This window comes from Salmo salar, chromosome ssa05 (genome assembly GCF_905237065.1).
Source record: "Salmo salar chromosome ssa05, Ssal_v3.1, whole genome shotgun sequence".
Classification (NCBI taxonomy): Eukaryota; Metazoa; Chordata; class Actinopteri; order Salmoniformes; family Salmonidae; genus Salmo; species Salmo salar.
Window position 1 is genome coordinate 69,803,782 of NC_059446.1, and position 115,094 is coordinate 69,918,875.

At 42.1% G+C, this 115,094-nt stretch overlaps 7 protein-coding genes and 2 pseudogenes across 12 annotated transcripts; 4 read left to right on the plus strand and 5 right to left on the minus strand.

The window, feature by feature from the left end:
- The first annotated feature begins 2,579 nt into the window (after positions 1-2,579).
- Positions 2,580-17,966, plus strand: LOC106605696 (probable ATP-dependent RNA helicase ddx6). Of its 4 annotated transcripts, none has more exons than XM_014201590.2 (13): positions 2,580-2,773; positions 4,367-5,430; positions 5,534-5,638; positions 5,759-5,888; positions 6,491-6,637; positions 9,098-9,192; positions 9,418-9,540; positions 9,720-9,848; positions 14,722-14,838; positions 14,958-15,021; positions 15,102-15,203; positions 15,343-15,554; positions 15,842-17,966. In XM_014201590.2, exons 2-12 carry the CDS (start codon positions 5,191-5,193, stop codon positions 15,549-15,551), a joined length of 1,461 nt encoding a protein of 486 aa, XP_014057065.1. In that variant the 5' UTR covers positions 2,580-2,773; positions 4,367-5,190; the 3' UTR covers positions 15,552-15,554; positions 15,842-17,966. The 4 variants fall into 4 exon arrangements, with proteins under 4 accessions (XP_014057065.1, XP_014057066.1, XP_045574645.1 ...); XM_014201591.2 differs by lacking the exon at positions 2,580-2,773 and adding an exon at positions 2,813-2,834; XM_045718689.1 differs by lacking the exon at positions 2,580-2,773 and adding an exon at positions 2,942-3,206.
- A 2,039-nt stretch (positions 17,967-20,005) lies between these two features.
- Positions 20,006-31,139, plus strand: LOC106605698 (mitochondrial import receptor subunit TOM40 homolog; annotated as a pseudogene).
- An 84-nt stretch (positions 31,140-31,223) lies between these two features.
- On the minus strand, positions 31,224-56,590 carry LOC106605697 (B-cell lymphoma 3 protein homolog). Of its 3 annotated transcripts, none has more exons than XM_014201592.2 (9): positions 55,266-56,590; positions 54,624-54,786; positions 40,922-41,030; positions 37,142-37,343; positions 33,672-33,760; positions 33,412-33,492; positions 32,985-33,152; positions 32,199-32,304; positions 31,224-32,118 (listed from the first exon to the last, which is right to left on the minus strand). In XM_014201592.2, exons 1-9 carry the CDS (start codon positions 55,915-55,917, stop codon positions 31,619-31,621), a joined length of 2,070 nt encoding a protein of 689 aa, XP_014057067.1. In that variant the 5' UTR covers positions 55,918-56,590; the 3' UTR covers positions 31,224-31,618. The 3 variants fall into 3 exon arrangements, with proteins under 3 accessions (XP_014057067.1, XP_014057068.1, XP_014057069.1); XM_014201593.2 differs by having other exon boundaries at positions 33,412-33,489; positions 55,266-56,588; XM_014201594.2 differs by lacking the exons at positions 54,624-54,786; positions 55,266-56,590 and adding an exon at positions 54,480-54,539.
- A 5,122-nt stretch (positions 56,591-61,712) lies between these two features.
- LOC106605677 (E3 ubiquitin-protein ligase CBL) lies at positions 61,713-83,150 on the plus strand. Its single transcript, XM_045718690.1, has 12 exons — positions 61,713-62,931; positions 69,920-70,066; positions 71,401-71,557; positions 77,507-77,628; positions 78,447-78,584; positions 79,629-79,848; positions 80,849-81,001; positions 81,110-81,265; positions 81,400-81,458; positions 81,851-81,934; positions 82,157-82,221; positions 82,498-83,150. The coding sequence occupies exons 1-12, from the start codon at positions 62,555-62,557 to the stop codon at positions 82,620-82,622; spliced, it is 1,803 nt and encodes a 600-aa protein (XP_045574646.1). The 5' UTR covers positions 61,713-62,554; the 3' UTR covers positions 82,623-83,150.
- A 101-nt stretch (positions 83,151-83,251) lies between these two features.
- tryp (Trypsin) lies at positions 83,252-85,348 on the minus strand. The gene is given in 6 exon segments (NM_001140895.2): positions 83,252-83,563; positions 83,702-83,838; positions 84,063-84,226; positions 84,367-84,465; positions 84,842-84,998; positions 85,288-85,348. Coding segments are annotated over 6 exon segments (750 nt in total). The 5' UTR covers positions 85,328-85,348; the 3' UTR covers positions 83,252-83,410.
- Positions 85,349-89,804: 4,456 nt separating this feature from the next.
- Positions 89,805-91,972, plus strand: LOC106605700 (trypsin-2-like). Its single transcript, XM_014201596.2, has 5 exons — positions 89,805-89,926; positions 90,288-90,441; positions 90,769-91,028; positions 91,352-91,488; positions 91,597-91,972. Exons 1-5 carry the CDS (start codon positions 89,863-89,865, stop codon positions 91,744-91,746), a joined length of 765 nt encoding a protein of 254 aa, XP_014057071.1. The 5' UTR covers positions 89,805-89,862; the 3' UTR covers positions 91,747-91,972.
- A 642-nt stretch (positions 91,973-92,614) lies between these two features.
- On the minus strand, positions 92,615-93,759 carry LOC123743046 (interferon-inducible GTPase 5-like; annotated as a pseudogene).
- A 6,783-nt stretch (positions 93,760-100,542) lies between these two features.
- On the minus strand, positions 100,543-102,461 carry LOC106598364 (trypsin-1-like). The gene is made up of 6 exons (XM_045718693.1): positions 102,398-102,461; positions 102,067-102,217; positions 101,681-101,931; positions 101,328-101,464; positions 100,893-100,994; positions 100,543-100,711 (listed from the first exon to the last, which is right to left on the minus strand). Exons 1-6 carry the CDS (start codon positions 102,435-102,437, stop codon positions 100,664-100,666), a joined length of 729 nt encoding a protein of 242 aa, XP_045574649.1. The 5' UTR covers positions 102,438-102,461; the 3' UTR covers positions 100,543-100,663.
- Positions 102,462-109,527: 7,066 nt separating this feature from the next.
- trp-i (trypsin I) lies at positions 109,528-111,450 on the minus strand. Its single transcript, NM_001126232.1, is given in 6 exon segments — positions 109,528-109,702; positions 109,884-109,985; positions 110,333-110,469; positions 110,688-110,938; positions 111,074-111,224; positions 111,405-111,450. Coding segments are annotated over 6 exon segments (729 nt in total). The 5' UTR covers positions 111,445-111,450; the 3' UTR covers positions 109,528-109,654.
- Between the last annotated feature and the right edge of the window lie 3,644 nt (positions 111,451-115,094).

Here is a 115,094-nt window from a genome sequence, read left to right on the forward strand (position 1 = left end):
GTTAGTTAGGATCACCACTTTATTTTAAGAATGTGAAATGTCAGAATAATAGTTGAATGATTTATTTCAGCTTTTATTTCCTTCATCACATTCCCAGTGGGTAAGAAGTTTACATACACTCAATTAGTATTTGGTAGCATTGCCTTTAAATTGTTTATCTTGGGTTAAACGTTTTGGGTAGCCTTCCACAAGGTTCCCACAATAAGTTGGGTGAATTTTGGCCCATTCCTCCTGACAGAGCTGGTGTAACTGAGTCAGGTTTGTAGGCCTCCTTGCTCACACACCTATTTCAATTCTCCCCACACATTTTCTATGGGATTGAGGTCGGGGCTTTGTGATGGCCAATCCAATACCTTGACTTTGTTGCCCTTAAGCCATTTTGCCACAACTTTGGAAGTATGCTTGGGGTCATTGTCCATTTGGAAGACCCATTTGCGACCAAGCTTTAACTTCCTGACTGCTGTCTTGAGATGTTGCTTCAATATATCCACACAATTTCCCTCCTCATGATGCCATCTATTTTGTGAAGTGCACCAGTCCCTCCTGCAGCAAAACAACCCCACAACATGATGCTGCCACCCCCGTGCTTCACGGTTGGGATGGTGTTCTTCGGCTTGCAAGCCTCCCCCTTTTTCTCCAAACATAATGGTTATTTTTTTTTCATCAGACCAGAGGACATTTCTCCAAAAAGTAATAACTTTGTGCCCATGTGCAGTTGCAAACCGTAGTCTGGCTATTTTATGGCGGTTTTGGAGCAGTGGCTTCTTCCTTGCTAAGTGGCCTTTCAGGTTATGTCGATATAGGACTCGTTTTACTGTGGATATAGATACTTTTGTACCTGTTTCCTCCAGCATCTTCACAAGGTCCTTTGCTGTTGTTCTGGGATTGATTTGCACTTTTCACACCAAAGTACGTTCATCTCTAGGAGACAGAAGGCGTCTCCTTCCTGAGCGGTATGACGGCTGCATGGTCCCATGGTGTTTATACTTGCGTACTAATGTTGTACAGATGAACGTGGTACCTTCAGGCGTTTGTAAATTGCTCTCAAGGATGAACCAGACTTGTGGAGGTCTACAATGTTTTTTCTGAGGTCTTGGCTGATATCTTTTGATTTTCCCATGATGTCAAGCAAAGCGGCACTGAGTTTGAAGGTAGGCCTTGAAATATATCCACAGGTACACCTCCAATTGACTCAAATTATGTCAATTAGCCTATCAGAAGCTTCTAAAGCCATGACATCATTTTCTGGAATTTTCCAAGCTGGTTAAAGGCACAGTCAAGTTAGTATATGTAAACTTCTGACCCACTGGAATTGTGATACAGTGAATTATAAGTGAAATAATCTGTCTGTAAACAATTGTTGGAAAAATGACTTGTGTCATGCACAAAGCAGATGTCCTAACCGACTTGCCAAAACTATAGTTTGTTAACAAGAAATTTGTGGTGGTTGAAAAACGAGTTTTAATGACTCCAACCTAAGTGTATGTAAACATCCAACTTCAACTGAATATCACTCCAGTGTAAATTACTAAATTGTAATTACTTCGCCATTATTGGCCTATTTATTGCCTTACCTCCTTCATTTGCACACACTGTATACAGATTATTCTATTGTAGTTTTGACTACGATTGTTAATCCCATGTGTAACTCTGTTGTTTTTGTCACACTGCTTTGCTTCATCATGGCCAGGTCGCAGTTGTAAATGAGAACTTGTTCTCAACTGGCCTACCTGGTTAAATAAAAATTAAAAAGCTGAAGAAAACAACAGGTACTCAACTATTCCCCTCTTTTATGAAGTTACTCACTGAAGAGGGTTAAACCAAGGCCTCAAACCTTTTAAAGGGTTAATAAATTGTGTTATGATAAACTGTAAGGTCTCCTGTTCTAGGAGACCTCTGTGTGTGTATTAACACCAGTTTTGAGTGTTGTGCCCTTCAGACATTATTAGAAGGCGGAAACCGCCTATGTTCATACATACTCCTCCTGTCTGGGCCCCACCTGGGTATCTGAGGTTCTGAGAATACCACTGGTTTCCTGAGAACACAAGGCTGCCGCAGGCCTGATGAAAACAGCCACCTGTCAGAATATGCTTGGACTCGTTCACCTTGTTATGACCCTATACTTGTGATGTTTGTTTTTTAAATTACGTTTTACTTGCATTGAGTGTGATATGTGGTTGCCTTACCTAACTTCATTAGTTGAAAAGTCTGTACTATGCAGAATCCTTGGACGTCCCTACCCCATTGAAGTTGAAATGTAAAATGGTTAAGCAAAGGGTTAGGATATGCGTTAAATGCGTCAGCATGCTTCAGTTATGTTGGCGACTAGTCGAACCGAGAGTGTTAGCATACTCCCTTAAAATACATTCGTTTGAAAAACGAGAAAAAAATTGCAATAGTACAGATTGTCCATTTTGGGACGCCGTAGCCAGTTACAATTCCTCAGAATAGTCTGAACTAATCGAAGATATCCCAAGAAATCTGTCATTAGTTGACGTTTTTACCGAATAAATATTAGTCGCGCAATTGTACATCTAACTAAGGTTTTTTTGTGCAGTATTTCTCAATGAAAAAAATGGCATAAAACCGAGTCGTCTCTGGTTGAATGACAACAAAGACTATTTTGAAGAATCCCTACTGTTGACCAATCACCGACGAAGGGGCGTAGACATTGGCTCCGAACTTCGGCTTGCCTCCAGAAAAAAATGTCGTGTGCCCGAACAGCCGAAAAAACCTTCACCGAAGTCCAAAACTTCACAAAATGTCGACATAGGTATGTGCACGAACTCTACCGAAGTGTTTCGCCCGGGAAGCAAGCAAACTTTTTACGTTAAGTACGTCCCAAGAACCTAGATATCGCTAAACAATTTGAGTTCGAAACAGGACACGCTGATTGGGTAGTTCATGTCCCTGCGCAGCCAGACGAACGAAGGGTTCCATTAGTTACCACAGCCACAAAGTCAGAATGGGTTATATCGTAAAAATGCATAGAAATAACGAATTTGCCTTTTAAGGCAAATTAAGCCATACAGCTATCAGGTTAAAATCACATTTTAATAAGGTAAATTGTATAAATGGGCGGGGTTTATGACTGTGGTAACTAGTGACGACCCAGTAGGAAAGCGAAAGAGAACCAGCTAAAGGCGAGCGCGCGGCCATGTTGAATTGTCGTTTTTTTAAAGAAGAGACAATAGCGAGACAAGTCGGTGGGTTTCACGAAACACAAACAGTTTCATAATACTTGGACAATTTGCTTTAATTAAGTTAACGAGAGAAGACGTTCGATGAACATTAAGGTAACGTGTTGGATTTGTTTGAAGTAGCCGATAGTGCATGGGCGCTACTCAGCTGCCTATGCTAGTATGTTTGAAGGAGAGTCGACCAGTCAGCCTACGCTTAACTTAGTTACCATAGCTAGCTAACCAGCAATGTTTGCCAAGCAAACGTGCAAGCTGGTTATTTCATATTTTACTTTCTAATATCTGTCGACTGTTTATCTAAATCGTTAGCCTCAGCTCGAACTTGTCGTGAAGGTACTGTTAGCCTCCAAGTTGTCAAACTATCTCTGCCCAAAAACTTCGATTAACACGTTGTCACAGCTAGCTAGCTAACGGTAGTTGACTAACACAACTCTAGCTAGCTACGTTAGCTTAGCTAATCTACTTTACCGGGCATTTAATGCCACTAGGTAGTAATTATCCACGTAAAGTTTGCCTACAGTTACTGTGGTCACACAACCAATCATTAGTTAGCCATCTAACGTTTGCTGGTAAACCAATTGTGGGTCTATGTTGGCTGCTAATACGGCTATCAATTTGTTAATTGTCTCATGAGTACACTGATCACCAACTCAGCGTTAACTAAACTATTTTGTTGAACTCAGTCCTAGCTAACGTAGTGTTTTAGCACAGCCAAATTGTGCGTAGTTAACGTGTGCTCGTAACTTACGTTTTTTGATCTTTTTAAAATAGTTTTTGTGCTTTGCTTTTGCCCCAGACCACTGCACTTGGTAACTAACGTTAGCTAACTACTCTTATATCGACTTTTTTTTTTTACCACGTAACCTAACTAGCTAGCTAAACACCTTGCTAATATGTCCAGTTCGCTAGTTACACGTTAACTAAAATGCTCAAGTTTAACGTTAGACTCGATTAGTTCACGTTCAGGAAATAAACACATTCTATAATTTCAAGTGCAGTCCTAGTTAGTGGTTGTTTTGTTTAGAAATTGAGATTAATTTACATGTTTAAATTATTGAAACCAATCTCAATTTCCTTTTAGTATTGGCTACAGTCAATAGCGACACAGGCATACGCTTTCATTTGTGATGCTTTTGTCCTTATGATGTATTGTTGCTTTCGTGCAGGTAACCAGGAGTTGAATGCAAATGTGACTGAGTGTGTCAGCTCCACATATACCACAGCAAAAGAAGAGCACAACAGCAGAACACACATTGTTACTGTCAAAGTGAACAGCACAACGGGTTGGAACTATTTCCCTCAGTGTTTTGTCTAAGTCATTTTTTTGTGGTTGACAAGAGCACACATTTTTTGCTTCATAACACACCAAAAAACACGAAGTTGAAAGACTCAGAGAAACATAGGAATAGTCCATGTGAATCAGAGGACAGTACAGGTCTGTTTGAATGTAAAAGACTAAAAGCACTTGAGACTAACAAAGAAACGTACGACCACTTCAGTCCAGGAAAAACAGTGAGAAAGTCTTTGAACATAGAGACAATATTAAAAACTTTACAGGTTGTTGTACACAGAAAAGAGACTTCAGAAAAAAGCTATTTTCACCAGGATAACTTTAATGTTTGAATTCTGAAACACTTTCACAAAGGTTTGTTTTTTTTGGGCGGATATATGATCTATTTATTCATATAAATGCTAATTTCTCCCTTTTTGGGGAGCATCGTCTTGTAAATATACCATTTTCGTACGCCAGACTCTTTTTTTCAAGAGGTCTGTACGTATAAGTGTATACATAAATTCTTTAAATTAGAAATCCTGAAAACAAGGTTTTATTTTTTTTGTGAACTAAATAACACAAGGACATTAGTACCACGAGTGGAAAAACAAGATCTAAGGAAACATTGGACAGAAAAAAAGGATTTAAAAAAAGTTTAGCTTTACACTGTGAGTGACTAAGAAATTGACAGACTGTGAAGGAAAAGCTCTCTAAGCCATGTCTACAGCAAGAACGGAGAACCCAACATCCATAATGGGACTGAACAAGCCCAACGGGCAGTTTAGAGGACCACTCAAGCCAGTTGGACTAACATCAGGATCCCTGGCAACTGCCCCACAACCAGACGCCCACCAGAAGGGAGGCAACATTCCCCAGAGCAGTGGGGGCATCCGTTTTGGCGATGACTGGAAGAAGTGCCTGCAGCTTCCACAGAAAGACTGCAGATTTAGAACATCAGTAAGTCCTAGTGACACATTCACCGTTTAATAAAGCAGACCCCTATAAGTCCATAAATCAATAATGACCCTAGCTTCAACCTTGACGTCTACTCTTTCCCCAGGATGTGACATCGACCAAGGGGAATGAGTTTGAAGACTACTGCCTGAAGCGGGAGCTACTGATGGGGATCTTTGAGATGGGCTGGGAGAAACCATCTCCTGTACAGGTGACTTCCCTCTGCTGCTCTGTCCATGACTATTTTGGAATTTTGTTGAATGTGTGTTAGTGTTTGCTCATGTTTGTGGAACTGTCTCTCTCACCAACCTGTGTGCCTGTCTGTCCCCAGGAGGAGAGCATCCCCATTGCTCTGTCAGGAAGGGACATCTTGGCCCGAGCTAAAAACGGCACCGGGAAAAGCGGAGCCTACCTCATTCCTCTCCTGGAGAGGATAGACCTGAAGAAGGACCACATACAGGGTGAGAACTGCACCTGCTGCTACTCAATACCCTTTCAACATCAATCCATGTAATCTCATTTGCTTGTTTTAATCAATTTTGGTACGAAGTCCATCTGTGAAATCTGCACTTAATGTGTTATTATTAATTTGGCCTATTGTGATGTAATCACTGGTGAATACCCCTATGTAGTTGCCTGAACAATTCACTAGATTGATGCACAAGTAAGCACACATTCAGTGTATGGAGAGGACATTACACCGGTCCAGTATGCCTGGTGGGACACGGAATCTCTGACATATGGACAGACCCAGTGTCACAAACCTAACGCCCACACACAGTGTGCTCTAATAGTGCTGGACCTCAAGGGAACAGCATGCCACAGATTCATAATATATCAAGGCCACTTATCCAACTAGTGAGTTGGATAAATTACATTCACTTAAGCCAGTGCCTGAGCTCATCACCTGTCAGTGAAATTCAGCTTTTTAATGGTCTCCAGTTATAGGTTATTTATTCCAATTGATTTGTGGAGATTTTTTTCCTCTTCTCCCTCATTCCCCAAACCTCTTTTTCTCTGCTCTATCCTTCATTTCTCGCTGCCCTTCCTCTCATCTCTGCAGCCATGGTGATGGTTCCTACACGAGAGTTGGCCCTGCAGGTGAGCCAGATCAGCATCCAGGTGAGCAAGCACATGGGTGGGGTCAAGGTCATGGCCACCACGGGAGGCACCAACTTGAGGGACGACATCATGCGTCTGGACGAGACTGGTAACTACCACTCAGTCATGGGGGATGGGCAGTCGAAAGGGTTATAGTGGCTGTAGCGGCATAACCAATGTGTGAAGAATTGCAGCTGATCATAGCTCTACATGCATTATGGATATTGTTTGCTTGCGTGACTGACACTGAACTTTGTTACTTTAAATCCAGTTTGGCTGTTGATCAAGAGACCTGCCCATGTGTTACGCAACAGCACGTTGTGCAGATCCTCATTGTGCCTTTACGTACTGTACTTACTAGGGCTGTAATGATCGGTCCCCGACTCAAATGTTTAAGATACTTTTGGTCATGTAGTGTATGTGGACACCTGCTCGTTGAACATCTCATTAATATGGAGTTAGTCCTCCCTTGGGGCAGTTGGCATTCTACTGGCATCTGCCAAATCCAGATTTGTCCTTTGGACTGCCAGCTGGTGAAGCTTGATTCATCACTCCAGAGAATGCGTTTCTAGTGCTCCAGAATCCAATGGTGGCGAGTTTTACACCACTCCAGCCGACACCATGCGCAATGCCAAGCGATCTTGGGCTTGTGTGCGGCTGCTCGGCCATGGACACCCATTTCATGACGCTCCCGACGAACAGTTCTTGTGCTGAAGTTGCTTCAAGGTAGTTTTGGAACTCCACAATAGTGTTGCTAGTGTTGTGACCGAGGACAGACTATTTTTATGCGCCTCAGCACTGCCACTTCGTTGCTGAGCCGTTATTGCTCCTAGATGTTTCCACTTCACAATAACAGCACATACAGTTGACCTGGGCAGCTCTAGCGAGGCAAAGATTTGACGGACTGACTTGTTGGAAAGGTGGCATCCTATGACGGTGCCACGTTGAAAGTCACTGGGCTCTTTACTAATGGCCATTCTCCTGTTAATGTTTGTCTATGGAGATTGCATGGCTGTTTTTATACACCTGTCAGCAATGGGTGTGACTGAAATGGCCGTATCCACTCATTTGAAGAGGGGTCCACATACTTTTGTATATAGTGTATGAGTTCTTTGGTCCGCTGTAACGATAGCTCCCTGATTCAAATGTTTAAGGTATGAGTGCATTGATCCGCAGGACCCCAAACCGATCCAAATGTAACATGCATCGTCAGAAAATCGATTGAAACGCCGCAAATCGCCGATAAACATTTTTTTTGTTGTTGCTCAAATTACTTTGTACTTTACGAAAATACCTCATATTTTATGGCAACTGCGTCCTCTCCTTACAGTGTTGAACAAAGCATGTAATTATGTTGACAGTCATTGATCTAAAAGTCATTTTGCATGCCCAACAACCCCAGTCAATATCAGTAGACTGGTCAATCTGTGGCCTGTGTGCAGCTTCGCACACTGACCAACGATGGGTAGTCTATTCCTGATCTGGTATATCTGAGACTCATCTTCAGCATTCAAATGTTTGTAAAATGTCTTGCACAATATTAGCCTTTATTACTTGAGTGATAACCAATTCAATTTTTCTAGTTAAAAAAATAAAAATAAATGCACTTTTGAAAAGGTGGGTAGGCTACATACTGATCAGGGCATATATTTTATTTTGATCAAGTTCACTATCAGCAGTATTTTTTTATTTTGTTTTTTTTAACAAATTGTATTTGTAATTTTTAGCTATATACGGTAAAAGTTTAATTTCATAACGACGATGGCAATCACTTTTTCTATCTGTACTCCATGGTCGAGGCTAGCGAAGAGAACAAGCTCGCTGAGTCCGTCAACTTCCAAACGGTCTAAACCAGGGGTATTCAACTCTTACCCTACGAGGTCTGGAGCCTGCTGGTTTTCTGTGCTACCAGTCCCTGATTTAGAATGAAGAACAGAAAAATGCTGTGGATCTGGCTTCGAGGTCTAGAGTTACGTTTCAGGGGTCTAAACGATCCGATTATGAGACGGGTGAAATCCAAAGTTGTGCTCTGTCATAGTAGATTTAAGTATTTATACATTACTAGCTCTAACACGTAATCAGCGAAAATGACATTCATTAGTGGGTGACGGTGACTTTCCTTATGGCTCAGATCAGATGCCTACATGCATCATTTACACACAGAAGTCAACTCCGAGATACCCAGGGGTGGCAGGTAGCCTGACAAGGTAAAAATCTGTTCTACCCCTGAACAATGCAGTTAACCCACTGTTCCCCTTTAGGCCGTCATTGTAAATAAGAATTTGTTCTTAACTGACTTGCCTAGTTAAATTTTAAAAGCTCATGAGCTCCACCTGCAGCAGATTTGAATTTAGAATGGAAAATGAATGTGTTTATGCAACAGATGTTAGTGGATCGCATCGATACGTTCCTCTAATTAAACTGAATCGTTTCAAACAAACGTATTGTCCCTGTATCGGTGACAATTTGTCTAGATGCGTAACAACCCATCTTAAAAGGGAAAGATGCACATCCCTAGTACTTACTGTTCATTTTCACTCTTTTCTCTTCCTCATCCCCTATCTCTCAGTACATGTGGTGATAGCCACACCAGGCAGGATCCTGGACCTGATAAAGAAGGGCGTGGCCAAAGTGGATAAAGTCCAGATGATGGTGATGGATGAGGTGAGCGTTACTGGTTGTTTTATTAAAGCGGCATATGTTATGAAATCTGGAAAGTATATTTTTTGTGGGAGACTCCGTAGTTGCTCGTTTTGCTAATGGAATAATATTGTTGGTTTAATAAGCCAAATGAAAGTAGCCCCACTTTGCCACCTGCTCTGTTTGAAATAGTTAATGTGCTGAGGATGCACTCAATTGGGTCATCAACAAATGTCTCTCCCTCTCCAGGCAGACAAGCTGCTGTCTCAGGACTTTGTGGTCCTCATCGAAGATATCATCAGCTTCCTGGCTAAGGGTCGTCAGATCCTACTCTATTCTGCCACCTTTCCCATCAGTGTGCAGAAGTTCATGGTGAGAGGACTTGCCTTGATGACTGGGGGGCTAGAGAGTGAGAGAACAGGGGGAGACCACGGTAGTGGTTGGATAGACCAAGGGGGAGATGTGCATGGCAGTTCAGTGAGAGGAGTCTGAATTAAAAATTGACAACTGAATTGTCTTTACTCTCAATTGCGATCTGTGTCCCCCTCCAGGCGAAGCACCTTTCAAAGCCCTATGAGATCAACCTGATGGATGAACTGACACTGAAGGGCATCACCCAGTACTACGCCTACGTCACTGAGAGGCAGAAAGTCCACTGCCTCAACACCCTCTTCTCCAGGGTGAGTCTGTCTAAAGCTGTGGAGGTAGTTTTTTGAGCGACGTACAGTGCATTCGATAAGTATTCAGACCTCTTGACTTTCTCCACATTTTGTTACATTACAGCCTTATTCTAAAATGTATTGAATTTCCCCTCATCAATCTATCAATCCATAATGGCAAAGTGAAAACAGGTTTTTATACACTTTAGCAAATGTATTACAATTAAAAAACACCTTATTTACATAAGTCTTCAGACCCTTTATGAGACTTGAAATTGAGCTCAGGTGCATCCTGTTTGCATTGATCATCCTTGATGTTTCTACAAATTGGAGTCCACCTGTTGTAAATTGAATTGATTGAACATGAATTGGATAGGCACACACCTGTCTAGATAAGCTTCGACAGTGCATGTCAGATCAAAAACCAAGCCATGAAGTCGAAGGAGTTGTCAGAGTTCCGAGCCAGGATTGTGTCAAGACACCGATCTGGGGAAGGGTACCAAAAAATGTCTACAGCATTGAATGTCCCCAAGAACAGTGGCCTCCATCATTCTTAAATGGAAGACTCCTCCTAGAGTCTTCCATTCCTTCATGTCCTCAGAGCATGCGCATACCAGCTGGCTGGTGTGTTTATGGACATATTCAATCAATCCCTATCCCACTCTGCTGTTCCCACATGCTTCAAGAGGGCTACCATTGTTCCTGTTCCCAAGAAAGCGAAAATAACTGAAGTAACTGAGCTAAATGACTATCGCCCCATAGCACTCACTTCTGTCATCATGAAGTGCTTTGAGAGACTAGTCAAGGATCATATCACCTGACACCCTAGACCCACTCCAATTTGCTTACCGGCCCAATAGGTCCACAGACGACGCAATCACACTGCCCTAACCCATCTGGACAAGAGGAATACCAATGTAGGAATGCTGTTCATCAATTACAGCTCAGCATTTAACACCATAGTACCCTCCTATCTCGTCATTAAGCTCGAGACCCTGGGTCTCGACCTCGTCCTGTGCAACTGGGTCCTGGGCTTTCTGACAGGCCGACCCCAGGTGGTGAGGATAGGAAAAATCTCCACCCCACTGATCAACACTGGGGTGCCACAAGGGTGTGTTCTCAGCCCTTTCCTGTACTCCCTGTTCACCCATGACTGCGTGGCCATGCACGCCTCCAACTCAATTATCAAGTTTGCAGACGACACTACAGTGGTAGGCTTGATTACCAACAATGACAAGACGGCCTACAGGGAGGAGGTGAGGGCCCTCAGAGTGTGGTGTCAGGAAAAAACCTCACACTCAATGTCAACAAAACAAAGGAGATGATTGTGGACTTCAGGAAACAGCAGAGGAAGCAGCCCCCTATCCACATCGATGGGACAGTAGTGGAGAAGGTGGAAAGTTTTAAGTTCCTCGGCGTACACATCACGGAGAAAATGAAATGGTCCACCCACACAGACAGTGTCGGGAGGAAGGCGCCTCTTCCACCTCAGGAGGCTGAAGAAATATGGCTTGTCACCTAAAACCATCAAACTTTTACAGATGCACAATCGAGAGCATCCTGTCGGCCTGTATCACTGCCTGGTACGGCAACTGCACCGCCCACAACCGTAAAGCTCTCCAAAGGGTAGTGCGGTCTGCACAGCGCATCACCGGGGGCAAACTACCTGCCCTCCAGGACACCTACAGCACCCAATGTCACAGGAAGGCCAAAAAGATCATCACGGACATCCACCAGCAGAGCCACTGCCTGTTCACCCCGCTATCATCCAGAAGGCGAGGTCAGTACAGGTGCATCAAAGCTTGGACCGAGAGACTGAAAAACAGCTTCTCTCTCAAGGCCATCACTGTTAACCTCTAACAGCCAGTTGAATCCTGTGGCGCGTTATTCAAATCCTTAGATATGCTATTACTTCAATTTTTCAACAATATGACTATTTCACACCATTTTAAAGATAAGACTCGTTAATCTAACCACACTGTCCGATTTCAAAAAGGCTTTACAACGAAAGCAAAACATTAGATTATGTCAGCAGAGTACCCAGCCAGAAATAATCAGACACCCATTTTTCAAGCTAGCATATAATGTCACATAAACCCAAACCACAGCTAAATGCAGCACTAACCTTTGATGATCTTCATCAGATGACAACCCTAGGACATTATGTTATACAATACATGCATGTTTTGTTCAATCAAGTTCATATTTATATCAAAAACCAGCTTTTTACATTAGCATGTGACTAGCATTCCCACCGGACACTGCCGGTGAATTTACTAAATTACTCACGATAAACGTTCACAAAAAGCATAACAATTATTTTAAGAATTATAGATACAGAACTCCTCTATGCACTCGATATGTCCGATTTTAAAATAGCTTTTCGGTGAAAGCACATTTTGCAATATTCTCAGTAGATAGCCCGGCATCACAGGGCTAGCTATTTAGACACCCAGCAGGTTTAGCTCTCATCAAAGTCAGATTTACTATAAGAAAAATGTTATTACCTTTGTTGTCTTCGTCAGAATGCACTCCCAGGACTTCTACTTCAATAACAAATGTTGGTTAGGTCCAAAATAATCCATCGTTATATCCAAACAGCGGCGTTTTGTTCGTGCGTTCTAGACACTATCCTAAAGGCTAAATAAGGGTGACGAGCATGGCGCAATTCGTGACAAAAGAATTCTAAATATTCCATTACCGTACTTCGAAGCATGTCAACCGCTGTTTAAAATCAATTTTTATGCCATTTTTCTCATAAAAAAGCGATAATATTCCGACCGGGAATCTGCGTTTAGATAAACAGACAAAGGAAAAGAAAGCATTCGGTCGAAGCGGACGTGCGCCTAAGCCCATAGTACTCTGTGGCCGCTTGCCAAAAGCGATAAAGTGTTTCAGCCAGAGCCTGCCTCGATATCATTCAACGTTTTCCCGGGCTCTGAGACCCTATGGAAGACGTAGGAAGTGTCACGTTATTGCACAGATCCTGAGTCTTCAATAAAAAGAGCCAAGATGAAACACTACTTCTCAGACAGGCCACTTCCTGCTTGAAATCTTCTCAGGTTTTGGCCTGCCATAGAAGTTCTGTTATACAGACACCATTCAAACAGTTTTAGAAACTTTAGGGTGTTTTCTATCCAAAGCCAATAATTATATGCATATTCTAGTAACCAGATTAAATCGGGTACGTTTTTTTATCCAGCCGTGTCAATACTGCCCCCTAGCCCTAACAGGTTAAACAGCCATCACTAACATTGAGTGGCTGCTGCCAACATACTGACTCAAATCTCTAGCCACTTTAATAATTAAAAATTGGATATAATAAATCTATCACTAGTCACATTAAACAATGCCACTTTATATACCCTACATTACTCATCTCACGTGTATATACTGACTCTAAACCATCTACTGCATCTTGCCTATGCGGTATGGCCATCGCTCATACATATTTAAATGTACATATTCTTATTCATTCCTTTACACTTGTGTTTGTATAAGGTAGTTGTTGTGAAATTGTTAGGTTACTTGCTAGATGTTACTGCATGGTCGGAACTAGAAGCACAAGCATTTTGCTACACTCGCATTAACATCTGCTAACCATGTGTATGTGACCAACAAAATTTCATTTGATTTAGAGCTGGCCAAACTGAGCAATTGTGGCTGAAGGCCCTTGGTCAGGGAGGTGACCAGGGACCCAATGGTCCATCTGACAGAGCTCCAGAGTTCCTCTGTGAAGATGGGAGAACCTTCCAGAAGGACAACCATCTCTGCAGCACTCCACCAATCAGGCCTTTATGGTAGTGGCCAGATGGAAATCACTCCTCCGTGAGAGGCACATGACGGCTCGCTTGGAGTTTGACAAAATGCACCTAAAGGACTCTGACCATGAGAAAAAAGATTCTCTGGTCTGATGAAACCAAGATTGAACTATTTGTCCTGAATGCCAACTGTCCACATCTGGAGGAAACCTGCAACCATTCCTACAGTTAAACATGGTGCTGGCAGTACCATGCTGTGGGGATGTTTTTCAGCGGCAGGGACTGGGAGACTAATCAGGATCGAGGGAAAGATGAACAGAGATCCTATTTGAAAACCTTCACCCCAGTCTGAGGTCCTGAGTGCTCTGGAGCAGGTTAACATTCCAAGAGGACAATGACCCTGAGAACACAGCCAGACAACGCGGGAGTGGCTTTGGGACAAGTCTCAATGTTCTTGAGTGGCCCAGCCAGAGCTTGGACTTGACCTGATCGAACATCTCTGGAGAGACCAAAAAATAGCTGTGTAGCGGCGGTCTTCATCCAACCTGACAGAGCTTGAGAGGATCTGCAGAGAAGAATGGAAGAAACTTACCCAAATACACTTGTGCCAAGCTTGTAGTGTCCTACTCGTGGCTGTAATTGCTGCCAAAAGTACTGAGTAAAGGGTCTGAATACTTATGTGATTCTTTAAAAAAAAATTAAAAAAGGTTTGCGTTTGCTAACATTTAAAAAAAAAAAAAGTAACTTTTTGCTTTGTCATCATGGGATATTGGTGTAGATTGAGGGGAGGGACGACCTAATCAATTTTAGAATAAGGCTGTAATGTAACGAAATATGGAAAAATTCAGGGGGTCTGAATACTTTACGAATGCACTGTACCTGCTTGATGAGTAACCTTGAAGGAGCCTTAGCTTATCGCCTCATGTTTTGCTAGATAGACTAACTCTTGAGGTGGGTTGGAAACTTGTTCTATAACTGGTCCTTTACATACGCAGTCAGAAAAGCTCAACTTCTTTCAGTCGTAGAGATATTGGCTGATGGTAGAGCAGGAAGCCATGTTTCTGTCATCTGGGTCATCCATTTATTCATAATGAGTACATTGTCTCATCAATGCATCTTTCGTTCTCCAACAGCTCCAGATCAACCAGTCCATCATCTTCTGTAACTCCACCCAGAGGGTTGAGCTGCTGGCCAAGAAGATAACCCAGCTGGGCTACTCCTGCTTCTACATCCACGCCAAGATGATGCAGGTCAGCTCAGCCGGCCCAGCCACTTGCACTTTAGATGTAGACAGCATGGAATACCTTCTCATTAGACAGTGTGTAGCCATGTCTTGCTAACCCTTGCACTGGTTTTGCCTTTGAAACAGGAGTACAGAAACCGTGTGTTCCATGACTTCAGAAACGGACTCTGCAGGAACTTGGTCTGCACAGGTAACGTATTTTACCATTGTTGAATGATTGCTTGGTTGATAAAAAAGATTGTTAAATTATTCTCTTGCCTCCCTGCTTAGATCTGTTCACCAGGGGAATTGACATCCAAGCGGTGAACGTAGTGATCAACTTTGACTTCCCCAAGAATGCTGAGACGTACCTGCATCGCATCGGCAGATCAGGTGAGACCATACACTGCATTTTCATCACGCCGTCAAATCAGACCTCGGACAACATCCTCCAGCTACCATCTGCTTTTCTCCTGGGTAAATAAAGCATCAAATATAAGCCTGTTGCCTATTTTAACACCTCCTTTTCCAGGGAGGTTTGGTCACCTGGGTCTGGCCATCAACCTGATCACCTCTGAGGACCGCTTCAACCTGAAGTCCATCGAGGACCAGCTGGTGACCGACATTAAGCCCATCCCCGGCAGCATCGACAAGGGCCTGTACGTGGCAGAGTTCCACTCAGCCGACCCAGACGCCGAAGATGAGATCAGAGGCAAGGACGGCGAGTTAAGCGCAGCATAAACGGTAAGGTTTTTCCACTTATGCAGAGAAGTCTCCCACTACTCATAGAGGTAGTTAGTTATTTCACCTTTGTTTATTTAATCTGTTGAGTCCTTTGACTCCTTGCTGGTCAGTGGTCATAAAACAAAATCATTTTGGGCATTAGGCCCTGAACTGAGAAACAGTTCACTCATGTTCAGCCTAGCTCTTGATAAAAGATTCTCGTTGGATAGGATTGTTGAATTGGCTTTACTTCTGCTTTTGCAATTTGATTACATTAGTTCCTAACTGGAGCCGTGTCTCTTTTCCAGGAGAACAAGAGGCGTCTGGCATTCATCACACCATCCCCTGCTGCGCACAGACATTCAGATTAGTTTGACTGAATATAAAAAAATTCTACAGGATGCATCTTCCAGTTTTTTTTATTTTTGGGGGTAATGTTTACAGCAGTGGTCAGTTTGTTTTGGCACAGATTACATCTGTTTTTTAACCAACATGATATGTACCCAACCTGTCAACTGTCAATAATTTTCTAAGTCTGCTGTCTTTCTGTATGGCTAGTGTATCACTGTGGTGGCGACTTATACAGTCACATTTCATCATTTCCTGTTGAAAAGGCCCTCCTCGCTTGTCAGGTTCACTTCCTATAGACTAATTTCTGAGCAGATGACTGTCGAGGAAACCAAACCAAAGCTGAACATGTTGATGGGGAATATGGATTTACTCAAAAAACCAAAAGGACCCCCTCTGCTTTAACGGCTGTTTGGGAAAAGCTATCATGGTGCTATACGGTGGAAATACAAATAGAACTACATTTTTAAAGTATCTTTGTTTTTAAGTGTTCGTGCTAATGTGACTTTACAGTCATACATGAAAGGCACCCCCATGAATAGTTTGTCACAGACGCACACGGATGAGTCCAATGATGAGTGTTGATTAGTTTACTTATTGTTTATTTGTTTCGTATTTTACAGCCTCCTTAGTGGGCTATAGCACCAGACAGACCCGTAACTCTTTGGGCAACAGATCCCTTAGACAAGGAGATGATGGCAGTAGAACCTGACATGGAGATGTGCCTGTATAAACAGGGTAAACATTTAATTTAGATACGCTGACTTACCGACCCCCCCCCAAAAAAAAACCTGAATTAGACATGCTGAAGCCAGTCATCTTATTCTATCGCTCTCTGACTCTTCTGTTCATCTCTCACAATCTTCCTCTTAACTCACTCGTGTGCCTTAATCGAACCTCTGCTCAGTGTTCATACTGTACATCTGAAAGGATCTGTCTGTGTGAACCAGAGCTCCAGAAAGTAGCTTGAAAGTTCAGTTCCAAAAAGAGCTTCTCTGGTAATGTGTTCTTTAGCTCTCACCAAGTCAGTGCTTGTTTTCTCAGCTTCCCAGAACTCCCCTCAGTGTTTTTTAATGTGGAGTAGTTTAAACTGATCTAAGGTCAATTTTGCATCCCCTCTCCTAGTGGTTAATATTAGGATTTAGGGATGAAAACCTGGCCCTAGATCTATCTGTAGCTTTCCAGAGGCCAGGGAGCAGGAATGGTCACACAGGGTGGGGGACCCTAATCTCTAACACAAGAAGTGATTTGTTACAATACTGGCAATTGTCGTTGAGGAATCACAGCATTTCAGTCATTTTCTCAATTGTTATGCAATGTATTTTTTCCTCTTTCGTACAGCTATATTGGGTAGTCTGACAGAGCAATGGTTGTGTGGCAGGAAGGTTGTAGCAGTACTCTCATTGGCCAAAGTACAGTGTTCTACTTTTAAAAGGATAAAATATTGCCAAATACAATCTTGTCTTATAGTGACAACCCTAACAGATCCTACAATCTTCAACATTAGAGATGTAGCAGAGGGCTGGCCTCTGCATTGTGTAGCACCAGCAGAACAGAACAGGAACCATTGTAATGCATGTACTGTAAGCCCTTATTTAAACAGCCTACAATACTGAGCACTGTTTCCCCACGTCTGGCTCTGGAGTATCCCTGTAAATACTGGAGTTTATCTAACTTATTCCATTGTCAATTATCCTGAGTTGAGGCACTTGAACACTGAAATGGGACTTATGATTTGAGCATTGTCAAGTGTCTGTGTTAAACGTTATTAATTGGTTAATCTCAGCACACCAGCCGCCCACAGCAATGAGCAATAGCTTTGGGACGAGGCTATAAAATGGCTAAGTGAAGCAGTATTTGCCAGGGGTACTCCAGGGCCAACTATAAGAAGACTATGGTAGACTTGATTTGAATTTATTTCTATCCAACTCATTTGGTTTGAGTAATGCTCCTGTTGTTGTGTTGGCAGAGGTCACCTGCTCAGCTGTAAAGTGGCAGGAGGATGGCTAAGCAAAGTTTATTCTCGTGCCAATTGTGTCAATGCCAGCACCTGAAGGAATCAAATAAAGGCCTGCTGATTCTCCATCCCTGTGTCTTAAGTTTTCATGTGTTTTGGTTCATCACACTGAACGTTATGTGCAAGTATTTTTGACAAGTTACATTGTATCAGTGGTCAGCTAACATTGTGGGAAGTATGCATAACCTATTTGTTGTGAAACTAGCTATATGAATGCATTAAATTCGCTAGGTCAGATGTGTTAATGATAAATCGGGAAACCGTTTAAGATACCATAATATACAGTACCAGTCAGGTTTGGATACCTACTCACCTTTTCTACATTGTAGAATAATAGTGAAGACAACTAAGAAGTAACACAGAATCATGTAACCAGAAAAGTGTTAAACAAAGCTAAATATATTTTAGATTCTTCAAAGTAGCCACCCTTTGCCTTGACTGCTTTGTACACTCTTGGCATTCTCTGAACCAGCTTAATGAGGTAGTCTTGAAGGAGTTCCCACATGCTGATCACTTGTTGGCTGCTTTTCCTTCACTCTGCGGTCAATCTCATCCCAAATCATTTAATTTGGTTGAGGTTGGATGATTTTGGAGGCCAGGTCATCTGATGCAGCACTCATCACTTTCTTTCTTGGTCAAATAGCCTTTACACAGCCTGGGTGTTTTTGGTCATTTTCCTGTTTGAAAATAAATGATAGTCCCACTAAGCGCAAACCAGATGTGATGGCGTATCGCTGCAGAATGCTGTGGTAGCCATGCTGGTTAACTGCCTTGAATTTTAAATAAATCAGTGTCACCCGCAAAGCACCATCATACCACACCATGCTTCACGGTGGGAACCACACATGCGGCGATCAACTGTTCACCTACTCTGTGTCTTAAAGACAGTGGTTGGAACAAAAATCTCAAATTTGGACTCGTCAGACCAAAGGATGGATTTCCACTGGTCTAATGTCCATTGCTTGTGTTTCTTGGCCCAAGCAAGTCTCCTGTTATTGGTGTCCTTTAGTGGTTTCTTTGCAACAATTTGTCCATGAAGGCCTGATTTGCACAGTCCCCTCTAAACAGTTAATGTCTGTTACTTTAATTTATTTGGGCTGCAATCTGAGGTGCAGTTAATTTCTGAGGCTGGTAACTAATGAACTTATCCTCTGCAGCAGATGTAACTCTGGGTCTTCCTTTCCTGTGACGATCCTCAAGAGACAGTTTCATCATAGTGCTTGATGGTTTTTGTGACTGCACTTGAAGAAATTATGGACTGTTGTTTCTCTTTGCTTTTTGAGCTGCTCTGCCATTATATGGACTTGATCTTTTACCAAATAGGGCTATTCTGTATACCACCTCTACCTTGTCACAACACAACTGATTGGCTCAAATGCATTAACGAAAGAAATTCCACAAATAAACTTTCAAAAAGGCAAGCCTGTTAATTGAAATGCATTCCAGGTGTCTACCTCAAGAAGCTGGTTGAGAGATGGTTGAGAGAATGCCAAGCGTGTATTAAAGCTGTCAAGGCAAATGGTGGCTACCTTGAAAAATCTCAAATATAAAATATATTTTGACTTAACACTGTTACTACATGATTCCATATGTATTTCATATTTTTGATGTCTTCACTATTCTACTATGTAGAAAATAATAAAAATAAAGAAAAACCCTGGAATGAGGTGTGTCCAAACTTTTGATTGGTACTGTACATTCTACATGTAGAAAGAATCACAAGAAGACGAGCACTGTGCATATAAAGATTACCCTTGGAATGTCTTGCCTCGTGGGATTGAATGACGAAACCGATTGGTAGACGCAAAATACGCCTATTCAGGTGTTAGTCAGAAGTAGGCAACTCGTAAATGTTGTACTTGCTAAATGGCTGTAGTTATACACTTGTTGCATTCAACCCATACCTCTGGTTCAACGACTTAGTGTTTAACTAGATAGCAGCTCAGTCATTTCTGAGTTCTGACTAGGTGATCAACCCAGCACATCACGCAATATTTAGGGGATTCCTAGTAGTTTGATGTGCTGGCCAATGGTAGTTGATTTTGTAGGTACACTACCCAATCCATGGGGTTATAGGGGACGATGGGCGGGCCTAAATGCGCACCGGAAGGTTGTGGAACTTTGCCGGTGTGTAGCTAGAATTACCGCCGAACACGCACGAAAAGTCAACGTGATTAGCTCACTATCACATTTGAAGGATAGTTGCATGAAACGGACGACTGTAAAATCGTATGTCTTTATTATAGAAAGCTGATGGTGTTACAGTTTTGTCTGAGGCATGTACAGTGCTGCAATTGTTATCGCTAGCAACATTAGCAAGCGAACGTTAGCTCAGTCAGTGACTGTCAGTCAAGTCGACCAGATCTCAGAGCATTTCCTATTTGTCTGTACATAAAACCAATACACTCCATTAAGTATGATACAGTGTCTTACGTTTGGTATGGTTGCATAAGACAGATGGTTACTTAAGGCCAAAACGAAAGGTGATTGTGGTTGGTTTGGGTGGGCATATGCTATCCAGCTAACGTTACGTTACCCTTTGGCCTTGACCTAGCTGTGCTAGTCTTTGTCCCAGTTAATGCATAGAGTTGGATAACTAGCTACTAACTATTTACATAACATCAAGTATCTCATCCCATCTCTCTCTTTGTCTCTCTCTCTCATTCTGCTTCAGCATGGGCAGTGTGTTGGCTGCCAGCTCCCCCGCCTCCCCCCCTGCCCCAGGCAGTGGCGTTGTCCAGGGGGCACCTGGGTTGGTGTCAGTCCCCCCAGGGTTCTCCATGCCCTCCATCCCTCCCCCCTCTGTCCCCGGACAGCCAGCAGGTGAGACGGGGAGCCCCCTCCCCAACCCTGGTACCCACGAGGAGTGTCATCGCAAGTGCAAAGGTAAGGATCATACAGTCATGTCATGCAGTACGTCATCAGAGTTGTACAGGTGCATCCTTCCTGTTCGAATAGGCTGGGCAATGACATGGCAGATTTGATGCTCTATCATTTATTTGAGAGGTGTGTTTTTCCTCAGAATTAAAAAAGTGTTGGCCCCATATTTTAGATTGTGTTCAAATAAAACATTGTTTGCATTGAACAGTTTCTGTTCTGACCATAGACTTGGACTACTCTAGTGCACAAAAGCCAGTTTTAGCAAGGGCAGCACCATTGAGGGCTTAAACCATTTTGAAATCAACTCGGTTGGACTTGCTATTGGTAAAGGAAGGATCACATAATTCCTTCCAGGTCATCAGGAGGGATCAGCCAATGAATTATGCGTGTGAGCAAACATTCATTAACTGCAGGTGGCAGTAAATCACCAACATTTATTTTATACCTGTTCAAATAACTCACTCCATGTGGCAAATTGCACCCTTTCAGTTTGTTTACCAACTCAGTTAGTAGAAGATGAAAATTCACTACTTCCAAATGGAGTTGGCCTCAATGGCGACGACCTTGCTCTCAGACGCCATAATGGGACCGATATAAAGTTGTGTCCTCTAACTACAGTGGGGCGGGGAAAGTATTTGATCCCCTGCTGATTTTGTACGTTTGCCCACTTACAAAGAAATGATCAGTCTATAATTTTAATAGTAGGTTTATTTGAACAGTGAGACCAAATAACAACAAAAAAATCCAGAAAAACACATGTCAAAAATGTTATAAAATGATTTGCATTTTAATGAGGGAAATAAGTATTTGACCCCTCTGCAAAACAAGGCAAAACCCTTGTTGGCAATCACAGAGGTCAGACGTTTCTTGTATTTGGCCACCAGGTTTGCACACATCTCAGGAGGGATTTTGTCCCACTCCTCTTTGCAGATCTTCTCCAAGTCGTTAAGGTTTCGAGGCTGACGTTTGGCAACTTGAACCTTCAGCTCCCTCCACAGATTTTCTATGGGATTAAGGTCTGGAGACTGGCTAGGCCACTCCAGGACCTTAATGTGCTTCTTCTTGAGCCACTCCTTTGTTGCCTTGGCTGTGTGTTTTGGGTCATTGTCATGCTGGAATACCCATCCACGACCCATTTTCAATGCCCTGGCTGAGGGAAGGAGGTTCTCACCCAAGATTTGACGGTACATGGCCCCGTCCATCGTCCCTTTGATGCAGTGAAGTTGTCCTGTCCCCTTAGCAGAAAAATGTTTCCACCTCCATGTTTGACAGTGGAGATGGTGTTCTTGGGGTCATAGGCAGCATTCCTCCTCCTCCAAACACGGCGAGTTTAGTTGATGTCAAAGAGCTCCATTTTGGTCTCATCTGACCACAACACTTTCACCAGTTGTCCTCTGAGTCATTCAGATGTTCATTGGCAGACTTCAGACGGGCCTGTGTATGTATTCTTGAGCAGGGGGACCTTGCGGGCGCTGCAGGATTTCAGTCCTTCACGGCGTAGTGTGTTACCAATTGTTTTCTTGGTGACTATGGTCCCAGCTGCCTTGAGATCATTGACAAGATCCTCCCGTGTAGTTCTGGGCTGATTCCTCACCTTTCTCATGATCATTGCATCTCCACGAGGTGAGATCTTGCATGGAGCCCCAGGCCGAGGGATATTGACAGTTCTTTTGTGTTTCTTACATTTGCGAATAATCGCACCAAATGTTGTCACCTTCTCACCAAGCTGCTTGGCGATGGTCTTGTAGCCCATTCCAGCCTTGTGTAGGTCTACAATCTTGTCCCTGACATCCTTGGAGAGCTCTTTGGTCTTGGCCATGGTCGAGAGTTTGGATTGATTGATTGCTTCTGTGGACAGGTGTCTTTTTTACAGGTAACAAGCTACGGTTAGGAGGAGGCCGGGAAAAGATGGCGGCGAGTGCAGACGAGATTTCAGCTTGCTCCGAGTAACCTTAACTTTTATCCCTCTCAAAATTACTTAAATGTAACAGAACTTGGCTTATAGTAAACACAATAGAGAACAACGCTTAGTTGACCGATAATTTGATCTGGAACTTTGAGAAATGGAAGGAAAAAATGTGCGAAAGAGCAAAGGGAGGAGAAGGCCGTTGCTAGCCGAGCAATCAGGAGAAAAACCGCCACCTGACTCCTCGGGAGAAGAAATGGAGGATTCTGGACATTCGGTTGATTCTGAAAATGTAGTCAATAGTCCTGCACCCAAAAAGACACAGAAAGAATTGTCTTTGCCTCTTGTACAACAGGCCCGAAATCAAGAAAAGGGTGGATACTACAGGGGAATCGGAGCCTTTTTCGCCAACGGAGAAAGAATTACGACTGGGGTGATTTGTTCTGTCTGTAGGTTTACAAGGTAGCTCCTTCCCCACTTCAAACTGAACGCTCTAGTTTTGAAACATGGTGTTACTGTTTTACAAGTTAAGACTTCTGTTAATACATTTATGAAGCAACTTTTTATAGAGAGGGTAAAGTTGAGATTGCATAGGATTTTTCTTTCTATTCTATAGATATGGACTTTAAGTTTATGTCAATCAATGCCAGGGGAATACGAAACCTGTTAAAGAGAGAAGCTTTTTTTAGTTTTGTAAGGACTGCAACGCAGATCTTGTATTCGTTCAAGAAACACATTCATGCAAAGAATACTATAATTATTGGAAAAATCAGTGGGGCAGTGACATTTTTTTGGCCCACGGGACTAATCGTTCAGCTGGGGTTGCAATTTTAGCACACAATTTCAAAGGGAAATTTTTGTTTACTCAAATGGACTCCAATGGACATTGGCTAGTAGTGGTCATCAACCACATGGACAGATTATTTGTGTTGTGTAATGTATATGGATACTGTTCTAGTCCTCCAAATAACTTACTTCTAGAGGAAATTGAAGAAATTCTTAAGTCTTCTGAGAAAATATCCATCCAGTCAGATTATAGTTGGTGGAGATTTTAATATGGTTTATTCTAATGAGACTGATAGATTGCCTAACATTGGTGTGAACAAGTTGGTGAATTTCTGCCAAAGCCTGGACTTAATTGACATATGGAGAGTAAAAAACCTTGGAGAGATACAATACACATGGAGTAATAGAGATTGTTCCTTACAATCAATAATTGATTTGTGGGTGATAACCTCTAGTCTTGAGCCCAACACTGTAGAGGTAAAAATACTGCCTGCAGTCCTGACTGATCATAAAGTCATATGGTTGACTGCAAGAATGTGCAGTAATGATGGTTAGAATTACTCTGGTGGTTAGTGGAAATTAAATAAATCATTGTTATTGCATGATGATTTAAAAAATGTGATTAAGAATCAAATTTCTGTTTACTGGAGTTTAGCTACATCTAATGCAGAATATGGGAAATATTGGGAACTGCTGAAATTTAAAATCTGCTCAGCCTGTATTACTTATGGAAAACGGCTTGCTTTAAGGGAGAGATGTGAGGTAGCTGAACTCTCTAAAACAATTGCCGATATCACAGAGATTGAGCATCTTGATCTTAATGAGAAAGCTAAATTGAATGATTTACAGAATCAACTAGATACATTGTATGAGGAAAAGGCTAGAGGAGCTTTCATAAGATCTAGAAAACAATGGCTTGAAAAAGGGGAAAAGAACAGTAGATACTTTTTTAATTTGGAAAAGAGGAGAGGGGAACTCAACACACTTCGGAAACTTAAGATTAATGGGGATACCACTGAGGATAGAGAGTTGTTATAAGACTTTACCACTAAGTTTTATGAGAATCTTTACTCCTTAGATAACAATTTGAGTGACTCCTAAGGATCTCCTTGATTCTATAGAGAATGTTAATTCGGTTAGTGAAGAACTCAATCAGTCTTGTTGCCAAGATTTATCCATTATGGACATCCAGTACGGGGTTGCTCAGTTAAAAAAGAACAAATCTCCAGGTTGTGATGGATTAACCTCTGAATTTTACAAAACATTCTTTGAAGAAATAGCCCCTTTTTTACTTGAAACCTTTAAGGAGGCTATAAAGAAGGGAGAACTACCTGCCTCTCTGAAGCAAGGGGTTATTACCCTTATACCTAAACCACACAAGGATGTCCTAAGTATTGATAATTGGCGTCCAATCACACTCCTAAATAACGACTACAAAATTATAGCCTTAATCTTTGCAAAAAGGTTAAAGTCTTGCTTAATTGATCTGATTGATGAATGTCAATCAGGGTTTATGAAAGGGCGCCATATATCTAATAATCTGAGGCTGGTGTTAGACTTGGTTGAGGATTGTGATCTATTAGATGACTTCCCTGTTATCCTATTTTTGGATTTTCAGAAAGCATTTGATACAGTAAGTCACAATTTTATCTTTGATTGTCTTAAGCGTTTGAAATTTGGTCGTTTTTTGTTGTTGATGCTATTAAAACTCTGTATAATGGTGGCAATAGCTGTATCAAACTCTGTCATGAAACATCCTCGAGATTTAACATTTACAAAGGAATATGACAAGGTTGTCCAATTTCACCTTTTTTTTATTTTTGTTAGTATCTCAAATGTTATGCTCATTAGTTCATAAAAGTCAATTTGAAGGCGTTACATTCCAGGCCAGAGAGATCAAGATATCCCAACTGGCGGATGACACCTCACTTTTTTTGAAAAATGTGTCTCAAGCTAGATTAGCATTGGATATCGTGAAGCAGTTCTCCAAAATCTCAGGTTTGGCATTAAATCTTTCCAAATGTGAGATGTTTGTTTTGAAAGGAGCTGTCAATCCAGCAGATTGTAACATCTCTGAAAAAGATACTGTAACCTACCTTGGTGTAAAGATCACCAAAAATCTTAAGGCTATGAATGATCTTAATTTGAACCCTGTAACTGAATCTGTCACACAAAAAATTATCCTCATGGTTAAGGAGGGATTTAAGTCTTCAAGGAAGGGTGCTTTTATCCAAAACTGAGGGGCTATCTCGTGCCTCCTATCGTTTTTCATCTATTGATATTCCCAAATCCACTTGCTGTACCTTAGATAGGCATTTGTACAACTTCATAAGGAAAAACAAGCCACATAAGATAAAAAGAGATGTTATCACCAACAGGGTTTGTGATGGCGGTCTAAATGTCTTAGATTTCACTCTCTTCAATCAGATATCAAAGGTCAAATGGATTAAAAGATACATAAAAAAAATCCTCATCGTTTCTGGAATATTATACCTCATTTTGTTTTTCAGAAGCTCGGAGGGCTTAAATTTTTTACTACAATGTCCATATATTGTGGGTAAACTTCCTGTGAAACTGGCAGATTTTCACAAGCAGGCTTTCATGTGCTGGGCTTTGTTGTATAAACAACTTTTCACCTCATAAATGTTTTATATGGAACAATGGGTCGATATTATATAGAAACAAGATGTTATTTAACCATAAATGGTTCTCGAAAAACATTGTCCTTGTCAGCCAATTAGTTAATATTAGTGGGAATCTATTTACACGGAGAGAATTTATGGAAAGATACAACTTTGAGGTTTCAAGCAAGGAATATGACACTGTTATTAAAGCTATAACTAGTGGGATAAAACCTTTACTTCAGAATAATGCATATTTTGGAATATCTCCGATTGTAAGCGATATTCAGGTGAATGGCATTGGTCTACTAGATACGAAATTCAACCATCGTTTATTAAGGGATATTTTCTACAGGAAGTCTATTCCCTCTGCGATATTCTGTTGGGCTTCATCGTTTGATGTAAACTGGCGCCGTGCTTGGCTCACTCCACACAAATTTATGGTGACCAATAAAGTAAAGGAGATCTCCTTTAAGATAATTCATAGATTCTATCCGTGTAATAGCTTGATTTCTAAATATATACTTGATGTTACCAGTGAATGCAGTTTTTGTGAACTAGAAACTGAATCTATTGAACACTTATTCTGTAATTGTTTATATAGTGAAGTGTTCTGGACTGCTGTAAAAATACATCTTGGCCTCAAATTGCATACAACCACTGAAATGTCTAAGTTTGACATATTTTACTACACTGATTACACAATTGAACGTGAGTATGTCATAAATCTCTTTTATTAGGAAAATATTTCATACACAAATCCAAATCCTAACCCATTTCTTTGTTTTCCAAATCAGATAAAAAAATTATTTAGTCTTTAAAACGTATACAAAACAAAATGTCAATTTATTTGATATAATGTGGAATATTTTTTTTTTTCTTTTTCTCATTTCTTTCGAATCCCTCTGGCTGTTATGTTTGTTTTGCATATTACTGTTAAAATTAAAAATAATAAAACATTTTTTTTTAAAAGCTGCGGTTAGGAGCACTCCCTTTAAGAGTGCGCTCCTAATCTCAGCTCGTTACCTGTATAAAAGACACCTGGGAGCCAGAAATCTTTCTGATTGAGAGGGGGTCAAATACTTATTTCCCTCATTAAAATGCAAATCAATTTATAAAATTTGACATGTGTTTTTCTGGATATTTTTGTTATTCTGTCTCTCACTGTTCAAATAAACCTTCCATTAAAATTATAGACTGATCCTTTCTTTGTCAGTGGGCAAACGTACAAAATCAGCAGGAGATCAAATACTTTTTTCCCCCCACTGTATCTCTGTGGTTATAACGCCGTTTCAGAGGTGGTCCCCATCCAGATGGAAGGAGTGCGACTGGTGGTCAACAAGGGCCTGAGTAATCACTTCCAGGTCAGTTGTGGAGCTAGAGGAATATATATTCTAGATGCAGCCAGTAAATTAAAGCCAGCGTTAGTATGCATTCTGTTGCAGCTATTATAAAATGAAAAGGAACTATCTAACCCTCAAGGCGGTGATTGTCCAATTTCATATGGATCAGAATACTATATTGTTTGCAACTTTATTGGATATCTGCTGTATCTGTTCTACAGGTCAGTCACACAGTCACTCTCAGCACCTTGGCTGAATCTGGCTACCGGTTTGGTGCCACCTACGTGGGCACTCAACAGACAGGACCTGCTGAGGTAAACTGTCACTTGTCTGGTCTGGAAATCGTCTCTCAGCCACTTTACCATAATATTATTATACTCTAATAATTTTGTTTCATGTGTTGACCCCTCCCCCCCCCAAGTCCTTCCCAGTCATGGTGGGAGACATGGACAGCACCGGTAGTCTGAACGCCCAGGTTATCCACCAGCTCACCAGCGCTGTGCGCTCCAAAATAGCCATCCAGGTACATCATTGTGAAGAACGGGGAACGCCACACCAGGATCAGGAAGTTTATGTACACTACCGTTCAAAAATTTGGGGTCACTTAGAAATGTCCTTGTTTTTGAAAGGAAAGCAAAAGTTTTGTCCCTTAAAATAACATCAAATTGATCAGAAATACGTTGTAAATGACTATTGTAGCTGGAAGCGGCTGATATTTTTTAAACTTTTTTTTAATGGAATATCTACGTATGCGTACAGAGGCCCATTATCAGCAACCATCACTCCTGTGTTCCAATGGCACGTTGTGTTAGCTAATCCAAGTTTATCATTTTAAAAGGCTAATTGATCATTAGAAAACCCTTTTGCAGTTATGTTAGCACAGCTGAAAACTGTCCTAATTAAAGAAGCAATACAACTGGCCTTCTTTAGACTAGTTGAATATCTGGAGCATCAGCATTTGTGGGTTCGATTACAGGCTAGAAATGAAGAAGTTTCTTCTAAAACTCGTCAGTCTATTCTTGTTCTGAGAAATGAAGGCTATTCCATGCGAGAAATTGCCAAGAAACTGAAGATCTCGTACAATGCTGTGTACTACTCCCTTCAAAGAACAGTGCAAACTGTCTAACCAGAATAGAAAAAGTGGGAGGTCCCAGTGCACAACTGAGCAAGAGGACAAGTACATTAGTGTCTAGTTTGAGAAACAGATGCCTCACAAGTCCTCAACTGGCAGCTTAATTAAATAGTACCCGCAAAACTAGTCTCAAACTAGACACTCTAATGTACTTGTCCTCTTGCTCAGTTATGCACCGGGGCCTCCCACTCTTTCTATTCTGGTTAGAGCCAGTTTGTGTTGTTCTGTGAAGGGAGTAGTACACAGCGTTGTACGAGATCTTCAGTTTCTTGGCCATTTCTCGCATGGAATAGCCTTCATTTCTCAGAACAAGAGTAGATGGACGAGTTTCAGATTAAAGTGCCTTATTTCTAGACATTTTGAGCCTGTAATCGAAGCCACAAATGCTGATGCTCCAGATACTCAACTAGTCTAAAGGCCAGTTTATTGCTTCTTTAATCAGGACAAGTTTTCAGCTGTGCTAACATAATTGGAAAGGGTTTTCTAATGATCAATTATCCTTTTAAAATGATAAACTTGGATTAGCTAACACAACGTGCCATTGGAACACAGGAGTGATGGTTGCTGATAATTGGCCTCTGTACGCCTACGTAGATATTCCATTAAATATCAGCCATTTCCAGCTACACTAGTCATTTACACTGTATTTCTGATCAATTTGATGTTATTTTCATGGACAACAAAATGTTTTTCTTTCAAAAACAAGGACATTTAAGTGACCCCAAACTTTTGAATGGTAGTGTTACTGTTTATTAATCTGTGCATTTCCAATAATATGTTTGTTATTTCAAGACTCAGCAGCACAAGTTTGTGAACTAGCAGTGTGACCTGGAGTACCGCGGTGACGACTTCACCTCTGCTGTTACCCTGGGCAACCCAGACGTCCTCCTCGGCTCTGGTAGGATTGTTTTCTCATCAAAGACTTCACTGGTGGTCCATGATGCTGCAAAACGACTCATCACTTACAGCAATAATGTTCTTGTTACCCAGCCTTTTGACCACACGTTATGATGGCCTCTGTAAACGGAGTGAACAGGCTGGTTATTATTCAGACATGAGTCCTTTATTCTTGTGCACTACTGTAACATCTATGATGACCGTGATGAAGATGTTGCTGTCCTCAGGTATTATCGTGGCTCACTACCTCCAGTCCATCAGTCCAGCCCTGGCGTTGGGAGGAGAGCTGGTCTACCACCGGAGGCCTGGGGAGGAGGGAGCAGTCACCTCCCTAATGGGCAGATACACAGGTGAGACCCACTCTGACCCACACCACCTCACCTTCTGTTAGAGCCAGGAGTTTTTTTACTGGTCAGGTCACTGATTAATATTCTTCTTGTTTTTCCTCCAGGCAATAATTATGTTGCCACATTGACTCTAGGAGGTGCTGGTGCTCATGCAACATACTACCACAGAGCCAATGACCAGGTACCCAAACTAAGCTATCCTATCACCTTGCCCCCAGTCTAGACCACAAAACTCCCCAAGCTTTAGTGTGGATCACTGTGCAAAATAGTTGGGAATCCACTGGTAGCCTACCATCTCTAGACCACGACTATAGGCCCAGTACCATCCCTCTCCTATGAGTTGAGTGCTTAGTGGAAAGTTTGACCATGCTAATGGACCACTCCTTTTCTGACATGGAGTTGTTAGCCCACTGAAATACTTGAGGCTATGTAGCACCACAGTGCTAAGTCTGTTTGCGAGACCATCTTGTTGTCCTTCTACCAACTCAGCTGCAGCTGGGGGTGGAGTTTGAGGGCAGCATGCGGACACAGGAGACCGCAGTATCGTTTGGGTACCAGCTGGACCTCCCTAAAGCCAACCTGCTCTTTAAAGGTAAGCCACTGTCTTTCCCTCTACAGCACAGCTATTCAGTCAGACCTCTTGGGTGAATTGATCCATTTCATGTCATTGATTGGCCAGAGTTCATCCACCTGCTGTCCCAGGTCTGAATTATTTCCTGATCAGTCCCTCCCCTCCATCCCTGTCTCCAGGTTCGGTAGACAGTAACTGGGTGGTGGGGGCGGTCCTGGAGAAGAAGCTGCTGCCCCTACCTCTCTCCTTGGCCCTGGGAGCCTTCCTTAACCAAAAGAAGAACAAGTTCCAGTGTGGCTTCAACGTCGGCTAGACCACCACAGACCTCCAGCTGCCTCCGACACACTGGGCCATGCTTGGACCAGCACTTGTCATGTATGTATCTACTGGATGCAGAGACTCTCCTATGCTGTGAGTTGTGGGGCAGAGAGTTACTCTATACCAAGGAGCCAGGCCTACATATTGTAGCACAAGTCTATTTCCTTCCAATGAAAACCTCATACATTTGTCAATTTTCAAACAATACATTCTTTAGGAAAGGAAAAAAAAGCTATATTTTACTATTAACAAATATATAATTACCAAACTTCAGAAGGATTTTGAATACATTTTTGGTCCTAGAGTCATGAAATGTTGAGTACACAGTGCAGTTACTGCTTTTAATACATGTAACAAACATTGGCAGAAATGGTGTTGAGGTTTACACCAGACCGTGATGAAATGTATTTAGAATCATAAATAAACAACTTTTGTATTTTTGGCTTTTGATGACGTTAAAGACCATTAAGGTCGGCCGTGTGGTGCTATGCATGAGAAGAAATAACAGTGCATAGGAAAATAACTTAATGTAGAAAAATATTTATTCTTGGACTTATCACTTACATTATTATAGTTAACCAGAAAAGAAATCATGAATTTCAATTAAGGTAGCAACATTCAAGACCTGGTGGAGCTCCAGTTTCCACACACGGTGATAAGTTCTGAATGAAGTTTATTCAGGAAACTGCAATAACGTTTATTCTTCCAGTGTAGGTTTCATTGCATTAGTCTCTTTACAAATCCATATGCATCCAGCTGAGCGCTAGAGGTACATAATCATACCAGCATAGGCTCTATAGTCCAACAGTAGTAAATAAACTGTTCCTCGTTTTAAGCTCAAGTCCTTCTAGTCACTAACCAATAACTCAAACAGTGGTGGAACCTAACTCGGCAGGGACACTGAAAGCGCACCTCTTTGTCAACTGTTACCTTTGCTCGTGATGGAGACATCTGATTGGTCGCTGCAGTGGCTGGAGGGCCGGGATTGGCCAGGGGTCATTTGGGAGGCAGTAGAGACAGTGGCTGGGTAAGGGATGTTGGTGTGGAGGAGGATAAAGGGAGGCTCTGGATAAAGAGGTCTCTGGACTCCAGGGGAGTAGTAGGTTAGTAAATGTCCTATTTGAGCATCAGTGATGGGGGACTGGTGCATTGCTGGAGGGTAGCTGTGGGTCAGTGAGTACGTCCTTCTCTGGGCCAGGCTGATGTCCACTGCAGTCATCCTGTCGGAACCTAGCCTCACCGGCAGCTGCTCGCTCTCCTGGGTCTTCATTGGAGACTGGCGGCCTGACAGGCTCTCTGCTGATTGGCTGTGAGGAGAGGGAGTGGGAGGTGCCCTAGGGGAATGGGATGCGCTGCGGTGAAGAGGCGAAGCTGTGGGAGTGGCCAATGGTGAAAGGCCTAGGCTGGGAGATGGAGAACCTGGGGACAGAGGGGTGTGATGAGTTTACTGTGTGCCTGAATGCACGATGCACATAAGTGTGTACTCGTCTCACCATTACCTCTGTTCTGTGAGTGGGGTGTGCTCCTGTGTGGTGAGGCTGGTACACACTGCTGAGCTTTGGGCTGCTGGTTTCTGGAGCCCTTCCCTCGTAGTACATCTATTACCTGAGGACAGAGATCTAAAGTGTTAGGTTACCTGAGGACAGAGATCTAAAGGGTTAGGTTACCTGAGGACAGAGATCTAAAGGGTTAGGTTACCTGAGGACAGAGATCTAAAGGGTTAGGTTACCTGAGGACAGAGATCTAAAGGGTTAGGTTACCTGGGGACAGAGATCTAAAGGGTTAGGTTACCTGAGGACAGAGATCTAAAGGGTTAGGTTACCTGAGGACCGAGATCTAAAGGGTTAGGTTACCTGAGGACCGAGATCTAAAGGGTTAATTTACCTGAGGACAGAGATCTAAAGGGTTAGGTTACCTGAGGACAGAGATCTAAAGGGTTAGGTTACCTGAGAGGACACACAGCAACAGTGCTGCAATGACAACTAGTGAGTTCACTGCATCTGTGGGGCCTGCTACTGAGTGATCGCATTCCTTACATTATTTGTGTTTTATTGTTGGTACAGTTTGTTTTGCCGTTGACAAGAAATGACAATTGTTATTAGGTACAGCCACTAGAGGGAAGCACCCACAAGGATTAGTTTAGTCCTGTGTCCACACTATCATTTTTTTAACCCGCTAACTTCAGTTTTTATTCTCCTACATATGCGTAAAGCTATTGATTAGCGTTAAACAGAAGAAAAGACCCTCTTCCATAGATCCAGTGCATTAATTTTCTCCTCCCTCACCTTCTTGTTCTTGGCCACCATCGCAGGGGTGTCATTGTGGTAGTTCTTCACACTGCTGTCGGCTCTGTTCTTCAGTAGCAGCCTGGCTGTGTCTACCTGGCCTCGCCCACAGGCACTGTGCAGGGCCGTGTTCCCACTGTACGACTGGACATTCACATTACAGTCATTCTGATGAGGAGGGGGCAGGGAGAGAGGACAGAGGAAGCGGGAGATTGATGAGAAGATATAAGCGGTAAAAATAAGTAGCACGGTCAGTCTTTGACGATGTGTAACTAAACAGAGTCACTTAACGTTTTTCTTGTAAATCATCTTCCCAGAAAGGAAAGAGAAACCTAAAAAGGGGAACGGGGGGGACCTACAGACCATTTTAAATATAGATGAGCTGACTTCAGTAGAATAGCTGAGTCACATACACACATAGCCTTACCTCTATGAGGAAGTGCACCATGCCCATATTGTGGTTCTCTACTGCGTGTATGAGAGGACTGTGGCCACTCTTGATGTCCTGCTTAGAGAGAGGAGAATGGGGACACTCTGTAAAGTGGAACTGGAATTACTCTAATGAGTATTACCTGGTATTGAGTAATTGGATGATGCAGTAGGTTCAGTATAACTCAAAGCCCATTTGAAATGCCCCAGCATTAACGGGAGAGATGGAGAGTTAGGTAGGGGAGGAAGGTGACTGACCATAGCGTTGATGTCCGCCCCAGCATCCAGCAGCATTCTGACCAGCTCCTTGTGTCCACCCTGTACAGCTAGGTGGAGAGGGGTGAGTCCTGGAGAGAGGGGGGGAACAATAAGCAGTTAAGAGAATCACATGCACACACGCTCTAGAGCCCATGTGTATTCTAGGGGCTTTCTGCTGTTTTGAGTACAAGGCAAACCATGCTGTGCCCAGACTTGTCACACAGACCACCACAGCAGGAAATGCCCTCTTCCCCTCTCTGCCTCACACACCCACCACCATGGGACCCACAGCATGAGTCAAACAGGGGGATATGTGAGAATCAATAATACCAGTAGATTAAGCTCTAATATCAAATAGGTAGTGCAATTCTATTCAACTTACACAACTTAAGTCAGTCAAGCAACCATTTGAAATGTGTGCTACATATAACGTTAGTATCTGTGTCGCAACTCAAATATTCCCACATGAATATGGGAATTACCATACATTAGGCATGAATGTTGTAAACATTGTGGGGGGGTTACTGGCTTTATTTGGGGCAGTAGTATACATCTCACCGTTGCCGCTTTGTTATAGACCCCCTTCAGCCCCCAGCTGTGCCCTGGACATCATATGTGAATTGATTGGCCCCCATCTATCTTCAGAGTTCGTACTGTTAAGTGACCTAAACTGGGATATGCTTAACACCCCGGCCGTTCTACAATCTAAGCTAGATGTCCTCAATCTCACACAAATTATCAAGGTACCTCCCAGGTACAACTCAAAATCCGTAACCATGGGCACCCTCTTAGATATCATCCTGACCAACTTGCCCTCTAAATACACCTCTGCTGTCTTCAACCAGGATCTCAGCGATCACTGCCTCATTGCCTGCGTGCGTAATGGGTCCGCAGTCAAACGACCACCCCTCATCACTGTCAAACGCTCCCTAAAACACTTCAGCGAGCAGGCCTTTCTAATCGACCTGGAAGGTTATTGACCTCATCCCGTTAGTAGAGGATGCCTGGTTGCTATTCAAAAGGGCTTTCCTCTCCATCTTAAATAAGCATGCCCCATTAAAAAAAATGTAGAACTAAGAACAGATTTAGCCCTTGGTTCACCCCAGACTTGACTGCCCTTGACCAGCACAAAAACATCCTGTGGCGTTCTGCATTAGCGTCGAATAGCCCCCGCGATATGCAACTCTTCAGGGAAGTCAGAAACCAATATTCTCAGTCAGGAAAGCTAAGGCTAGCTTTTTCAAACAGAAATTTGCTTCCTGTAGCACTAATTCCTAAAGTTCATGGAGAATAAGAGCATCTCCTCCCAGCTGCCCACTGCACTGAGGATAGGAAACACTGTCACCACTGAAATCTTCGATAATTTCAATAAGCAATTTTCCACGGCTGGCCATGCTTTCCCTCTGGCTACCCCTACCCGGCCAACACCTCAGCACCCCCTGCAGCAACTTGCCCAACCCCCCACCCCACCCCTCGCTTCTCCTTCACCCAAATCCAAACAGCCGATGTTCTGAAAGAGCTGCAAAATCTGGATCCTACAAATCAGCTAGGCTAGACAATCTGGACCCTCTTTCTAAAATTATCTGCCGAAATTGTTGCAATCCTTTTTACTAGCCTATTCAACCTCTTTCGTATCATCTGAGATCCCCAAAGATTGGAAAGCTGCCGCGGTCATCCCCCACTTCAAAGTGGGAGGCACCTTAGACCCAAACTGTTATAGACCTATAGCCATCCTGCCCTGTCTTTCTAAAATCTTTGAAAGCCAAGTTAATAAACAGATCACCGACCATTTCGAAACCAACTGTACCTTCTCCACTATGCAATCTGGTTTCCGAGCTGGTCATGGGTGCACCTCAGCCACGCGCAAGGTCCTAAACGATATCATAACCGCCATCGATAAGACAGTACTGTGCAGCCGTCTTCATCGACCTGGCCAAGGCTTTCGACTGTCAATCACCTCATTCTTATCGGCAGTCTCAATAGCCTTGCCTTCTCAAATGACTGCCTCGCCTGGTTCACCAACTACTTCTCAGAGTTCAATGTCTCAAATCAGATGGCCTGTTGTCCGGACCTCTGGCAGTCTATGGGGGTGCCACAGGGCTCAATTCTCGGGCCAACTCTTTTCTCTGTATACATCAATGATGTCGCTCTTGCTGCGGGTGATTCTCTGATCCACCTCTACACAGACACCATTCTGTATACATCTGGCCCTTCTTTGGACACTGTGCTAACAAACCTCCAACGCCATACAACACTCCTTCCATGGCCTCCCAACTGATTTTAAATGCTAGTAAAACTAAGTGCATGCTCTTCAACCGATTGCTGCCCACACCCTCCCGCCCGACTAGCATCACTGCTCTGAACAGTTCTGACTTAAAATGTGGACAACTACAAATACCTAGGTGCCTGATTAGACGGTAAACTCTCCTTCCAGACTCATTAAGCATCTCCAATACAAAATTAAATCTAATCGGCTTCCTATTTTGCAACAACGCCTCCTTCACCCATGCCGCCAAACATACCCTCATAAAACTGACTGTCCTACCGATCCTTGACTTCGGTGATGTCATTTACAAAATAGCCCCTAACACTCTACTCAGCAAACTGGATGTAGTCTATCACAGTGCCATCCGTTTTATCACCAAAGCCCCATGTACTACCCACCACTGCGACCTGTATGCTCTCATTGGCTGGCCCTCACTACATATCCGTCGCCAAACCTACTGGCTCCAGGTCATCTATAAGTCTTTGCTAGGTAAAGCTCCGCCTTAGCTCACTGGTCACCATAGCAACACCCACTCGTAGGACGCGCTCCAGCAGGTATATTGCACTGGTCATCCCCAATGCCAACACTTCCTTTGGCCGCCTTTCCTTCCAGTTCTCCGCATCAAAAATCTCTGAAGCTGGAGTCTCATCTCCCTCTAACTTTAAGCTTACCGATCACTGTACCTGTACAATCTTTAAATGGCACACCCGACTACCTCATCCCCATATTATTACTTACCCTCTTGCACCCCAGTACCTCTACTTGCACATCATCATCTGCACATATCACTCCAGTATTAATGCTAAGTTGTAATTATTTTTGCCTCATGGCCTATTTGCCTACTTCCCTACATTTGCACATACTGTACATAGATTTTCTATTTTCCTTTTGTGTTATTGACTGTACGTTTGTTTATGTGTTGTTTTTGTCACACTGCTTTGCTTAATCTTGGCCAGGTCGCAGTTGTAAATGAGAACTTGTTCTCAACTGGCCTACCTGGTTAAATAAAGATCTATTATTGTTTTAGCCAAGCCATGTCTGGCATGACTACCACAAAGGAGCTGGCTATAGCAGAAACAGACTGTCAATTAGGTCACAGTGGAAAGTTCAGGGGAATTTTGAATCGATGAATTCAATTTAAACTAATCCCCTGAATTGTCTCAATTGAAATGGAATCGATCCCAACATAGAAGTAGTAACTTACCCTCATAGTTCCTGACCTCCAGGCAAGTCAAGATGGAGGGGTGGGAAAGGACTACAGAGAGGCAGGCCTGCTGGCCGTGTTCACAGCAGAGGTGGACCGCTGTCTGACCGTTACGGTCCAGAGCCCCCGGGTCAGCACCCGCATGCAGCAACGCCCCCACCAGCTGGGCCTGATGGGTAATCACAGCCAGATGAAGAGGGGTCTGAGAAAGAGGGAGATAATTAATCTTTAAACAACAATCTCATTAAACAAGAACATTTGAAAACCAGGAGCCTCATAAACGTTGGATAAATTTCACACTAAATATCTGCTGTCACCATTTATGTAAATACTGCGCACGTACAAAAGTATTGATTTATAAACTTGGCATACGCCATACATACGCATGTTTCCCGTTATAGACCCGTCCTGAAACTGCGCTGTGAACTTACGTTAACACCGGCTGAAAAACGTCCATTCATCATTGATGGTGACAATAACGCCCTTATTTGCTGTATAGTTTGGAAGTATTCGAATTAGGCGAGGCCGTTTTCTAAAGGCAATAGCGAACTTGATCCAATGTCTTTGGAAGGGATTGTAGAATGTTAAACTTTTGCAGTGACATTTTCTGTAGTCCTAGGCTGACAGTTTATGAAAGACATCTGCAAATTGCTGTGGACCTTTTTTTATTTATTTAAATAGGCAAGTCAGTTAAGAACATTCTTATTTACAATGACGGCCTACCCCGTCCAAACCCTAACGACGCTGGGCCAAATGTGCGCCGCCCTATGCGACTCCCAATCACGGCCGGTTGTGATACAGCCTGGAATCGAACCAGGGTCTGTAGTGGCGCACTGAGATGCAGTGCCTTAAACCGCTGCGCCACTCGGGACCTGTAAACGGATCGTTTTGAATTTAATAGGGCCTAATTATTTGCATTTACTTTTTCTCAAACCTATGCTGCACTGCCCTTATTCTGAAACTATCTACTTAGTTAGTGGTAGACACACTTCAATGTAAAATATTAACTGTCTGTTCCCTTGTTAAATTCTACTGCATGTTATAAACCATGCTTACTTTGATGCAAAATACTTGAAATAATATCTAATATTCCCAATTAAATTAGATCTACATGGTAATTTATTTTAGTCTAGATGAACCCATCATGGACAGAAAAGCTGAAGAATTTATTCTGCAATGGTTATGAAAATATTTTATGTATAAATGCAATATTGTCTACTTGAGAAATTTGAAATTGCAGTATTAAGATGTAAGCTACAGCAGTAACCTACAACCGTCTGTTCCACAATGAATAAACTGCGATCTGGATCAGCCTGCATAGAGCAAAAATACTTTGTTCCAGTAAAGAACAGCAGTAAAATACCAAAGCACTGGCGGGAGAAAACACTGGTGAAATGTCTCAATGCCAGTGGCCCTCACTTCCTGAGAAAACACTCCTATTTCCCTGAATTTTCAGTTACTCATGACTGATCTCACACACACCCGAGTGTTTGCCCTCCCATGAACTACCAACAGTCTGACTCAGTCATCTTGTACTTCCTAGAATGTCCCTGAACATGAAGCCGTAAAGGACGTAACCATCAACATGTCGCAATACCAAATCAAAGCTTTTATGATGGTCCAAAAACACTCAAGTTCATTGACTTTAGTACTAGCTTCCTGTAAACCATTCCAGAATGACAAACAAAAACAGCACAGATAAGAGGGGCAGAGTGTGGGGAGGGAGAGAAGGGGGAGCCTAGGGTAAGAAAGCCAGGGAGAGGAATAGCTGGAAGTGGTAGAGAGGGGAGGCAAGGGGATAGACGGGATAAGAGGGAAAATCCCTTCCCTCCCCTGCTGGCTGTGTCCAGAGTTACATTCCGACGAAATGAGCGGATAAACCAGAAGAACAGAGGAGTGGAGGGGAGAGTTCTAGGTATGAGGAAAAGCCTTGAACGGGTGGGTGTGTGCCAGACAAAGACAAGGATACAAAGAACAGGAGGAGGTAAAAACAATATGAGAAACTAAAGGTGTGCATAGGGTGTACTTCCTGGTATGACCTGTTAATGTTATAGTTGTGCAACTGCCCAGGAAAGACTAACAAAGGCCTTTGACATACCATGGAAGAGCTCATTCTACTAGTTATTTTGTATAATTTATGCAGTTATAGGAGGGGTCAACTCAATGTACTGCGATAAGATCAGAGAGATGGCGACTAGCACAGAAAGGGAAAGTCCCTGATTCTACCCTCAACCTCAGCAACAACTTATGTTGAAACAGTGCAGAGCGGGGTCATGTGACTTCTCAGAATGAGGACACTAAGTGCACATGTAAAAGCCTCACTGTAGAAGTGTACTGTAGAAGCCTCACACAATACACTGCATGCCACAAGCATACACACACACAAAGCATAATGTACAAAGTGGCAACAGTAGCGTTAAGGCCATGGTCATTAATTTGCAATATCTGAACAGTTTCCAGGGAACTTGAATAATCTAACATGGGAGTAGCATTGGCCAGAGAATTGGGAAGTGCACCAGCTAGTAGATGTCAGTGTTTGGTTAGTAGTAGTGACAGTGTGGGAGTATCAAACAGCTGTTTCATAGCACCAGTGCTGCAGCTGATCTGGTAGTCGCACAATGTGCACATGCAACTCAGTACTGGTATTAACTCTGTCAAACCGTTTAATTAAAAAGTGACCACTGAAGTATTGTTTGGACTGCACAACACATTGAATTGCTTAGAATGGCTAGAGAATTTAAAAAAATAAACATTTGCTGACAAAAAAATGTAAAGGTATTGTGCAGTGTGTTTTTAAGATGTTTATTTTGGGTTACAGACTATCCTATATAGTCATTTATTTGATTATCACTGACAAATCTAATAAACAATGAAAAATTGTTCTCAGGCTTGGCAATAGGGTCATTTTGTTATCTAGCACAGGCCTATCTGGTAGTCACATCATTGTGGCGAGCATCATGTCTCTCAGCCTGTACTGAAATCTCCCCCTGGCTCCTCACATGGCATGAACGTATACAGCCTGTCTGCTAGACTATACACTACAGACAGGATATCACTGTAAATGCCTCAGTCTCACCTCAATGGTGAGAACACACAAACTACTGACGTTATTTCTGGTAAGTGAGCGATGTGTTGTCTGAAACCCCAGTTCTGTGTGTGTGTGTGTGTGTGTGTGTGTGTGTGTGTGAAGGGTTCAGGGTGATTTCTCTGGGGTGATTAGGCAGACTAACAAAGCTGCAGAGGGGATGTGGCATTGACAGGACATGATGGCACACTGGAGGGAGGAAGAGGACTCATTTGAAAGTGATGGGAAAAGGCCATGGGGCATTGATGAAAAGAGAACAGAGCACAAAACATCACTTCAGAACACACAGCCCTGAACAAAGGATACCAATCGTAGCACATCCTTCCAAGCAATAGTTTTGTGCGTGTGACTTTGGCCTGCGGTAAGCACAGGTAACCAGAAACTACATTTCTTCTGATAACCGGCAGCCGAGAGGTGTGTGTCTGTGTACGGTAAAGAGGCTGGGCACAACTTTCCTTGTTGTGATCTGAAATCTGCAGTGAGTGGCAAGTGTGTGTGTACTTGTTTTCCTACATTATCAGGACCCCAATGTCCTAACAAGGTAGACTAACTACTTTTTCAGGTCTTCAGGAGTTTTTTTCAAATGCTATTTTAATCTTAAGGGTTATGGGGTTAGGGAAAATAGGATTTTTACACTCAAAAGTCCTGACATTTCTGAAAACACAGCTGTGTGCTCAGCTGTACATGCATCTCACCTGTCTCAGGTTGTTGTAGATGTCCAGGTCTGTGTGAACCAGTCCCAGGAGAAGGATCATTCTTTGGATCTGAGCTTCCTGCCCCTGCACCACTGCTATGTGAAGAGCCCTGTAACACATACACCAGAGTCAAAACTACACACAAATAACAGGTACACATACATTCTTATACACACAAACTCATATTTAAATGCACACAAATTGACACACTTTTTCACAACTCCAGCATGATTGTAAAGTGGCTGCTGATATGTCATGACACAGAAACCCACTGACACCCTGACTAACCTTTAAGCCAGCTAACTCTGGGCCAGGATAGAAACTGATTGACTGACCTGAGAAATCCTATGGCCTACAAACAGACTGACACATTAACTGGCATGTGATGGCTGACTGTGTGTAAAACCTTTACACAAACCTACAATATGTTGACAAAGTCAGGCTAACCCATAAATGTATCTCACCTGTCTGCCCCTGCACCATTACTGAATGGCCGAGCACTGGCCAACTTCACTTGACCTATGACCTGATTCTCCACAACTGACAGTTAGGCTGAGAGAAGAGCAGTGTGGTGCATGACTCATTACAAAGCCTGTTAAACTGTTCAAGTTGACTAGGAAACTGCTGTTTATATAGTATGTAAAGTGAAAGAACATAGGAACAAGGAAGAACGACAGGAATTCTTGGAGATTTTTTTTTTATATACATATATACACACATACTCTACTTTTCAAAGGTTGGGTCAAATGGCAGCTTTGTTAAATAGTTCCCACAAAACACCAGTCTCAACAGTGAAGAGGCGACTCTGGGATGCTGGCCTTCTAGGCAGAGTTGCAAAGAAAAAGCCATATCTCAGACTGCCAATAAAAAGAAAATATTAAGATGGGCAAAAGAATACAGACACTGGACAGAGGAACTCTGCTTAGAAGGCCAGCATCCCGGAGTCGCCTCTTCACTGTTGGTGTTTTGCAGGTACTATTTAATGAAGCTGCCATTTGAGGACTTGTGAAGCGTCTTTCTCAAACTAGACACTAATGCACTTGTCCTCTTGCTCAGTTGTGCACCAGGGCCTCCCACTCCTTTCTATTCTGGTTAGAGCCAGTTTCCAGTTTCTTGGCAATTTCTCGCATGGAATAGCCTTCATTTCTCAGAACAAGAAGAGACTAACGAGTTTCAGAAGAAAGTGCTTTGTTACTGGCCATTTTGAGTCTAATCAAACCCACAAATGCTGATGCGCCAGATACGCAACTAGTCTAAAGGCCAGTTTTATTGCTTTTTTAAAAAATCAGCACAACAGTTTTCAGCTGTGCTAAGAATTGCAAAATGTTTTTCTAATGATAAGTTAGCCTTTTAAAATGATAAACTTGGATTAGCTAACACAACACAGGTGTGATGGTTACTGAAAATGGGCCTCTGTATGCCTATGTACTGTAGATATTCCATTAAAAAAAGGCCGTTTCCAGCTACAATAGTCATTTACAACATTGTCTACACTGTATTTCTGATCAATTTGATGTTATTTTCATGGACAAAAAAAAAAGTGATTTTCAATCAAAAACAAGGACATTTCTAAGTGACCCCAAACTTTTGAACGGTAGTGTGTGTATGTATATATTTTTGTACGATAAGTGTGTACACACACACCAAAGTTTGGGGTCACTTAAACGTCCTTGTTTTTGACATTATATGCTAATTTCAGTAAACACCCGTTTGGTTTGATGTAATTTCCTGTTTTGTGACAATGGCACGGCCCTCTCTGTATTGGGGAAGATAATCACCATTAAACCATTAGAACTACGGTCTCCATTAGGGGCTTTGTGTGTTTTCATGTCTTTCAGCTTCCTCCAATGAATATCAATTGTAAATGCAGAACAAGAGAAAAAAGGTTGACAGGAAATTGGGTAGGGACAGTTTGAGAGAGAATCATTTAAAAGTACCTTCACTAAGAATTTGGGGTTAGCACATTTATGGTAATAAGCTTTTTTTTGTTTACTTCCTGATCTATTGTCCATTTAAACAGTTACAACAGACTAAAGAACATATTGGTGTTTGGCATGTCTACCTACTGCACATACAACTAAAGTCTGAGGAGATGAGTAACATATTTGCATACTGGAAAGGGAAGATAAAGAAAATACATAGGCCTACACACAAAGAGACCATCTTTCATGCATTGCTCTTATACAAAACAAATTTAGCAGAAAACCTTTTTAATCTCCAGCATCTACCTTGTTGGCTTTCTAACACTGGTCACAAATGGTATGTGCTGCAGGCCTATACAATACAAATGTAATGTCCCGAGACAAAAACATGTCACTCTCTTTCAGAGAGTTGTGAGTTGATATGTCATACAGTCCTCCACATAACTACACTGAACAAAAATATAAACACAGTGTTGGTTTCATGAACTGAAATAAAAAGACCCAGAAATGTTCCAAAAGCTTATTTCTCCAATTCTTTACACATTTGTTTGCATCCCTGTTAGTGAGAATTTCTCCTTTGCCAAGATACTCCATCCACCTGACAAGATGCTGATTAAACAACATGATCATTACACAGCAACTGATCAGTTCTGACTGTAAGGTGCTACAGAGGGTAGTGCGTACGGCCCAGTACATCACTTGGGCCAAGCTTCCTGCCATCCAGGACCTATATAATAGGACCTGTCAGAGGAAAGCCCCAAAAATTGTCAAAAGACTCCAGTCACTGAAGTTATAGACTGTTCTCTCTGTTACCGCACGGCAAGCGGTACCGGAGTGCCACGTCTAGGTCCAAAAGCCTCCTTAACAGCTTCTACCCCCAAGTTATAAGACTGCTGAACAATTAATCAAATGGACACCCAGACTATTTACATTCCCCCCCGGCCGCCCTTTGTTTTTATACTGCTGCTACCCCCGCACATTGACTCGCTACCGGTGCCCCCTGTATATAGCCTCGTTATTGTTACGTCATTCTACTGTGGTACTTTTTATTTTCACTTTATTTTGATTTAGTAAATATTTTCTCAACTCTATTTCTTGAGCAGTACTGTTGGCTTTGGGCTTGTAAGTAAGCATTTCACGGTAAGGTCTACACCTGTTGTATTTGGCGCATGTGACAAATAAAATTAGATTTGACAGGTGCGCCTTGTGCTGGGGACAATAAAAGAAGGCCACTAAAATTTGCAGTTTTGTCACAACACAGTACCACAGGTGTCTCAAGTTGAGGGAGCATGCAATTGGTATGCTGACTGCAGGAATGTTCAGAGCCTTTGCCAAATAATGGCCCACGAACACAATTTAATTTTATCAATGGCAATTTGAATACACACAGATACCGTGACACGATCCTGAGGCCCATTGTCGTGCCAATTATCCGCTGATATCACCAGAGCCTTTTGTTCAGTAGAAATTGTAGTACAAGTCCATAGCTTGAGCCAACAATTCCCTTAGCATCAACAAAGTGAATACAGGTTTAAAAATATATATAATAACTCACAACTTATGCTCTGGATCGGTGTACGACATCGTGTCCCAGTTCTTGCCAATATCCAGAAACTTCGCACAGACATTGAAGACGAGTGGGAGAACATTCCACAGGCCACAATCAACAGCCTGATCAACTCTGAAGGAGCTGTGTTGCACTGAATGAGGCAAATCAGTCACAAGATACTGACTGGTTTTCTGATCCATGCCCCTACCTTTAAGGTATCTGTGACCAACAAATGCGTATCTGTATTCCCAGTCATGTGAAATTCATAGATTAGGGCCTAATGAATTTATTTCAATTGACTGATTTGCTTATATGAACTAACTTAGTAAAATATTTGAAATTGTTGCATGTTGGGTTTGTATTTTTGTTCAGTAGAAATTGTAGTACTAGTCCATAGCTTGAACCAACAATTCCCTTAGCATCAACATCAAAGTGAACACAGGTTTAAAAATATATATAATAATTCACAACTTATGTTGGAGGGCTCGTGTGTGAAATAGGGAGAGGTCATACAGCTTAGCTCTGGTTTGCCAGGCAGAGAGAGACGGACTTGACAGCTAAAGTAATATTTGGGTGCCAAGCCGAAACATTACATTCTTTCTGAGCTTGATTTAAGGCAAGTCCTAACAGAACACTTATCAGCATACAGCCTTGGGTGGATCTCATAACTGCCTCTCTTGAAGACAGGTGCGTGCCTACCTGCACTTATGAGTAATTAAACCTAACATTATGCATTAGGAGTATATTGTGTTGTACAGGGCAGTATGTTACTAATACAGACTGATCATTGAGACATTGTTCATCTCTGATCAACCTGTGTCACCATAGACCTTCATATTCACACACACTTAGAGTGGCTGGATGGATGCATCTTTCACAAAACAATCACAACACGTACAATGCATAACACAGGTGTGGAGATATGTGGTAACATTATACAGAGCCTGAGGTTTGGAGGCGGGTGTTTGACTGAGGTCAATGCAGAAGGCAGGTCTAACCAATCACAACCAGCCATCTCATCCGTGTAGCTAGTGTAACAGACCAAAACATGTCAACAAACCATAGCCAATACAACCTTGTTTTCCTCATTTCTTATTCAACTTGAGTAAACAAATCTTTCACATAGAGAAAGACACAATAGGAATGACAGTTTGTAATTGAAACCCATCTCCATACAAGTGTAGTTCTAACCGGCACTGTGGTGACTGGTGCAACTGAAGGTGACCACAAGACAGTCTCATAACAGTAAAACGTGCAACAGTGTTGACGTCCCTCTCTCGCAATCTGACCTGACTAACGGCCATACAGCACAGTGAAGCCACTCAGCCGTCTGATCAGTGTGAAAAGCAGAAATTGTGTTTGGCCGTGTGTGTTTTCTTTCCTCAAAGCGCCCCTTACCGGTAAGTGAGAACCACCCATACCGTACAAATGCCACTCACCACATTCACAAGTGTATCTGTCTAAATGGCTTGACCACATTTAGTCGACTTGTCGATTGTTTGGTCGAGCAGTATATAATATATATATTTTTATGTCAAAAGTGACCTGATGGATTCACACCTGTCTCAGTGGACTAATCCGTTCACTGAATCACCAGTAGTAAATTTACCTTTCATTTCCCCAATTTCTAGTCTACAATGTTTTATGGTAATTTCTGTAATGCATTCAATTTATTACTACAACAGTCTTTTACCATTCTCATTGTCGGAGTGGACACGTTGTTTGAGGACCGCACAACCTAGGCTACACTTATGAGGAACAAGTTTTGGTTTATTTTATTCCATTTAGGAGTTGTCAATTTATTAACTGTAATTTGTAGCGCTTCTGTTAATGTTGAGCAAGGACGAGCACCTGATTATACATACAAGTACCGTAATTTCCGGACTATTAAGCGCACCTGAATATAAGCCGCACCCACTGAATTAAACAAATATTTTTATTTTGAACATAAATAAGCCACACATGTCTATAAGCCACAGGTGCCTACCGGTCCAACGTCTTATCGACTCATTAAGACCAAGCTCCCGTGCAGCAGCTCTATTTCCTTTTCCAACAGCCAGATCAATCGCCTTCAACTTGAAAGCTGCATCATATGCATTTCTCCGTGTCTTTGCCATGATGAGGGTGACAAAATGACGACCGTAATCAGAATGATGGAAAGTTTGACAGCGCTCGATTTAATCTAAACAGTAAACAAAAAAGTTGTTTGACCTTAACCCGTTCGGCAATTTCATTGGTCTAATGAAAGCTTCATGCCGGCAAAAAACTGAGCACGTCACAGAATGTGTTTTTTTGGAAGAAAAAAAATTGAAAGCGGGAAAAAGGGAAAAATCCATATTAGCCGAGTCATTGTTTAAGCCGTGTGGGAAAAACGTTGCGGCTTATAGTCCGGAATTTACGGTAGGCCTAGGCTACCTGGTCTGCACGCAAATAAAGGCACAAATGTGCCCATTTGAGGATCTGATAGTATTTCTTAACTCACCACCACAGTGGAACTTCTGAAAGTAATTTTTTCTTCACCTCAAACAGCGAGTCAACTAAGTCTCTTTTTACATCCATTGAGAATGACAAGGTCATGACAAGGTCATCCCCAACATAGACTACTTGAAAAATATTTTTAGCTCACTTGATAACCACTCAGCATGAAAGGGGGGAAAAAATTATGCTCTGATCCCGTGGAAACTACTTATCCCTTGCGCAAATAGCCAAGCGCTACAGTGCCTTGCAAAAGTATTCATCCCCTTTGGCGTTTTTCCCATTTTGTTGCATTACAACCTGTAATTTAAATAGATTTTTATTTGGATTTCATGTAATGGACATACAGAAAATAGTCCAAATTGGTGAAGTGAAAAAAATTACTTGTTTCAAAAACAAAAAATACAAAAAGAAAAACGAAAAGTGGTGTGCATATGCATTCACCCCCTTTGCTATGACTCCACTACATAAGATCTGGTGCAACCAATTACCTTCAGAAGTCACATAATTAGTTAAATAAAGTCAACCTGTGTGCAATCTAAGTGTCACATGATCTCAGTATACATGCCTGTTCTGAAAGGCCCCAGAGTCTGCAACACCACTAAGCAAGGGGCACCACCAAGCAAGCAGCACCATGAAGACCAAGAAGCTCTCCAAACAGGTCAGGGACAAAGTTGTGGAGAAGTACAGATCAAGGTTGGGTTATAAAAAAAATATCTGAAACTTTGAACATCCCATGAGCACCATTAAATCCACTATTAAAAAAATAGAATATGGCACCATAACAAACCTGCCAAGAGAGGGCCACCCACCAAAACTCAGACCAGGCAAGGAGGGCATTAATCAGAGAGGTAACAAAGAGACCAAAGATAACCCTGAAGGAGCTGCCAAGCTCCACAGCGGAGATTGGACCACTAAGTCGTATACTCCACAGAGCTAGGATTTACGAAATAGTGACGAGAAAAAAGCCATTGCTAAAACTTCTTAGGGATAGGGAGACAAAAATGTTGCATTTTGGTCATCAAGGAAAACGCTATGTCTGGCGCAAACCCAACACCTCTCATCACCCCGAGAACACATTCCCACAGTGAAGCATGGCGGTGGCAGCATCATGCTGTGGGGATGCTTTTCATTGGCAGAGACTGGGAAACTGGTCAGAATTGAAGGAACGATGGATGGTGCTAAATACAGGGAAATTCTTGGGGGAAACCTGTTTGTCTACCAGAGATTTGAGACTGGGAAAGAGGTTCACCTTCCAGCAGGACAATGACCCTAAGCATACTGCTAAAGCAACACTTCGTGTGGTTTAAGGGGAAACATTTAAATGTCTTGGAATGGCCTAGTCATAGGCCAGATGTCAATCCAATTGAGAATGTGGTATGACTTAAAGATTTCTATATACCAGCGGAACCCACCCTACTTGAACGAGCTGGAGCAGTTTTGCCTTGAAGAATGGGCAAAAATCCCAGTGGCTAGATGTGCCAAGCTTATAGAGACATACCAAGAGACTTGCAGCTGTAATTGCTGCAAAAGGTGGCTCTACAAAGTATTGATTTTGGGGGGGTGAATAGTTATGCACGCTCAAGTTCAGTTTTTTTTGTCTTGTTTGTTTCACAAGAAAAAATATTTTGCATCTTCAAAGTGGTAGGCATGTTGTGTAAATCAAATGCTGCAACCCCCCCACAAAAAAAATATATATTTTAATTCCAGGTTGTAATAAAATAGGAAAAATGCCAAGTGGGGGGGATGAATACTGTCGCAAGGCACTGTATGTCTGTCCGCAGCTCACAGTAGCAGCACTTCACTACCATCTTAATTTGCCTAACATTGGCACTCAAGTGATTACGGTGATAATAGGTAATCCATCAAAAACAACTGACTGGGTTCTCCCATGCAGTGAGGAAGCAGAATGAATGAATCTGCAGCAGTCTTTTCGTCACGTAGTAAACATGTATTTGTGGAGTATGTGAGTAGACGACAAACATGCATTATTGCAGCACAATGAGGATGGCAACAGTAATGGCATCAGTTCTGATTAAAAAGAGTCCCCAGATGAGTGTTTGCGAGGTGCCTCTCCCAACATTCCTCAAAAAGCTATCAACACCTAACTGACCTAGTAACTAGAGGTCGACCGATTAATCGAAATGGGTGATTAATTAGGGCCGATTTCAAGTTTTCATAAGAAATCGGTAACCGGTATTTTTGGCCACCGATTTCCCGATTTTTTTTTATTTTTTTTTTAAACACACACACACACACACACACACACACCTTTATTTAACTAGGCAAGTCAGATTAAGAACACATTCTTATTTTCAATGACGGCCTAGGAACGGGGGTTAACTGCCTTGGTCAGGGGGGATTCGGGGATTCGTTTTTGCAACCTTCCGGTTACTAGTCCAACGCTCTAACCACCTGCCTTACATTGCACTCCATGAGGAGCCTGCATGGCAGGCTGACTACCTGTTACGAGGGCAGCAAGAAGCCAAGGTAAGTTGCTAGCTAGCATTGAACTTATCTTATAAAAAAACGATCAATCTTAACATAATCACTAGTTAACTACACATGGTTGATGATATTACTAGTTTATCTAATGTGTCCTGCGTTGCATATAATCGATGCGGTGCCTGTTTATTTCTCATTGAATCACAGCCTACTTCGACAAACGGGTGATGATTTAACAAGCGCATTTGCGAAAAAAGCACTGTCGTTGCACCAATGTACCTAACGATAAACATCAATGCCTTTCTTTAAAATCAATACACAAGTATATATTTTTAAACCTGCATATTTAGTTAATATTGCCTGCTAACATGAATTTCTGTCACTTCTCTTGCGTTCCGTGCAAGCAGTCAGGGTATATACAGCAGTTTGGGCCGCCTGGCTCATTGCGAACTGTGTGAAGTCCATTTATTCCTAACAAAGGCCGTAATTAATTTGCCAGAATTGTACATAATTATGACATAACATTGAAAGTTGTGCAATGTAACAGGAATATTTAGACTTAGGGATGCCACCCGTTAGATAAAATACGGACCGGTTCCGTATTTCACTGAAATAATAAACGTTTCTTTTTCGAAATGATAGTTTCCAGATTCGACCATATGAATGACCAAAGGCTCGTATTTCTGTGTGTTATTATGTTATAATTAAGTCTATGATTTGATATAGCAGTCTGACTGAGCGGTGGTAGGCAGCTGCAGGCTCGTAAGCATTCATTCAAACAGCACCTTCGTGCGTTTTGCCAGCAGCTCTTCACAATTCTTCAAGCATTGCGCTGTTTATGACTTCAAGCCTATCAACCCCCGAGATTAGGCTGGTGTAACCCATGTGAAATGGCTAGCTAGTTAGCGGGTGCGCGCTAATAGCGTTTCAAACGTCACTCGCTCTGAGACTTGGGAGTGGTTGTTCCCCTTGCTCTACATAGGCAATGCTGCTTCGAGGGTGGCTGTTGTCGGTGTGTTCCTGGTTCGAGCCCAGGTAGGAGCGAGGAGACGGACGGAAGCTATACTGTTACACTGGCAATACTGAAGTGCCTATAAGAACATCCAATAGGCAAAGGTATATGAAATACATGTCGTAGAGAGAGAAATAGTCCTATAATAACTACAACCTAAAACTTCTTACCTGGGAATATTGAAGACTCATGTTAAAAGGAACCACCAGCTTTCATATGTTCTCATGTTCTGAGCAAGGAACTTAAACATTAGCTTTTTTACATGCACTTTTACGCTCTTCTCCAACACTTTGTTTTTGCATTATTTAAACCAAATTGAACACGTTTCATTATTTGAGGCTAAATTGATAGTATTTATGTATTATATTAAAGTTTAAATAAGTGTTCATTCAGTATTGTTGTAATTGTCATTATTACAAATAAATAAAATGGAAAATCGGCTGATTTAAATCGGTATCGGCTTTTTTTGGTCCTCCAATCGTATCGGCGTTGAAAAATCATAATTGGTCGACCTCTACTAGTAACAAGTGTCTCCATTCAGTGCAATGGTGAGATTATCACACACTTGAACAAGGTTCCTCTCTTTCTCGCTCTCTTTCTCTCAAGATGAAACTGTGTGCTCTCCTGTTCCTGGAAGTGGGGCAGACCACAGCACCAGCTAATCCAAAGCACACAGGCGCAGGGCCGCACTCAAACACACACACACACACACACACACACACACACACACACACACACACACACACACACACACACACACAGCGACAGAGACTGGCAGTGGCGTACATGCGGTATCCTGTTTGGGGGGAGGCGAGGGAATGCGGGTTGCTGTGGCCAGCAGACCAGCTGAGCGAGTGATGACTTTAAGACAGGTGTATTAAACAAAGGGGAACCAGAAACACACCACAGTCCAACTTACAATAAATCCTTTTTAAAAACCCTTTTAGTCATTTAGCAGATCCTCTTATCCAGAATGCGTACATTTCTTACTTTTAGCAAATTGGACCCCCGTGGGAATTGAACCCACAACTCTGACATTGCAAGCACCAAGCTCTAACAACTGAGCCACCCTAAGTCTGGAGCCTGACATAGCCTTTATGCTTGCCTGTCAGTTTTGGAAACGATGAAAAAAAAAATTACTTCATTGATCTTTAAAGCAGCCTCTATGGTCCTGGCCTTTGGAACAGACTGCCGGAGGATCTGAGGGCGGCCTCAGAAACTGGAGCCATTTTTAAGAAAAATCTTAAGACATTTTTAGCCATACTTTTACTTAAGGTGCTTTTAGTTATACTATTTACTTTTTTTATACCATTCTATATTTATTTTAATCAATTAGTCTCATGTCCACTTATTTTGCTTTACTATTTAATATGTTAAGCACTTTGAAATGCAAATGTATCCTCTAAGAAATGTGCTATACAAATAAAGTTAGATTTTTGCCATGGCAGCACTATAGCTACTTCCTCCAGTTTATTGACCCCTCCCCTACCTACATGTCTGCATAGGTTGGAAGCATATCCCTGGCCAAGCACAGCGGTGAGCCAAAGTTGTTGGGTACAATACATGTGGTTTACAAGGAACTGCTGAACAAACTTCATCCCCACCTGTATTCTATAAGCATGACTATACTCAAATACATTGTGTACTACCCCCATGTTACTGCACTGACTACACACCTGTCTTTCATTCAAGCAGCTAGAAGGACAATGAACAGGGGAGAATGAGACAGGGGTGAGAGAATGTTAGTGAGAGATAAGCAGGGAAGTGATTTGAAGAAAAAGCGAGAGAGATCGATATGAGAGAGAGAGAGAGAGAGAGAGAGAGAGAGAGAAAGCGGTAAATGAGGAAGTGAGGAGCGGATGTTTGGGTTTTTGAGCTCATTCATTTAAAAACACAGAGAAATGAAAACAGAGAGATACAGAAAGACCTGAGAAAACCGCAGTCACACATTGAGAGGCGCACGCTCAGAGGTTTTCCCGAAACTGAGGGGCTCAGAGGTGATGAGAACTGAGGATCAACACCCCATTGACGTAAGTACACACGCACACACAGACACACTTGGGGATGGTGGGGGGGGCTGAGAAGCGGCGCTGTCTTTCTGCTGAAATCTAACTTTTCATCAGACAGACCACAATACAAGTAGGTACCAGCCAGGGAAATGTACTTCTTTACAGTCTACCACTTCATCAAGTAGTTTGACTTCATAAGAACAAGTAGTTTGACTTCATAAGAACAGCACCCAAACATGAGAACAGCAACCAAAAGCCCCAGCGCAACCGCCTAGGTACTGTTTGATTATTATTTTTTTTTTTTAAATATACATTTAAAAAAAGCCACAAAAAAAACGAGCACTGAAATGTAAACGCACTCTTATACATCTTAAACATCCTGTGATCAGATTGCAAGGTGTTTTCTTCCTGATTGATTTCAGTGCTGGTCCCTGGGCTCTACATCACATGAAATCATCCCAAGCGGAACTGCCATGGCTCGAAACCCACAGCCAGGTCTGCACTTTCTCGATCATGTGTTTGTTGTGATGGGATGCAAATGACAGTGACACACAGCACTTAAACTACAGGAACATGACTTTGCAACGTCATGCTTGGAAGGACTTATTTCAGTCACATGAGTATTTTTGTATCGTCCTCGCATTTCTGTCAGTGAACAGGTGAGTGCTCAGGTGTAGAAGGTCGGAGAGGGCATCGGTGCGTGAGGTTGGTATTAACATGTGGTTGAATGTACCACATCCACTCCTTAACCTCTAACAAAAGGCGACCAGACGTCCCCGATTTTGGTGGCCTGTCCCAGGCTTGTACTGGCAATGTCCCTGATTATCCCCCAGAAAGAAAAGCAACTCTGAAGTTAAATTGAGGCTGATATTTCAGTAATCAAAAGCTGTATGCAATCGGATTTCAATGTCAAATTTGTCTCACCACTTGTATCAAACTTGTTTGCTCCCTTCTATGAGAACATTTGGTCAGTGATGCATTGTAACAACCGCATGAACAACCATGCCCATAGCCAGAAAACCTTTCCAACCACATAGGCTACCAAACTGGGGTGATTCAAAAATGACCAAGGTAGGCTAAAATTAAGAAACATTTGAGGGGTTAATCCATTTATGTTATAAATAAGTATTTGAAAAGGACTGTAGCGGAAATGTATAGTTAAAAATAATTCCATGGGTGGCCTCCCGAGTGACGCAGTGGTCGAAGACGCTGCTAGCTGTGCCACTAGAGAACCTGGTTCGAGTTCAGGCTGTGAGCAGCCGGCCGTGACCGGGAGACCCATGGGGTGGCGCACAATTGGCCCAGCGTCGTCCGGGTTATGGGAAGGTTTGGCTGGCAGGGATGTCCTTGTCTCATCGCGCACTAGCGACTCCTGTGGCGGGCCGGGCGCAATGCACGCTGACACGGTCGCCAGGTGTACGGTGTTTCCTCCGACACATTGGTGCGGCTGGATTCCGGGTTAAGTGGGCGTTGTGTCAAGAAGCAGTGCGGCTTGGCTGAGTAGTGTTTCGGAAGACGCACGGCTCTCTACCTTCGCCTCTCAAGTCCGTACGGGAGTTGCAGCGATAGGACAGGACTGTAACTACCAATTGGATACCGCCAAATTGGGGAGAAAAAGGGGTTTTAAAAATATATATATATATATATATATATATATATATATTTTTTTTTTTGTATTATTATTCCATGGGATATTTTTTATCTTCTTTCTTCATTTTTTTGTGTGTGTAGGTATCTGGTCACCTTACTGTAATAGTCATCCCAGCCTCCCAGAGACAAGCCTGTCTCTCATATGAAGACGCCCACAAACAATGCAAACAGACACAGAACACGACACACACACAGTACAGATCAGAGGTCAAGTTCAATCCCAGAATCCCCCTCACCCAGTGACACTTTCACTGAGCAGCAGAGCAGAGAATTGACTCCATTAATCATTACGGAGACAGAAAGTGAAATGAAGGTAGAGAATGTGGTGTGGTAAGGGTACACACAGCACACTCCTCTCTCACCACCAACACCCCTCACAGCCAGGGGAATCATAGACCAAAACAAACAGACTGTGTGACATCTCCTCTCCCTCCAACACATACCTAACTGATCAGGGTCATATGTAAAATGTTTTGAAATGGAAAACAAAAATCACCTACTGAACTTGACCCAGTCCATAGCGCCTAGCAGGTAGTCAGGGTTAGCAAGGAACCCTCAGAGGGCAACAGTACTAGACCCTATCTGCTTCATGAGACTAACTGAAGTTCAATGCATGTAGGGTTTTCAAAAACAAACATACGTGTCGCCGTCGTCATCTTGGCACGTTGCCTGGGCAACATCTGCCAGCAGGTGTTCGGTGTGTCCCGTCGGGTAAAGAGAGGACTGGAGGTGAGAGACAGGCACGTTCACAACCAGCGGTGACCTGCTGGGCCAGGAGTAGAATGGGTACCCTGGATAGGGATCTGGGTGACCGAGGGAGGGAGGGGGCAGATCGAGAGAGATGTTTGGTACAATACTGTGAAATAAGGAAATTACAGATGACCCATTGACATGTTTTGCAAGTTTTTAATCAGTTCAATAATTTATCGCTGGAAGGTCTGGCAAAACAGTTTCTCAATGACGGGTTCCAAAACAGGACTAACCATCACTGCACAATGACACACACGTTCTATGAAGGAACATTCCACAGAAAAAAAACAGTTTGACTCAAAGGCAAATGACCACTAACTGATTCATAAGTATACTCTCTTTCAAACCAATAACTTTGATTATAGTCAAATTAATACAGTTATAACATGACTGTCATGATTACGCATTTTGTTTTGCTCGATTAGGAAACATGAAAATACGATGGGATAAACTTTGAATAATAATGTAATGGGCTGTACACTTTCATTTTAATATTTTTTTTACGTGTATTTTGCAAGGGCGACTAACTTACAGTAAGGACGGAGTGCTTGCATTGAACGAACCGGATCGACGCTTTGGTGTCCATTGTCAAACCCGCTGGCGACGGACAATTGTCTGTGTGAGACCGATGCCAGGGAACCAATGCTCTCATCGTCGTAGCTCTTTAATACAATCTTTGGAGGACTCGGTCTGCAGCACAAGTCTTTGTTTTTGTAGGGGGATAAGCGCTCCTCTCTCCCGGGTGGGGTACGTGACTGTTCCGGCGTCTCCCATTCGGTAGGAAATTGACGTTTTCTAAAAGGAAGCCTCGAGGACGATATGTCCTGTGTTCGTGTGTCTGTTGTGCTGCGCTCACCAGGGTTCGGAGTGAATGGCGTGTGAGAAGTTACAGCTGGGGAGTGTTTTTTCTCCAGAACTGCCGGGTTTCCCGTGTTCACAGGAGGTCTAATCAACGATGATCCACAACGATGCGCCAGCGGCTCCACAGTGTGGCTGGGATTTCCGTTTGGACAGCCATCCTCCGTGAGTGGGGCGATGGGATACGGCACTCTCACCAGAACGGAGCGACCTTTGCTGGTGGGAGTCCCTTCGGCACCGTTCCCACACTCCCTCTTGGTGGTGCGCAAATCCAGTGGTACTGTGGTTTGAGTCTGGTGACCGTTCATGGTCATGGTCCTCGGCATGAACACGGATCAAGTATCCTGGAATCAGCCTCAGGTGTTTGTCGTCTCAAAACATAGCAGTGATTCAAATGCCAATTCAATGTATGTTTTCTATAGCCTAGGCACAGTCTCCTTCTCCACGAAAGTATCCAAATGTTGTTTTGCATTTGGAGTTTAATAATGTAATTTGCCATGCCAATACAAGAATGGCTCGAGGCTATTCTCCAAATCCATAAATGTTCCTTTTGAGAAAATGTGTAAACTGATCATTTAAATAAATTAAATCACAACTGATTAGTAAATGTGTTGAATAACCTAACTGACGGTAACACACCTGCAATATAACTGCAGGTAGGCAAGTGAAGAAAATCAGTAGGCTATTATGTTCCTTCTTTTATTGCAACGAATCAAATAGTCCGTAAACTCTGTCTCTCATTCACATAACCAAATCCGCGAAACCGGGGCTTTCCCTTTCGTATAAGAATTGACTCTTTACCTTCCGGTTTGCAAACTCAAACAGTGCGTTCTGACGGTCTACTTTTTTTTTTAATCAACACCTTTAAGATATTAAAGGTTTATTGTAACCTATGTAACTTAAGTGTTCAACGTTAATTAAGACATATGATTGATTTAATTCACTTAATGTTAGAATTCCTGTTTTACCCCGGTTTAGGCTATGGATTGACCTAATATGTCAACGATGCTAAATGTTTTTTTCAGATTTTAATTTAGGACTAGCACAAACGCTGCTAGAGATGGCAAAATGGCACGCAATGCTCGAATTCTGCATAGAGTGCATTTGGCACCAGGAAGTTGTGAGATAAAAGGGTTTGCATGTGGTCCGATCCAGGGGTTTCAAACTTATTCCATTGAGGGTTTAGTGTCTGCAGATTTTTCCTTTCAATTAAGCGATAGACAACCAGGTGTTGGCAGTTCCTTACTAAGTATTGACCTTGATCAATCAAGTACAATAGAGGGAGTGAAAACCCACAGCCACTTGGCCCTCTGTGGAATGTGTTTGACACCTGTGATCTAATCAGTCAATCATATGGTGTTGTCAGTGTCATTCCACTGTAGTTTCCCAGGGTTGACCAATTCAGCGGGATCTCCCCACAGTTGATAGGCCTATTGGGGATAAACTCATATCCTGTAGCAGTAACTGGATGGAGCATTGACTGGATGACTCTCTGTCTGACCATCTGACCTCTGTCATTGGAGCAAATAACCTTCTGGACGGTGAGCCACCCGGAGGTTTGCCAGTTTGAATCTCAGATCAGATGGGGGGGGAAATAGGATGGGCAAGGCACTTAACCCCCCACAACTCCTCCTCCACGGGCACCCAATGTGGCAGCCCCCTCCTCCAAACTGTATGTGTGTCTTTTGGAGGGGTTGAGATAAAGCAGAGGTCAAATTTCAGTGTGACCTTGTGTACAATTGCCCAATAAAGGGATTCTGATCTTAAATAGCCTTCTGACCTGGGCCTCTGTGTCATTGCACATCTCACTCCATCAAACACCACACCTCTCCGCAATACACACACACACTTCTCACCCAACCTTGTCGGTGCCCGCCCTCAGCTGATTCTTTAGTTACCAGGGACAATTTGGGACTTTCCTCAGATGTATCGAAGTGTGGAACCGCCAACGGAAAATCATGGTTTGTGTCTAAAGTCCCTGAAACACCCTGCTGAATCTGTGCTGACAAGTTGTGCAGCTGCTGGATACAGTAGATAGTCAAGGTGTCTTGTGTGGGATGTGGTGGGATGGTCATCACCATGAATTGTTGGAGGCAGGTAGCCTAGCGGTTAGAGAGTTGAACCAGCAACCAGAGGGTTGCCAGTTGGAATTCTGGGTCCGATGGGAAAAATCTGGCTGGGAAATGAACTGAAACCAGAGGGTTGCTGGTATCAAATCCTAAATGCCATTGTGCCCTTGAGCAAGGTACAACAACAGTTCCCCGGGCGCCCAGTGTGGCAGCCCCGAGCACCTCTCCAAAAGAACCTGTGTGTGTATGTGTGTCTTTCGGTTGGGTTAAAAGCAGAAGTCAAATTTCGGTTGGACCTTGTGCGCAATTGACCAATAAAGTGATTCTAATCTTAATCTGTTTGAGCTACCCTGGCCAATCGTACACTCATACAGAACCCATCTCTTCATGACTGTATGAGTGACTTCTGCCCTTATTTTATGTCTTTATACTAAGCTTGTAAAAAAGCAGAAAGTGCAGCATTCTGTTAAGAACAGGGCCTTGTCAGGATGGTTTTGTGGAGGTGTAGAGGTGAATGGACAGACAAGATACAACTCCCTGAAACAGTGAAAGGAGGTAGGGCTGCACGATATGGGCAAAAAAAATTGAATAGCGATTTTTTTTTAAAACAACTAAATATTGCGATTGCAATTTGACTTGCGATATAGATCAAAACCCTTGGATGAACCATTTGAAATAGAATGATTTATATTAAGAAGCAAAGTGGAGAGCAACATCATTCTTGTTTGGAACAATCTGTTGACTGCATTAAACCTTACAGAACAGCATGCAAACATTTATAGTGAATCTAACAGAGAGGAGCAGCCATGAGGAGAGGTAGAGAGACGACAAACACGCGGCTTATTGGTGTTTCAAAATATTGCATGATATATGGATCTCTTGCTATATGCACATGTCAATATTGCACATGTCAATATTGCGATTTCGATGTGAATTTGATTAATTATGCAGCCATAAAAGGGAGCCATGGCCACCTAGAGTCATTAGATATACACTCAGCGGCCAGTTTATTAGGTACACCCATCTAGTACCGGGTTGGACCCCTCTGTAGCCATGTTCAGCAACAATGTACAGATGCGCTGTGTCGTTCAAACATTTCTCAATTGGTATTAAGGGACCTAACGTGCACCAGGAACACTTTCCCCACACCATTACACCACCCACACCATTACACCACCCACACCATTACACCACCCATACCATTACACCACCCATACCATTACACCACCCACACCATTACACCACCCACACCATTACACCACCCACACCATTACACCACCCACACCATTACACCACCCATACCATTACACCACCCATACCATTACACCACCCATACCATTACACCACTGCCAGCAGCCTGTAGCGTTGACACCAGGCACGATGGGGTCATGGATTCATGCTGCTTACACCAAATGTTTTTATTTTCTTTCTTTATTTCACCTTTATTTAACCAGGTAGGCCAGTTGAGAACACATTCTCATTTACAACTGCGACCTGGCCAAGATGAAGCAAAGCAGTGCGACAAAAACAAACAACACAGAGTTACACATAAACAAACGTACAGTCAATAACACAATATAATTTTTTTTAATGTACAGTGTGTGCAAATGTAGAAGAGTAGGGAGGTAGGCAATAAATAAGACATAGAGGCAAAATAATTACAATTTAGCATTAACACTGGAGTGATGGATGTAGAGATACTGGGGTGCAAAAGAGCAAGAGGGTAAGTAATAATATGGTATCATCTGTTGCATCATCAGCATGATGCAACAGGAGCCCGGATTCGTTGGACTCAGACCAGGTAATGTTTTTCCGCTCCTCAATTGTACAGTGTTGTTGATCACGTGCCCACTGGAGCCTCTTCTTGTTGTTTTTAGCTGTTAGCAGTGGAACCTGGTGGGGTCATCTGCTGCTATAGCCCCTCTGTGACAAGGACCGATGAGTTGTGCGTTCTGAGATGCTGTTCTGCACACCACTGTTGTACTGTGCTGTTATTTGCCTGTTTGTGACCCGCCTGTTAGCTTGCACGATTCTTGCCATTCTCCTTCAACCTCTGTCATTAACAAGCTGTTTTTGCCCACAGGACTGTCGCTGACTGTCGTGCGTGAAAAGCCCAGGAGGCCGGCCATTTCTGAGATACTGGAAATAGCACCACTGGTACTGACGATCATACCACTCTCAACGTCGTTTAGGTCACTCATTTTGTCCATTCTAACGTTCAATCGAACAGTAACTGAATGCCTCCATGCCGGTCTGCCTGCTTTATATAGAAGCCACGGCCACGTGACTCACTGTAGGAGCTTACTATTTTCGTGAACGGAGTGGTGTACCAAATAAACTGACCACTGTCTGTAAATTGACAACAAACTGAATGTGATGGGCACTGGAGAATGATGCAGGGAAGACCCCGAGTCTCTGTAAACATTGCAACATACACTTGGAGATCTCTTAGGTGCAGTGAGCAGCCTCACACGCTCTGACTGTGAACTTGTTGCCAGTGTCTCCATCATGTGGATATTGTAAGTATAGCCTGGTTATAAAGAATTCTACCAGGCCAATGCAGTTCCAGTCTCTGCCACTTGTCGGCAGTAGAGACCTAATCATACAGGAAAGGTGCATAGTGGTTTTCTTCATTTGGAAAACTGTGACTTGGCTTCATCATTATCAAGCATTTTATCTTAACACATCCCACGTCTTTCCAATGTGCTACTGCATAATGATAACTCTACACTAAACTTAACATCCAGGCCAAACAGCAGCCAAGAGAATGGTTGCCTTATGATGGCAAGCCTCACACACTCTGCAATGGATTTCCGTTTTCATGGCATTTTGGTATTTGTATTTTATTAGGATCCCCATTAGCTGTTGCAAAAGCAGCAGCTACTCAACCTGGGGTCCACACAAAGCATGAAACATGACATCATACAGAACTTTAATAGACAACAGCTCAAGGACAGTACTACATAAAAAAGTTTTATTTTTTACAAAAGGCACACGTAGCCTACATATCACTACATATACACAAACTATCTAGGTCAAATAAGGGAGAGGCGTTGTGCACTGATGTGTTGCTTTATCTGTTTTATTAAACCAGGTTTGCTGTTTATTTGAGCAATATGAGATGGAACAGAGTTCCATGCAATAATGGCTCTATATAACACTGTTCGCTTTCTGGAATTTGTTCTGGATTTGAGGACTGTGAACTTATTGAACTTATTCATGAGCTCAACTTGAACTGTAATTTTCTCGACAAGGTGCAAAATCAGACAATATTAAAATATGGTCTATAACACTTGACAGTGTGTATTTGTGCAATGTCTGTTGATTTGTGTTTTTTGTCCTGTCAACCAAAAAAATTATAAAAACTTGATACAAACATTAATATAAAAGATGTATTCATGAGTCTGTGGCGGCGTTTAGACACCTCCAACTTTATCCAATTGGGATGGCATTTCCCATTCTCTCTAGGTAGTTTCCCTTTACAAATGTTACAACAGAGAAGAATATGGTTTAGACACCTCCAACTTTACCCAATTGGGATGGCATTTCCCGTTCTCTCTAGGTAGTTTCCCTTTACAAATGATATAACAGAGAAGAATATGGTGCTAACTTAATGCCAATTTGTCAAAGGGAAGACAGCAGTTGAGGGCTGCTTTAAACATGAGACATCACTGGGCCTTGACCTGCAGTGCAATGACTTCACATACATCCTGTAGCGCAGTGCTCTCCATCTTTGTGACATCTAATCACTATAAGTTTCCACTACTCTCTCCCTCTCTCTCTCTTTCTATACTCTCTTTTTCTCTTCTCTCTCTACTCTCTCTCTTTCTTACCACTCTCTACACGACACACTCTCCTTGTGGGTATCCCCTGTTTCCTCTTCCCCCCTACTTTCTTAGTAAATGATTACCTTTAAGCCCAAACCTATCTCAGCCTCACTCCACCTTCACACACAAAGACTACAAACCTGTTTGTCTGGCTGCAAACCCGGAAGAACATCAAAGAAAGAGAGAGCGAGAGCATGAGAAAGTGACACAAAACAGAGAGAGAGAGAGGGGCCAGCCAGAGTCAGACTGAGACATGAAAAAAGCTTCCGTTGTGCTGCAAAGAGAGCCTGGGGTCTATATCTGAGACACCATTTGTATGTTGTAGATGAAATCAGAGAGAGTTACGCCACTTGGGGGGAGAGATAGTGGCTGGGCATGAGAGCGTAAAATGTTGAGTAAGAAGGGGAGGAGAGAACAGGGGAGGAGAGGTGTTGAGATAGTTTAGGAAGGGTGAGTGGTTATTTGTATGTCTTGTTCTGCCCTCCCTTGCTCTCTCTCTTTCAGTTTCCTCTTTACACTTTCTCTTTACAAAATGAACTGGAAAGAGACTGTTCCTAAAAAATCTTGGCTACTTCTGGAAAACTGACCAAAGAAATTGAGGATTTATGAATTGAGGACTTTATGAATGCAGGCTTGAAAACAAACATTTTTGAGAGATTGTTTGTAAACAGTTTTGAGAGATTATTTGTTTGCGCTTTTCTGGACAAGATGTTTCCCCTCCACTCTTTCTAAACCACAGCAGTTGTCTCCATTCCTGTTGGACTATGGTATATTCTGGCACTCTGCCCCTATCTGGATTACCTGATTTCATTGGATTATTCTTTGGATTACCGAGGAACACTGGTGAAGATATATTGGATAAAGTGTGCTCTTTTCAATCAAAGCTGTCAACCATAAAGATACAATGACAACATTTACTAAGCCGTCCATGCCATACATGACAGACATCTAGACCACTCCCTCATTCAACTGTCATAGATAGGGCTGCCAGACACAAACCGTCAGGCTGCACTGAACAGATCCCACGCGGACTAACACACCACAACCAGGAATCCCTCCTCAGGACAATGGCCACGGGAGGGAACGGGCTAGGATCTGACCGGAGCCTGAAATCCACCTCCCAGCCGCCCAGTGCCTCTGACCGGCGGCAGGTGGACAAGGCCCTGAAGAGGCTGGAGAAGCTTCACCGGCTGTGTACCAACCTCAGGCTGGGCCTGAGGAACAGCCCCCCGTACCTCCCCGAGGTGGTCTCAGAAACAGCCACGCTGCTCACCCAGGTGTGGGAGCCGTACAGGGGGCCTGCAGCTGGGGGGCAGGCCCCCCGGGGGGACGAGGGGGAGTACCTGAGGATCCATGCAAGACACCTGCTGGATAAGACTAACCGGGCCGTGCTGCTGTTTAAAGAGGGGCGCGATAAGATGTTCGAGGAGATGTCCAGCTTCAGGTGAGAGAGAACAACCAGGGCCGGACCATAACTTGATATATGGGGACGTAAGCGATATCTTTGTAAAAACTCAAACGGCTCAGAAAGTTACCTGCATGTGTCTCCAGTTAGGATTTGGTGCTTAATCCACTAATCAAACTCTAAAAGATACTCTAAAGATACTCTAAAAATACTCTAAAAATATAGTTTACCAAGCTACCAATTACTTTACACTGGAAGAGATTAAGCTACCCTAAAGCTACCCTTAAGAAAATATAGTTTACTACAGAATGTATAAAACATTAGGAACACCTTCCAAATATTAACTTGCACGCCCTTTTGCCCTCAGAACAGCCTCACTTCGTCGGGTAATGGACTCTACAAGGGGTCGAAAGCGTTTCACAGGGATGCTGGCCCAAGTTTACAGTGATATCCTGTCTGTAGTGTATAGTCTAGCAGACAGGCTGCATACGTTCATGCCATGTGAGGAGCCAGGGGGAGATTTCAGTCCAGGCTGAGAGACATGATGCTCGCCACAATGATGTGACTACCAGATAGGGTAGTTTTGTTATCTAGCACAGGTCTATTGCCAAGCCTGAGAACCAATTTTTTTTTAAATTGTTTATTTGATTTGTCAGTGATAATCACAAGTAAATGACTATATGGGATAGTCTGTAAACCCAAACAAAAATCTTAAACACACTCCACAATACTTTTATATAATTCCTGCCAAGCTTTTTTGGCAGTGCCAGATGTTCATACTGTGTCAGGACAAAACAAGACATTTAGTCCATACAGAGAACTTTGTCTAGCAATTCTAAGCTATGAAATATTTCCCAACATAGACACAGTGTACAAAACATTAGGAACACCTTCCTAACACCTTCCTAATATTGAAGGAAGGTGTTCCTCAGAACAGCCTCAATTCTTTGGGGCATGGACTCTACAAGGTGTCGAAAGCGTTCCACAGGGATGCTGGCCCATATTGACTCCAATGCTTCCCACAGTTGTGACAAGTTGGCTGGATGTCCTTTGGGTGGTGGACCATTTTTGATACACATAGGAAACGGTTGAGCGTGAAAAACTGAGCAGCGTTGCAGTTCTTGACACACTCAAAGCGGTGCGCCTGGCACCTACTACCATACCCCGTTTAAAAGCACTCAAATATTTTGTCTTGTCCATTCACCCTCTGAATGGCACACATACACAATCCATGTCTCAATTGTCTCAAGGCTTAAAAATCCTTCTTTAACCTGTCTCATCCCCTTCATCTACACTGATTGAAGTGGATTTAACAGGTGACATCAATAAGGGATCATAGCTTTCACCTGGATTCACCTGTTCAGAGCTAAATGTTTTGTACACTCAGTGTAGTTCACTACATCCAAATTCTAATATCTAATTCTGAAATGTCATAGACTACAAATTGCAAGAACAGATCACTTTGGGGTCATATGTTAACAGAATTTGTAATTAAGGCTATTAAACACAAAACTATGTTTGAAGTGAGATTAGGCAGGTCTGATGCCGAAAAAGAAGGAAATGATTGCCTACTACACCTATATATTATTTTATTTTTCCAATAAAAAGTGTCTAGTCCCAATAGTTAGCTACATCACAACATTACAACAAAGTAATTCACTACTAAAAACACTACCAATATTTGAATTGAGTTCAACTACCACCAAGCTACTGCTAAATGTAGTTAAATTACTAGTTGAACTACATGTAGTTCACTACTCCCCAACACTGCACATTGTTGACATGGTTTTTGCTCTCCTCATTCACTTTTAATCTAGCATGAATAAACATTAAAACTTTTTTATATCCACAGAAGCGAAACAATTACTACTCAAAAAACATTATGCATCTGTAGGCTACAAGACTATTGTACTATACCAGAAATTGAACCCTGAGGATACCATTGATTTAGAGTACATTTTAGGATGTTGTCTTTTTCACCCGAAAACAATTCCGTTCTGGGCTGACCTTTACTAAGACAAATAAATCAGCTGTGGGGTCAAGGGCAGGGCACATGTCCGAGATATCTGACTCCACCAGCACCATGACACAGACTTTCCGCCAATATTCTCAATGGCCAATATTCAAATCAATTCTCAAGTAACTAAGGTCAACTAGGAAAATTAAAATGCATGGTATTGGATTGGCAAATTCATAAGGACTTGGTTAGCATTAGACTTGATATGTACAGTAAGTGAATTATGGAGCACAGCCAGAGACAGAGCAGAACCAAAATGACACAAATAGACCTGAGCAACCATTAACATCCAGTTATAGTACCAGCGAGACAAAAATGACCATTCCCAGTTCCTTCAAGTCGGCTTCTTAAAACATAAACGCAGAATCAATATGGCATTTAGGTTCGTGCTACTGCAGATACATTTAGTTATTTAGTAGTTGTGCAGTAGTTGTGCAGTTTTTAAGGTGGGTATTTTGGAAATAAATGTGTCTGAGTGTATCTGAATATTTGGAACCAAACCTCTGTTCCGTTGAGACTACTAATGTCTCAGAGAGACAATGAAGTGGACCTGAGGCTTTATCATGCTAATAGCAACTGGGTGAAACTGGGTGATCGCAACAACTCTCTGGGATATACGGGCCATGGAGAAAGGCAGTCTGGTTCTCTGAGACGTTTCAGGGTGGTGTTTTAAAGACAATCATGAACAACATTATGTAAATATTGTATCTTCTTTACACATTTTTTCTTTTTTAAATATTGTTTCTTACATTTGTTAATTACTCAAAGTAGAAAATTAAACAAATATTCCTCAATTATATATCTACCGCTAAACATATAACATTTTTACAATAATACAAAAAAGTCTTTATTATCTGTGAAGTCAAGAAAAAGCTATGAGCTATGTGTAATTTTCCAAAATGCTGAATCTCACTAATGGTAAGAAGAACAGGGCTTGGCTAAGGATGCATGTTCAGTGCAGTGCAGTACAGCAGGACTGGCAAGTTTTAACATAACTGTTATTCCCTTCGCTCCTTGTCATCCATATTTTGCTCTCTGAATCTAAAGAATGTGTGTATCATGAAATCACATTAATTTGCATTACGCCTTGTCATAACAAAAGTTTAAATTAACAACTGAGAGAGGCAGATTATTGTTAGTTTATATTAATAACACCCACATACCATGAAACAAACATTCACACCTCCTACTCGCCCACACTCTCCTTCAAACCCCTCTCTGTTTGTAGAAAGCAACACACAAACAAAAATAGATGTTTCTCTGTTCTTCTACGTTTTTACACACTGCCCACACCTGGGTAAAATGCAGTAGTTTGCTATAAAGCTAAATTCAGTGGCAGAGTCCCTGCAGGTACAATTGCAATTAACCACGGTTGTTGCAACAATAAGTAACAGCTATAAGGTAGATATTGTATATTACATTAGTGATAATAGTCTATTGCAAAAACCAGTAACTATGCCACATGCACTGTTGCCTTGTTGGTCTTCAGTGAGAGGCAGGCACATTGTACTGTAAGTACAGTATCAATGCCATTCAAGCTCTTTTTTCAAATAAGAAGTTGCTATGCTTTACACACACCATTGAGCTCAACTGTAGACAGGATGCAGTGAATGAGTGTGGTGGAAAGTAAGAAATGAACATGGTCAACCAGGTTAGTTAAGCATGGAAACTTCAGTCCTGCTCTCAATTGCCCATAGAGCCAGAGAGATGAGAGAATGGTTGAGACGGTGAGTGGAACACACAGTAAGAGGTTTGTGGCCGGATCTTTACTGTCCCTGGCAGGCTGATAATAGACACACACTCAAGAGAAGAGCCACGCAGTAACCTTTGAGTGTCTTGTTGGTTGGTCAAGTTGCTAACGGAAAATTACGTTTCTGCGGCACAAAACGAACCAGGACAGGAAGAGCTAGACTGTGACATCCTGTTTTTACAAGCATGAGTGTACCTGTGTGTGTGTGACATAGCGAGAGAGAGAGAGAGAGAGAGAGAGAGAGAGAGAGAGAGAGAGAGAGAGAGAGAGAGAGAGAGAGAGAGAGAGAGAGAGAGAGAGAGAGAGAGAGAGCAATACAGAAATTCACTACGGAGAAAGAAGAAACAGCACGTCAGAAATCAGCTCAAAGTAATTGAAGAATCCATAGAAACTAACCACTTCTGGGAAAATTGGAAAACTCTGAACAAACAACAATACCAAGAGTTATCTTTCCAAAATGGAGATGTATGGATGAACCACTTCTCCAATCTTTTTGGCTCTATAACAAAGAACAAACAGCAAAACATATACACTACCATTCAAAAGTTTGGGGTCACTTAGAAATGTCCTTGTTTTTGAAAGAAAAGCAATTTTTTTTGTCCATTTAAATAACATCAAATTGATCAGAAGTACAGTGTAGAAATTATTAATGTTGTAAATGACTATTGTAGCTGGAAATGGCTGATTTTTAATGGAATATCTACATAGGCGTACAGAGGCCCATTATCAGCAACCATCACTCCTGTGTTCCAATGGCACGTTGTGTTAGCTAATCCAAGTTTATCATTTTAAAAGGCTAATTGATCATTAGAAAACCCTTTTACAATTATGTTAGCACAGCTGAAAACTGTTGTTCTGATTAAAGAAGCAATAAAACTGTTCTTCTTTAGACTAGTTGAGTATCTGGAGCATCAGCAATTGTGGGTTCGATTACGGGCTCAAAATGGCCAGAAACGAAGAAGTTTCTTCTAAAACTCAGTCTATTCTTGTTCTGAGAAATGAAGGCTATTCCATGCGAGAAATTGCAAAGAAACTGAAGATCGCGTACAACACTGTGTACTACTCCCTTCACAGAACAGCGCAAACTGGCTCTAACCAGAATAGAAAGAGGAGTGGGATGCCCCGGTGCACAACTGAGCAAGAGAAAAAGTACATTAGAGTGTCTAGTTTGAGAAACAGACGCCTCACAAGTCCTCAACTGGCAGCTTCATTAAATAGTACCCGCAAAACACCAGTCTCACTCCTCTTTCTATTGCGATTAGAGCCAGTTTGCGCTGTTCTGTGAAGGAAGTAGTACACAGCGTTGTACAAGATCTTCAGTTTCTTTGCAATTTCTCGCATGGAATAGCCTTCATTTCTCAGAACAAGAGTAGATGGACGAGTTTTAGAAGAACATACAACATTATAAAATCCATGTACACAAACAACAAGCGTGCGGTTAAAATTGGCAAAAAATACACACATTTCTTTCCACAGGGCTGGGGGGGAGACAAGGTTGCATCTTAAGCCCCACCCTCTTCCACATATATATTAACGAATTGGTGAGGGCACTAGAACAGTCTGCAGCCACCGGCCTCACCCTACTAGAATCTGAAGTCAAATGTCTGCTGATGATCTGGTGCTTCTGTCCCCAATCAAGGAGGGCCTGCAGCAGCACCTAAATCTTGCCCAGATACTGTCAGACCTGGGCCCTGACAGTAAATCTCAGTAAGACAAAAGTAATGGTGTTCCAATAAAGGTCCAGTGGTCAGGACCACAAATACAAATTCCATCTAGACACCGTTGCCCTACAGCACACAAAAAACAATACATTCCTCGGCCTAAACATCAGTGCCACAGGTAACTCCCACAAAGCTGTGAACGATCTGAGAGACAAGGCCAGAAGGGCCTTCTATGCCATCAAAAGGAACATAAAATTCGACATACCAATTAGGATCTGGCAAAAAATACTTGAATCAGTTATAGAACCCATTGCCCTTTATGGTTGTGAGGTCTGGGGTCCGCTCACCTACCAAAAATTCACAAAATGGGACAAACACCAAATTGAGACTCTGCATGCAGAATTCTGCAAAAATGTCCCCAGTGTACAAAGTAAAACACCAAATAAGGCATGAAATAGGCCAATACCCGCTAATGATCAAAATCCAGAAAAGAGCCGTTAAATTCTACAACCACCTAAAGGAAGTGATTCCCAAAACTTCCATAACAAAGCCATCACCTGCAGAGAAATTAACCTGGAGAAGAGCCCCCTAAGCAAGCTGGTCCTAGGGCTCTGTTCACAAACACAAACAGACCTCACAGAGCCCCAGGACAGCAACACAATTAGACCCAAACAAATCATGAGAAAACAAAAAGATAATTACTTGACAGATTGGAAAGAATTTACAAAAAACAGGGCAAACTAGAATGCTATTTGGCCCTAAACAGAGCATACACAGTGGCACAGAGCATACACCTGACTACTGTGACTGACCCACAATTAAATAAATCTTTCACTATGTACAGACTCAGTGTGCATAGCCTTGCTATTGAGAAAGGCCACTGAAGGCAGACCTGGCTATCAAGAGAAGACAGGCTATGTGCACACTGCCCACAAAATGAGGTGGAAACTGAGCTGCACTTCATAACCTCCTGCCAAATGTATGACTACATTAGAGACACAGATTTCCCACAGATCACACAGACCCACAAAGAATTAGAAAACAAATCAAACATTAATAAACTCCCATATCTGTTAGGTGAAATACCACAGTAGCAATATTTGTGACCTGTTGCCACAAGAAAAGGGCAACCAGTGAAGAACAAACACCATTGTAAATATAACCTATATTTATGTTTATTTATTTTCCCTTTTGTACCTTAACTATTTGCACATCATTACAACACTTTATAATATGACATTTGAAATGTATTATTCTTTTGGAACTTTTGCGAGTGTAATGTTTCCTGTTAATTTGTTATGGTTTATTTCACTTTTGTTTATTATCTATTTCACTTGCTTTGGCAATGTAAACATATGTTTCCCATGCCAATAAAGCCCCTTAAATTGGATTTAACTGAGAGAGAGAGAAAGAGAGGGAAACATTACTGCTTGTTAGAGGGTACAATAACCATTATGTCTATGAAATCTAAAGTTGACTTTCATTCTAGCTGCCACTATTGCATTTTAAGCTATGGACCAGAAAGCCTACCCTTATCACCCTAGTTGATACATTGTAAAAAGCTCAGAATAGCTTAATGTTATTTTCTGTTATTCACAGGAGAAACTTGACCAAGCTGTCCCTGCTCTTCAGTCACATGCTCTGGGAGCTAAGGGCCATGTTTCCCGAGGGAAGCTTTCAAGGCGACACCTTTAGGCTGACTAAGACAGAGGCCGGAGAGTTCTGGAGGCAAGCATTTGGAAACAAGTGAGTGTTGGGTGGGGTAACAGTGGCCCTAGAATGGAATAAGGGACTTGGGCTTGACAGAACATTCCACAAAAAGGAACAGTCTATTTGTATATACACTACTGGTCAAAAGTTTTAGAACACCTACTCATTCAAGGATTTTTCTTTATTTTGACTTTTTAGAATAATTTAGAATAATAGTGAAGACATCAAAACTATGAAATAACACATATGGAATCATGTGGGAACCAAAAAAAGTGTTAAACAAATCAAAATATATTTTATATTTGAGATTCTTCAAATAACCACCCTTTGCCTAGACGACAGCTTTGCACACTCTTGGCATTCTGTCAACCAGCTTCACCTGGAATGCTTTTCCAACAGATTTCCACTGGTCTAATGTCCATTGCTCATGTTTCTTGGCCCAAGCAAGTCTCTTCTTCTTATTGGTGTCCTTTAGTAGTGGTTTCTTTGCAGCAATTCAACCATGAATGCCTGATTCACACAGTCTCCTCTGAACAGTTGATGTTGAGATGTGTCTGTTACTTGAACTCTGTGAAGCATTTATTTGGGCTGCAATTTCTGAGGCTGGTAACTCTAATGAACTTATCCTCTGCAGCGGAGGTAACTCTGGGTCTTCCGTGGCGGTCCTCATGAGAGCCAGTTTCATCATAGCGCTTGATGGTTTTTGAGACTGCACTTGAAGTAACTTTCAAAGTTCTTGAAATTTTCCGTATTGACTGACCTTCATGTCTTAAAGTAATGATGGACTGTCTTTTCTCTTTGCTTATTTGAGCTGCTCTTGCCATAATATGGACTTGGTCCTTACCAAATAGGGCTATCTTCTGTATACCACCCCTACCTTGTCACAACACAACTGATTTGTTTAAACACATTAAGAAGGAAAGAAATTCCACAAATCAACTTTTAAGAAGGCACACCTGTTAATTGAAATGCATTCCAGGTGACTACCTCATGAAACTGGTTGAGAGAATGCCAAGAGTGTGCAAAGCTGTCATCAAGGCAAACGGTGGCTATTTGAAGAATCTCAAATCTAAAATATATTTAGATTTATTGTTTACCACATGATTCCATGTGCTATTTCATTGTTTATGTCTTCACTATTATTCTACAATGTTAGAAAATAGTAAAAATTAAGAAAGACCCTTGAGTGAGTAGGTGTTCTAAAACATTTGACCAGTGGTGTAGGCAGTTTTTTTCTAATCTTGTGAAAAGTATTCTGTTCCTCCACTTGCATTTTCACTCCTCTCACTTTCACTCTCTTTCTCTCTCTCACTTTCCTTCTTCCTTTATCTCCCACCGCTCTCTCCCTCTCCTCTCGTTCTCTCTCCTAGGTGTATTGTGCAGTGGAGCAGTTTTAAGCAGCATCTCTATAGAGTCCATGGCTTTGAAGAGGGGATGGAGTCCATGGCTCTAAAGTCAACTGTAGACCTCACCTGTAACAACCACATCTCAGTGTTCGAGTTTGACATCTTCACCAGGCTATTCCAGGTACATGTGATCCATATATCTTAGCCCTGTTCTAAGTAGCCCTACATCCTGGTTAATTAGACACCTCACATAATGTTCAGTGAACATGCATTCTGCCACTTTCCAAGATGTCTATCCCATTCTTTCTCTCCCATTGTCTAAAGAAAGCCAAAACATTCCAAAGTGGAAACAATAACACATTTAAACTGATAGTGTAGGGGGGAACAAAATGGCGCCGTAGAGAGAACACGGTGTTTCAGCGAGCTCACGCGGTATTCGTAAATTTATATTCTTTCATTAATCTCCTAGCTTGAAAAAGTGGTAGAATTGGCTAAATAAGTCACCCTACAATGAGTCTTGGCGACTATTTCTCAAAAATCCCCGACAACATGCCCAACAGAGCTACTAAGAAGTCGACCAAAACCGCCATCCATGTAGATGTGCAGGAGGAGCTAGCTAACGTTAGCGAATCTAACAGCATTACAGATCCAGGCACAATGGACCTGGTGATTCAAAGGATGACGGATAACATTACTAAAGTGATCGATGTTAAGATAAGAACGGTCCTGGAAGCAATAGCAGGCCATTCAGCTGAACTACAGAGGGTTGTCAAACGTGTTGATGAGGCGGAAGGAAGAATTGCTACTGTGGAAACTTCAACTACATCCATGGACACTAAGATAAAAGCACTTGAGAAACAGGTGCGCGAAATGGCGGAGCACATTGACGACTTGGATAATCGAGGACGCAGATGCAATATACGTGTTGTGGGACTCCCGGAAAATTCTGAAGGGACACGTTCAGTAAAATTTTTTGAGGAATGGATCCCTGGCTACCTACAAATGGACACTAAGGCTGGTCGGGTGAAGCTAGACAGAGCACATCGCTCTCAAGCACCGATACCTGGTCCCAATCAGCGCCCACGACCAGTGGTTATAAAGTTCCACAACTTTACCGACAAGCAGCGCGTCATAGATGCGGCTAGAAACATCGGTTCTGATGGTAGTCAACGTAAAGGTCCAAAGGTCTCATTCTTCAATGATTATTCCACAGCAGTTGTACGAAGGCGCAAAGCGTTTGATGAGGTGAAGGCCCGACTCAAGAGAATGAAGATCGACTACGCACTGCTGTACCCGGCCACATTGAAGATTATGGTCAACGGATCGCCTAAAAAACTCTACACATCTGAAGAGGCTGCTGCGTTTATTGACTCTCTCGGGTAAATAACCTTAAACTGCACCTCCGCAGCATTGGATAACGTCTTATTTTATTTTTAATCTGATCATGAAACAGGGGTGTAAGTTCTCATGTGCTCCTGTTCAGTGACATTCGTATTGTTATTATTTTTCTTGCTAAAGTAACTGCCGCCTTAGCTCAGACTGAGATATGTGTGAACCTATATTGGTGCCCAGGCTTGGTTTTAGGTGGAATAGCCTCAATCTTCTATTGATTTTAATTTCCACATATATAAAGGATGAGGCTATTGAGTGGCAATGCGGACTTAAGAGTCTACATTGGAGAGTTGAAATCCCCTGCATGTTAGCTAGTGGGAAAACCCCCTTTTGGATCTTTTCATGTTTAATTTTTGGGTTTAGTATAGTTCGAGTTCAGGGTTCATATCGTTTGTTTACGCTCAGTGAGATAGAGGAGAGTTCAACACATGGAAAAAGGTACCACCCCATTTTTACAGTAGGATTCAGTCTGGATATTGAATGGTCAAAGCGCAATGGCAGGTAACAGATTACGTATATGTACATGGAACATTAGAGGGAGCCATAACCCCATTAAAAGGAAGAAGATACTGTCCTTTTTGAAAAAAGAAAATATTGATATTGCCCTATTACAAGAAACTCATTTGAATGATAAGGAGCATCTGAAATTACAACAAGGGGGGGTATGGTCAAGTGTTTTTCTCATCATTTACATCCAGAAGTAGAGGTGTAGCAATTCTTGTGAAAAAGAACCTACCACTTAAGGTCTTGAAGTGTGTGAAAGATAAATTGGGTCGCTTTGTTATAATTAATGGTACTTTACAAGGGCAGAGCATTTCCATAATGAATATTTACTTCCCCCCTGCCCACCCCCTGACTTCCTCACTAAGGTATTTCTAGACTTTTCAGAATTAAACTCAGACACTGCAGTGGTTGGAGGAGATTTTAACTGTTTGTTGAACCCCCCTTATTGATAAGCTTCCCAGTGGTATAGCCTCACTCTCTCCTCAAGCTAAGTCACTTACGGCTATTTGTGACGATCTGGGGTATGCTGATGTTTGGAGAGCTTTTCATCCCTCCAACAGAGAGTTCACTTTTTCTCTGCACCTCATGGATGTCAGACTAGAATAGATTACTTTTTTATGCCCAGGACGTCACTGCAGTCGGTTTTATCCGCTAGGATAGGAAGCATAGTCATATCTGATCATGCGGAGGTGATCCTGGACATAAAACTCAACGGGGCATTCAATCAGTCAAGACACTGGAGGTTGAATACAACCATTCTTAAAGACCATACATTCACATCATATTTTATTACAGAGTTTAAGGCATTTTTCTCTATTAACTCTCAATCAACAGATAACCCCTCACTCCTTTGGGAAACCTGTAAGGCGTACGCCAGGGGTCTGATTATGTCATACGCAGCCACTAAGAGGCGGAAAAAGCGTGAAAAGCAAAAAACACTAGAGGGTGAATTAGGAACTAAAGAGAAGGACTACATTGAAACTCCCACTCCTGCCCTATTAAAGGAAATATCAGTCATTAGATCAACGTTGGACTCCCTCCTAACACAGGACGCTGAAAAGAAAATTAGATTTGTCAAGCAAAAGCTATATGAACATGGCGATAAGCCAGGAAAGTACTTGGCGTACCTAGCTAAAAAGAGAGCTGACTCACAGTCAATTGCAGCTATTACTGATTCTGATGGCAATCATTTATATGAAAATAAATTGATAAATGACTCATTTAAGAAATTCTATGCAAATCTTTATGCCTCAGAACTGCCAAATGACGCAGCCAAGTTAATGGAGAACTTATTTTCTAAGATTGAGCTCCCTACTATCTCCGAAGAACAGAGGTCTCTCCTTAATGCCCCTATTACCGAGGAAGAGATATTGTCCGCAATTAAGAATCTGCAAAATGGTAAGGCCCCAGGACCGGACGGGTTTTGTAGTGAGTTCTATAAAGAATTCCATGGCCTGATCCTTGAGCCATTGCGTGATATGTTTAACCACTCATTTTCAAATGACCAGCTCCCCCAAACGCTGCGAGAAGCCAACATATCACTTATTCTCAAAAAGGGAAAATGCCCGGAGTCTTGTTCCTCGTACAGACCAATTTCCCTTCTGAATGTGGATAGAAAATTGCTTTCTAAAATTCTAGCCACAAGATTAGAGGACTCACTGCCGCTAATTGTGAAAGGAGACCAAACTGGCTTCATTAAGGGACGCAGGTCATGTAACAATGTCAGACGGCTTCTTAATGTAATTGAAGTCTACCAACGAAGTGCTATGGATGGTCTTGTGCTCTCCCTAGATGCTGAGAAAGCATTTGATCGTGTGGAGTGGTCTTACCTATTCTTTGCTCTAAATAAATTCGGACTGGGGGACAACTTTATAAAATGGGTGAAAGTTTTATATGATGACCCTCAGGCTGCTGTCCTTACTAATGGACTACGGTCAAATAGCTTCCCTATACACAGAGGTACCAGACAGGGCTGTCCTTTGTCCCCCCTCCTATTCGCACTTGTTATGGAACCACTGGCCGAGGCCATCAGGGCAACGCCTGCTATACAGGGGCTGCTCATTGGCGATGTTCACCATAAAATAAGCTTGTATGCTGATGATGTCCTGATATTCATTTCTAATCCCGAGACTTCAATCACACCTCTTATTAATATTATTGAGTTATTCAGCGAATTCTCAGGCTACAAGATTAACCTCACTAAATCAGAGGCTATGCCACTTGGTAACCTTCACTCTGTACCTAATACTTCTCCCCCCTTCCCTTTTAAATGGTCTCCCTCAGGTTTTACGTATCTGGGTATATTTGTAACTCCTAAATTCCAACAAATGTACAAAGCCAATTTTGTTCCCTTGTTCGACACAATAAGACAGGATCTGGAGCGCTGGAACTCTCTTCCGATTTCATGGTTGGGTAGAATATCCCTCTTGAAAATGAACATTTTACCTAGGCTACTCTACCCAATCCAAATGATCCCAGTATTACTCTCCAATAAGGTAATAAAGGATGTAAATGGATGGCTAAGTTCCTTTATATGGAGTAAACGCAAGCCAAGACTTAAGATGGCAATATTGCAGCTGCCAAATTCTATGGGTGGCTTGGATCTGCCCAATATCAGGTTCTATCAGTGGTGTGCCCACCTATGTTATATTTCAGACTGGATCACAAACGATGACTCCTCTATTTGGTTAGACATTGAGACTTCTCTTTCAAAATACCCTTTACAGGATCTTCTGTTTTTCACAAGTTTCAAGTCTGTAAAAGATCATTGTAACAACCCCATTACACTTAACACACTCAAAGTATGGAAGTCAGTTCAACGTTTCCTGGGAAGGTCCAAACTAACCTCTGCTCTTACCCCAATTCTTAACAACCCAGATTTTGCTCCAGGATTGCTGGATGCTGGCTTTAACGTTTGGCTTAATAAGGGCATACGCAGACTAAATGACTTATTTGCAGATAAGATTTTATTGTCATTTGAGCAGATGGTCGAGAAATATCAACTCCCAAAGCAGGACTTTTTCCGTTTCCTACAAGTAAGGCATTATATTCTGAAAAGCACCACCTTAATTGGCAACCCTGATATGTCTGTCATTGAAAGAATGCTTTTTTTCCCACAAAGGAAAATGTCTGTAAGTCTGCTTTATGATGCTTTAAGGTCCTTTTCCGCTGTCGATACACAGAGGGTGAAACAAGTGTGGGAGAAAGAACTGTCTGTTACTATTGATGAAGAGATGTGGGAGGACATTTGGAAATATGCAAAAACAATATCTATATGTAATCGTACTAGAGCAATTCAATTAAGAATAATACACAGATTGCATATATCCCCAAATCGCAGACATGCTTTTAGCCCCTCTTCCTCCTCTCCTCAATGTCTTAAATGTAAAACTGATACAGGCACCCTAACACATTGTTTATGGTCATGTACCAAAATACAAAGATATTGGTCTGGTGTTCTGCAAGAAATGTAAAAGATCCTAGGGGTCGATCTAGAATTGGACCCAGTCTCTCTACTGTTAGGTCTACCTAGTAGGCATGTAACTTCTGTGGGTAAGAGGAGGCTTTACAACATCCTCACCTTCGCAGCAAGGAAAAACATACTTTTACAGTGGATTAGTGATAAGGTTCCCTCTATTAAAGATTGGCATAAGATACTATTTGAATGGGTACCGCTGGAATATCTGACATGTACATTGCATTCTAAGACAGATCAGTTCTACAAAGTATGGGAACCTTACCTAAATTACCTAGAACCTGAAGTGTCAGCTATTCTGCTGCAAGGATTCTCTTAGAATGGTGATCTATGTATTTCAGAATTACACTGTACGTTCCATGTGGGGAACTCAACTTCTTGGTTTAAACTGAGCTCTTTATTTTCATGTATTTAAATTTTTTTTTTTTGTATTTTATTTATTTATTTTTATTATAATTCTTTTTTTTTTTTTTCTCTGTTCATGTTTGATTAAATGTATGTATTGAGAGACGCAATGGGGGGGATGGGGTGAGAGAAGCGCTGAGCGGGGAGAGGAAAATGGTGGGTGTGTATGTATGTGTGTGGGTGTGTGTGTGGGTGCATGCATACATACGGATATGTGTAAGTGAGTGCGTTTTTTTTTTGCCTTGTCCTTGTTGTTGTATCTCTTAATATGGGTGAAAATTGTGAAACTCCAATAAAAATACTGTTACAAAAAAAAAAAACTGATAGTGTATGTGTCCTCCCCTCTCCTGTCAGCCCTGGAGGTCTCTTCTGAGGAACTGGAACCAGTTGGCAGTGACCCATCCCGGCTACATGGCCTTCCTTACCTACGACCAGGTCAAAGCCCGCCTCCAAAACTACCTGCACCGGCCCGGGAGGTGAGGACAGGAGAGATTGTTTGGGGGTGAATGGGTTGGTGTGTGGCGAGAGAGAGTAGATGACTGGGAAGGAACAGGGGGATAGGAGGGGCTCCGGAGAAAAGAGAAGAGATGTAGCTTAACCTACAACAATATCTGCAATGATTACTTTTAATAGGACACACTGTCATTATAATTCTAGTGATAGTAAAGAATAATACCTAGATAAGTAGAGGTAACTGCCAAAATAATGGAAACACTTGAGGAAATGAGGGGTACAAAGTATAATAAAAGAAGGTGCTTCCACACAGGTGTGGTTCCTGAGCTAATTAAGCAATTGACATCCCATTATGCTTAGGGTACATGTACAAAAATGCTGGACAGGCCATTATTTTGCCCATTATTTTGGCTACTATGGCTATGCCCCCATAAGATGACACCCACAGGGCATGAGAGGTCACTGAATGGTTTGATGAGCATGAAAACACTGTAAACCATATGTCATGGCCATCTCAGTCACCAGATCTCAACCTAATTGAACGCTTATGGGAGATTCTGGAGCGGCACCTGAGGCACCGTTTTCAACCAACATCAACAAAACACAAAATTATTGAATTTCTCATAGAACAATGGTGTCGCATCCTTCCAATAGAGTTCCAGACACTTGTAGAATCTATTCCTAGGATGCATTGAAGCTGTTCTGGCTCGTGGTGGCCCAACGCCCTGTTGACACTTTATGTTGGTGTTTCCTTTATTTTGACAGTTACCTGTATTTCATGGTCAAATCTGTATGAACTCCAGTAAAGACGTTTCCACGTGAACTCTGTATCTCTGTCCAGCTACATCTTCCGTCTGAGCTGCACTCGGATGGGCCAGTGGGCCATTGGTCATGTGACTGGTGATGGCGGCATCGTACAGACGATCCCCCAGAATACACCTCTCTACCAGGCCCTCATCCAGGGCTTCAGGGAGGGCTGGTGAGTAAACACACACATGGACACACCGCAGGAGGTTGGTGTAACCTTAATTGGGGAGGACAGGCTTGTGGTAATGACTGGAGTGTAATCAGTGGAATGGTATCAAATACATCAAACACATGGTTTCCAGGTGTTTGATGCCATTCCATTTGCGTCGTTCCGGGCCATTATTATGAGCTGTTCTCCCCTCAGTAGCCTCCACTGACACACACACTAGTGATGTGCGGGTTGACTCATAAAAAAAGGTGGTTATATCTATGGGGTGGGTTTAGGGTCATTAATTATTGTGTGCATGAAGGGTGGCTGGGTGGCAGGCAGTTCAATAAAGAGAAAACAATACCTTAAAAAATCCACAAACATTGAGGTTTTAATTGAATTATATTAGGCCTTCTGGCAATGGCTTTAGAGCATAAGCCTAAGCTTTAAGGCCTAACTGTACGAGTGCTAAATAGTGTACGCGCCAATCACCAAATACTTATGGTAACTGGCAGAAAAAGCTCACTTCAATACACGGAGGCAAAAAGGACAATTCCAGAGTTTAATTCAATTAGAGAAAAGCTGTGAAATGGAGAGTTGAAAATAAAGAAAAGGGAGGGCCAGAAAAGTCATGTTTGGGAAAGATTTGTGAAGTGATAAAAGAGGATGATAGCAGTGTGATTTATGTGTGATGATTGTGAGACTCTATACAAATTTGACAGTCACCAGATGGGGACTTCAAATAGGCCTATGGCAAGTCAAAGGAACTGTAGCCTTCTGTTCAAATGGGTTCAATGGAAACCAAAACCTGGACACTAACAGTACGTCTATAGCCTCTCACATAGCCTTAATATTAACTCCTGCAGAATTAAGCATTTCTTGCAGTAAAATTATACACCAAATGTAGGAACATTTTTGACTTGGGAACAGGAGCGCTGATGGGTTATTAAAAGTTGTGGGCGTGTGCAGGTGAACAAACAGCTGACCAACACTAACACACAACATTTGCATAGGCCTGTACTCGTTTTGCATAATGTGTGTGTAATTCTGTGTTGTGTTTGTCTGCAGCTATCTTTACCCTGACGGACGTGATGTGAACCCAGACCTCACCAGTCTGTGTGAACCAGCACAGAGAAGCAGGGTCAAAGTCACAGAGGATGAGTATGAGATGTACTGTGAGATGGGTAGTACCTTCCAGCTGTGTAAGATCTGTACAGAGAGAGACAAGGACACACGCATCCAGCCCTGCGGACACCTGCTGTGCCAACCCTGCCTCACAGGATGGCAGGTATGCCTACTCTGTCATTGACGACGTCACCAACAAAACCCTCAAAGCCAAACCACACATCGTTCACTCACACAATGTCTCTGACATCACCCAGCCACATCCTCTTTTATTCATATATATCATCAGCATGCCAATTTGGGTTAGCTGTATGGAATTGTTTTTAGGTCAGACAGTTATTGTCTTCCCATCCACCTGTCAATCAGTCAGTTAGTCAGTCAGTTAGTCAGTCAGTTAGTCAGTCAGTTAATCTGTCAGTTAGTCAGTCAGTAGGCTAGTCTGTCCATCTGTGTGTCAGTCAGTGAGCCAGCCCACTACACATCAGTAGGTGGACCGGCGTAGCAGCACGTAGAGCTGTATTATTGGCCATCGTGTTCTACCATGTGGGTGAGGACTTCCTGTGTGAGCTGAAGCGTACGTCCTCCTCATGATACACTCACACTGAGGAGACTCACCCTTAGAGTTTCCACTCCTCGCCTGGTCACACACTCTCACACACTGACACACACTGTCACAGTCACACTTCAGGGGCCAAGAAGACACAATAGAATAGATTTGAACAGAATACTCCGGTTTTTACCAAAGTGAACTACGGTAGAATGCTCAATCTTCATTTGATATGCTAAACCAGTTGCTTTACTGTAAGTGTAGCTTCATGCAAATAACACACAGAAAGGCCATTATTATGGCTATTACACTTTCAGCATGGGAAATATATCTGCTCAGGAATGCTCTTGACGGAACCAACTGCATCATCCCGGGGATCTTTTTGACATATAGCAATCATTTTTCTCTCTGCATTGTTGGGAAGGGCCCGGAAGTATTTCACTGTTAGTCTATACCTGTTGTTACGAAGTATGTGACAAATAAAATGTGAATTGATTTGATACAACAATACACACACGTACACAGACACGTGAGTTTCCACACATTAACAGACAGTACAGATGTGTAGATAATGCTTATTCTGCTTAACCTGGTGTGATCATTCCATGTGTTGCAGAAGTCGGATGGACACACCTGCCCATACTGTCGCTGTGACATCAGAGGGACAGAGTCCATCCTGGTGGAGCCTTACCTGTCTGTCAGCGAGGAAGAGGAAGATGACCTGGAGGATGTACAGCTAGTCATGAAAAACCTGGCCTATATGAAGAGGGTGTGTTTTGTTGGGTGGGGTGGGGTTCTCTTTTACTGCCTCTGTCTCAGGGGGTTTTCTCTTGCATTGACTCCCCTTTCTCATTTTCTCTCTCTCTCTCTGATGCAGATGTCATCTGAAGAGTACCAGTTCCCCAGCTCTCGCCTCGTTCCACCCCTCCCTCCCAAACACAGCACCTCCTCCCACTGCCCTTCCCCACAAGCCCCCTTACGGCCCTCTGTGCCCGATATACTGGCCAAATACTCCCACTCTAACTTGCGTTCTGTAAGTGCCCTCATATGCACACTCTACAGAATTGATAGTAACAGTACCACAATAGAAAGAAGAAGTCTAACCCATGTTCACTGATAACTGGGGCTTCGGTAGACAGGTAAAGGTGTGTCCTTATTCTACCACAGGCTCACAGTGACACTCCCTCAGACAGAGTGCTCACACACCACACTGCCAGCACTAACAGGTGAGATCTAAATGCATACTGCAGCATATGGATAACTGCATTTTAGGCTTTTAAGACTTATGGAAGATGTCTGTCAGAAAGAAAATAATTTTGTACTGTAGCCTACATCCTAAAGAAGCTTAGGAGATAGACAAATAAAATAGGGCAATGTAAACAATGTTAGCTCACTGTTTGTTCCTCCCTTGGTCTGATGTTTACTGGCTGTAGCCATACAGTTTTCTGAATACATTTTTTTATAAACACTTTTGGTTTGTATGGTTTGCTCAATAACCTGAAACCTCACCACTTTGTGTGTGACCTAATGTTCCACAACTAAATATAAATAATTTGGTTACAGTACTTCCTCATTGAACTTGATTGACAGCTCTTGTGTTCTGTCTCCTCCCCTTAAGATGCCAGTGGGAGGAGCTAGCTAGTAGTGAGGAGGAGAATTCTGGGGGTTTCAGACAACCGCCTACACTCCCAATCTCTCACAGGTCAGCCATGCCTGTCCCCAATGGGACTTTCTTCAAAAAGTGTGTTTATTTTTAGTGTAACACAATAATATGCTTGCTATACATAAAATAGTAAATGCGGCCACAAATACCATGTTTTAATTGTAAACATTATTTGTATAGCACCTTGTATACAGTATTAGCTTTCCAAAGTGTTAAAACATGACGGTGGTGAATGCTGTTGTTCTGTTCTCTGTGTAACAGTGAGGATTCTGTCTCAGAGCCAAACCTCCCCTCCTGCTCCTTCTCCTCGCAGTCCTGTGGAGAGGGTGAGTATCAGAGAAGAGGGGGGAGGGAGGGAGTGGAGGGCTGTTCTATCCCATAATAAAGTATTTTACAGGGTCTTTTTCACTTACTGTAACACACACTGAGAGTTAGTTTACCCCTCACTAACCCCTCCTCTCTCTCTCTCTCTCTCTCTCTCTCTCTCTCTCTCTCTCTCTCTCTCTCTCTCTCTCTCTCTCTCTCTCTCTCTCTCTCTCTCTCTCTCTCTCTCTCTCTCTCTCTCTCTCTCTCTCTCCCTATCTATAACATTTATTTTGAAGGTGGAGCAGCCTGGGAAGGGGCCTCAGATTCAGTGAAACAGAAGAAGAGATATAAAGAAAGGAGTGAAAGGACGTCAGAGCTCGGGTACAGCCAGAGAGAGCGGGAGAGAACCATGTCCTCCTGACGCTGGGAGAAAAGATAAGCACAACATCTCTGACTGACTCAAGAATGGATGGATAATAGGAATAAGAAAGGTCAATTTCCACTGTTCCTGAAAAACAGCCATTATTAATCTTATGTACCTTATGTATATGTATCTTATGTATGCCTTAATATGGAGGGAGAATGCCCTGTTAATTTACTAATAATGACATCAAAGTGAATGAAGGACAGACTGATGGAATAACTCACTGATGCCCTCTACTGCACAGCAAACAGAGTTAGCTGCTGCACAGTTCCAATAACAGGTCAAATTCATTCATGGCTTGATGTGTGTATGTAGGGAATTGAACATATGCTACCTCATAATTTACCCCATACTTAAAACATGTTGTAAACCTAGGCTTTAATTCATGACTGCAAATTACAGAGTGGGGCAGAGTCCCTCAGAACCTTGTCCAGGATGTATGGCTAGTACGGTATATAGCCTACATACTATAGTTGTATGTTAATATGATCAAACATGAAACCCAAATAAAACTTTTGCACCTCCCTCAAGTTGTTATAATGGACTCCGAAGTTTCCCCACTGATCATACCAATAAAAATGCAATAGTAATGAAAGTGTAGTTCTTAAGACAGACAGACGGAAGATAGTGTAACTTCAGGCTTTATTGTGTTTGACATGCTTACACTCTGTGCTGATTCCACTTTAGTATTGAACTAGGAGGAGAACAAGAGAGAGAGAGAGAGAGAGAGGAAGAGTTTGGAGGAGTGGAGGTCTGAGAGACAGGGAGGAAAGCAGCTAGGGGTGTTACATGTTGGCCTTCATGGTCTCATCGATCCAGGGGAGGAACTCACACACTTTGACGTAGACTCCAGGGTATCCGGGCACGGCACAGCCCTGACCCCAGGACACCAGGCCATGTACCTCACCCAAACACACTAGACCACTGCCAGAGTCCCCCTGAGAGAGAGAGAGAGAGAGAGAGAGGTAAGAAATCAATTCAGGTTAATCCTAATATGTACCACTGTGTTTTCTAAATGACTAAACAACAAATATAGTAAAAGTGCTCATCAAAAAGGCGTCATATACTGTACGTACGTTGCATGCGTCTCTGCCTCCGTCCATGTATCCGGCACACACCATCCTGCGGGTGAGCATGCCAGGGTAGGCCATCTCACACTTCTCATCCTCCAGTATGGGCACATCCAGACACTGCAGACGGGCGGGCATGTTTACTGAGAAGGAAGTAAAAGGCAGGGAGATTTAGTTATTTAATATCATTTATCCGTAGTCATACCTCTTCTCCGGGCGAGTCGTGTGTTGTTAGAGTGTGTGTGGATAAAGGCACTGAGGGTATAATTAATGTTGGTGAAGTTTGTTTGGTATAGTGTGTTTGGGTGTCATTTCTGTAGTTATAGTTTTGTGAAGGTAAAATGCAGGGGTATTTGGTCCGTCTCACCCTCCTCTCCGGTGGCGATGTTGCCCCAGCCAGAGACGGAGCAGGGGAGGCCTGCGTGTGGGCAGCTGGTGGGCAGCGGGATGGGCTTCACATAATCAGTGATCTCTACAGGGTGGAACAGCTTGATCAGCATCATGTCATAGTCCAGCGTCTGGTAGTCATAGCTACAGAGAGAAGAGAGATAGGCCAAGGGATTTGTATTGAATCATGTCATGTGATAAAACCCCATTCAGCCTCGGTTTGGTTGTTATAAAATGGCTTCCCTAAAGTAATGTGTAAGGGGTAAGTGTGGGGTGTAGCTTGCCTGGGATGCCAGATGATGTTTTGAGTCTTCATGAGCTGCTCAGTTCCCTCAAACACACGCAGGTTGTGCTCTCCAAGCATGATCTGCATAGCGTAGGGGCTGAGAGAGAAGGACGAAGGAGAGGAAGGGCAGAGGAAGGAGAGGAGGAAGAGGACAAAGGGAAAGACAGGGTGATGCAACTATGATTACAGAGAAACCTCATGTCAGTTTGATAAGACTCAAAGTGTCACACTGTGGAAGACATAGAAGAGCCCTCCATATTGGCCCGAAATCTGTTGTTCTGCCCCTGAGCAAGGCGTTTAACCCACTGTTCCACGGGCGCCGAAGACGTGGATGTCGATTAAGGCAGCCCCCCGCACCTCTCTGATTCAGAGGAGTTGGGTTAAATGCGGAAGACACATTTCAGTTGAAGGCATTCAGTTGTAAACTGACTAGGTATCCCCCTTTCCCTCCCCTGCCCTCCACCCTTACTCACTTGTACCAGCAGTGAGCGACAGAGAGCACCCACTGCTCATTGATGAGCACGGCTCCGCAGAAGTGGTACCCGTAGTTGAGGGAGGCCATCCAGGGTCGGGAGTGAGGTTCACACTCCTGGCCACCGATGATCTTACCATCCTCACGGGGCACTGCCGCTGAAACACACAGAGAGAGACACCATACAGAGAGAGTGGTCACAAGAGGGGAGAGATGAGGACATTGTTGCACTCTGAATAGTATTCATCAGAATTGTTCTACATCACATAGAAACAGCCTGTTTGGTAAAGAAGTTGAACGCTGTTATAAGCTTTATGTAAGCTTAATATTCCCTATGAATAGTTTTTGATATATAATTGGTAGAGTATATTAAAGTACTGTGTGTGTGTGTGTGTGTGTGTGTGTGTGTGTGTGTGTGTGTGTGTGTGTGTGTGTGTGTTTAATTACCAGCAGCTCCAACCAGCAGTATCAGAGCGAGCAGTCTCATGGTGTCTGTCTGTCCGGTGAACACTGGCTGATCAAAGACACCTGGACACGCACATGGACTTTATTTATACATACCCTATCTGCCCTCCCCCAAACCTCACACCCTATCTGCACTGCCCTACCCCTCACACCCTATCTGCACTGCCCTCCCATATGCTCACAACATTCACTCTACCATGCTGACCACCCTAATCACCTCCCCCTCCCCTTACTCTGCCTTATCCCTAAACATACAAGCATACAAGGGCCACAATATTTTATTTAACGCACCTGCATACACTTCACAACATACACTTTCCTACGTATTTATTTGGACAGTGAAGCTAAAACTATTCATTTGGCTCTATACTTCAGCATTTTGGATTTGAGATCACATGTTTTATATAAACCGACAGTACAGAATGTCACCTTCAATTTGAGGGTGCTTTCATACATATCTGTTTTACCATTTCAAAATGATAGTACTTTATGTATCTAGTCCTCCCATTTGAAGGTGTCAGAAGTATTGAGAGTGTTGTAGTGTGCCATCTGATTTGCTTAATATAAGGAATTCATTGTATAGCATTTACTTTTACTTTGTACTTTTACTCAATGGCAATTTAATTCTTTTTCCACCACTGGTAAATCAAGCTTGTGACTTTTCAAACTTGCTGCATGCATTTGCAGTTTGTTTTGGTTGTGTTTCAGATTATGTTGTGCCCAGTAGAAATGAATGGTAAATAATGTATTGTGTCATTTTGGAGTCACTTTTGTTATAATGATGAGTGATAAAGTTACAGATGCATGAATATCATACCTCCAAGAAAATGCTAACCTCCCCTGTTATTTGTAATGGTGAGAGGTTAGCATGTTTTGTGGGCATGACCTTTGTCCATCTGTAACATCATTGTTCATTCATTCATTCTTTAAAAAAATAAAAATATTTCACCTTTATTTAACCAGATAGGCCAGTTGAGAACAAATTCTTATTAACAACTGCGACCTGGCCAAGATAAAGCAAAGCTGTGCGACAAAAACAACAACACAGAGTTACACATAAACAAATGTACAGTCAACAACACAAAAGAAAAGAAAAATAGAGAAATCTATGTACAGTGTGTGCAAATGTAGAAGAGTAGGGAGGTAGGCAATAAATAGGCCCTAGAGGCAAAAATAATTACAATTTAGCAGTAATATTGGAGTGATAGATGTGCAGATGATGATGTGCAAGTAGAGATACTGGGGTGCAAAAGAACAAGAGGGTAAGTAATAATATGGGGATGAGGTAGTTGGGTGTGCTATTTACAGATTGGCTATGTACAGGTACAGTGATCGGTAAGCTGCTCAGACAGCTGATGCTTAAAGTTAGATAGGGAGATATAAGACTCAAGCTTCAGCGATTTTTGCAATTCGTTCCAGTCATTGGCAGCAGAGAACTGGAAGGAAAGGCAGCCAAAGGAAGTGTTGGCTTTGGGGATGACCAGTGCAATGTACCTGCTGGAGTGAGTGCTAAGGGTGGGTGTTGCTATGGTGACCAGTGAGCTGAGATAAGGCGGGGCTTTACCTAGCAAAGACTTATAGATGACCTGGAGCCATAGGGTTTGGCAACGGATATGTAGTGAGGGCCAGCCAACGAGAGCATACAGGTCGCGGTGGTGGGTAGTATATGGGGCTTTGGTGATAAAACGGATGGCACTGTGATAGACTGCATCCAGTTTGCTGAGTAGAGTGTTGGGGGCTATTTTGTAAATGACATCACCGAAGTCAAGGATCGGTAGGATAGTCAGTTTTACGATGTTATGTTTGGCAGCAAGAGTGAAGGAGGCTTTGTTGCGAAATAGGAAGCCGATTCTAGATTTCATTTTTGGATTGGAGATGCTTAATGTGAGTCTGGAAGGAGAGTTTACAGTCTAACCAGACACCTAGGTATTTGTAGTTGTCCACATATTCTAGGTCAGAATCGTCCAGAGCAGTGATGCAAGTTGGGCGGGAGGGTGCGGGCAGCAATCAGTTGAAGAGCATGCACTTAGTTTAACCAGCATTTAAATGCTGTTGGAGGCCACGGAAGGAGTGTTGTATGGCGTTGGAGCTCGTTTGGAGGTTAGTTAGCACAGTGTCCAAAGAAGGGCCAGATTTATACAGAATGGTGTCGTCTGCGTAGAGGTGGATCAGAGAATCACCAGCAGCTAGAGCGACATCATTGATATATACAGAGAAAAGAGTCGGCCCGAGAATTGAACCCTGTGGCACCACCATAGAGACTGCCAGAGGTCCGGACAACAGGCCCTCCGATTTGACACACTGAACTCTATCTGAGAAGTAGTTGGTGAACCAGGCGAGGCAGTCATTTGAGAAGCCAAGGCTATTGAGTCTACCGATAAGAATGCGGTGATTGACAGAGTCGAAAGTCTTGGCCAGGTCGATGAAGACGGCTGCACAGTACTGTCTTTTATCGATGGTGGTTATGATATTGTTTAGGACCTTGAGCGCGGCTGAGGTGCACCAATGACCAGCTCGGAAACCAGATTGCATAGTGGAGAAGGTACGGTGGGATTCGAAATGGTCGGTGATCTGTTTATTAACTTGTCTTTCGAAGATTTTAGAAAGACAGGGCAGGATGGCTATAGGTCTATAACAGTTTAGGTCTAGAGTGTCTCCCCCTTTGAAGAGGGGGATGACCGCAGCAGCTTTCCAATCTTTGGGGATCTCAGACGACATGAAAGAGAGGTTGAATAGCTAGTAATAGGATTATCTGTAATCAAGGTAGCATCCACATTAATGTAGAAGTGTTTGGGAACATCTTACTTACTATAAAACTGACTTGACTCCAAAATGACGCAATACATTATTTATCATTTGCACCACATCATCCGAAACATAACCAAAACGAACTGCAAATGCATCCAACAAGTTTGTAGAGTCATAAGCTTGATGTAGTTATTGTGTGCTGGGAGTATGGGACCAAATACTAAACTTTTGACTAAATTAAATACACTATATGTGATGGGGGGATTAGATCCAAAAAGTGCATTCATTTCTAAACGATAAAACAGATATGTATGAAAGTGCCCTAAAATAAAAGGTGAAATTCTGTACTGTCACCTCATACACTACATGACCAAATATATTTGGACACCTGCTTTTGTGGCCTGCCATTTTGCAGCTAAGCCATTGTTGCTCCTAGACGTTTCCACTTCACAATAACAGCACTTACAGTTGACAGGGGCAGCTCTAGCAGGGCAGAAATTTGCCGAACTGACTTGTTGGAAAGGTGGCATCCTATGACGGTGCCACGTTAAAAGTCACTGAGCTCTTCAGTACGGGCAATTCTACTGCCGATGTTCGTCTATGGAGATTGCATGGCTGTGTGCTTGATTTTATACATCTGTCAGCAACGGGTGTTGCTGAGCCAAATCCACTCATTTGAATGGGTGTCCACATACGTTTGGCCTTGTAGTGTATAAAACATTTGTCCTCAAATCCAAAATGTTCGAGTTTAGAGCCAAATTAAAAGTTTTATCTTCGCTGCCCAAATAAATACATAGGGGAGTGTACACCTAGCTGATGATTAACCAGTAGCTGGCAAACTGAAGGTGACAGACATTTATCCTTTTGAAGTGACATGTGGCAAACAAGGACATGTACCCATGGCTGGCCATATGCAGTATCCAAAGGACCACGGCTACTTAACAGCCCGTGCTCATCCCACAAAGTCTATTCGCTTCCCAATGTTGCATCTTACAGAACAACCAATTATTCATCTGAATGCACTGATTGCATAACATTTTAAATGTGCAAATCATTTTTGTCTGGTTGTATTCAACATTTAGTCATAGAGCCTTCCTTATCTCTGCTACTAGTCTTTAGTACTCTTGGTATGCCCTGGAATATAGATCAGGAGCTGTGAGAGAAATGGCCACCTGTGATGTTAGAACTACTACCTTCTTTCCCCTTCTTTTTTTTACTTTTATTTAACTAGGCAAGTCAGTTAAGAACAAATTCTTATTTTCAATGACAGCCTAGGAACACTGGGATAACTGCCTTGTTCAGGAGCAGAACAACAGATTTGTACCTTGTCAGCTTGGGGATTCCAACTTGCAACCTTTGGTTACTAGTCCAACGCTCTAACCACTAGGCTACCCTGCCACCCAAAAAGTACAACAAGTTTTTTTCCCCGCTTCTTTGAGGTGTTGCAAGAGGTCTCAATGATCCTACCACTCTGACAATCTGGCCAACAGCACAACTGTTTCAACACTAAACACTTTCTGTCCAAAGTCCCAAGGTTGAGACAGCTGCAGCTGTGACTTATTCCAATAGCAAAATGTCTCAAAAGCCATGATGAAATTGGCGTGAGGAATGGGATAAACACATGCTCTGAGTACCTGGTAGAATGGAAGGGGAGTTTGCGATAAGATGAGGCATGATGGGGCAGGAGAGTTTGGGGTGGGGCATCAGGCACGAGACACTTGGAAAGGGGCAGGGTAGGGTGGAGGGATATCAGTTGAGATAAAGGTATAAATGTAGAGAATCGCAGAGTGCACATGTCCAGTCTGGTGAATGAAGACTTGTCTCAGCAGCACGATGATTGGCCTGATTGTACTCACACTCCTGGGGGCTGCAGGTAACAAACACACACATAGAGACACGCATAGAGACTCGCATGAAGACAAGCATGGAGACAAGCATGGAGACACGAATGGAGACTCGCATAGAGACTCGCATGGAGAAAAGCATAGAGACTCGCATGGAGACTCGCATAGAGACACGCATAGAGACTCGCATCTTTTACAGACAATGTGGACATCAGCTTAATGCTCTCCTTTTGCCCATCTTGTATAATATAACATTCTCTCTAACCTCTGCATCTCTCTGTCTTCTGTCACCTTCCTTCTGTCATGCTTTCTGAACACTACTCCCTCTCTCCATCCTACTCTCTTTCTCCTCTGACCCTCCCTCTCCTTTCCACTCCTTCCCTCCCTCAGCGGCAGCTCCTATGGATGACAGGATCGTGGGGGGTTATGAGTGTGAGGCTCACTCCCAGCCCTGGCAAGCCTCTCTTAACATCGGCTACCACTTCTGTGGCGGCTCCCTCATTAATGACCAGTGGATCATCTCTGCCGCCCACTGCTGGATGAAGTGAGTACTGCAGGGTCACTGTCAACCATCTTTTCCCTTTACTGTGCCTCCCGAAGGCCTCTTCATGTAAAGGTTTCTATTTTTTTTCTCCTCTCCCTTCTCCAATTTTCCATCTATCTTCACTTTCTGTCTTCCCCTCTCTCTCCTTCTTGTCTTCTCTGCCTTCCTCTCTCCACTTCTTCACCTTCATCCCTTTCTGCTCTTCTTCCCCTTATAAATCATGTCATCTCTCTCTCTCTCTCTCTCTCTCTCTCTCTCTCAACCTCTCTCTCTCTCTCTCTCTCTCTCAACCTCTCTCTCCCTCAACCTCTCTCTCCCTCCCTCCAGTCCTTGGAGTCAGCTTGCCATCCTGGGTGACCACCACATCTGGAAGCACGAGGGAACGGAGCAGTACATGTCTGTGGACGCCATCTACTGGCACCAGAGCTATGACTACCAGACCATGGACCACGACATTATGCTGTTGAAGCTGGCCCACCCTGTCACTCTCAACAAGTTTGTCAAGCCCATCGCCCTGCCCACGACCTGCCCCAATGCCGGGGACATGTGTGTGGTGTCTGGATGGGGAAACATCTACACCGACTCTGGTATTTATGTAGATGGGGTGTAGTATGGGATGGGGTGGAATGAGGATGAGATTGGGATGAGATGAGAAAATATGGGTTATTGAATGCAATCAACTAAAATACATTTTCTTGAAACTGTAGCTCACGCTAGGTCTACATGTTGATGGGAGATCAGCAAGTCAATTTACTTGAGAGGGTAGCTACTTCTAAGAATACCACTTACTGTACATTCCCCCGCTCTCTCTCCCCCAATCTTCTCTCTCTCTCGGTCTCTCTCTCTCTCTCCCCAACTCTGTCTCTCTCTCTTTCTCTGTCTCTCATCTGTCTCTCTCTCTCTCTGTCAGTGTTCAACCCATTTAACCTGCAGTGTGTGGACATCCCCATCCTGTCTAAGAAGGCCTGTGATGAGTCCTACCCTGGCCAGATTACTGATACCATGGTGTGTGCCGGATACCTGGAGGGAGGCAAGGACTCCTGTCAGGTATGGAGAATACCCCTTAAACCTCACAAACAGAACATTTCATTTGTTTGTTTATTCATTTATATATTCATTCATTATCTCTCTCTCCCCCCTCTGTTTCTCTCTCAGGGTGACTCCGGCGGTCCCCTGGTGTGTAACGGAGAGCTGCATGGCATCGTGTCCTGGGGTGTTGGCTGTGCCCAGCCCAACTATCCTGGTGTCTACACCAAGGTCTGTGCCCTGCTGCCCTGGATCCACGAGATCATCACCAACTACTAGCCTGTACCCTCCACACCAGAGTAGAGAGAGAGAGAGAGAGTGAGAGAGAGAGAGAGAGAGAGAGAGGGAGAGAGAGAGCGAGAGAGAGAGAGAGAGAGAGAGAGAGTGTGAGAGAGAGATAGAGAGAGAGAGAGAGAAAGAAGAAGATGAAGTAGAGAGAGATAGAAGGCTGATGTTGTTACATGCAGGAAGACAAAGAGACAATAAAATGGCATCTTTGACTTCACTACTGTATGTTTGTTTTTTATTACAATTTCGGTGTCAATAAAAAAAAAATACACAAACAATCAATGATTTAGATAACAGGGTAGATTACTACAATATTTAAAGTCACATCAAACAATTTAATAATTGAAAATTAGATGACACAAAGACTAATAAAATGTTTAGAAATAAGCATGCTAACAGAGGTACTCTTCCACTGTTTGGCATTTCCTAAGCACCCACCTACTAGTTGCTAGTACAATCAAATAATGACAATGGTATAGAGTACAGAGCAGGAAATTAGATGGCAAAGACAAATTAAATGGAAAAGTAACCATGCTAACAAACATATGCTAACAGATGTATATCCTCCATTGTTTTGCACTACACACTGCTAATGCTGATAATGATGCAAATGCTAATAATGATGCTATAGCTAATAACAATGATAATTCGAATAATGATGCTAACTCTACGTACAACACTAGAACTAAGTAAACAAACTCAAACCTTGGGTTCATGGCTCTATTCATATCGTCATGGTAAAAAAAAGTGATCAGACATGAATCGGACATTTTACTTGTGAAAAGCAGTATCTAAAGTACAGCCATTGTAACCGCATCCACCTTGAAGAACAGGGCGTTTTCAGTCTGACCATTTTTTGTCATTCCAAGCCTGCCGCCATTAGCACTGCTTTAGCATCCTCCACCATCTCTTTTATTCCCTTGTGCAGAAGGTGTAGTGTAGTGGCAAAAGCAATCCCCATTGCACTAAAACTAAAAACAACAGTGGTCAACACAGCTTCGATAGCCTTGGCTGCCACCATGGCTGTTGTATGCATCATTCTAGCCACCACCTTCCCATCAACTCCCCCAGCGAAGCGAGACTTCATCGCTGAGCTCAGTTCACCCACTGGCTTGTTGACACGGTCTGAGAGTCTCTGGAGGGATTTCTCATCTAGTCCAAAGCCGAAAAAGGCCTGCATAACACCAATCTCACAGCCCACTGAGAAGCCAGGGATGGGTACGGCTGCTGTGGTGGAGACACCAGCAGCTGCAGCAAAGGCGGTTTTGAAAAGATATTTCCTCTTCTTCTCAATCATGACTATTGAGCAAACCGGCAGAGACTGGATTAAGGTAGACCTCTTGTGCTCTCAGAGGTTTTCCTCCAGAGCGTAGGTTAGCTTCTGGAAATCTTACTTCCCAAGCTCAATGGTGGAGATGAGGAAAACTTTGGGGTTCCCTACGGTCTTCAGGTTCTCCTCACAATTCTGTCTGATCTTGGAGAGCAAATCCTCCTCCCTGTAGTTCTTCTTCCATGCCTCGGCTCGGCTGTCGTTGTCGATCTTCGACCGGACGAAGTAAAATATCTTCTTCATCTTCTGGATCTCTTTGGCCAGCATGATGTTGTTCTCTTTGAACCTCACCATGCCGATGATGATGAAGAAGTCATAGGTTTCAAACTTGACCTCCTTCAGGTACTTCTTTGCTTTAAGGTTTGGGGTGCCGATACCAGGCAGGTCCCAGATTTTCACGTTAGGCATGGTGGGGTGGGAGCATCTGATGGCCTTCATGGTGGTCTCCATCACTCCGGTTTCTACTGCTCCCTCGTCCCCATCCAGTCCAAGTAAGGCGTTAACGAAAGTGGACTTTCCCCTGTCACAGCCATGTTAAGGGTCACATTCTCTAGGAGATCCAGGTCTTCCTTGACCTTGGCTGCATTCTCTGATTGGGTAAACTTGTCATAGTTCTTAATTTCATAGATGACATCAGGATCTTCATAGAAGTTTTGATTAATTGAAATTACCATCTAATTTTTCTGTTGTCAACATTGCCGACCACAATACAGTAGTCAAGTACAGCGTTTTTTAAACTATTTGGGGCCAGGAACCCCTTTTGTGTTAGCAAATTCACCAGGGACCCCCTCATAATCAGAACACAACTTCTTTAGAATGCAATAAAAATAGCATACAAGGACTTTTACTATGACTTCTGCAATGCATGGCCAGACTAATCAAGTTTTGGGCCCTGGGAAATAACAGTTTAAAGGTCTATCTCTTTGGCATCAGCAGAGAAAGTTTTCCAGTTTTCAAAAGAATTGTCTGCAATTCTACACATTTTGCTATAGAACTGATTTTTTTTGCTGTTTTAAAGCACATTTCCTGCAATTCTACACATTTTGCCATGAGACAGAGAGAAGACTTAGCCGTTTTAAAGATAAAATTACAGTGCATTTACAGTGCCTTGAAAAAGTATTCATACCCTTTGGAACATTTTATTGTGTTACAAAGTGGGATATAATTTTTTTGGTCAACAATCTACCCACAATACTCTGTAATGTCAAAGTGGAAGAAAATGTTGTTGTTTTTTTAAAGATTCACAGAAATTGTTTAACTAAAATATAGTTGTTGCATAAGCATTCAGCTCCCTGAGTTAACAATCTAGAAGCAGCTGTGAATCTTCTTGGCTAAGTCTATAAAAGCTTTACACACCTGGACTGTGCAATATTAGCCCATTATTATTTTAATCATTCTTCAAGCTCTGTCAAGATGTTGGGGATCATGGCTAGACAGCATAGATTTTCAAGCAGATTTAAGTCAAAACTGTAACTTGGCCACTCAGAAACATTCACTGTCTTATTGGTAAACAACTCCAGTGTAGATTTGGCCTTGTGTTGTAGGTTATTGTCTCGCTGAAAGGTTAATGCTCCCCATTTGCCCATCTTGTATATCTCTAACCTCTGCAACTCTCTGTCTTCTGTCACCTTCCTCCTGTCATGCTTTCTGAACACTACTCCTCTCTCCATCCTTCTCATCTCATCTCACCCTCCCGCCCTATCCTTCTTTCCCTCAGTGGCAGCTCCTATGGATAATAGGATCAGGGGTTCAGGGTTATAATAATAATCAGGGTTAATAATAATAATGATAATAATAATCAGGGTTATGAGTGTGAGGCTCCCTCATCAACGACCAGTGGATCATCGTTGCCTCCCACTGCTGGATTATGGAAGTACTAAGGTCACTCACTTATCTTTTCCCTCAAGCCTCTCTTCCTCCGTCAGTGCATTATATTTTCTTTCTGTTTTAATGTTTTCTCTCCTGTTTTCACTCACAAATCATCTCTGTCTGTGGACGCCATCTACTGGCACCAGAGCTATGACTACCAGACCATGGACCACGACATTCTGCTGTTGAAGCTGGCCCACCCTGTCACTCTCAACAAGTTTGTCAATCCCATCGCCCTGCCCACAGCCTGCCCCAAGGCTGGCGACGTGTGTGATGTCTGAATAGGGGAAAATCAACTCCGATTCTGGTGTGAATTCAGACTGGGTGTAAAATGGGATGCGATGGGACTGGGGGTCTGATGGGGGTCCTGAAAGTGTGGCTGTCTCTGTCAGTGTCCAACCTGTTTAAACTCCAGTGTGAGGACATCCCCATCCTGTCTAATAAGGCCTGTGAGAAGTCCGACACTAGCCAGATGAATGATACCAAGAGCTCTGCTACCCAACTCGAACCCGTACAGGCCATGACATTATACACAGGGTTGTTTTTTTCATCAAAGCTAGGGTACAGACAGGGCTCGTTTATCAATAAATTGATCATAACATTTCGAAGCTGAGTCATTTGCTCGCGCTGTGCTGCGCAGTACTGTCATATCTCACTAAGATCATAACAACTTCGTCAAATATAAGACAGGAGAGATTATTTCACAGAAAATAAGAATGAAGTGTGGCAGAAAGTAGCTAACAGCTATTTGCTCTCTCATGTCTCTTCATTGTGCAGAGCAGCCCAAGTGGAGCTGTTGCTTGATAGTCACAGACACAGAGCGGCCATGAGCAGAGCGCATGCAGAGCGAGCGACAGGGAGGAGCAGCTAATGGATTCACTAAAGGGGAAGTTATTTCTGATTTCGGGCCAGGCCTTAAATTTGAAATTTAGAACTGACCCAAGGTTATGGCACGTGAACACAAATGCGAAACACATGCAGTATGTTTTATATGTGAACTCATATGCAAAACAAAAGTAGCATATTTTATATGTGAACTCATATGCAAATCAAATGTAGTATGTTTTATATGTGAACTCAAATGCAAATCACATGCAGTATGTTTTATATGTCAACTCATATGCAAATCAAATGCACTACGTTTTATATGTGAACTCATATGCAAATCACATGCAGTATGTTTTATATGTGAACTCATATGCAAATCTCATGCAGTATGTTTTATATGTGAACTCATATGCAAATCAAACGTAGTATGTTTTATATGTGAACTCATATGCAAATCAAATGTAGTATGTTTTATATGTGAACTCATATGCAAATCTCATGCAGTATGTTTTATCGGTGAACTCATATGCAAATCAAATGTACTATGTTTTATATATAAACTCATATGCAAATCAAATGTAGTATGTTTTATATGTGAACTCATATGCAAATCTCATGCAGTATGTTTTATATGTGAACTCATATGCAAATCAAATGTACTGTGTTTTATATATAAACTCATATGCAAATCAAATGTAGTATGTTTTATATGTGAACTCATATGCAAATCAAATGTACTATGTTTTATATGTGAACTCACATGCAAATCAAATGTAGTATGTTTTATATGTGAACTCATATGCAAATATCATGCAGTATGTTTTATATGTGAACTCATATGCAATTCTCATGCAGTATGTTTTATATGTGAACTCATATGCAAATCTCATGCAGTATGTTTTATATGTGAACTCATATGCAAATCTTATGCAGTATGTTTTATATGTGAACTCATATGCAAATCAAATGTACTATGTTTTATATGTGAACTCATATGCAAATCAAATGTAGTATGTTTTATATGTGAACTCATATGCAAATATCATGCAGTATGTTTTATATGTGAACTCATATGCAATTCTCATGCAGTATGTTTTATATGTGAACTCATATGCAAATCAAATGTAGCATGTTTTATATATAAACTCATATGCAAATCAAATGTAGTATGTTTTACATGTTGATTACACTTTACATTACAGTGCCTTTCTTACTGTGTAATTACTCCTGTAATTACAGTGTAACCCGCATTATAATTATTAACCATTGTTGCATTGTACGTAGTTTGCATTGCATTTAGGGTTAGGGTTAGGGCTAAAGTTGGGGTTAGGCTCACTGCTGTAAGTGCATTGTAACTCATTCTAACAATTTCAATACTTAATAATTATTAGTAATTTATAGTGAATAATTATTCATACTTAATACAGTGTAATTACATGAGTAATTACACAGTAATAAGGGCAATGTAATGTAAAGTATTACCTTTTGTAGTGTGTAATAGTGTGCAGTTTGGGGCCTTTTGAAAAGTGGCTTTTCAAAATTCCTTTACAGCAGCAAGGTACATCGACATCATTAATGTGTAAAAACTCAAAAGGTGTCGCCAAGTGCTAAGTTTATTAGCAGTCATCTAACGATAACTCATGTTACCAATGGCACTTTTTGAGCTCAAAGAGTCAAAATTCGAAACACGTTCTACTATAATACTTTTTATGAATTCACTTATTCTTTCAAGTCATTACGTTAGCGATACTTTTGTGAGCGGGTACATTTTTAAGAATTATTAAGTGATTAAAACCAAATCGGTAACAGAATTAAAGAAAAATCAGTAAAGGAATTACTGTAGTCTAAAAAATGCAGGTTTAACTAGGCAAGTCAGATAAGAACAAATTCTTATTTACAATGACAGCCTACACTGGCAAAATCCGGGCCAATTGTGCACCGCCCTATGGGATTCCCAATCACGGCCGGTTGTGTTACTGCCTGGATTCAAACCAGAGAGTCTGTAGTGACACATCAAGCACTGAGATGCAGTGCTTTAGACTGCTGCGCCACTCGGGAGCCCCAAAAAGCAGTTCCCTGACCAGGAAGCGGACCCAGGACGCGGCGGTGAGAGCGGCAAATCCTAACCACTAGGCCGGAGCCACTTGTGTATTTGACAGCTTTAATGCAGTTGCACCTCCAACAACACCAAAACAACCAGCGACTATGCCGATGTCTGCTAAAGTGGATCTGATTGAATAGAGCCCTTAGCGTTTTTACTACATGAGTGGGCATTTAAGTTGTTGGTGAAATATGCTACAAGTGTGATTACCAATTTATTATCATTGATTGGTAATGCCTGACCTGTGTCTATAAATTCCTGTCTGTCACGTGAACTGATTGAGATGGTGGTTGCTTATAGAGATTAAAGTCACGTTTTATATCGCTCCTGTATGCTGCCTCTGTCTGATCTTATCTTTCATTATAGTTGACGTTCCAGCCTTCAAACCCCCTTAAAGGTGCCTAACACTATTGAACACATGTTAATAGCATACTGTAGCAGCAATATAAAATGTGTATACAAAAGACACTCTTCAATGAATATAGTTCATTTTGATTTATTGGAGCATTGGAGAAAATACAAAGTTGTAACCATTTTTATGCATCAGGTGATCACTTCTCTCTGACATTTACACAGGCATAGCCCCATAAAACCAATAATTAATGTTGCCACATGGAGTTATGGAAAATATGAACATGTCTATGACATTTCTAATAGAAAGATGTTTATACTGAGAAATAATTCCTCCTAACAGTTTACAAGGTTAAATGGATAGTTCACCCAAATTAAGAATGAACATAATCCTAATGATTTGTAGAGAGAGTAGTCTGTGCAGTCAGATAATCTGTATTCTGTGGAGCCAGAGAATCAGCAACCCAAGTTTTCTTTGATATGTTCCCAATTAGAATACTTGATAGCCAGAAAATAAATGGGACTGGTAGGACCCTCTTTTAACATGCTCTATCTGGTCAACTGAAAATCAATACTTTCTTGACATTATCAGCATACATTGTGTATTCAGACTTATCCCTTATAGTTTATTGAAGCCTTAAAAACACCTACAGTACATGTACATTAGAAGTGCTTAACCTCTCCAGCGTCTCATCCCGTCAGCGGGATCAAAATCCAGCGAAAAATCATATCGCCAATTAGCATTAAAAAAAAATCATTTTTTTTTTTTTATAGATACACCTCTCCTGAATCGACCCACGTCGTCCGATTTCAAAAAGGTTTTACAGGAAAAGCAAATCATTAGATTATGTTAGATGAGTCCATCGTAAAAAGCAGCTTCATAGCCATTTTCCGACCAACCACTTGCATCACATATAATCAAAAAACAGCTAAATGCAGCACTAACCTTTTACAAACTTCATCAGATGGCACCCCTAGGACATCATGTTATACAATGCATGCATTCTTTTGTTCAATAAAGGTCATATTTATATATAAAAACAGCATTTTACATCGGCGTCTGACGTTGACTAAATAATTTCCCCTCAAATGCGTCCCGGTAAACAATGCTACAATTCCCTAAATTACTATCCGATAACGATTTTTTAAATTTATATTGTCAATCTAACATTTATAGATGAATATCTCTTGAGAACACCTGTCATACCAGATTTTAAATTAACTTTACTGGGTAATCACACTTTGCGATAAAAGGAGATGCGATACTCAGAAAATGAGCTAATATACAGAGCTCGGCGCCATCTTGGAAACAATCGCATGTCACATCTCATCTTGTATAATATTGTCAATAATCACCTACCTTTAGTTGTCTTCATCAGAAAGCATCCCAGGTCCACAACAGATGTATTTTCGGTCAAAAAGTCCATACTTCACGTTCCATTAGCCTGCTGTTGGTAGCGCGTCCTATGGCTCTCTCCAAGCGCAGGGCTGAAGTTCCGGATAAAATGAGATTCTCCCGCCTGTAGGTTCGTTCAAACATGTCAAACGTTGTAAAACATTCATCTTCAGGGCCTGTAACACCAAGAGAGCCAATAAGATTCGAGGGGGATGATTTCATTGCCTTTAAAACCGTTTCCAAAGGTGGGGGTAGACATGGCCGCCGGCGTCATAATGGTTATGGCCCATCCCCTGTGACCAATTTCCAACGCGTCTCATTCACTGAGTTTCGACTGTATAAGGCTCAAACCACTGTGAAAAGACTGGCAACATCTAGTGGAAGCAATAGGAAGTGCTCACTGAACCATGGTTAACGGTGTGATTTATAGGGAAAGATGAGAAGTCGAGTCCACAATTCTGAATTCCACTTCCTGTTTCAATCGGTCTCGGGGTTTTGACTGCCATTTGAGTTCTGTTATACTCACAGACACCATTCAAACAGTTTTAGAAACTTTAGGGTGTTTTCTATCCATATATAATAAGTATATGCATGCCCTAGCTTCTGAGTTTGATTAGTAGGCCGTTGAAAATGGGAACGATTTTTTTTCAAAATGCGCTGTGGCGCCCCCTATCCTAGGGTATCCTCAAGAGGTTTTAAGCTGTTATAATTACAGCATTTATGAACCAACACAAATTGAGACATTCCACTTGCAATCAACACTCCTTTGATGACATACAGAACATACTATTGCACTACTACATTCATGAACATGTGTTCTATGCTGCATGCATGTAAGAAGTACCTTCTACAGTTTATTCATTTTAATAGTTGTATAGTTTTATACCTAGAGAATAGACACAGTAACTAAAATTATGTTAAATGCTTTATTTGTCATTAGTATTTAATGTCCAGCGCATAAGGTGGATATTGAACTGCACAGGATGTTGTAGAGTTGTGGGACCGTGCTGGAGGACCGAAGCTAGGATCAGACTTAGTAGGAGGCCATGGTGCTGGTCAGCCAGTCATTGAAGATGCAAACCTGGAGGAAGAGAAGAAGAGAGACATTAGTGGACACACTCAATGGGAGGCAACATGAGAACCATCAATCAATGTTTTATAGACAATGTCTTTTTCCTTCAGAAAACCAAGGGATATCACAGTGATGTATGTATTTTCATGTTTTCCTCAAACACAACAGGAAAACCGGTTTTCTGTCTTACCTTGGCGTAGACACCGGGGTTACCGGGCTCAGCACATCCGTAACCCCAGGACACAACACCCTGGAGCTCACCATTGCACACCACAGGGCCACCAGAGTCACCCTGAGAGAGAGAGAGAGAGATAAAGAGAGAGAAAGATTGAGAGATCGAGATAGGAAGGGAGAGAGAGAAATAAAGAGAGAGAGAAAGAAAGAAAGAGAGAAAGATTGAGAGAGAGAGAGAGATAGAGGAAGGGAGAGAGAGAGAGAGAGAGAGAGAGAGAGAGAGAGAGAGAGAGAGAGAGAGAGAGAGAGAGAGAGAGAGAGAGAAAGAAGGGAGACAAGTGATATGAACTGGTTATTTCATTCTCAATTTCTAATCAATTGAAAAAGTACATTTAAAGTCATCATTGGTACCACTGAATTGAGGTCAGTGTGGTAAGTACGTGGTAAGTACCTGGCAAGAGTCCTTGCCTCCCTCCAGGTATCCAGCACAGAACATGGCGTTGGTGATCTTGCCAGGGTAGGAGTTGTTACAGTCGCTGTAGGACAGGATGGGGATGTTCAGGCACTGCAGCTTGTTGCTGTCAGCAGCTGTAAGGAGGGGGATAGAGAGAGAGAGAGAGAGAGAGAGAGAGAGAGAAGGATGGAGGGAGGGAGGGAGGAAGGTTGAAGGAGGAGAGTTATAGTTAGACATAATAACAGTGTTTTTAATAGTAGGTCTACATTTGCTATGCCTGTAAACACACTCAGTCACCATGTCAATGACCAACTGGCACATGTAACCTTTGACCCAGGTTCTGCACTCACTGGAGCTCATGGTGTTGCCCCATCCAGAGACGGTACACATGGTGCCAGCGGGGGCACAGCTGGTGGGCAGAGCAACAGGCTGCACGTAGGTGTTGAGGGTGGCGGGTTTGCTCAGTTTGATCAGCATGATGTCATTATCGATGTTGTAGGAGCTGTAGTTGGGGTGACGGATCACGCGGGATGAAGAGATGAACTGCTCGCTACCTTCAGTCACCTTGATGTTGTGCTCGCCCAGACGCACCTCCACACGGCTGAAAGAGAGAGAGTTCATGTGAATGTGGAGTTCACTTGTGTCCTTTAGTTTTGTAAAAGTTAAGCTTATCAAGTTGTTGCTAGTTGTTATTGACTCAATATGTTGCTAGTAGTTCAAATGGTAGGCTACTTACGACTTGTAGCAGTGAGCAGCAGACACAACCCAGTTCTCATTGACCAAGGAGCCACCACAGAAGTGGTATCCAGAGTTCAGAGACACCTGGTGGGCCTGGGAGTAGGCCTTGCACTCATACCCTCCGACGATCTTGTCGTCCTCTGTGGCGACTGTATACAGAGAGTAGGCACATTCTTAGCTATATTACCTCAGCTTTTGAGATGGAAAAGCATAGCACTATGATAAAACAACAACAACATATTTCTTAATAACGTCAAAGAAACACATTTGTGATGTTAGTATCATTAAAACAGTCCTGTTCTTTATTCTATGATCATTACTATACTCACAAGCGGCTCCAATGAGCAGAACGAAGACCAGAGAAATCATGGTTGCTGTATGATCCTGTCGGTGAAAGGGGTTCATCTGCACCCCTGGTATATATGCGGAATCGGGTGTGCCGCCCCGTTTAATGGAACTGTTTGATTGGTCAGGTGAAATCCAATCAGAGGCAAAAGGTGCACTGCCAAGGTCAGCATTATGACCCAGCAGTTTCCATCATGGTGTGGTATGAAGTTGACCCTAAAGGCAGCAGAAAGCTAAATATATGTTGTCATTAGTCCCAGTACATTTAAGTGCAGGTTATTGATGTCTGGATTTGATTGAATTTCTTACAGGAGACAGTGATAAATGTACAGTACACTACAACTGCCAGTTTGAGATGACCAGTATTCTATGCAGTTCAGACTGTATGTTGACCTTAACATGACTGCAACACAGCTGTGTGGTTCACACATTGGTGTTCTCTTGGAAAAGTTGACAAACACAGCTTTGCTGCTCACAAGGCCAAATTTAGCTTTGTAAACAAGTAAACTGGGTTTAAGGGGTTTTGTTGGAAAGTCATTCAAGGCTGTCTTAAAATTTGACTTTGAATACCTTAGGGCCATGAGTTCTTTACATAAGTTATACTGTATGTAGTTAGTATACAGTAAAACACTCAAAATAAGCACACACTTGGGTAGTGTAATGTATTATATTAGGTATGAATATACCTTGACAGTAGATTAAAGTCTACACCCTGTCTCAACTCTAATCTTACCCATAACCACAGATTCAACCCTAAACCTAGCTTCATGTCCAAGTCTCTGCTCAACCCCAAATCTAACAAAAACTTCACTTCCACATCACTGCTCAACCCTAACCCTCAACCCTAACTAACCCTAGCTTCATGTCCACATCACTGCTCAACCCAAACCCTAACCCTCAACCCTAACCGTAACCCTAGCTTCATGTCAACATCCTGGCTCAACCCTAACCCTAGCTTCATGTCCACATGTCCACACCCCAGCTCAACCCTTAACCCCAACTAATTTTGTCCAGATCACGACTCAACCCTAACCCTTAACTCTAACTTCATGTCAACATCCCAGCTCAAATCTAGCCCAATACGTTTACCAACCTCAATTTGAAATATTGTTGTTGAGTAGAGATATTGAGTTAAGTCAGAATAATACAAGAATAATACATGTATCCATCTCTCAAAATAACAAGTTTACCCAACTGAAAATAATTAAATCAATCAATCAGTTTATCCAAATCATAATAAACATTTAACATACTCATAATAACTTAATTTGTCTCAACCGTAACCGAAGCCTCAACACTAACACTAAAACCAACCGTAACCCCAGCTTTATGTTCAACCCAGGCATGTGTTAAGTATGACAAAAATGGTACTGTACTAAATTACCAGCTAAAAAAAGTTGTGATTACGGTGGCCCAGAGGGCGATTTCCATATATATGGATTGTGCTGCATGAGTTTTTCGTCTATAAATGGTCACACCCATATTGATCAGGCAACACCCAGCAAACAGGAGCAAACATGCCTCAAAGGCTGTTGAAAAACGGTGCACACCATTTTGAGGAAACATCTGGTTCAGTACAAACAGTCACATAACATAGCAACTGTTGAAGCGAACTGAACTCAACCTAGCTCACTTCAAACCCCAAGATTTGTCCAGAGTCATAATTTTGTTAGCATGTTACCATGTACCAGTAGCCAAAAGGATTTTGTCTCATTAGAACATAACAGAATGTGTTCAATAGTATACTGTAGCAGCAATACACAGTTGAAGTTGGAAGTTTACATACACTTAGGTTAGAGTCATTAAAACCCGTTTTTCAACCACTCCACAAATTTCTTGTTAACAAACTATAGTTTTGGCAAATTGGTTAGGACATCTACTTTGTGCATGACACAAGTAATTTGTCCAACAATTGTTTAGAGACAGATTATTTCACTTATAATTCACTGTATCACAATTCCAGTGGGTCAGAAGTTTACATAAACTAAGTTGACTGTGCCTTTAAACAGCTTGAAAAAGTCCAGAAAATTATGTCACAGTTTTATAAGCTTCTGATAGGCTAATTTACATCATTTTAGTCAATTGGAGCTGTACCTGTGGATGTATTTCAAGGCCTACCTTCAAACTCAGTGCCTCTTTGCTTGACATGTTGGGAAAATCAAAAGAAATCAGCCAGATAAAAATTGTAGACCTCTAAAAGTCTGGTTCATCGTTGGGAACAATTTCCCAAAAGCCTGAAGATACCATGTTCACCTGTACAAACAATAGTACGCAAGCATAAACACCATGGGACCACGCAGCCGTCATACCCCGCTCAGGAAGGAGACGCATTCTGTCTCCTAGAGATGAACGTACTTTGGTGTGAAAAGTGCAAATAAATCCCAGAACAACAGCAAAGGACCTTGTGAAGATGCTGGAGGAAACAGGTATAAAAGTATCTATATCCACAGTAAAACGAGTCCTATATCAACATAACCTGAAAGGCCACTCAGCAAGGAAGAAGCCACTGCTCCAAAACCGCCATAAAAAAGCCAGACTACGGTTTTCAACTGCACATGGGAACAAAGATTGTATTTTTTTGAGAAATGTCCTTTGGTCTGATGAAACAAATATTGAACTGTTTGGCCATAATGACCATCGTTATGTTGGGAGGAAAAAGGGGGAGGCTTGTAATCCGAAGAACGGGGGTGGCAGCATCATGTTGTGGGGGTGCTTTGCTGCAGGGACTGGTGCACTTCACAAAATTGCTGGCATCATGAGGAACAAAAATTATGTGGATATATTGAAGCAACATCTCAAGACATCAGTAAGGAAGTTAAAGCTTGGTTGCAAATTGGGTGGCAAGTAGCCAAGTGGTTAGAGTGTTGGAATGGTAACCGAAAAGGTTGCAAGATCGAATCCCTGAGTTGACAAGGTAAAAATCTGTCATTCTTCCCCTGAACAAGGCAGTTAACCCACTTCCGAGGCCGTCATTGAAAATAAAAAAAAATTCTTAACTGACTTGCCTAGTTAAATAAAGGTAAAATATATATATATATATTTTTTTTTAATGGGTCTTCCAAATGGACAATGACCCCGAGCATACTTCCAAAGGTGTTGTAAAATGGCTTAAGGTATTGGAGTGGCCATCACAAAAACTTGACCTCAATCCTATAGAAAGTTTGTGGGCAGAACTGAAAAAGCGTGTGCGAGCAAGGAGGCCTACAAACCTGACTCAGTTACATCAGCTCTGTCAGGAGGAGTGGGCCAAAATTCACCCAACTTATTGTGAGAAGCTTGTGGAAGGCTACCCAAAATGTTTGACCCAAGTTAAACAATTTAAAGGCAGTGCTACCAAATACTAATTGAGTGTATGTACACTTCTGACCCACAGGGAATGTGATGAAAGAAATAAAAGCTGAAAGAAATATTTCTCTCTACTATTATTCTGACATTTCACATTCTTAAAAAAAAAGTGGTGATCCTGACCTAAGACAGGGAATTTTTACTAGGATTAAATGTCAGGAATTGTGAAAAGCTGAGTTTAAATGTATTTGGCTAAGGTGTATGTAAACTTCTGACTTCAACTGTATAACTGCTGTATACAGAAGACTCACCCTATAAAGACTTCATTTGGATTTAATAGAGCAATGGGAAAAAAGCATAGCAGTTGTAACACTAAGTCTCATAACATATCAGTTCTCTCTGAAATATACTCAAGCATATAACAACATAGAATACATAACTAATGTGTGTACTTACCGTGCCTGGGAAAAGCATTTTCTCCCTTTCTAATTTTCTCTATTTTTGCATATTGTTGATACTGAATGTTATCAGTTCTTCAACCAAAACCTAATATTAGACAAAGGGAACTTGAGTTACAAATAACAAAAAAATATATACTTATTTATTTAATTCACAAAGTTATGCAACTCCCAATTTGCCTGTGTGAAAAAGTAATTGCCCCTTAAACTCAATAACTGGTTCTGCTTTAGCTGCAATGACTGCAACCAAATGCTTCCTGTAGTTGTTGATCAGTCTCTAACATCGCTGTGGAGGAATTTTGGCTTACTCTTGCATAGAGAACTGCTTTCATTCAGTGACTTGTGTGGGTTTGAACTGCTTGTTTCAAGTCTTGTCACAGCATCTCAATTGGGATTAGGTATAGATTTTGACTAGGCCCTTGCAAAACTTCAAATTTGTTGCTTTTTAACCATTTTCATGTAGACTTGATTGTGTGTTTGGATCATTGTCTTGCTGCATAACCCAGCTGTGCTTCAGCTTTAGTTCGCAGACGGAATGCCTGACATTCTCCTGTAGAATTCTCTGATACAGAGCAGAATTCATGGCTACTTCTATTAAGGCAAGTCCTGAGGAGCAAAGCTTCCCCAAACCATCACACTAACACCACCATGCTTGACCGTTGGTATGAGGTTCTTACTGTGGAATGTAGTGTTTGGTTTTCGCCAGACATAACGGGACCCATCTCATCCAAAAAGTTGACTCAACTTTGCCAAAAAGCACCTGGATGATCATCAAGACTCTTGGAAGAATGTTCTAAGGAAAGATGAGCCAAAAGTCTAACTTTTTGGATGACAGTGATCCAAAACACACAAAGTCTAAATGAAAATGGCTAAAAATCAACAGATTTGAAGTTTTGGAATATTCTGGTCAAAGTCCAGACCTGTCGCTGAGTTAAAGCAGTTCTGCAAGGAAGAGTGGGCCAAACTTCCTCCACAGCGATGTGAGAGACTGATCAACAACTACAGGAAGTGTTTGGTTGGAGTCATTGCAGCTAAAGGTGGCACAACCAGTTATTGAGTGTAAGGGGGCAATCACTTTTTCACACAGGGACATTGGGTGTTGCATAACATTGCTAGTGAAAGAAGTATGTAATTGGTGTGTGGTTTGTTCACTCAGGTTCCCTTTATCTAATATTAGGTTTGTGGTTAAAGATGTGATAACAGTCAGTATCAAAAATATGCAAAATTAGAGAAAATTCCAAAGGGGGCAAGTACGTTTTCACGGCACTGTATTGATTTATGGAATGATCATAATATGAAGATTCCAATAGAACGATGTTTATAGTGAAATTCCTCCTAAGAGTTTAAAAGGTTAAAGGAAATAGTTCACACAAATTGCAAATGAACTTTAACTTAAAGATTGCTATGGAAAGTAGTAAATTGCCTTTAAAAAGCTAAATTATCGACAGAGCAATTTGCTTGTCGACAATCTCGGCCTATCTTTTGGTGATATGCAGTGTGTTACAATTACATTGTTTACAAACAATGGAGTAAAATGAACTTATGTTAAATAAAGGTTAAATAAATAAATAAAAATGTTTGCTTTCTGAAGGGGTACGACAGATTAACCTTTTACCACAGTGGGCTAAATCAGTGTCAAGCAGACTGTTTCTTGGTAGTCTTAAACAAATCTACTTTGAAACAAAGGTATACACCTCAGACATATGGTTATGGACTTAAAAAAAGAAGACACCCGTACCATGAGTTGTGTTGCTACCAAAATACTATGTAGTGCAACATGAATATGGTTAGATCTTACATAATGTTTTACACCGAGCAAAAATATAAACTGTGACATCCACTTGGTTTCCCTAAAGAAACAGACATTGAGTCTATAAAACAGATTGATGGTTCTCATGTTTCCTCCCATTGAGTGTGTCCCTTAATGTCTTGAAGAGTATTACTAGGGTTGACTAGATTACTAGATATAGAGTTGAAATGTATTCCATTTTGAGTTTGAATCCCAATATTACACTTTAAATACATCACAGAATACTGAAATATAACAAAATTGTTTTACATAGAAACACCGGATATTCGGCATTTAAAAAAATAGAATGTTGAAAAGTATTAATAGCATTCCACCCATGAGGCCGCTAGAGGGCGCTTTGGTCATTCGATTATAGGAATCTGAGCTCCGGAGGCATTTATAAGTTATACTCAGGACCGGTTCTAGGCATAAGCAATGTAAGTGGTCGTTTAAGGCCCCCAACCGCTAGGGGGGCCCCCGACCACAAAAACAAACACATTTGATTTATTTTTGATTTTTTGGGTGTAACTCAGTCAGGGTCTCAAATTACTATTGAGAGTAAGAATAGTAGAATACACCAGTTGCAATAAAAAAAAATGTGGCTGTGCATCAGCAGTTTTTCTATTGTTATGTCAGTCCCTGACAGTCACTCAATTAGCCATTCCATTTGACTGACCCTGACCCTGAGCATAGCCATGTCAGTAAAACAGTTTTAGATTGTTATTTGATCTAGCCAGCTATTTAAACTTGTAGTAATCATGGTCGAATACCAACCGGACACGCAGGGCATGTACCCAGGCGTCCTGACCTCCACGTGGCTCCTATTGATATATACTCAATATATTTTTTATTATGATTATTATAAAAGAATTCTACATCAGCTTTAATGTTGCAGATAAATTGTGGCTTCCATCAATATAATTGTCTATATCATAACCCACATATATGTTTTTATAAAAACACTCAAATGTTTTGCTGCGAGGTGGTGGGCACCCCCCCAACCACATCTTGCATAGGGCTCCAAAAAGGCTAGAGCCGGCCCTAGCAACACTCTTCAAGACATTAGGGGACACACTCAATTGGAGGCAACATGAGAACCATCAATCTGTTTTATAGACTTAATGTCTTTTTCTTTAGGGAAACCAAGTGGATGTCACAGTTTATATTTTTGCTCAGTGTAAAACATTATGTAAGATCTAACCATATTCATGTTGCACTACATAGTGTTTCAGTAGCAACACAACTCTCAGAGACAGTACTCTAAATGGGTATGAAGGAGGAACAATTATGCCACACTTTTAACATCCCTACATCAGCTATTGTGAGCAGCAACGCATCAATACACAACTATAGAAACAAATCAATGTAATCAATAATGTTCCTTGTTGTATCGATAAAAAAATGGTTAAGGTAGGGTACCATGACACAATAAGAAAAACGGTATATTCTTGATCCATACTTTAACAATTTGCTGGTGGTTACTAGTTTCTCTAGTGTTTACTAGTAATACTACTTGACATGAGGAGATAGAAAGACCTTTACAAAGTGAGAGTACAAACACAACAGCAAAAAAGTATTTAGTGTTACATTTTTTATTTATCATAAACATAAATAATGTCTAGTCTCCCGTACAAAAGGTGGATGTTGATCTGGAACGGGATGTTGTAGAGTTGTGGGACCGTGCTGGAGGACCGAAGCTAGGATCAGACTTAGTAGGAGGCCATGGTGCTGGTCAGCCAGTCATTGAAGATGCAAACCTGGAGGAAGAGAAGAAGAGAGACATTAGTGGACACACTCAATGGGAGGCAACATGAGAACCATCAATCAATGTTTTATAGACAATGTATTTTTCCTTCAGAAAACCAAGGGATATCACAGTGATGTATGTATTTTCATGTTTTCCTCAAACACAACAGGAAAACCGGTTTTCTGTCTTACCTTGGCGTAGACACCGGGGTTACCGGGCTCAGCACATCCGTAACCCCAGGACACAACACCCTGGAGCTCACCATTGCACACCACAGGGCCACCAGAGTCACCCTGAGAGAGAGAGAGAGAGATAAAGAGAGAGAAAGATTGAGAGATCGAGATAGGAAGGGAGAGAGAGAGAGAAATAAAGAGAGAGAGAAAGAAAGAAAGAGAGAAAGATTGAGAGAGAGAGAGAGATAGAGGAAGGGAGAGAGAGAGAGAGAGAGAGAGAGAGATAGAGGAAGAGAGAGAGAGAGAGAGAGAGAGAGAGAGAGAGAGAGAGAGAGAGAGAAAGAAGGGAGACAAGTGATATGAACTGGTTATTTCATTCTCAATTTCTAATCAATTGAAAAAGTACATTTAAAGTCATCATTGGTACCACTGAATTGAGGTCAGTGTGGTAAGTACGTGGTAAGTACCTGGCAAGAGTCCTTGCCTCCCTCCAGGTATCCAGCACAGAACATGGCGTTGGTGATCATGCCAGGGTAGGAGTTGTTACAGTCGCTGTAGGACAGGATGGGGATGTTCAGGCACTGCAGCTTGTTGCTGTCAGCAGCTGTAAGGAGGGGGATAGAGAGAGAGAGAGAGAGAGAGAGAGAGAGAAGGATGGAGGGAGGGAGGGAGGGAGGAAGGTTGAAGGAGGAGAGTTATAGTTAGACATAATAACAGTGTTTTTAATAGTAGGTCTACATTTGCTATGCCTGTAAACACACTCAGTCACCATGTCAATGACCAACTGGCACATGTAACCTTTGACCCAGGTTCTGCACTCACTGGAGCTCATGGTGTTGCCCCATCCAGAGACGGTACACATGGTGCCAGCGGGGGCACAGCTGGTGGGCAGAGCAACAGGCTGCACGTAGGTGTTGAGGGTGGCGGGTTTGCTCAGTTTGATCAGCATGATGTCATTATCGATGTTGTAGGAGCTGTAGTTGGGGTGACGGATCACGCGGGATGAAGAGATGAACTGCTCGCTACCTTCAGTCACCTTGATGTTGTGCTCGCCCAGACGCACCTCCACACGGCTGAAAGAGAGAGAGTTCATGTGAATGTGGAGTTCACTTGTGTCCTTTAGTTTTGTAAAAGTTAAGCTTATCAAGTTGTTGCTAGTTGTTATTGACTCAATATGTTGCTAGTAGTTCAAATGGTAGGCTACTTACGACTTGTAGCAGTGAGCAGCAGACACAACCCAGTTCTCATTGACCAAGGAGCCACCACAGAAGTGGTATCCAGAGTTCAGAGACACCTGGTGGGCCTGGGAGTAGGCCTTGCACTCATACCCTCCGACGATCTTGTCGTCCTCTGTGGCGACTGTATACAGAGAGTAGGCACATTCTTAGCTATATTACCTCAGCTTTTGAGATGGAAAAGCATAGCACTATGATAAAACAACAACAACATATTTCTTAATAACGTCAAAGAAACACATTTGTGATGTTAGTATCATTAAAACAGTCCTGTTCTTTATTCTATGATCATTACTATACTCACAAGCGGCTCCAATGAGCAGAACGAAGACCAGAGAAATCATGGTTGCTGTATGATCCTGTCGATGAAAGGGGTTCATCTGCACCCCTGGTATATATGCGGAATCGGGTGTGCCGCCCCGTTTAATGGAACTGTTTGATTGGTCAGGTGAAATCCAATCAGAGGCAAAAGGTGCACTGCCAAGGTCAGCATTATGACCCAGCAGTTTCCATCATGGTGTGGTATGAAGTTGACCCTAAAGGCAGCAGAAAGCTAAATATATGTTGTCATTAGTCCCAGTACATTTAAGTGCAGGTTATTGATGTCTGGATTTGATTGAATTTCTTACAAGAGACAGTGATAAATGTACAGTACACTACAACTGCCAGTTTGAGATGACCAGTATTCTATGCAGTTCAGACTGTATGTTGACCTTAACATGACTGCAACACAGCTGTGTGGTTCACACATTGGTGTTCTCTTGGAAAAGTTGACAAACACAGCTTTGCTGCTCACAAGGCCAAATGTAGCTTTGTAAACAAGTAAACTGGGTTTAAGGGGTTTTGTTGGAAAGTCATTCAAGGCTGTCTTAAAATTTGACTTTGAATACCTTAGGGCCATGAGTTCTTTACATAAGTTATACTGTATGTAGTTAGTATACAGTAAAACACTCAAAATAAGCACACACTTGGGTAGTGTAATGTATTATATTAGGTATGAATATACCTTGACAGTAGATTAAAGTCTACACCCTGTCTCAACTCTAATCTTACCCATAACCACAGATTCAACCCTAAACCTAGCTTCATGTCCAAGTCTCTGCTCAACCCCAAATCTAACAAAAACTTCACTTCCACATCACTGCTCAACCCTAACCCTCAACCCTAACTAACCCTAGCTTCATGTCCACATCACTGCTCAACCCAAACCCTAACCCTCAACCCTAACCGTAACCCTAGCTTCATGTCAACATCCTGGCTCAACCCTAACCCTAGCTTCATGTCCACATGTCCACACCCCAGCTCAACCCTTAACCCCAACTAATTTTGTCCAGATCACGACTCAACCCTAACCCTTAACTCTAACTTCATGTCAACATCCCAGCTCAAATCTAGCCCAATACGTTTACCAACCTCAATTTGAAATATTGTTGTTGAGTAGAGATATTGAGTTAAGTCAGAATAATACAAGAATAATACATGTATCCATCTCTCAAAATAACAAGTTTACCCAACTGAAAATAATTAAATCAATCAATCAGTTTATCCAAATCATAATAAACATTTAACATACTCATAATAACTTAATTTGTCTCAACCGTAACCGAAGCCTCAACACTAACACTAAAACCAACCGTAACCCCAGCTTTATGTTCAACCCAGGCATGTGTTAAGTATGACAAAAATGGTACTGTACTAAATTACCAGCTAAAAAAAGTTGTGATTACGGTGGCCCAGAGGGCGATTTCCATATATATGGATTGTGCTGCATGAGTTTTTCGTCTATAAATGGTCACACCCATATTGATCAGGCAACACCCAGCAAACAGGAGCAAACATGCCTCAAAGGCTGTTGAAAAACGGTGCACACCATTTTGAGGAAACATCTGGTTCAGTACAAACAGTCACATAACATAGCAACTGTTGAAGCGAACTGAACTCAACCTAGCTCACTTCAAACCCCAAGATTTGTCCAGAGTCATAATTTTGTTAGCATGTTACCATGTACCAGTAGCCAAAAGGATTTTGTCTCATTAGAACATAACAGAATGTGTTCAATAGTATACTGTAGCAGCAATACACAGTTGAAGTTGGAAGTTTACATACACTTAGGTTAGAGTCATTAAAACCCGTTTTTCAACCACTCCACAAATTTCTTGTTAACAAACTATAGTTTTGGCAAATTGGTTAGGACATCTACTTTGTGCATGACACAAGTAATTTGTCCAACAATTGTTTAGAGACAGATTATTTCACTTATAATTCACTGTATCACAATTCCAGTGGGTCAGAAGTTTACATAAACTAAGTTGACTGTGCCTTTAAACAGCTTGAAAAAGTCCAGAAAATTATGTCACAGTTTTATAAGCTTCTGATAGGCTAATTTACATCATTTTAGTCAATTGGAGCTGTACCTGTGGATGTATTTCAAGGCCTACCTTCAAACTCAGTGCCTCTTTGCTTGACATGTTGGGAAAATCAAAAGAAATCAGCCAGATAAAAATTGTAGACCTCTAAAAGTCTGGTTCATCGTTGGGAACAATTTCCCAAAAGCCTGAAGATACCATGTTCACCTGTACAAACAATAGTACGCAAGCATAAACACCATGGGACCACGCAGCCGTCATACCCCGCTCAGGAAGGAGACGCATTCTGTCTCCTAGAGATGAACGTACTTTGGTGTGAAAAGTGCAAATAAATCCCAGAACAACAGCAAAGGACCTTGTGAAGATGCTGGAGGAAACAGGTATAAAAGTATCTATATCCACAGTAAAACGAGTCCTATATCAACATAACCTGAAAGGCCACTCAGCAAGGAAGAAGCCACTGCTCCAAAACCGCCATAAAAAAGCCAGACTACGGTTTGCAACTGCACATGGGAACAAAGATTGTATTTTTTTGAGAAATGTCCTTTGGTCTGATGAAACAAATATTGAACTGTTTGGCCATAATGACCATCGTTATGTTGGGAGGAAAAAGGGGGAGGCTTGTAATCCGAAGAACGGGGGTGGCAGCATCATGTTGTGGGGGTGCTTTGCTGCAGGGACTGGTGCACTTCACAAAATTGCTGGCATCATGAGGAACAAAAATTATGTGGATATATTGAAGCAACATCTCAAGACATCAGTAAGGAAGTTAAAGCTTGGTTGCAAATTGGGTGGCAAGTAGCCAAGTGGTTAGAGTGTTGGAATGGTAACCGAAAAGGTTGCAAGATCGAATCCCTGAGTTGACAAGGTAAAAATCTGTCATTCTTCCCCTGAACAAGGCAGTTAACCCACTTCCGAGGCCGTCATTGAAAATAAAAAAAAATTCTTAACTGACTTGCCTAGTTAAATAAAGGTAAAATATATATATATATATATTTTTTTTTAATGGGTCTTCCAAATGGACAATGACCCCGAGCATACTTCCAAAGGTGTTGTAAAATGGCTTAAGGTATTGGAGTGGCCATCACAAAAACTTGACCTCAATCCTATAGAAAGTTTGTGGGCAGAACTGAAAAAGCGTGTGCGAGCAAGGAGGCCTACAAACCTGACTCAGTTACATCAGCTCTGTCAGGAGGAGTGGGCCAAAATTCACCCAACTTATTGTGAGAAGCTTGTGGAAGGCTACCCAAAATGTTTGACCCAAGTTAAACAATTTAAAGGCAGTGCTACCAAATACTAATTGAGTGTATGTACACTTCTGACCCACAGGGAATGTGATGAAAGAAATAAAAGCTGAAATAAATATTTCTCTCTACTATTATTCTGACATTTCACATTCTTAAAAAAAAAGTGGTGATCCTGACCTAAGACAGGGAATTTTTACTAGGATTAAATGTCAGGAATTGTGAAAAGCTGAGTTTAAATGTATTTGGCTAAGGTGTATGTAAACTTCTGACTTCAACTGTATAACTGCTGTATACAGAAGACTCACCCTATAAAGACTTCATTTGGATTTAATAGAGCAATGGGAAAAAAGCATAGCAGTTGTAACACTAAGTCTCATAACA

What these genes read in the sequence shown, in the direction of transcription:
- LOC106598364 (XM_045718693.1), bottom strand. Translation starts at nt 102,437, where the DNA reads ATGATTTCTCTGGTCTTCGTTCTGCTCATTGGAGCCGCTT. An exon ending in GCTGCTCACTGCTACAAGTC is followed by an intron (nt 101,932 to 102,066) that starts GTAAGTAGCCTA and finishes TCTCTCTTTCAG; the next exon opens with CCGTGTGGAGGTGCGTCTGG. An exon ending in ACCCCGGTGTCTACGCCAAG is followed by an intron (nt 100,712 to 100,892) that starts GTAAGACAGAAA and finishes CTCTTCCTCCAG; the next exon opens with GTTTGCATCTTCAATGACTG.
- LOC106605677 (XM_045718690.1), top strand. Translation starts at nt 62,555, where the DNA reads ATGGCCACGGGAGGGAACGGGCTAGGATCTGACCGGAGCCTGAAATCC. An exon ending in GAGGAGATGTCCAGCTTCAG is followed by an intron (nt 62,932 to 69,919) that starts GTGAGAGAGAAC and finishes TGTTATTCACAG; the next exon opens with GAGAAACTTGACCAAGCTGT. An exon ending in AGGCAAGCATTTGGAAACAA is followed by an intron (nt 70,067 to 71,400) that starts GTGAGTGTTGGG and finishes TCTCTCTCCTAG; the next exon opens with GTGTATTGTGCAGTGGAGCA.
- LOC106605697 (XM_014201592.2), bottom strand. Translation starts at nt 55,917, where the DNA reads ATGCCGAGGACCATGACCATGAACGGTCACCAGACTCAAACCACAGTA. An exon ending in TGGTGCACTTCCTCATAGAG is followed by an intron (nt 33,153 to 33,411) that starts GTAAGGCTATGT and finishes CCTCCTCATCAG; the next exon opens with AATGACTGTAATGTGAATGT. An exon ending in ACCCCACTCACAGAACAGAG is followed by an intron (nt 32,119 to 32,198) that starts GTAATGGTGAGA and finishes CTCTGTCCCCAG; the next exon opens with GTTCTCCATCTCCCAGCCTA.
- LOC106605696 (XM_014201590.2), top strand. Translation starts at nt 5,191, where the DNA reads ATGTCTACAGCAAGAACGGAGAACCCAACATCCATAATGGGACTGAAC. An exon ending in CATGCGTCTGGACGAGACTG is followed by an intron (nt 6,638 to 9,097) that starts GTAACTACCACT and finishes CCTATCTCTCAG; the next exon opens with TACATGTGGTGATAGCCACA. An exon ending in GCATCGCATCGGCAGATCAG is followed by an intron (nt 15,204 to 15,342) that starts GTGAGACCATAC and finishes CTCCTTTTCCAG; the next exon opens with GGAGGTTTGGTCACCTGGGT.
- LOC106605700 (XM_014201596.2), top strand. Translation starts at nt 89,863, where the DNA reads ATGAAGACTTGTCTCAGCAGCACGATGATTGGCCTGATTGTACTCACA. An exon ending in CACACTCCTGGGGGCTGCAG is followed by an intron (nt 89,927 to 90,287) that starts GTAACAAACACA and finishes TCCCTCCCTCAG; the next exon opens with CGGCAGCTCCTATGGATGAC. An exon ending in GAGGCAAGGACTCCTGTCAG is followed by an intron (nt 91,489 to 91,596) that starts GTATGGAGAATA and finishes TTTCTCTCTCAG; the next exon opens with GGTGACTCCGGCGGTCCCCT.